Raw genomic sequence first — 144,179 nt, 5'->3', positions numbered from 1 at the left:
TAAAGAAAGACTTTTGACTTTCTCCACAAGGCCTAATGAAGTGAAATGTGTGGAGAGGGCAAGAAAAAAGGAAAATGTTCAACTACGCCTGCAAGCGAGCAGACATCAAACGGACGTGGCCGCAGCTACATAAAGCCTAATTATCACAGCAAGGCCAATAACATAGGGTTACAAATTACTCTGGTTCACAGCAAGACAGATGGCCGCAACACACACACGCCCACACAAACACGGGGAAATATGCACTCGCAAATTATTATGTTTCCATACTTCTCCACCCGACACTTTCACTTCCCTAGAATATTAGTACATTCCCGATCAAAAACCAGAAGTTCTGCTGACAGAAAAATATGCCTGAATAACTTTGGTTCATATAAAATAGCCTGTACCAACTGCTGCAAGTCACAGCAGTTCTGTCATTCAAACAGTTGTAATACAGCTTCTAACTCAGCCAAGAGTTAGAAGAGAATGGGATCCACCTGTAAACACATTAAAATCTGTGGTTGTGCTTTAACTCAGTATTTGCTGATCACCTTATCTCTCGCCTTATGACTCTTATCAGAGCTGCTGAACAGCCTCAACACACTCAACTCAACACGTAAAACATGCAGCAATGTTCCGTGATAATCCTCCAGACAGACCATGTCACCTTGCGTACACACCATCACCCAGCACATTCATACGGGCTGGTAATAACAATAACAAGCCATCAAGTACGACAAAAAGGGGAGGCGTGACAATCTGCTGTCTGTCCACCAGGGCTGAGATAAAGAGTAGGAACATAAAACGCATTGAATCAAGACTCCCAGGAATGAGGCGGCACCACGGACGTAATTACACGAGCAGGATGTGGCAAGGGAAGGATGCCCCAGGCTCCCACACACATACTGTACATCCAAAACAGCACTTTACAAAATGTTGCATAATCTTAGAGACAATTGGCTCAATCTGATAAAATGCTGTGACTCCACTTAAAGGTCTTTTCAGACAGTTAGCGACACTTCTCCTGCATACCCGCTTGGGTCCACGGGGTCTCACTGCGCTCCTTGTGGGAATAGACAGGCAAGACATGCGCTCCGTGAGTAAACGCCAGGTCCTCCAGGTTCTATGCACTGTTAATGTCATAACTAAGTTTAAATTATACGTAACGTTACCCGATACATCTACTCTCATGGGCGGATGCCCTGCCGTGCAAAAGCCCTATTGTTTATGTCCGGATAACTGCTTGGAAAACAGGGAACTCACAAATTGCAAGAATCAGTCTCTCATCCATTGATTTGCCCTATGTGATTGCGTAGCAAAAAGTTAGCAAAAAGGGTGTGTCCCGAGACGAGCATGACGGCAACAGAGATTGCGCTTGCCACTCCGCCTGTCAGACTGCCAGTGCCTCCCTACCTGCCCGCTCGTCACTCATCAAAAATGAATTACTAGGCGCGTCAATCCCTCCTGTGTGAAAAGACAACAAATCCGGAAAACAGGCCATCCTGGGCTGTTGTGTCACCTTAGGGTTAGGCACTGTCATCAATATTGCCCACCCCAGTGATGTGTAGGTACTGTATTTTTAGGCAATTGTAACTGTAGGCAATTCACTCAAAGGTTTTGGCACAGGATGTTTGGTTTTATAATCGGACTTCTATTAGTTTGGTACATCATTACACAAGCTAGTGCCTAATTATAGCCTACATCTTGGCACACACGTATGCGTTTCACCCAGAAAGCTTTGGCAATGTGTTATTGTTGTCAATTACCTAAATCATGCTATTAAGGTTAGCCCAGCTCATATGGCTAGCATCATATCTAAAGAACCCAAATGAGATGCCAAAGCTTTAACAGGGAAACTCCAGTGATTAGGTATTGCACTTCCATAAATTTGGGGGACTCACAAAGTCATATTAAGAGAAGAATAGTCAAAACTGAGTCAGCAGTGTAATTTAATCCGGTCTGGTTTAAAACCAAAAATAGGGCTTAAACAATAAGCCTAGTTTATTAATCGATTAGTCGATCAACAGAAAAAATTAATCAGCAACAATTTTGATAATCGATTGCCACAAAAATGCCACAAATTCACTGGCTCTAGCTTCTCAAATGTAAAAAAATTGCTTGTTTTCTGTGTCTATAAAGTGCTTGGTTAGAAAAACATTTTTTTTTATTATTATTATTTAATTATATTTTACTGACCAAAAGAATCAAGAAAACAATTTGCAGATTCATCCATAATGAAAATAACAGCTAGTTGGAGCTCTACTCCAAATAAACGTAGGCTCCTTCAATTCCCATAATGCAACGCTGTTGCCAGCCCCTTTGGTCCTTTTGGTAAAACAATAGGTTCGGCACAACTGACAATAGGGTTGTGCCGATGGACGATATCATCGTCCATTGTGATGGCTGGCCGACATCACGATCGAGAGCCACCATCGTGATGCCACGCCCCCCACCCTGTCAAACACGCTAATCCTAGTCGCGGGCGCTGGCAGGGAAATTGACAAGTGCGTCGGTCTTAAACTAGCAAAGACACAAAGACAAGACATAGGGCTCCTTAAGTGGAAGCTACTTTTTCCCCCATTACGTGCAACCTATTTGTGAAAAAGACCATCGCTTTGAGCAGACTGGATCGGCTGTAGGGATACATTCTCTCTCTCTCTCCCTGTCAGTTGTAGCTCGCTCTACCTTCTAGTAACGTTGGACACAGCGGTCTCAAGTGAGAGAGAAAAAAGCGTTAACGTGGAGCGCTATCACACTTTCCTTTCTCCCCTAATTGGACTAAGTTTGTCGACACTACTCTGTGCGTGCATCAATAAGTATGTCTGAGGTCCTGTAGGTACGGGACGAGGTTATGCAGGATTTATGAATGTAGTTTAAACTCAGTGATGATGGTATATTAGGTTATTACTGTCGCTCTGTTGAAGGCAAACGTCCCACTGTACTGTCGTTACGCAGATCACGGACATCTGATTGACTTTACTGCGCCGTACTTAAGTGAAAGTAGGTCAAGTTGTAAAAAACTGCCCCTACCAGCAGGGCACCATTTACAGAGGGCATTTAAACTGTTAGCCCATGGTAGAAGAAAAAAATATTTATGTAAAGAGATATGAGCCACCCCCCCACCTCGACGACGATCGTCCATCGCCATGTTTTACTGTAAACATCGTCAACTGCCAATTTAGGGGACATCGACCAACCCGAACGGACAATATGGTTGCTGCCCACAGGTGACCCAGGTAAGATGGTGGCGGTTATCCAATTAGTTATGACGTAATGTCGCATCTAATGTATTATATCTATGGTTAAACCCACATCAAGTAACATTACTTCAGGTCTCTGGTATCCGCTACATCAAAACATGCAATGGAGAAGCCTAACTGTGGTAATTACTGAAAGTGACTGGGGAACAAGTATTTCTCCCCAGAGCAATTCAGCAACTTCTTGTTGCAGAATTAAACTGGGCAAAGCAACAATAAACACTATAAGATACTTATAGCTGCAGTTAACACAGGACTCAAGCATATGCTCTAAATGGTGTTGTCCTCATGTTCTGTTAAAAAAAAAAAGTGTCGTGTGAACACAGTTTTGCAATCAAATTGAATCCGACTTGACTTGCGGTATTGTTTTTTTATTGCTTTGGAACATTCCAGTCACTCTACATAAAATGTCATAAATATCTGCCTTCCACTCTCGCTTGTGATTGGGTCCCAACTAATGCTGTTCCAACACCTGATAAAACTTTACCTTTGATCACAAGACGGTCCATTTATTATCTTAATGACACAAACATATCACCTAACCCTATACCATGTCACTTTACCTCGTAAATGTCACTTTAACTTACCACTTTACTGGTAACTTGGTTTTAATTCCTCTTGTATAGTTCATTTTCTTTTACTCTTTTCCTACAACTACTCTTACTTTATTTGTTGTTAGTTTTTATTTAATTACTTTTTTGTACTTCTCTATCGGTACTAATTTCTGTCTTGTGCTGCGGCAACAACACCTGAATTTTCCCTCTGGGGATCAATAAAAGGATTATCTTATCTTATTTTATCTATTGTCACAGAAACATAAACACACCTGTGTTGACATAACAGAATTTATGCTAACCTTAAATCCCCACCAAAACTGGAACCCGTTTAGCTATTGTTTTCCATTTTTCTGCTCGTCAGAAAACATTGAATTTCAATGTTTAGTAAGATTTGTGTTGTATTTTTATCATCATGAATACAGCAGTTTGTAACTAATGGTTCACAGATAAATGATGTAGGGACTGTGATTTGCAGTGACCTTCCAACAGTGAGTGTTTAGGGCCTGAATGAATGGTACCTTTTAACTTGTGCCAAGCCTCTTAAGTTTCCACTTACATTCTTTGTTTAGGACAACAATAAAATGTTTTGATTGTAGCTGTCGTTTGCTGATATGTGGGGCTCTTTAAGTGACTAATTTCGAAGCCAAACAATTCTGATTCCAAAATTCAAAATTCCAGAAAAAGCCTCTGAAACAGTGTTCAGATGATCCTGGGACACTGAAACCCAGGAGAATAATGATGGTAAACATTTGCCAAATGTATGCATTATGTAATTTTCCTTAAATACTCAAACAGCGTCGTGGCCATCATATACAAAGAGAAGCACAAATCTGACCTCAAGTTCTAGCAGAAATCAACTTAAAATCAGCTTTATACAATTATACAAACTAATGCATCAGTCAGCTGATAACAGACAATATGTTGAGCCTGGTTTTATTTTGCAAGTGCTCCTTACTCTAAGCCCTGCCAACATTTCTGTAGCAAACCTTTCAGCCTCTCTCCCAGCCAAACTACACTGGCCTCTTTGAGCATCCACTGCCCACAACAAACCCACACAACCACCATGACTGCCAATATCACACAAAGACACCATGTTACTACAACCCACGGCGGGGAGATGGGGGGGCAAAGAGAGAACTCATTTATGTTAAAAGAGGTTATTCTCACACTCTAGCTATTTTTATTTGATTCCATTTAGATGCTTCCACAACCTTGTTCATGTAACAATCACCCAAGCACAGCAGGCTGAGCTGAGATTAACAGACGAGGTGGTGTGGATGGATGGATTTTTTGCACAGAGAGCTGCTTGCACGTTCCTTTCAGAGAGCCGCAGGGCCGAGCACGAGACCCTGCCAGGGTGACAGAGTGTCCAGCGCTGAATCAGCGGGTTGCACGTTGTGTTCACACACACACACACACACACACACACACACACACACACACACACACACACACACACACACACACACACACACACACACACACACACACACACACACACACACACACACACACACACACAGTAAGAAGGGGGGACTCTTTACAAAGAAACTTTTTCAAGAGAAGGAAACAGAGGCCCAAAGAAGTGTTACAGTTGTGGCCCCTCTTAATTTAAAGCCTCGCTGCCACTGAATGGGTCCAGTTGGCCTATAAAACTTGTCTCTTCAAATAGCAGATTCTTTAGGTTTGACAGAAGTTCGTCAGGAACACACACACACACACACACACCTCTGTGCTCCTCAAAGTGGGATCAAGGAACCTCACTGGGTCCTTTAGGAGGAGCAAAATGATGAATGGTGTAATTTCTCTAAATTATAATTCACAATATCTGCTAGAGAATGTATAAAAATGTAATGAAATGTTTTTCCCTCACCACTGTTCCCATCTCTCCCAACTTACACAATGTATTGCTTAATATTTAAACAGCCCGTGTGGAGATCCCAAGGACACAATTGTTAAGTTGTTGTCCATGAGCTCTGATCTCTGTCCGTTTGAGGGCCTGTGTCATGCAAATATTTGAGAGCCCCATGCTGTATAAAACTGGTCTAATATCAAACCATATCAAACTGATACTTCTTCTAAACCGTGTGCAGACCCCATGTATGAATCCCAACAACTGCCTGCTTGTTATGTATGCTAAAAAAATGTATTATCTTAGGTAAAAAGTTAGGAGGCATACAGTAACTTATAAAGTTTAAGCTCAAATACAATCACACGTTCACACTCGGGGACCCTGCATAAAAGGTTAGCCTGCATAGCACTGGACACCTGCACAACTATCAGATGCATCTCATACAACACATTATGCATGGAAATGTACACAGCAGCTTTTCTCAGCACCCAAGCTATAACAGCAATGAATTGATCTATTGTTAGATGGTGGGGGCTGATATCAACGCAGCCTACACATACTGCGCTCCTGACACATACAGTAACCCCACCGCTATTGTACGGTTTATGTGATGATGACTTCATCCTCTTGCATGTAGTAGGCTATAGGTATTTCATTTATGATGGCAGACAGATTAAAATATTTGTCTAATCAGGCTTCTGAATGCAAATATTAATGATCAAAATTCTTGTTATGGGAGAGTTAATTTTCTTTTTCACAAATATGCACTTTACAAACCTATATAGCATATGGGGAAATTCGGCCAACCTATTAAACACCAATCAGTAAATTTTAGTAATTTCCTAAAATGTCAACTTTTAAAACTTTTACACTGCTCGCTCCCGCCCACCATGGTGTCTTTTGGTTGGACCAAGACGGTGTGGAGAAGGCAACATGGCTGGGAGAAAGTTAAGATATTGTTAGATAAATAAATGTATTATGAAAAGGAATTACGCCGAATATATCAGCACATTTTTTTAATTCAAAAAAGACATGAAGTCATTTTCTAATATGCGATCCCGACATTACACGAGGCTTTCTTAAAGCGCATGGAATTTTGACAATAAGAGTTTGGCCAGTATCTCGCCATACAGGAGACAAGACTATGAATCAGGATTGCGAAATCCAGATGCAAGGATAATACAATATATAGTAGCTAAAGACATCCAACGTGAGGACTGAGACAAAATAGAAACGTGTCCTTAGTTACAATGTCACCACTTCCACAGCGGCGTCCGACACCACAAGCCTCGGTCACTTTGACGTGATTGTTGAACTTCGCTTGAAATCTGACAACTTATAGCTTACCCTTGGTGCTCGGCAAAAAAACACACACTCCAGTACAAAATTCCCGAATTACAGAGATACACTGTTTAATTCGGCATACACATATTTCACCAACACGCATTTTATTTCATATAAATGATAACTTTTGACCACAATTCACACCGCTCGCTATCACGTAGCCTGCAGTGTTAAGTTTAACGATTTGTCAGTGGAGTCTGGCTCCCCTCTTAATGCAAGGAGACAGCACGTACTGTGTGCCCAGTGAACAAAGTTCAGACTGGCAACAAGTCAGACTTACCAGAGTTTGTTCATACTGCAGCGCCCGCTGGTCCGACCCGTCCCCTGCCATGGCTCGGCTGTCTCTACCCGGCGACTTGATGAAACGTTTTCAGCTTGAAAGCGAGAGGAAATCGACAGCGATATTTCTCTCTGTGTGTTGGACAGTGATTAAAGCATTGGACTGACTTTAGTTTCTGTATGGGAGTTCGCAAAGGGAACTCTAACTACAGAATGCGTCCCGGTTACAGTAAGTTCCTTCATTTTATAACCTCTCAACTCCCCAGCAAGATACACACTGTGAGGCGGGACTTAGGTGGTCTGAAGTAGAATTGACCCTCCCATCTGGAACAAGTGTCAATCAAGTCAGAAGGAAGTATGCTCTCTCTGAGTTGTTTAAAGCTTTCCATGTCAATATGTTTCTCACGTTTAGTTTGAAAGTTTATGCACATAGGTGAACAAAAGGCAAAGTAACTATAGCACATGTGTGGTGACTGAGTTAGGCCTACCTAGGTCCAGGTGGATTGATCCTCCACCACACCTCAGGATGTTCATTATTAACTTTATTTTTTTATAAGAGCAAATAATGAAATGGTTTATGAATTCATTTATGTTGGTCCTATCCATTGGCAGTATATATACACTGTATAGACACTGTGGCAATTGTAATATCACTGATGTTTCTGAGAGGGAGAAACAGATAGCATGTTGTTGTCAATGTCTTAAATAAGTGTTAAACATTAATGTATGGAATGCCCTATGACTGCACTGGTGGGGCTGTCCTGTCTGTGTGTGTCCTTGTCTTAGGTGTGCATTTTGTTATTGAGTTGTTGTATGAAATGTTAGTGTATAAATGTTTAGTTTCTGTCTTATAATTTCCTATTCTGTATTGTTTACAATTTATTGTACATGTAATGTGCGTATTCATTATTGCATTGTCCCATTTTAAAGAGAGTAAGGACGTCAGGAAGAGGAGCTAATGAGGGTCCTAAATAAACAAACAAACTGAATTCCTTATAGACTAAATAATATAAATAACCTTTAAAATAAGCACTTATGAGCTGGCCCAAGTTTCTTCTGGGCCCTAAAAAACAACAACAATTATTTGAGACTTGACCAAACTTGACTAATGTCCTTCAGGACAACATATACACAAAGTAGGCTATTAGTTTTACCCCAGATTTAGATATAATTGTTTGTCCTAAGAGGCTTTAACTTGTTCTTGTAAAAATCTCTTATTTCTCAGGCGACATTAGAGCGAAAAGCACTGAAAGTTGTAAGTAGATTTACTGTAGATGGGTGCTAGAGTGTGCCATTTGTAAGCCCGCCCCACTTTGGAAATACTGAGGTAAGTTACAAGGCACAAGGGTTGCAAGATGTGTTACAACATGAAACACTCCTTTTAGTTTTAATACTAGCAGCATGGCTTTTTGGATGGGGATGTCTCTCTCTCGTTCCACAGTTAGTCCAGACAACTATCCAATCCGATGGGTTGCCATAACATTGACAGGCATTCGTGGCTACTACCAGATATCCAGTGTACCCAAAGAATTAATCCTAATGACTTTGATGAGCTTCTAACTTTTCATCTAGCGCCAACAAGTGATACGTTTTTACTTATCTACTGGATGGTTTGGCACAAAATTATGATCTGTTTCCAGTTGACGTATCCTGATGACTTTGGCGATCCCCTGAATTTTCATCTCTAGTCACGAGCTGTTGAAAAAATCATTGTTGAGCAGATCAATAATATTATATTATATAACATACATAATATGATACACTCATATGAGAGTAGATTCACATTTGAAAGATTATGTCTTGGAATAAAAGTCAGAAAGGCTACATTGACCTGAGGTGAATCCAAAGTGGATCAGTGGACAGAAAACTGCTGCTGCACACGGCTCTGTGTGGCTGGGGCCTCTCAAACTTTGAGATGATCAGACGTATACAGTTAGATTTCAAGATATCAACTATTGGCCCCGGGCAAAGGATATCTCTTCCCGAGTTCAAACCCATCCTTGATTTAATTACGCTTCAGAAACTTGATTCTGAGAAAGTTAAGTGTTTAAAGTTCTTTTGGAGCAATGTGTAACACAATCAGGGAACCTATAGCTGTCAGCAGGGAGTTTAACCTGGGATGAACTCTACAAAAATACACACAAAGATATTTTCCACTTCAACACAATATGTGTGTGAGTAGGTTAATCATTAGAACAGACTTGCTTTGTGTGAATCTTAGTTGTAAGTGCCAGGCTTTGTAGTTTAATCCTCAAGTTTTGAGGAACTGCTCTCTTCAAGGATAAACAAGGGCTCGCATTCTTAAATCTCATGATAGCTCATGAGTTGCATGATAAGCAGAAATACTGATGATCAACACATCTATTTTACACTAGTTATCCGGATCCGAGTTGTGATGGCAGCAGGCAAAAAAAAAATCATCCACATCCTCCAGCTTTTCTTGGGGTATCCTCAGGCCTTCCGAGGCCACATGGGATCTATAACGCCTCCAGCATGTTCTGGGTCTGCCTTGGTGCCCTTCTCCTATTTGATCATGGCTAGAAAACCTCCGCAAAGAGGTGACCAGGAGCTATCTTGATCGGATGCCCAAACCACCTCAAATGGCTCATTTTAACGCAGCATTTAGCAGCATTTACATCATTGGACAACTCAAAACATCATGCAAAAAGAAAATAAGCATTCACTTGTATCTACAATCAACATTTTTTCAGTCTCCAAAGCTTGTGATCACATGACTTTGTGATTTGAGTTTTTTATAGGGACGAAAAAGTCAACATCCAACTGTGACTGAGACCAGGACGAGTCAAAATATAAGAGATGGAAAAGTACGTGGTGTTAGACAAGTGTTGTTAATGCTAAACTCAGCCCTGAAACATTCAAACATAAACCTCATATTCTTTTGCTTTCACTCTCTTGTATTCTTCTATTGAATGCATAAAAACAGTGTTTGTCACATCCATATTAAGGCTAACGCAATCCACCACCAGCTGTAATACAAAAGCTTGTTTGCTGGAAGCCTCAGAGTGTGACAGATAGGGCCACCAGGGGTAAACACACCTACAGAATGGCAAGTTAGACAGCTGACAACAAAGCAATGGGATGGAATGATGATACAGTTATCTTTAATAAGATGTTTATGTGTGTGCATGTCTTCACATAAAAGGCAAAAAGGATCATGCCTGTGTATGTCTGTGTCTCCAATATATGCTTTTTTCAAATAGTAAATTCTAATTCAGAGCCACTTAAGACAAAGGAAAGTTAGCATTATATTATATGGGATGCTCCACATCCCAGAGTCAATAAACTGTTATCTAATTCAAACACTGAGTAAGTGATTAAGTGTGTTGCAAAACAGAATTGGCACATTCCTGGAAATAGTAATTGGAGAATGGAGGTCAATGAGAGAAAGAGTCTCTAGCAGTGACAATGCTAAAAGCCGTTCAGCTCTCTCTGTGTTTGTGTGTGTATGTGTGTGTGTGTGTGTGTGTGTGTGTGTGTGTGTGTGTGTGTGTGTGTGTGTGTGTGTGTGTGTGTGTGTGTGTGTGTGTGTGTGTGTGTGTGTGTGTGTGTGTGTGTGTGAGAGACTCAGGTAGGCCAGCACCTTTTGTGATAGGAGCCGCTCAGCTATGACCGTCCAGCTCCGGGCCAGATTACTCCTTTTCACATGGTCTGTGTTGACATGACGGATCAGTCTGGCTGGATGAAAAGCCCACCACAGTTCACTATTTCTAATCCTCTTTTTGGATTTCTCATCTGACTTACTCCAGTGGTCTGTCTATAGTCAGGGACAGAGTCAGTTTTTTTTACCCTGCTGGCTTACAGTGGTGGACAGTAACTAAGTACATTTACTCAAGCTAGTCACTAGTTATTTTTATTTCAACTAACACAATCCTTTTTAATTATCAGCCTCAAACAGTTGAGATGTCAATTTACAGTAAAAGTGCACTTTAGGGGTGCCCTGGAAGCTCACCTGGTAGAGCGTGCGCCCCATGTGCCAAGGCTCAGTCCTTACCGCAGCAGCCCAGGTTTGTTTCCAACCAGCGGCATGCCGTCCCCCCTCTCTCTCTCCCCCCTTTCCTGTCTACAGCTGTCCTATGAATTAAAGCCCAAAAAACTATCTTAAAAAAGACATTTTTATTTGCATTTTTATCTCTTTTTGTGGACATAAGAAATGTGTAAAACCTGAGAAATTAAACAGAAATTATATAAAACATTTTTATTAAAAATGGATGAATTAAATAATCAACGTTGTTACTGTACTCAGTTCTCACTCTGTCAAATTACCAGCATTAGCAGGATCACCCTAGATTCTGATTAGTCACCATATTGCCATTGAACACATCTAAAACAAATTTCTGAAAAACCACACTGTTAATTTTAAAACTCCATACATTAAACTTCATTAAACATCATACTGACAACTATTTATAATCAGAAAGCATTGTATTCCATTGTAGTATATTTAGCTTTTGTAGAGATTGATATCACCTTTTTTGGTTGATCATGGGTAAAAAATAATATTACATAGAAAGAAATCTGTTTTAATAACATGATTTTAGTTATTTTCTTCTTCTTTTTATCTACCAGTCATTAACAACCCTATTTTCAAGTATTTTCTAAAATCAATTTAATTTTTTATTTTATATATATATATATATGTAATTCTTTTTTTTTTTTTAAAGCAGAGTTAAATAAAAAAACGGAACTTTTCTTTCCTGCACTGGCATTTTTTTGTACTTTTTTTGTACATTTTTTTTTAAGACTCAAATTATCAGAAATGTCTTTTAAGGATTGGATGATTTGCACATTAAACGACCCAACAATTTATAAAGTGGTTCGTTAGCTCCACTTTGTGCATTAGGTCTAATAATCATGCAATATAGGCCTATACAGATCGAAAGGGACAATTCTGCATTATAAGTAATTTTCCTTTTTAATATTTTAAGAACTTTTTTTCTGACAATACTTCTACACTTTTAGGCTACCCTACTATAAAGCCCCCCACCAGTGTATTTTGACATTTCTATCATATTTTTGTAACTCATTCCCTGACCATGCTGATTAGCCAGATGTTTTTTGACAAATAAGTTAATTTTGTGCTCAAAGTAAAAAAAGAAAAAAAAAAGACGGTTGCTGCTAAATAGGAATGATGACGATTTTAGACCCTTTTAAAAATCCTAATAATAAAAAACTCAAGATAAAAAAAGATTTTTTTTTTTTTAATCAATTTTAGTGCTTCAAATTTGACTTTGCGAACTTGTCCGTTAGTGACAGAGGAAAAACAATTACAGGTTCAAAGGGCTTGAAACAGGTTTAATATCCTGTGTCGCTGTCACCAACGCTTTGCACCTGTAACCCAGTCAAGGAAAGGGTTAACAGAAACTTAGTTTTTGCCAATCGGAGGTGGTTTTGCATGGCACTGTATCCGTGTCACATTCTCATTAGGGGCTGAGCCCCCCTAAAGGTCTGATCCTAGAATCGCCCCTGATGATGTATGATGCCATTCTGCATTCTACAAATACTTCTACGTTTTGTAGAACTATTTGTACAATGTGGTTTTGCTACTTCTACTTAACTTAGGGTTCTGAGTATGTCTTCTTCCCTCCCTGCTGGCTTTACTTTGCTACATTTAGGTAACATATCACTTAAAAAATTTACCAAATCAAGTTAGGGATCTCAGTACGTCTTTTTCCATGCTGGCTTTACTTTTCCTTCATTTAGGTAACATATCACTTAAAAATATATCAAATCAGAGTGCTACACAACACAATAAAAGCGACTGCCTCACTTATCTCTTTTACGGTTTTCTCAAACACTTCAAAAAGCGTCTTTTTTTTTAAAAGTTTAAAATGCCAACACAAAGAAAGCGGAAGGTAATGGACATCTGGCCAAAAAGATCTAAATCAAAAATCTAAATGGTATACAACAACTTTGCCTATTTTCTGAGTATTTAGTCAAAACAATAATTTGTTTGACAAAAATAACTTAATTTACAAGCTTTTTCTGGATCTCACAACCTTCTTCGGTGGAAGGATTTTGGGATAAAATCGTAACCCCCATTCTCAGACTAACCTCTGTTTGTCATTTGACTAAATTGAACCGAGCAAACTCCTTCTGTAGATGGAGACTGCTTGTAAGTGGAAGATTATTTCTTTTGGTCAAGAATAGCCTATATCATTGTCAACCAGACCAGGAGGGAATATCTATATCAATGAAGGGTTACTTGACTGAGTCAGCATTAGCAGAGGTGCATTGCACAGACAAGATATTAGTCTGTCTTTAGTGCAGTAAAGGGCAAAGCAATTGATGTGGAGTGGTAGAAAACATACTGATGCCATATATCTTCAATGAGAGAAGACGTCATGGTCTGACAATGTTTATACAGACTGTAATGGCAGTGGTGAAATCCTAATATGTCAGCATTTTCACTGTGCTGGGAAATGGTTTCCATAATCACACTTTACCAGACCTGTCAAAGTTCAGCTTTTCATTTTACTGGGACAAATGAAGCTTATCATAACACTGCCCTTTCCAGGAATTATATCAGCAAGCTTTTTTTTTTTTTTTTTTTGGATGGGCACTAATGGGGTTCATGTCCAGTTACAAAATTAAAGTATGTTTTTTTTTTTACTTTACGGAACAAACGGAACTATGTTAAGTTACAGTAGTAACCAGAAGTTATAGTAGTAACTTAACCCAAGGCACCTGCATTCTCCATCAGAAGTGCTTGTCGGATGGTTAAATAGCTTTGGAACATAAATGAATTTCTTTTCCTTAAGCCTTCTGGAATGAATTGCTTTTCGCCATGAAATTTTACCATTTTATTAAATCCTGGTGAGTCCAGCCCTTCAAACTTCTCACTCAAGCACTCTTTTTTTTAATTCTTGACACAACTATTTCTGTCACTGATGTGCCAAGTGCAATATTTGAATGCCTTCCAGGAGAGACTGTCTGAAGATATGCGTCATTATTCCCAATAAAACAACAGTGCTACCGGAGAGCCAAACACATAGTGTCGATTCTAAAAGCCTTTAAGCTTGTAACACTAATGGTGAAACACGAACAATAAAACATAAAACAAACCTCTGTCTTGTTTGTCCAAGTAACTAAGCTAGGCAGCCAATAAGTTAATGGGGTTAGAATAAAATAAGGAGAAATGTTAGATCACACTCTTTTCATAATGTATCTTACAAGGATTAGTTAGCTATATAATACAAAAACAATACTATTTCTTTATTATTTCCATGTCTTCTACATAGATCATCAACTCATGAGGATGCTGACTTTTTACCTGAGCATCCCAAAAGAGAAAAGGGGAGCCCACGTAACAAAGAAATTTGTATTTTAAAAATAAAGAGGAATATTTAACCTTGTTTTGGATGCTATTATCCCTTCAGGCTTTGTTTCTGTCTCGCTCACAAGTGGCTCATATGTGGTAAACCAATTAAAAAGCCTTCCCTTTAACTCTAACCACATGTCTAGCAGCTGAGGATGCTGCTGCTTTTAGCAAGTTTTATTTAAATCATTACACTCCTCTTCTTACGAGGTCTTATTTTCATATATGTTCTGCTCATATCCCTCAATACAAAGAAACACACACTAATATTATTTTTAATTTCCACTGTTTTCCTCTACTTGTCTTCTTAACAAGTTCATTTGTTTATTCTTGGTTTGTGAGTGTGTTTGTGTGTGCTTACACATTGTGTAAGTGTATTAGTACTCTTTGTGCATGTTCCATGCAAAGCTACATCTTGCTAAAGCATTTCATGTTGTTTGTTTCGGCCTCGGTAATTTCATTTTTCTCTCTGGGTTTTCTGAGGGTTGCCCTTCCTGAGGTTTCTTCCCATAACAGTAAAAGGGTTTGTTTGGGGAGTTTTTCTATTTCCAAACCGAGTTTCAAAAAGATCAGAGGGTTTCATATGCTGTACAGGTTTTAAAGCAGACAATAAACAGAAAGACATAGCCTGGTTGGCAAGCTTCATTCACAGCCCATTTCCACAGGGGCGTCACCAACGGATGCCGCTCAAATGCCTCTGGGCGCATTGGATAGTCCTTCAACCAATCAGACTAACGGTCCGGGTGACGTAGCAGCGACAGCGGCATCAACGGGTTGCTGCGCTTCGGTGGCCGTCATGTTGAATGTAAACAAAAAGCTGCTTGCTGTCACTGCGCTATCGTCATCCTGTAAAGCCCGCCTCAACGGTTGTAATTGGTGCCTCGATTTGGAAAAATTGGAAATGGGCTTGAATTGGCCAGACTGACTTGCAGAGCAAATCTCAAATTTGCCGGAAATTCATCAGGGTTTTCCCAGGCTACAGAAGACAGGCAGTATACTTCAAATATGGAGTACGTCAAAAGACGGAGTGAAACGAGAACTTGTCACAGCTCGCAATTTACATTAAATATACATTTGAAGACAAGAACAAATAGGGATTGGATAGGGTGTATACATTTCCTATGTCTACAGGAAATGAAAGTGGACTGGCAAACTATATTGTTTTAGACCACAATTCTTCACAATTCAATTTGCGTAAGCCATTTTAAGATGCCAATATCACTGTGGCAACAGATAATTTTTTTGGTGTAAGGATTACATACAAAAAAAAAGAACACTAAAATACAAATCTAAATTAAAAAAGAAAAAGAAAAGAAAAAGAAAAATGTATTTTACCATTTTCACCACTACAAAAGGTTACCCTTGGAGTAGTCTGACTCAACGGATATACAGTGCTGGGATAAAGCCTGACATGCGTGAGAGACGCTCTCTGCTATCTCTGTTATCTATTTTGCAAAGGGCACCATCGCTGCATTCAGGGCTTAGCGCCGCCAAGGACGGTTTTGATTGGTTTAAAGAAATACTAAAAACTTTTGCCATATCCCAGATTACCAGTGTAGCCAGACCTATCTTAACAGCGCTGACTGTGCTGTGGATAGGCCTGCCAATACGAGACTACACCTGGAGTAACCATTTTATTTGGGGTATGTCAATTTCTGGCTTGTTCACAAAAAAAGGTGATTATTACTTCTTTCTTTTTTTTAAATCAAATTTGTGAATTCAAAGGACATCCTACAAAAGAATATTTTTGATCAGGCTATTTTTTTTGTTTTACTTTTTGTGTTAACAGGACCTATGGGAACACATACCTCCATCCATACTGGAGAAAATAAATAATTCAGACCATGATCAGGCAGTAGAAGCAGCAGCAGACTGACCATCTGGAAGCTCTAGAATCGATAGCTGCAGCCGAGCGACTACCAGCTCCAGGAAGTCTTGGCTCATTCAGCAATGCACATTGTTAAAATCTAGCACCAGAATCTGTGTTATTTATTTATTTTTGTAACAACTGATATAACTAAGACATTTTTCCAGTACGGACTGTGAAGAAATATGAATAACACATTGATAGCTTCATTCAGTTTGAGTCTATGTATAAATCCTGAGAGCAATTAAAATTAAAAGGCATTTCATGCATGTGAAATATGATCATTTACTTTGTACAATGAATCCATTAAATGCAGGGGGAATAAAAAGACAAATCAGTCTTAAAGGATGGGTTCACATTTTTCAAGTCAAACAAACACTAGTCAGTTGCTCCTTATTCACAGTTCCTGTGATGGATTGGCACAAAATTGTATAGACATTCATTGTTCTTAGATTATGTATCCTTTGACTTTCCCTCTAGCATCACCATGTTGTTGACATTTGTTGTTTTTAAATGAAATGCCTCAACAACTATTGGATAGATTGCAATGATATTGGGTTTAGATATCAATGTTCGCCTCGGAATCACTCGTAATAACTTAGTTGATCCCTTTACTTTTCATGTAGCGCCAAAGCAAAGTTTGAATTTGCCCAACACTTTAGTATTAAGCAGCTAATGTTGGCATGCTAACAGGCTAGATAGTGAGCATTGTTTAACATTGTACCTGCTTAGTATCAGCATGTTAGCATTGTCACTGTGAGCATCCTCTACCCTACCTAAAGGATATTTACACCAGGCGCTGCAAGAATAAGGCTTGGAGAATCATTAAGGATACCACCTGGATAGTGGCATTTTCTCGCTCTTGAGGTCAGGAAGAAGGTACCGGACACTTCAGGCCAGCACTGAGAGGCTCAGGAGGAGCTTCTACCATCAGGTAGGATCCTAAATGAGGTCACTGCCTAAGACTGCCACCCCAATCCAATCTATAGCTTCTGGTTCTGTATTTTGTAACTGTCTATAGGAACATGTTTCTAATTGACGGAATCAGATAACCTGCCTACTGTACATGTATACGATGCCAGTCTTTTGCTGTTATAGATAATGTGACCACTTTAAGAAAATTCTGTCAATTTCAGTCTTCACACAAAAATCAAAGCACTTAACTCTCTAAATGAGGGTGATTATTGAACTTTATATCCCAAATAATCCGTTAGAGATCTTTCCACATCAGATTAAAGAAACTGTCTTAACTAATATAGCGCAAAGAACATAAATATATGTAATTTAAGAGCTCATCATTTGAATATGAAAAACACTGATTGTGTGAGTTTTGACCTCTTTGAAGAAATTGTTGGCACAGTGGTTAAATATGGCCTGAAAGACATATATTTTGTCACAAAGCATGAAGGTAATCTTTATCATTATGTTATTCCAATCGTCTTCCACGTGCAGTGCAAATAGTGTTTGAAATTAGCAGAGCTCCAGCAGAGACTAAATTGATGAATATTGAGTTTAGCAGTGTAAGAAGCAGTCTGGTAGTTTGATGAATGAAGGCCACTGTCTTTCCATAAACCTTGAAAATCAATTGCAGACTGCTCAGAGAGAAAAACAATGAACACACTGCCTCTCAGTCATCTGCTTCTGTGTTTCCTTCTTTTATCATGCCTGCCTCTACATCTCTTTATTAACTTTTTCTTCTGTTGCTTTTAAATCTGTTTCTCTGTCACCCATGCTCTGACTTCATCATTCACTGGAGACTTACTCTAACCATCCCCCTGCAGTAGCACTGCACGCCTAACCCCAACCCTTAACTTACTGAAACCTTAATCTAACCCAAAGGCCTAGCGAACACTACACCACCTTTGCTTGTCTCGCGTAGATTTTTGAGATCTTATGCAAAAAGTCACTTATGCAACACTTATCACGACAGGTCGTCCAGCTCGAGCAGTTCCAAGATGCATCTTGACAATGTCATGAGCTGCTCCAGTTTTCAAACATGTTCTGAGTGTAGTTGCCTAAAGCAGGATGTTCTTAGTTGAGGCACCTTATGAGTCTGAGATGGGAGTACTAGTATCCAAACCATCTAGGCAAAATAATTTGTATTAAAAGTGTTTGCACTAGTTGTACTGTAGATCTTGCCAACTGAAAACATCTTGGAATCAGTACACCTCATCTGATAAGTGTTCAACCCTATTGGACAGGAACGTCGATACTGGGTGATTCCGCTAAACCCTGGAACACATTGAATAGTTTTATATATTATATCCATCCATCCATCCATCCATCATAGTTTTATATATTATAGCACTTTCAAATAAATAAATACAAATGCTACAATCCTGGAGTTTTTTTTTCTCCAACTAACTGGCTAATTTAAATGTTTCATGTGCATCTTCCATGATCAAAAAATCAAACTCCCGTCATCTGCAAGAAAGTAAGGCACACTACATCCTGCATTGGCACTGATCATTGGCATTGGAGGTAAATAGTTGACGTGGATTCGTCCAATATGGATGTAATTTTAAGGCTTCTGGGCTGAACAGTCTGGCGGAAAAAAAATGTCTAGTGTAAGCACTTCAAAAATTCAAAACGATTTCGAAAGTCTGCACTAGCTTTAACCCTAGCCTTGAGCTAGTACGACGGAGTGGGTGTGTCGCCCGTTTGTGTTTCAATTGTGTTCCCCATGGTGCTAGTATTTAGCGATGCTGCTTGTATGCTGGGCCCTATGAGTAATTGTCTGCCCACATCGGCAGATTAAATAAAAATTGTCTTTCAATGACTAGTCAGGGTGTGAGGTCTATGAAAATGGTGGGTTTTAAACTGGTGCACAAGGCCAAATTGACTAACCTGAAAAATACCGTTACAATTTCTCCAGAAGTTGAAAAATTAACTTTTTGCCTGCAGTTTTTTTTTTTTTAAGAACCCCCTGTGGCCCCCACTGGCTAAGAATCCCGAAATGTAATGGTTTACCTTCTGGGGACCACATGAATGGGAAGTGGGTCAATGTAATGTAACTGTGTTAACAGATTTTTTTATCTGCAGCATGATTAATACAAGTCACACAAACAGCATAACACAGATAGCTGTCCATCTGCAGCAATATGAAACGCATAGCCAATTGGTCTCTGTCTTATTCTGCCAATAACAGCCTGAAGCCAACACACACACACACACACACACACACACACACACACACACACACACACACACACACACACACACACACACACACATTGGGGAAGCAGCACGAAGCAACAGCTTGAGGTGGATATAAGCTGTTCGATGCTGTTTTACTTGGTGGGACTGAGGTCAGCCATCACTACAAACTCCATCTCATTCCCTGTGTAACTTCAGTTTTCACTATGTGCCATAAACCATGCAGCACGTGCAGCCACATTTTCAGCCCGCGCTGGGAGTGTCTTAGACTGGACATGAGCTTCTTTTCCATGTTCACCTATCCATCACAATGCTACACTATTCCATATTGTATTCCATTTGTCATGAGCATGGATTATATATCGAGCTCTTACGCCAACTTTTTAAACCGAATGTAAATGAGTTGTTTTTCTATTAGCTGGTCGGTACTGAATAAATCATTCTGCACATCCCCTGGGCCAGACGGGTACACTGTCAACGTTCACAAAGGGCTCTCTACCCTCCTGTTAGCAGCTTTGCAGGAAATGTACAATGACTCATCTAGAGGAGGGGTAGCCTGTTTTTAAAGCACTGTATATAATCCTGCGACACTGGTTAGTTTGAGATTAATAAGCAAACTCCATGGGGCCATGCCACCATGTCATCTCACTGGTAAACTGGTATGATAACCTCAGTGAGAAACACATTTTATGGTAACTGTTATCTCTAGGCTAATAGTTAATATCTATGTTGTGATGAGTTGCATTGTAATTTATCCTTGATCTGTGGACAAGTTAAGGGAGTGAAGATGTAGAATGCTAGCTGAGGACGTGATGTTGACTGTTAACAAGCTTTCTTCAGGCAACAAAGACTGGCTTTGCTGTTCTGACACACATGGTGTATCACACGCAACACCTTAAGTAATTCCAGACTCTTTCTTTTTTTTTTTTATAAATGACTGAAAGACACTTCATACTGCATAGAAACGACATACCTGTACACTTGAAATAGTTGTCTCAGGTGGTCATTGAGTTTAGCCATGCTTGTGTTACAAAGTGTAGCCAAGACACTAATATTTTGCATCTTATTTTCACTGTAAATATTATTTGAAATGTGCTGTTTTTTCTTTTGGTTGTTTTTTTCTGCCTGGCTGGCCGGAAATTACTCTTCAAACACACTTGATGCGCATCACTTAACCAAGAGAAATGCATGGGATTGAACAGTGACTGAAAAGTGCTTTGCTGGGGTTATACAACTTTTACTTATGCAATAGTAAGTGCTTCTTTCCAAAATGCATTGTGTGAAATCTTGAGGTCTAACAAACATGTTGAACAAGTTTCCTTTCCTGCTTCATGTTTACATTCATGCTTGCTAGCTACTAGTCTCGCCTTGCCAGACCTACCTAAACAACGCTGCAAAGGAGGGTCTGGCTAGTCCACACAGCATTCTGGGATGGGAGGAAAACGTGCTTTGGTTTATTGGCATTTCTTAAAACCAATCACAATTGTCTTGGGCGGTGCCAAGTGTCAAGTGGAGCCACGGTGCCGCTGCAAAAAAGCCTTGGGAAGGAACTTGTTTTGGTGGAACATGTGTACGTTCAAAGATTGTTTAAGTCATGCAACAGAAAACTTAGATTGGACAGATAGTCTAGCTAGCTGTCTGGATTTACCCTGCAGAGATCTGAGGAGCAGTTAACTATAGTCCTCATAAATCGACCGGAGTTTAAAATTCCAACACAAAGAAAGTCCAAGGCAATGGACATCTGGTCTAAATGAGTGAAATCCGGCGGAATTTCCATCGGCAATGGAGCCATCCCATAAGTGGAACGTCGTGGATATAGACTAGCTAGCTACTAACTAGTTGCCTTGCTATGTTCCTGGTGCAGTACCGCCACCAACTGTAAATCAGTGGCATAGCCTAAAATTGGCGTCAGGCAAATGTAATGCATTGCAAATTGGGGACCCACTCACAAAACCACTGCTCTGTAGCACTACCAAACACTCCACAGGGTACCTTTAACTCACTAACTCACATTTCTACGATCACAGAAGAAACCACCATTAGCTAACCAACAAAAACAAAAACATTCTCAAGGTTAACATTTTAATGTTAAGTTTATGTGAGCTTTATTTTCAATTTAGTCAACATTATTCTTTTTATTTTGGTCAATATTTAGTAGACGAACAGATTTTAGTCTGTCTTTTTTCATTTTCCATTTGAATTTATCCTCTCTCTGATGTCACTGGCATCCAAAACAGGTATGTAGGCTACACCTTGTGGTTTCTCTGTAGCAGCAGGATGCCCTCTCTGCAGCACTTCAGTTTGTTTAAGTAAATCTACTTCAGCCATTAAATCAGTTAAACACTCGAAAGATGTGTCAGCAAAATCTAGGTCTCCTATATTCGCAAAGACAAAGTGGAACAAAGACTTCAATCGGCTCTGACTTGCTGCTACTTAGTGTAGAGGAAGAATATAACCATCACCAGTCATTCCCAGCACCTGTTTCAGTGTGTGTGCAGTGCTGGCCTGGCAAACAGGTGAATGTGCTTACAAGTAGACTGTATGTACTTCTTTTTCTTACTTTTGTGTGTGTGTGTGTGTGTGTGTGTGTGTGTGTGTGTGTGCACATGCGTGTGTGCATGCGTGCGCACATGTGTGTGTGTGTGTGTGTGTGTGTGTGTGTGTGTGTGTGTGTGTGTGTGTGTGTGATAGTGACCTTGGGTGTATGTGCTGACTGGTCTCTGCTGGGATTAAAAACCTTGAGATGATTCAATTACATGAAATAAAGATTCTCTGATTTTTCAGAAAGTGCGAGTGTGCATGCAAGAATGAGTCAGTTTGGCAGAGAAGCAACCTCCCAGTGTGTTCAGCTATGACTGCTTTGTATTATATATCTGAATTGTGTACACGTCTGCTTCTCCAGACAAAAAAAGCTCCATTGCTCTGCAACACTCTGCCCTGATGTTTACAAGAAAGTCATTCATACTGTATGCTGGGAGGTGAGTTGTTTGTTTTACCCATTAATTCTTGTGCCTGCCCCCCCAGAAAAAGTGACGATTTTTGCACCTGAGGACTAGCTAACTTACTCACAGTCTGAAATTGATGAAGTACACACAAAAACAACCTGCTGGAAACACTAATTATCAAGCATCACAATTATGGACTTAAATATCCCTAAATAAAACCACTCACAGTGAGCAGGTTTAACTGCAATCTATGTGATTTGAGAGTCAGTAGTGTTTAAAAATTAAATATGCTCCATAAATTTTGGCAGCTCGAGACATTTTTTTTTTTAACCAAGTCTCACTTCTCTTTTTTCCTCTGCCTCTCAATCTTTCTTTCTTCCACCCACCATCTCAGTGCTGAGTTTGAAGAGGCGCTTTTGCGATTTTGTCTTGAGGCTAAGAGAGAATGAGGAGAGAAAGAAAGGAGCTTTGGACACTGGTTCATTTTTTTTTTTAAATCAAATGGGATTGGAATGCCAGTGATGGGAAACCACAGGTCTGAAGACGCCTGAGGTGATGGGGAACGAATTCTGGTACATGAAAATGTCACCGTAACTGTGCACTTGTCTGTCTGTCTATCTGTCTGCTCTTTGTCTGTCTGTTCTTTGTCTGTCTGTCTATCTGTTCTTTGTCTGTCTATCTGTCTGTCTGTCTACTTTTCAGCTTATCGCTTTCTCCTTCCTGGTTCACTTTGGCTGCTGTCTACTTAAAGAATCCCTGATTTGGATCAATGGTGTGCATAATATGCAGTTCCCCTCATCTCTATGGAGTGTTTTAACGTCTTTTAGCTCATAGTTTTTGGTTGGTTTTGCCGTGTTTACAGTTGTGCCCTATGCTCCTGTGGGCCAAAGTCATGAAACACGTCGTAGAAGTTGTCAGACCAGACAAGAGAGCGCAAACATTCCTAATATGCCAGTCTTATTGTCAGAAAGTCATAAAGCGTCCCAGATTCCCACATGAGATTAAAATGAGCAATATTTGTTCCTGACACCCCGTGCCTGTTGTTGGGCCATTGTTGTGCTGATATCATGTAGTCTGAATTTGGTATCAGTTTTCAGTGCCACTGCACAAGTGCTTAGAGTTTTTTTTTTAGGCAGTTTCACATGTAATACAACGCTAGAAATCATTGAGAGAAAGTTGAGATGCCTGGCGCAGTCATTCACAGCTGCTACCTGTAACATTTGGGTCAGTGTTGAACCTCACCCCACGTGAAAGTGCTCAGCATGATGGACCACACTCAGTAACTATTCTCGTTGTGTCTCCCAGTGTCTTGCTGCTGCATGTCATTACTTTACCATCAGTGTCCCATCAACAGAAAACTCAATATGGCAACCCATCACAGTTGTGCTCCAGTGAGTGTACAATCAAGGAAAATGATTATCCAGCACAAATTGCACAAGACTGTTAATAGCATTGCGCAGCTCTCAAACAAAAATGCACAGACACATACATGAACAGACAAACACACAACCTTTTCAGCTGACTAGGCTTTTTAGAGAGCAACATGGAATTAAGGCAATCTCAATTTTTTTTTTCGTTTGCAAAATTCCTTTCAAATGAAACAAGATTTGAAAACATAACGGGCTATTCGATCTCCACCTCACTTCATATCTTCCAGCTCTTCATCTGGCAACACATTCACTCTCTCAGACCATCAAAGTGGAAGCAAGATTCAAAGATCAATATGAAAAAATACTGGGAGCAATCCAACCACTCTCTGACACCCCATCCCACACCTGCCTCCATTTGCCTCCACCCCTACCTCACGCCTTCGTCTCTTCCTGTCTCAGCACGTCTGATACTGTCCCTTGAGTGGTAAACTTTAAAGAAAAATCCATTACACGCCTTGGGCAGCACGTCCGCTGATACACTTGGTGTTTATTTGGTGGTAGACAACTCTATTAGTCTCGTGGATATGTTGGACTGATTCGTGCTTGTAAAACCCTGCAGACCTGTGGCTCTTTGCCAAACTCGGTTTCGGCCTCACCCAATTGTTTTACACTTAGATGTCAACTTCATTGTTTTACACAGTGTCATTGCGATTCAGAAAGAAAAACACAAAACTATGTGTTGTGCTCTGTTTAGATATGCTTGCCAATTGAAAGTTCATTTGGTGCCCCTCCAAGCAATTTTGCATAGAGGTCGATCTGGTTGATTTTTAGTTGATCTAATGTTTGACACAATCTCCTTCATTAATGGAAGTCAAGATTCACCTGAGAGCAATTAATCAATTCTGGACAAATTCACAACAACAATCTGTAAGAACAATTGGAATGCACTGTATGGAAAACTTGCTTTACCGATTATGACAATGAGTTCAACCATTTTGCATTTAAAGACCTATTCAATGAACTTATGCCTAGATGTTTTGGGGGGTAAGACAATTAAACAGACAGTATATTATATTATGAGCAAAATGACATAAGCAATTGATCATGTAAAAAACAGCAGACAGTTGTACATGATCAATTGTATGCATGTATAAAAGCAATTGCAATTTGACCAAAACAATGATGAATTGCTTTTATCTTGTGCACAAGTGACTAGATCATGTGAAGGTTGATCAAGCAGTTTTGAGAGTGTCAATTGTGATCTGAGGAATGTACCAAAGCGACGGAGAAAAACTGTAGTAGAATGTGTCTAAAGAGTTTTACACTGGAGCGGAGAACGCCTCTGCTGAGCATTCAGTACAAGAGTAATGTATTCTCGACATGAGCCTGGTCTCAGTCGGTAGCTGAAGCACAAGGCATTATACCACAAAATGTGTTCCCTAGGTGATCTGATTGACACATATTGCATATATTCACATTTTTTAAATGAAAATTACAAGATCACCATCATGGTCATCAACTGGAAAAAAGTTTTATAAAAGAAAGTTCATCTTCTCAACCAGCTTCTTAAGTCGATGTCATCAGTTTGTAAGAAGAAATCACCATTATACATTTCAGGAAGAAAAATGTCACCTGTCAGTCCTGTCTCCTAAAAATTACATACCCAAACAACAAACCTGCATTCTCAATTATGTTTCGAGGGAAGCGTTTTTTTTGTCTCGGATTATATATATATATTATTATTATATATATTAAATCATAGCAAAGATTAATAAGATCAGTCACCTCTCAGGGCCCTGGAATAATATGATTCAGACTCTAAGATGACAGAGATAAAACTTAAATCTAGAGCTGACACACTTAGTGAATTCATCAATTAGTCGATTGACAGAAAACCAATCGGGTACTATTCTGTTAATCAATTGTTCTTAAAAAACTCTGAATGCAGCTGGATGCAACAAGTCCTTTTAAAAGGCCTTCTGTAGGAAATACACTATAGGAAACCAAGAATCCAAGAGGTAGAGGAGGCGAATTAAGGGAAAACTGAAAAAAGCAAAATGGTAACTTGCAACATATGATTCAAAAAGTTTTAATGGAATACACAGCACATCACAGATGGAGGATATATACACATATTTTCCTCCTAAATCTGAGAGATCCCAACGGTTGCTCTGTGTGTGTGTGTGTGTGTGTGTGTGTGTGTGTGTGTGTGTGTGTGTGTGTGTGTGTGTGTGTGTGTGTGTGTGTGTGTGTGTGTGTGTGTGTGTATGTGTTTGAGTGAGTGTGTATGGAGGCACGCATGACCAAGACACACGCTTCACAAATTATAGAGCACAGAGAGTAAGGCACATGCTCACTCGCCAATTTAAACACAGATAGTGGGTGTGAAGCGCCGAGCCGCTCAAAGAGCCCGTATCGTGACGATAGAGCCCGCAGCTGATGTGCAGATATCCTATCTATCTTGTGACAAGCAGAACCGCGACCGCCGCGCCAACACTGGCACATGTGCGTCCGTGAGGAATGGTTGAGGTGGGGATGGGACGAGGAAGTTGACTGACAGTCGACATGAATTGCTGTTAAGGGCAGATGAAAGGCAGTTGTTGCGCGCGCGCGCGAACACACACACACACACACACACACACACACACACACGGACACACGCACACACGCACACACACGCACTAGTCAGACATGCGGACGCGCAGTGCGCAGCCTACCCACCATCCTGCCCGGGGCCCCTGCGTGTCCCAGAAGGTTTAGTCAATCCCCCGTAGGCGTCCTGAAGCGGAGGTGAACGGTCAGTCACCTGCAGCTCTCCATCTTTCACCCTCCGAGCGTTGAGGGCGGAGGAGTGGGGTGTCGGGACTGGGCGTCGAACAGGTCAAAATCCCGTATAAGTTCAAACACAAAGTTTGATTCAAGGCAACAGTTTATCCTCAACAAGAACTTGGCTACTGATGCTGATGCAAAGATTCTGATTGCTGCCAACTAGCCCAGTCCGGATCTTGTTGTTTCAGGCTGCCACCGGTGTCAGGCTGAGTAGAGATCCTATTGGTTGCAACAGTCCAACTTCCAAGACGCAATTAATATAAAAAAAAAAACACCCTCTCTGTCATTCTATCAAAAGAGTGTTTTTTTTTTTTTTTTATTGCATGCGCTGACTGCGCACGACCAGTATGTTTATCTGTCTATTCGCTGCTGGTTGCGATCAAATAAACTAGAACATTGAAAAGAGGCGAGAGATGCTCCTCAGATATTCAACAGCCGGTCCTCAGTATCGCTCCTGTGTTGCAATGCGGGTGCTGCCGCGGCAAAAAAAAAAACGCTCGATTCCCACTCATCCCCCGGATCCCCGTCGCTCGTCCAGATGTGCAGAGCTGAGCAGGGCTTCAAATGGAGCGGACTGGACACACTGGGATGCGGTGGGGGGACGTGGAATGCGCACTGCTGGGGGGAGGCAGGCGATACAGGGCGCTGGATGGGAGAGAGAGGAGGCTACCTGTGGGAGGTTTTACTGAATTCAGTTTAGATGTCGACACCGATAGGAGATCACAAAGCTCGCAGATGTGAGGAGCATCTGTCTAATATGCGCGTCAAGGTGCGTGTTTAAAGTACATCCAAGAAAATAGCAAGAAACCGAATTTAATCCAAATCTTATTTACGTCTGGTCATTAGTCATCACGCCAGCTGGTCCACAGTAGCCTAGTTTAATGATTTAGAAGTTCTATTGTTATATCATAGCTGGTTATAGTTACAGTTAAGTGTTTTGACACCTGCGCATTTCACGTATGGGGTTTGATGGAAGAGCACTATGCCATTGAGTTTTTAAATCCAAATTTAAATTCCAACAAAAGGAAATACTCACATTTTAGGAACAACCAATTGCATCAATGTGGTGGTCAGAGTTTCCTGATTTAGTAGGCCACTGAAATAAACTAAATAAGACACCCTTTATAAGTTGTATCTGCTTTATTAATCCATAATTTATCATATCAGATATGGTGCCTAAAATAAGTATTTACTCCCCCTACCCTTTGGCAGCAATTTCAACCATGACGTTCTGTGAATCTGTATCAGCTTTGCACATCAGGGCACTCAAGGTTTTCTATTCTTTGATGGGGATCATGAGTAAGCAGGCTTGTTTGAGATCTGGACTCTGACTCGGTCTTTGATGTGTGTTTCTTTGGCTTTATGATTGGGCTCATTGTCTTGCTGGAAAAGAAAAAAATCTTCCCCACAAGTGGCAGGTTTCTTGCAGACTGCACCATATTCATATCCTTTCATCTTGTGTATTTTGCTGCATTCATATTACCCTCTATACCTCACAAGCCTTCCAGATCCTGATCACAGAGGACAATGAAAAGGCCTACGTGAAAAAAGTAGAAGACATGACCCACTGGTGTCAGGACAACAACCTATATCGATATTTTATTTACACCAGGACTGCCACACTAAAATCGGCTTCTCTAATACAAATCATTTATTTAATGGCTCTCTGGTTTGAAACATATCTACAGTGTATAGGGACATCAAAGAGCTTATGAAAGCCTAGTTTAAAATCAGCACAGTGGTTTTATAGTTCTAAATGTGAAGCTCTGCTATAGGCAGTCTGGTCAAAAGTAACACCTCAGCAGAGCATTTTTGAAACTGAACGAAAAAAGAAGATGAATGTGACGGTGGCCTAAAAAGGGTTTGTTATACCCAAAGGCTGCAGGCCGAGCTGCTTTTCCTCATCCCATAGAGAGATAGCTCAAAATGCATTATTCTGGCATCTACCTACAAATAATGTGAAGCACCACATGACACAAGCTTTAACAATATTTTCCCTAAATTGTTATATTATTCACTTGAAATTGATAGATAGACCATACATTACTCGTTTATGAACACTAATTTCACAATATTAAAAAATTTGAAATAAATCAATATTACATGACCACTATCACTCCCCTCCCCAATCTGTCAGAGTTGAGTAGGTCCACAAGTAGGTGCAAATGTATAATTTGGGGAATGGGGGGAGGGGGTTTAACAATAATCAAAAGTGGCCAGTTTAACCCCACAACATTTTTTATCATAATGATGAATGTAAAATATTAACTGTTAAAAATAATAAGCGGTTGGCTTTCTTGATTCAATGTAATTGGCAAGCAAATAAAAACATTTTTCACACAAACCCCCCCCCCCACCTCTGGGTGAGCCCCAATGTGGTGCCCCTGGACATTTTGAGGTATAGTGCCCAGGGGCACCACATTGTCTTAATACGGGCCTGACAAGCATTCTTCAGACATGAGGCAGAGAGCGTCTAGAAGTAAATAAAGTAATTTGCAACCCTACTGTAGGCTATTGCCCCTTCACAATCTCACTCAATTAGCACATGGATCAGCGAGCTGGCTGCCACCAAGATGATTGTACCCTTTGTTGTAAGACTGGAGAAATATAAGCAATGCATATTAAACTAAAAACAATTAACATCCAATAATATACAGGCACATTCTGGCACCAAAATATCAATTTTCTGTTCTGCTCTCACAACACCAAAATCAGTTCTCTACCTCCTGCTTTTAGACTCTCACTGTATCCATACAACCCTGCATGAATAATATGTATAGAAAGAGATTTTAGTTCTTTCTTATTTTTCTCCTCTGCCAGAGGGAGATATGACAAAATTTCCTCTGTCTGCACGGTTCGATAAGCACAGTGGAAGTGACAGAGCCCCTCTACAATAAAAGAGTGCAACACTTTTGGAATTGAACAGCTTGAATTGCAAGTGGTCTGCTATAGGGTATTACAGTGGCTGCAAATGAAAATGTGCCGAGGGAAAGGAGCATGCATGTGAAGTGTCTTTCATACATGATGAAGGTGGCTCAGGGTTACGTATAGCAGAATGTGAGAATAATGCAGCAGCAGCCAGCAGCAGCATCAAACTATTTAATTCCATTAAGCTCACTGTGTGTTTAACTGCTAACATGTTATTGCTCTCATTAGTCTATGGGAGGTCTGTTTATTTGTGAGCAGCCTGCTGAATCAGACTTAATGAGCTGTAGGTCCTAACGAGGTCTGTAATGCAAGTGTTGCTTACTGTATGTCAGGTTCCTCTTCTTTCACTGCACTCTAACTTTGCTTTTAGAGAATGTATTCATGAAATCAATTAAGTTATAAATATTATTATTATGTCTTTTATTTAATTCATTAATTCATGTATTCTTACTCTTATTGTGTTTATTTCTGATTTATTTGTAATTCATGGAGATTTATTTACGCTTGCCTTGATTATTTTTCGTTAATTTTGATTAGCGTTGGTATTCATTGATGTTTTTCTGACTTGGTTCTCTTTGAAAACCTGTCTACCCATCCTTCTATATCTCCTACTACTAGCCTCTTCCCTTGCCCATTAAGCAGATATATCTCTGGCCTAGTCTGGATCAACTGAAGTACATTGCCAGGATTACATTGGATGTTACATTGCCCTCCCTTGCTGCTATCTGTGTGTCAAATTCCCTTCCCTACAGGAAACACCAAGAATAACCTCTGCGCTGAACGGTACATTCTGAAAATGGCAAGGTTTGACGTGCAATAAGGCAATCCTGCTTGGTTCTTTCGGAGAATGATTGTAAATATTTACAGAGAATACAAATGGGGCCAGAGTACACAGATACATGAATAAGCAAGTCAAGTGGACACCTAATATAAGCTCTGTATCCTCCTGAGGGTCTGAGGGCGGTTTGAGGTGGGTCACTTGTTGTCTCTCCTAACTGGGCAGCCCTCTCCAAAGGTCAGAGCATGGCTAATTGTAGGGACAACCATGCCACCATTTACAGATTAAAAAGCATTAATTTTATCAGAAAACATTTGGAAGCAGATGACTGATAAGGAAACATTTAGAACAGTGACGAAGCAAATGCATCTCTAATATCTTTGTTTTCAATATTCTTGCCATCAAATTTCCCCTCCTTCAGTCTCAGCAGATGTTAGCAGTGTGTCGTAGAGATGAATGGGAAAAAAGACCCAAGCTGTCCGGCGTCTGGCCTCTGTGCTCGGGCTGCAGATAATGACAACGTCAGTAATAGAGGTAGTAGGATTAATGATAGTCTGACCTTACCATATCTGGGCCTGCTGTCACTGATGAGGCTGCAAAAGAGTTACAAGCTGCAATAAACCCCGCAGGAAATGATGAATGATGCCATATCCAGCTGGCAGAGGAAACATCTTTGGAGGTTGCACTATCATGTCCAACTAGAAAATGCATTTCCTACAGAAATGAAGGAATAGCTAAATTGCTAAAGCTAAATTGGATTAACAGCTTAAATAGGTAAGAAGAAAGTGAAGTAGTGAGGATAGTTGGAAAAATATGGTTTTAATTAACATGAATTTCATTAAAAACTTGAATAACACCACTAATGTATAAAAGATGTGGAATATTTAAAGGTTTTTTGAAAGACTGACGCTAAACTGAATTGTTGGCTTTAAAAGTTCAACAATGCCAACCAATGTAGAACATTGTGAGGTCTGAATTTATTTTTAACTGAAATTATGAATAAGTATGGAAGACTTACAAAGGCTGTGAGAACCATTGATAAAAATGCAGAAATATGAAACAAATTGTTGGAAAAATCTCAAATGCATTGCACTGCACTGCTGAAACACTTGGAAGTTGAAATGTAAAATTGTCAGTTGGAAGCTGAACTGCTGTCAAAAGTGGAAGTTCAAATAAATTGACTAAAAAGGCTGAAAGTTTAAATACTTTGTATTATTATCAGACATATCCATTAATATGCCCACATAGCTCCCGTTTTAGCTGAGCTTCATTGGTTGCCAGTGAAATTCAGAATCGATTTTAAAGTTTTACTTTTTGTTTTTAAAGCACTCCATGGTCAAGCCCCTCCGTATATATCTCCTGTCTACTTACGCTGCCGCCAGGGCATTCAGGTCCACAACTCAACAACTCCTTGTCATCCCCCGGACACACCTAAAAACCAGAGGGGACCGAGACTTCTCTGTAGCCCCCAAACTCTGGAATTCCTTCCCACCCCATATCAAATCATGTAATACAATTGCTAGTTTTAAATCAAATCTGAAGACGCATTTTTACTCTCTTGCTTTTAACTCCCTTTGATTCCTATTTTTTTTTTTATTTTTTTTTTTTTAAGATTTAGAGCTATGAACTGAACTCAACTTTTTCTTATCTTTTTGTATTTACAAACGTTGTTCCATTGTTGTTTTATTCTGTGTTACATTATTTAATTCTTCCTTGCTTAACTATATTCATGGTACCTTGCACACTTGATTATGTATCTTTAAGGCATACTGTTTCTGCCTTCCCTGCTCTACCTATAAAGTACTTTGGGTCAACTGTTGTTCGTTTAAATGTGCTATACAAATAAAATTGACTTGACTGTAAATGAAGTACACAGAGAAAGTGCAAATATACAATATGTTCACCAAACACTACACAAGACCAATGCTGCAGACTGAGGAAAATACAACAGTTTCATGCCCAAGAATACTGTGACATGTGGACACTAGGGGTGATGTTGTTTACACAACAACATAAATGACTAAACATGACATGAAATAACCTAACAATATGACGATATAACAATATGAACACAAAAACATAACATAACTCAACATATGACATGACATTCTCATGAGACTAAAAAAGGTGCTGGGTAATATTAAACCTGTCAATGCTTCAGCGTCTCAAATCTAATTCTCTCCATTAATGCAGTGATTAAAAAAATGAAAGATGATAGGTTCATCTATTTTTCAGAGACACTCGCTGATGAACTTCAGGTATTGATTTTTGCTCTTTTGCATAAAAGATTGAGTAGGGGAACTCTTTTGGCCAGTATAAGCACGAAAAGAGGAAAGTAATGCACAGAAGGTGAAGAAGATGGGATTCTTTGAATTGAATGCACCATGTAAATACAAATATGTACGTAGAGAGGAGCGAACTAAATTTAGCCATTTATCATTAACTTCTAGCAATAAAATGAACTGCACCTGAGTAACACAATGAGAACCAAGCTCCTTGGATCAATGAAAAACCCAGCTATGCCACAGATGTCACATTTGAAATCATCACAATAGATTACCTTTAATGCCAGTTGGAAAGACTTCAAGAAAAATAAAGATTCCTGAAACATGCGTCAAGTGAAGTACTTTTTCATGGTCAAGGTGAAGAAAACAGGCTGGCTGATGTAACCACAGAAACATCACAGGACGTGTAATGCAATAAGCTCACCCAGTGGCCATCTCAGAGGAGAATCTAGCAGCCAATTAGTGGAAAGTCTGAAGCCTGCTGCCTGGCTTAGGTATCCTTGAGTTAGATATTGAACGTTTTGCCTTTACCTTGGACTCAAGAATGCATCACAAGTAGGCCTAACAGCTAGACCAGTATAAAACCTGGAAGCTGGAAAACAATTTAGTGACATTTATAACTGCACACCTGTGAGGTGAGTGAGAGATATGAGAAATTAAAGGGGTGATAGAATGCAAAACCTTACCCTTACCCTTTACCTTGTCATAGTTGAATAATGACAGTTTAGGGGGTAACTAGGACATGCATAGAACCTCTAAATCCCATTGACACCTCTTTTCTCTGCAAATCTCACTATTTGAAACTGCCTCTGAAAACGGGCAAATCTCAACGATCTCCTCCTCATTTGGCTCTAGTCTCTCTCTTTGTCACGCCCCAACATTTGCATAGGCTACACAACTGACCTGAGATCAGTTAGTCTTCTGAATCTAGGTCGTGCAGATCTCAGAAATTGTATACATTGTTCATATGCTATTTTAGCATTAAATTCACTTCTGAGACTATGTAGAGGTCAAATATGGGCAGTTTTACGAAAATGGATGGCTAATTGCAAATTTTGTCCAACTGTGTGTCGGAGTTCAGCGCCGGTGCTGCCTGTGTTGCTGCCTCGCAGCCCGGCCTGCCTTCCTTCACAGACCCTGGTCTGCTGTGAGCTCCGTTACGACTGGCAGCCCACAGCACTCCATACCCACGCAGAGTCACCGGTAACACCGCTAATGGACTACTAAACGCCGCTGCTCTGACAGAGCTCCAGGGCCTGCAACTCCCCTCTTTCTGCTAGCTAAATGCCCAGTGTGTGTGAGTGAGAGCGTGGTCAGCGAGCTTGTTACACCAGCAATCTGTTACCACAGGTTCCAGTTACTCTTTTAATGTGTGTAATTATAATGTGTTGAGTTATTTAAACAAACGATTGGGGAAATAAACGCCGCTTGTCCGCGAGTCTCATTGATAGAGCCTGCGACTGGATGTAGCTCTATCAATGAGAGCTAGCTAGCTAGCCTCCTCTTAGAATTCCTCTGAAATTCACAAATATTCATCAACTTGAAATCGGACACCGTTGTTAGCTTTATAAGACATTTAGTTAGATGTTGTGTAACTGGCGTGACGAAATATGAATATACTGTAAATATACTCAAAAAAGGAAGCTAATATCCTGATTTGTAGCTAGATTGAAGTGACAGTAAGCTAAGAAACATAGTAGTGTCTTCACAAATATTAACTTGAAATCGGAACCGTTGTTAGGTTATAAGAATTTAGTAGATGTTGTGTAAGGTGGAGAAATTCAAACTGTAAATAACAATTAAGGAAAAGGAAGCTAACTATCCGTGATTTGTAGCTAGGATTGAAGTGACAGTCACAGCTAACGAAACACATAGCTAGCTAGTCTTCACAAATATTAACTTGAAATCGGACACCGTTGTTAGGTTTATAAGACATTTAGTTAGATGTTGTGTAACTGGCGTGACGAAATTCAAACTGTTAATAAACTCGAATTAAGGCGAAAAGCAAGCTAACTATCCGTGATTTGTAGCTAGGATCAAAGGAACAGTCACAGCTAACGAATCACTTTGTCTTCACAAATATTCATTAACTTGAAATCGGACACCGTTGTTAGCTTAATAAAACATTTAGTTAGATGTTGTATAAGTGGCGTGACGAAATTCAAACTGTAAATATACTCGAATTACGACCAAAATCAAGCTAACTAGCCTCAATGTGTACACATAGGATTGAAGGGACAGTCACAGCTAACGAAACCCTTACAGTTCACAAATATTCATTAACTTGAAATCGGACACCGTTGTTAGCTTTATAAGACCTTTAGGTATGTTGTATAGCTAAGTGGCGTGACATGTGTGTAACATGTGGTAAGAGATTGCTGGTTGTAACAAGCTCGCTGACCGCGCTCTCACACACGGGCCATTTAGGTAGCAGGAAGAGAGGAGATGCAGGCCCTGTAGATCTGTCAGGGCAGCGGTGTTTGGTAGCTTGTCCATTAGCCCAAACGGTGACTTTGCGCAGGTATGAGGTGCTGTGGGCTGCAGCAGCCGTGCCGGAGCTCAATCGAGCTCATAGCAGGCCGGGATCTGTGGAGGAAGGCAGGCCGGGCGGTCGAGGCAGCAACACAGGCAGCTGAACTCCGACACACAGTTTTACCAAATTTGCAATTAGCCATCCATTTTCGTAAAACGGCCCATATCTGAGCTTTATATAGTTGATTTCTCGCATAAAAAAGTCTCAGAAGTGAATTTGGTAAGGAAACATTGCAGTGTCTGAGATTCTGTCGCGTTTCTAATGTGTGTGTATTGGCGATTCGCTCAACCAATCAGCGCGCGTCTCTACGTTTGTGTACGGGGCTAAGGCTCAACCAAGCAGCGCGCAGCTCATCTAAATATTCATGACCATACCATATTTGGAAGAAAAGCTCTTGTTACAAATAGGGCCAAAACACAGGGATGCATAAGGGCCAATAAAATATCAACCAGGCCATTTTCAGCCCAACTAATGTTACCCTATTAGGAGACCATAAGGAACAGTGTGAAATACCCTATATAATCATTCTATCACCCCTTTAAGTTTTAAAAGGGCAGTCATAACTTTGCCATCGTAGGAGAAGAAAATTGGCGTCTGCGAAAGTTCGTCAAGGGAGGAGGTCGAGATGAATGGATGTGTCAAACAAACACAGGACTTTCACACAGAGGACCGCTGCTTATATCCAGTGGGCTGTGTTGTGGCTTTTTGCATTTGTGTTGGCCACCGTACATGTGAAACCAAAAGTCAACATTCTTGCTTCCATAACGCACTTAACCTACATAACATACTCAACTTTTACTCTTTTTAAATCCTATTTATGTCTTATGTCTTATGTCTATTGTCTTGTGTTTGTTTTATGTTTTATTTGAGAAACTTTTAATTGCCTCATTGTTAAAAGGTGCTATACAAATCAAATTTACTTCATGGACGTTAGTAGTCATGGTTTTCCAAAGTAGTTTTAAAAGAAACTATGTTCATACAACCTTGTGAAGTCCCAAATGTGAGAGAAGATCTGCCAATACCGAATAGAGAAGATGATGCAAGTGTGGGAGTGACCCCTTTAGGCATAGAGGTTGGAACTTGGCTGTTGTTGGTATAAAACTCATACTCCTTTGTTATACAAAGCATTTCACCTTAGTTTTATTTAATAATATTTGGCCATTTATAAAGGAAGTGTTTTACTTTCATCTTTAACCCCAGAGGGTGATAAGTGCTCCAGGCACAGGCTGAACAAAAACGTGAATTTCCAAGAAAGTTAGTCAAAATTCTTTTGATATAATAAAAAATGGTTTGTGCAACTCTGGATTTTCTCCCAGATGCACCTAACCTGAAGGTTAGACAACTGGCCAGGCTGATAAGATCTGTAAAGGGAAGAGATTTTAGTTTTTCCCTTGAGCAATTGCTGCTGTAATGCCCTTGTGCTAGGCATTTACCCCTGCAACTGTGCCAGTGGAGCATGTAAACTGTGTGAACATTCAGTGGCTGAAAGACCGTTTGAACCATCTCAGAACTGAAAAAGGCCCATTATGATGCCATAAAGGCTGCTGCTGGAGCAATGGTACAAGCCTAAAGAACCATTTTATGATGCTATATAAGGCTCATGTGGATATATGGTCGGTTAAACACTGTAAATCGTATTTTAATGCTGTGATCTAAGATGTCACAGTTCAGCTTTTCCCAGCAGAGGGCAGCAGTGATAAAATATTGAGGAGCCTTCCCTCTCTTCCTCTCTAGTCTAATTTGAGTTTATAAGGGAATTCCAAGCGTCATTCAACATAGTATGTTTTGTATTAAAGTTTTATATTTTTGACTTCTTAATCAAAATGTCAAAAATGTAACCCCCCTGTATTCCCTTTGTCATTACAAACATGCGCAGTGCAAATTCAGGTGGAATTTTCCAAGGATCCAAATATCTATTTGAATTTTGGGGAAATGTGTCAAAAGTGATGCACAAGGCATTTAGAATATTTCCATGTGAAGGAATGGTACAGCCATAAAAAACATTGGGTATATAAGTTATACAGTGTGAATAACACACTTGAAGCTACTCTGTAAAGACAAGATTATTTCCTAATCCTATTTACACATTCAACTAAATTCACACAATACTGTCTGGCCAGCCTATTATGCTCTCTAATTATTCACTATGTCAAAGTCTTTATGTTGCTTTTTCTGACATTTGGTCACACCATGCTGTGGACAATAAGAGAGGAAGATGGTTGGTGAAACGAGGCAAAATGTAGAAGCACAGCTAAAAAAGACACAAGACGCCGGTATGAATATGTATTTAAATTGGCTCATTTATGGAGTAGAAATGTGAAATAATTTTAGAAGTTGGTGCCTTCTAGACCGAGAAAAGCCAGAAAATGTATTTTTGGCTCATGTGGATGAAAGACAACTACTCCTAGAATGCACTTGCTTCAATTCCCTACGAGGCCAGTCCCAAGCCATGCCTTCCACTTACAGAGAGGCGGTCAAGTCAAGTCAAAAGGGGGTTTGGGGGCAGATCAACACCGGACAGATGACTGGATCACAGTTCGCTTCTGCAGAAAGAAAAAAAAAATGCGAAAAAGATGACGAGGAGTAGATTTTAAGATGACATACAATATTCAGTACTAACATGCACTTCCCACGGACAGCAAACTTACGTACTTCCCAGCTTCTCTTCAAATGCTTTAACGTTCTAGTGCCAAATTGTAGACCTGTCTTTACCTGGCAGCTGCAGGAGAAGCATTTGTCGTAGATGGGAGTCCAGCGGGAGCCATGGGCGTGATGCTGGTTCTCAAAGAAGCAGGTATGGGGGTCTTTCTTCAGCTCCTCTGGGTCCTTCGCAAAGAGGTCGTCAAACTCAGACTCCTCCATCTCCCCCGTGGTCCCAAACTCACAGTTGTTTGGCACATGGACCTGGACAGAGGGGGTTTGCATAGTTTTTCCAAATCATTTGTGGGAAAACACAAAAAACACATTTCTATTTTTCAGACGTGAAGATAAAAAAATAAATATTTGGTACAAAATATTATCAACAGCTTTTACTGTTGTTACTTACATAAGTATGTTGTCTCGGCTCTCTCTCAGGATGTGTTAGCAGTACACAAGCTGACTCGGCTGGGCACCAAAATGGGCTGTGAGGAGTGAGACAGTCCCCAGTATTTAGCAAGACTGAGATGAAATTGGTAGGAACTGATAGACTAAAATAGTAACATATCACAAAAGAGGATTTTTGTCCCAGGTTTGTTTTTTAACCTGTACTTTCTTTGGAGGAATTGTAAAACAAGCGATTAAGGACATCATAACAGCTCTTGCAGGGGTCCGTTTCAGAAAGCAGGTTTAGTGAAAACTCTGAGTTTGTTGACCCTGAGATGAAGGAAACTCTGGGTTTTCTGTTTCAGGAAGAGAGGTAACTTAACCTCAGAGTCAGTTACTATGGTAACTGAGCCTGTGAACCTAACCTGGTCGGGAGCAGGTTTTCTTCGAGAAATCTCGAGTTTCTCTCAGTCTCCTCCCTCTGACACAGCGCTCTTTTATTTCCTCATTCATTCATTCAGTCTGTATCGGGCGCATTTTAGCGCAGTGTTGTCATCTGCATGAATAAAATAGGATTGTTTTATTAACTCAGTTAAGTAACGTTATAGACTAAAGGTTTTTTTCTCGAACATGGCATGTCCTTTTGTCAAGGATCCCGTTGATGAAGAAGCTGTATTACTTCGCAGGGAGTTAAACATACGTCGCGATATGATATTGAGGCCCTGATTAGATGTATTTTCATAACTACCTATTTGAGCGGTATCGTTTTTCTTCACAGTCTATCAACAATGTACATAACCTTATCCGTCCTCATATCACTAAGGTCACCCATCGTGGACATGCTCTTACATCCCAGCACATTCTTTGTGTCGCATTACGTTTTTTTGCAAACGGCAGTTTTCTTTATAACATTGGTGATGCGGAGCATATTAGCAAAGCCACTGTATACAGAGCCGTCAGAAAAGTGTGCCTCGCTCTGAAACATTTTTTTAAACGTGTTTGTAGTGTTCCCTGGACACAAACCAGTGAGAGCCATTAAAGAAGAGTTCCACAGGATTGCAGGTGAATAATGTAAAACGAAATAATTATTTATTATAATTCGGTTAATGACATGGTGCTGCAAGATCAGAATGGTATAAGTCATTTGAATTTCTTTTAGGATTTCCCAGTGTGATTGGCTGCATTGATGGCACACAAATTCCAATCACTGCTGCTTCAGAAAATGAAGCGGACTATGTGAATAGGAAGTCCATTCACAGCAATAATGTGCAGGTAAATTGACCACTGTCACAAAATGTCAAAGACTGCATCACAAGACTGCAAGTAACATCTGTCATTCTCTGCACTGTCTAGATCATATGTGATGCTGCATATCTCATAACCAATGTGGAGTCCAAATGGCCTGGGTCTGTGCATGACTCACGGATATATCGTGAGTCTGCCCTGAGCAACAGACTGGAACTGGTAAGCAGCCTAAAGCTTTGTACAGTATTATTCACCTGTCTCCCTCCTTAAATACACTCAAATGTATACACTATACATTACAGGAGAGTTTGAGCACCACCCAAATAAAGAAAAATAATTCAAATTTTATTTTGTCATCTTTATTTCCTAAAAACACAAAAGCAACAGTTAGGTTTTTTTTTTATATTGTTCCAATAATTAACACAAGTCACCTGTGACTATGCACCCACCTCTAACTTGTGTTTCAGGATTTCAATTTCCAGGTCTGTCTTCTGAATCTGGCGGTCCAACAATACCATTTCTAGGTCATTTTTCTGCATTTATTTTTTTTGATGAGATTCATTTTATATAGGTCCTTCACAGGTAACTATACATACAATCATGACATTAAAAGCATACAGTTGAACATTATTTCCACAGAATGAACCTCTGGCAGTTGCACATCTCACTGAGTTCGTCTGTGCTGTGGAAGTTGATGGACCCTCCTCCTGTTGCCCAGCCATGTTCTGTTAAAAAGTAGACTATCCAGTCATACATGTCACACTCCATATACCACACAGCAGTGTTAAGAAATGTGAATGTGGAGATCAGTAACATAGTGGTGATATCTCACCTCTGTAGTCCTCTCAGGATCCCTCTCTGTGGCAGCAGACAATGTGTCCTTTTCATCTGTTTCATCCTGTGAAGATGAACATTGTTTCATTAGACTTTAACCTACTTGCATCATGTCTGGAGTATTTAGTTGTCTACTTACAGCTTCAAGGAGTTCTGCTGTGGCATGAGGGTCCACAAGTGAGAGAACACCATCACAATCTGTTGGGACAAATGACAAACCCATGAAAGGGAAATAAAAATAACTTTTAAATATATATATGGAAATAAAAGAAGATAAATATAAGCCCAATTACATCTTATGAAGGCACTTGTGTCCTGGGATGTGGCTAGCTCAGAGGAAGAGCTCCCTCCAGGGATTCCTTCAGCCACTGGCATTCCTTCATTCTGGCTCAGGGCCAGCTCCTCTGCCTCTGTCAGAGGTGGTGGTGCTGGTCCTCCACCAGTTTTCCGGGCCTCTGCCTTCTTTCTGTTGGCTGAGTAGAAGTCAAATGTTAATTTAAATGGGCCCTTTTAATTAACAAAACAGGATAGGTGAGAGGACATTTATGTATGTGAAAATGTATTGGGGATAAAGCTACAGCACATTCAAATTGCCAATGAATATTTACTCTCATATTTTAAATGTGATTAAAATGAGGTACAGCCATGTCTTACCTGTTTGAACTAAGTTCTTATATTTCATTTTCAGCTGCTTCCACGAGCGTTTTTCACCCGCAGGATTGCACCTAAATGAAATAGATTATAGGTTCAATACCATTCCACCAGTTTTTACCAGTAATATTATACTTGAGATTAAATATGAGCATGGGTGTGAATTTCAGGCCTGTGTGTAGTGTGTTCATACAAACAGAGTGTAAAAAATGTAATTTCCCTACAGGGAATTAATAAATAGTATAAATTAAAATGATTGTGTAAATTAAATATGAAATGAAAACACTATATTGGAACTTACGCGTTGACCCAAGCAGCAATTTTCTCCCACGCCGTTCTCTCTCTTTTGCTGCAGCAGCTGTGTTGCTCTTCTTGCGAATTACTGGTTCATACCGCTGTAGGCTTGAATGAGTATTTCCAGTTCCAGAGGCGTAAAGTATGCCAACCGAGTTTTATTGCTTGGTTGCCATGGTGAATCGTAGTATCATGGCTCCATTCATGATGCCTTTTTACAGTGGTGGTGCACGCGTTTAACTCTGAGTGAACCTACTCTGAGTTGACTGAACCAACTCATATCAGCTGTTCTGGAACCGAAAAAACAGAGTTTCCCATCTCAGGGTAAATCAACTCAGCGATCAGGGTTAGACACAGAGTTTGTTAAACCTCCTACCTGGAACGGACCCCTGTACTATAAATCAAGATCAATGCTAGTTAACAACTAGTTCTATCAACCCAGGGTTTCCCAATCCAGCGGCACGCGCGTTCACATAAAAGAGGCGATGTTTGCACAGCACGACCAATCGCAAGCCATCTACCAGAGCTGCATATTTTACATAAGAAGAGCAAATTATAATTCTACATAAATATGAAGAACACAGACACGGTTTTACAGGCAAAACGCGATACAGTCGCTGCTTCCTAAAACAGGAAGGAAAGCTGGCAAAAAAAAATAGCACACTGTAAATGCGTAAATCACAACGCTTATCAATATCACTTCCCCATCAGTCAGCCACTAGATCTGACAATAATTACACTTGGGCTTTCCATGAACTGTTGTTGCTTCAGCCTATTATTTCAGTTGCAACCCTGGCAGTGGTAAGTGATCATGAGAGTAAATGAAATATATAAAAACATAATTCAAACCGATGTGCGCATTGGCAACACACGGCTCAATAAGCCGACAAATAGCCTATATGTAATTCCCTCCATATATATATATATATATATATATATATATATATATATATATATGGCGTTCAGCATGAGTTACCACGGCAATTTAATCCGGGAACAACTGATCCACCTTTGTGATACAGAAAACCCTGGGTTGAACCTGAAGTTACCTCGTTAACACCAAATCTTGATTCGTAGTACAGGCCTATATATGGAATGTTCTCCCTGATGTAACCTTTTGAGTGAGTGAGTGTTGATGTGTATTGCAATCCGACTCCCCTAGCTAGCAGGGAACGTTCCCACGACATTATAACTTAACCCATAAATTCTAATGTTGTAAAGGAAACTTTGTAATCTAATGTTCAGAGAACGATTTAAAGATGTTTAATATTTCAAAACATTTTCTTATAATGTTAAATTAATAATGTACAACATTTTAACTGCAACATTCACAGGATGTTTCGAGGATGTCAGGGCCACAGATTATGTTACATGTATTCTCAAAGAAACATTCTGACAATGTTTTCAGGATGTTATTAAGGTCTCAGATTACAAAACGTTTTTTATGAAACGTTCTTGTAATGTGACATGTTAACAAAGGGAGGACGTTCTACCTGCAACATCCTGAAATGGTTTTGGGAATGTTGTTGAGGGAACCGATTATAAAATGTTTTTTTATAAAACATTATCACAATGGTAGCTACATAATAACAATGGAAGAAAATTGTCAATGAAAGATTTTGAAAATGTTTTGAGGATGTTATTGAGGCCTTAGGACAGATTGGTTTTCATAAAATGTTGCTGTAATGTGACAAGTTAACATAGAGCGTTCTACCTGCGACATTCTGATGATGTTTAGGGTGTGTTGTTGAGGTAACGTTTTCTTTTTTTCTTTTTATAAAACATTCCCCACAGCAAATTTCAGGAGTTGAATAATATGGAGTTAGTCAGACAAAAAAATGTTAGTGTTAGATTTCTGGAGTTTATTTTCTAAATATGACTACAGCTTTTGTTCAGGGATACTCTTTGACCGTTTTATATTTCAGTGTTCATTCGTTGGTTGTTGAGGAACGTGATTCAGCTACTCCTGTTTTTTTTCCCTACAATTCTGGTTAAAACAACAGCCTCGCCAGCAACGCGACTAAATTGTGTTATCTACACTGGCTGAAGAGTGGGACACTGACATGACTTCTTCATCTTCACTCCACAACCACCTGGAAGGAAGCGGCCCAAGTAGATCAGTGTTGGAGAGTAAACAAATCATTTGGTAAAAGGTTTGTCTAGACAATCTACTTCTATTTCAAATCCTGTGGTCCACTCTGTATTTTTTTAACTTATGGCTTGTATGGAGATGCTTTTATTTGTGTTTCAGTCTTGACACAGCATTGAAGATCATGACCATTGAAGGAAACCCCCAGCCATATCTTCTGGCCACAGGGACTTCATTTAGTTTTGTTTTTTTGTAAAATATGACAATGCTCTCTCAGACATTTTTTGCAGACTACTCTGCACAATATTGATATAGGCAAAGGGGTGATTTTCTTTTTGGTTTGTTTATATGTGTCAGAGAGTTGTATTGTTTCATGTGAGACATTGTTGGCTTAAGAGAATATATTAAAAGTATCAACTATTTAGCTTCCCTTGCAGCAGTATAATGTGAATATGTGAATATTTGCTGTAACATGTTTACATGTTACAGCAAATGGGCGCAAGAGGGCTCAAAATACACCAGAGCAAGTCCACCTGTGGACAAGGACGGATGCATGCACACCGCTCAGACAAACCGGTGAGATGCAGGAGAACCCTAGGCAGGAAGCACACCATAGCCCTAGAGATCTCTCAGTGCTGGCAATCCCCCAAGATCACACAGGGAGAGCCTCCAACGCCATTCCAGAAAGCCCACCCCAGCCAATGAGGGAAAGAATCAAGTGCCAAAAATGAATGATGGGAAGGAGTGGTCCGTGTTAGATGAAGATCTGGACAAGGTGCTCGGAGCGGTTCAAGCAGGATCAGCGGAAAGAAAGGTGGATTCACTGACAGTCATCACCTACAATGTGGCAAAGGAACGGTTCGGAACAGTGCCAAGGAGAGAGAATAAAGCAAGACCAGAAAAGCAGAACAACAGAAGAGAAAGAAAGATCAAACAACTTAGGAGGGAGATCAAAACCTTGAGGAAGCAATTCAAACTGGCTAGCACAGGTGAAAAGGAAGGAATAAAAGAGCTGACAGCCAGCCTCCACGAGCAGCTCATCAGAACAAGAAGAGCTGAGAGGTTCAAACAGAGGCGGAAGAAGCAGGAATCTGCACGAGCCCAGTTTGTAAAGGATCCCTACCACTTTACTAAATCACTTCTGGGGGAGACGAGGTCGGGGACTCTAACAAGTTCCAAAGGTGGAGCAGTCTGTTTAGGAGACATTCAGTGACCCTTCACGAGACGATGCCCTGGAAGGAAATCATGGGCTTACTAACATCAACTCACCTACCACATCCCTCAGCACAGAGTGTCCATCATGGAGAGAGGTTCAAGAGGTAGTCAAGCATGCAAGATCATCTTCTGCTGCAGGTCCCAGTGGTATACCGTACAAAGTATACAAAAAATGCCCTAAGCTCCTCCGAAGGCTGTGGAAGCTTATGCGGTTAATTTGGTCCAAGGGAACCATTCCAACAAGCTGGAGAAGGGCGGAAGGGTGCTTTGTGCCCAAAGAACAGGGATCCATACAGATCAGCCAGTTCCGAACTATCTCCCTACTTAGTGTGGAGGGAAAGCTTTTCTTCTTGCTTGCGAAGAGAATGAGCACTTACATGACCCAGAATGGATATATTAACACCTCTATCCAGAAGGGTGGTGTTGAAGGGTTCTCCGGGTGCTTGGAGCATACAGGGGTCCTCAGCCAACTTATCCAAGAAGCAAAGGAGAAGAAAGGCAGCCTAACAGTTGTCTGGCTTGACTTTGTAAATGCATATGGGTCTATTCCCCATAACTTGATCCAAGTTGCTTTGGACTACTACCACATCCCAAAAAACATCCAGAGCATGATCACAAGTTACCTGAGGGACATCAAGCTACGATTCCAGTCCGCCAAGTTTACAACAAAGTGGCAGCCAGTTTAGAAGGGGATAGTGACAGGATGCACAATCTCTCCCATCTTGTTCATCATGGGAATGAACCTGATCATCTCTGCAGCGAGTACAAAGTCAAGAAGGCCGAAGACCGCAGCAGGAGGGCAACAGCCAGTAATCAGGGCATTTATGGATGACCTTACCATGATAACACCAACTCACGTGCAGGCAAGATGGGTCCTGGCAGAACTGGATCGCATGGCCACTTGGGCAAAGATGGTCTTCAAGTCCAAGAAATCAAGGAGCCTGGTGATCCAAAAGGGCAAAACATCTGGAAAGTTCAAACTGCTTGTTCAAGGAGAAGTGATTCCGAACATCCAGGGGAACCCAATTAGATGCCTTGGAAAGTGGTATGATGATTCCCTGTCAGACAAGAACAGCATCTCCAGCACTGGAAAACAAGTTGAAGAATGGTTGAAGAAGATTGACAAGTCTGGCCTGCCTGGTAAATACAAGTGCTGGATCTACCAACATGGCCTGCTCCTGAGACTCATGTGGCTTCTCACCATCTATGAGGTGCTCCTATCAACTGTTGATGAAATGGAGAGGAAGTTCAACAAGCACCTAAGAAGATGGTTAGGAATACCGCCGAGCTTTACATCTGTGGGGCATAAGGTCGGGCCAGCTCCAGCTTCCCCTGTCATCAGTGGTGGAGGAGTTTAAAGTCGCCAAATGCAGACTGTCCCTGACATATAGGGACTCTCAAGACCAACTCACCAGGGAAGCAGGATTCAGAACAAGATCTGTCCGCGAGCACGGCAATTAACCAGGCGGAATGTTCTCTCAGGACCAAAGACATTATCGGAAACCCTTGCACTGGAAGACCGGGTCTAGGAACAGCACATTTCCAGCAGTGGTCAAAGTCCACCCCTAAGGAGAAGAGAACTAGGATTCAGGATGAAGTCCGAAACCTCGAGGAAGAAGGGAGAAGAGCTAAGTCCATCGAGCTCGCAACGCAAGGCGCCTGGACGAGGTGGGACCTTCCCAAGAGAACAATCACATGGAGTGAACTGTGGCGGCTGGAGCCCTTCCGTATATCCTTTCTACTCTGAGCAGCGTAGGACACCTTACCAACCCCAGTCAATTTGCACAGGTGGGGGATGAGGGAGGACCCACTGTGCAGGTTGTGCGGTGGGAAAGGAACAATGGCGCACATTCTGTCAGGGTGTAAGATCACATTGACACAGGGGAGATACGGGTGGCGCCATGACAAGGTGTTGGCAGTGCTCCCAGACATCCTGGAGCAAGAAAGGAGGAAGAAACAACTAGCCAAAGCAAGACCACTGCTGAGCACCATCAACTTTGTGAAAGAGGGCCAAAGACTTGTCATCCACAACCAAGCCAGGCAGAATCTCCTGCAGTCAGCCAAGGGATGGGAAATGGAGGTCGACATCAGGAGGAAACTCCACTTCCACGAAGCGGTACTGTCCACAACTCTGAGGCCCGATATCATCATGTGGTCTTTAGAGGGAAAGAAGATCATCCTGGTGGAGTTGACGGTGCCGTGGGAGGAGGGCTGTGAGGAAGCTGCAGAGAGGAAAAAAGCCAAATACCAGCAATTTGTCCAAGACTGCCGGGACAAGGGGTGGACAACATGGCTGATGACGGTGGAAGTCGGATGTCGAGGATTCCCAGCTCAATCTGTGTGGAATCTATTGTCAAAGGTTGGACTGAGAGGCCACTTGAGGAAAGCAGCCGTTCGTAAGTTGGGAGAAGCGTCAGAGAGAGCCTCCTGTTGGCTCTGGCACAAGAGAGAGGACACAAGCTGGAAGCCTGGAGGAGAGGGGCAGTGACCTGGCCAGTCACTGCTGACCCGCCAACTGGAGGGTGTTGTGGTTAAGGGTCGAAACACCCAGAGAAGGTTGGGGACCACCTGACGACCTCTCTTCCAGGCCAAGGCTTCATCCATTAGAAATGGGTGTATGTTAGCATCGCAGATGTATTATACAACACTGTAAATAAAGCACAGTTCTTGATATAACTTGCCTTTTGCAGAGGTTACCACGCACAAAATAAATAAATGAATGAAAAAAGTAATTCCGTTGAAAGACTTTTGAATATCAACCATTTTCTTGTGTTAATAGTCCAATTCCAATAGTTAGGTAAATTATCAAAGTCATCCTAGTGACATTGATCAGTTGCCCAGGAATGTTGTGTCGAACAGTTATAAGAAGGTTGTGACATAATGGTCTAATAATGTTAAAATATTTTAACAAAATGTCCCCACAAAACATTTGAATAATGGTTTTAAAGCATATCCTATTCTAAAATAACATTCTAGGAACATAAAAAAATGTGCCACTGAAAACATTTTAAGAATGCTACAGCATAATTTTGAACAAAGTTAATATTAAACATTTTAAGAATGTTAGGGTATAATTTTCGAACAATGTTAATACTAAACATTTTAAGAATGTTAGGGCATTCATTATGTTTTAACAATGTTATTAAACATTTTAAGAAGGTTATCACCAAACATTTGTAGAATGCTTTTATAGAAAAACATTCTGAGAACCAAAAGAAAATTGCCTGCTAAAAACATTTTGAGAATGTTAGGGCATTAACATTTGAAAAAGCTTATCACCAAACGTTTTAGATTGTTTTATTGAATGTTATCCTACCTTTAAAAAAAACCATTCTGGGAAACAAAAGAAAAGTTGCAGCTAAAAACATTAGGAGAAAATTGCATGATAACATTCTCCGAAACATTCTTGGAACAAAAAAATTTCCAAAATAAGTCAGTTTGTGGTGTTTAGAAAAAAGGCAATGAAGCAGGAAGGCAGTGTCACTGTGTATGTGTGTGTCTTTGAGTGTTTATCGTTTATTATTGCAGTCGGTTATGGAAGAAAAAGTCAGAGTTTGAGCATAGAGTCACGGAGTGAGAGCATTCATCACACCAGTTCTTACTGTAATTTTTCTCTCATCCAGGAAACCCACAGACACACATAGTCACAATATAAAAACAACAACAATGGAAGCAAGAGGGGATGATTTTCGATTTATGTGATGTCTTACCATGTCTGACTGTCCCTTGGGGACTCAAAAGCAGTGGTACCATCTGAATCCAGGAAGACTATTTTACTGGGGCGGCCCAATCTGATCAGTAAGGGAAGACAGAGAGATAAAAATTGACTAAATGTAATGTCTTTTCATAGACATAACTCAGCGATTTTACAACGACTTCTTAATTCTGAGTGCTACATACAAATTATGGTTGAAACAGCCTATTGCTTCTCAATGTCTAACACTGTAATACTCCAGCTCTTCTTATCAAACGTAACAGTCACTTAACTCATGGTTACAAATGTAAACCAGCACAACAATGACAATTACCAGGCAACAAAACACTACATTCTAAACACACATTTAATAAACGGAATTCATAAAGTTACATTTGTATTTCGAACAAACTGCAAACTTTTCAGCAAATTTTAACACAACTCTATTTACCGCCTTGCATCATGGGAATTGGCCAGCCAATGAACCAAATGCAGTTCTGACTGCAGTACGCAGATCGGGGTTGGGCTAAATGTGGGCGGAGCTAAACATTTGACTTTTGAAAAGAACTTTCCATTTCAATTTGAGAAGAGTGAAATTCACAAGTTGTTGACAGGTACTCCCTTCGCCAGGCACCAGTGCTTTCTTGTTTGCCACAACACGTGTTATATTTTAGTAGAAATTTGAATAGGCTACATCACTTATCGGCGGTGTATAATTAATTTATTGTTTCCATGCTTTAACTTTGTCGTGGAAGAAGACAGGTTATTTTAAACTCGAAAGGCAGCTCTTTTATGTTGCAACACACACACGCTTTTTTTTCAACTGATAACTTAACTTACATACCCAAGTTCAATCAACACATACATTTTTTTGAACAGTCAACCCAATGAATAAATGCAAGTTTAACTTTCAAAAACTCATAAAGTTGAGTTCAAAATCCACAACTTGTATAAGCTCGTTCAGTTAAAAATAAGAAATAAGTGGACATAACTAAATGGGTCTGTAATATTTTACAGTGCAGTTCCTCAAAACTTGGGGGTTACACCACAAAGCCTGGCACTTACAACCAAGATTCACACAAAGCAAGTCTATTCTAATGATAACCTACCCACATACATATTGTGTTGAGGTGGAAAACATCTATTTTTGTAGAGTTCAGCTCAAGTTCAACTGCATGCTGACAGCCATAGGTTCCCTGTATGTTTCACATTGCTGCAAAGAAACATCAAACAATTCAGTTTCTCAGAATCAAGTTTCTGAAGCGTAATTTAATCGAGCAAAGGGTTTGACCTCGGGAAGAGATATCCTTTGCTAAAAGTTGAAATCTAACTGTTTACGTCTGATCATCTCAAAGTTTGAAAGGCCCCAGCCACACAGAGCCGTGTGCAGCAGCAGTTTTCTGTCCACTGATCCACTTTGGATTCACCTCAGGTCAATGCAGTTTTTCTGACTTTTATTTCAAGGCATAATCTTTGTGGTTCTACTCTTACAGTGTATTACATTACACATTTTATATATATATATATATATATATATATATATATATATATATATATATATATATTTTAACAATCAGTTTTTTATATTATTGATTTGCTCAACAATGATTTTGTCAACAGCTCGTGACACTAGAGATGAAAAGTCAAGGGATCGCCAAAGTTATCAGGATACGTCAACTGGAAACCGTTCATAATTATGTGCCAAACCATCCAGTAGATATTAAGATATTTGACTGGATTAGTGAAATGTATCTCCTGTTGGCAGGCACTACTGTAGATTAAAGGTTAGAGGCTTGGGCACCCTGAATATATGTAGGTAGTCACCTTGAATGTCGGTAAACAATTTCTTGGCCACCCATCAAATAGTTATGGCGATATTTCAGTCTGGACTAACAGTGGAATGCAGGGGCGATTCTAGGATCAGACCTTTAGGGGGGCTCAGCCCCTAATGAGAATGTGACACGGATACAGTGCCATGCAAAACCACCTCCAATTGGCCAAAACTAAGTTTCTGTTAACCCTTTCCTTGACTGGGTTACAGGTGCAAAGCGTTGGTGACAGTGACACAGGATATTTAACCGGTTTCAAGCCCTTTGAACCTGTAATTATTTTCCTCTGTCACTAACAGACAAGTTCGCAAAGTCAAACTTGAAGCACTAAAATTGATTTTTTTTTTTATAATATTTTTTTAATTTAAATTTTTTTATTATTATGATTTTTAGGGGGGCTGAGATGAAATTTAGGGGGACTTGAGCCCCCCTAAAAAGTGTCTAAAATCGCCAATGGTGGAACGACTGACAGACAGAGAGACATCCCCATCCAAAAAGCCACGCTGCTAGTATTAAAACTAAAAGGATCGTTTAATGTTATGACCTACCTTGCATCAACCTGTGCCTTGTCACTTGCTTTAGCATTTCCCAGAGTGGTGTGGGCTTACAAATGGCACACTCTATGCCATGCTTGAAAGTGATTCTGAGAAACAAAAGTGTTTGATGTTCTTTTGCAGCGATGTGAAACAATTACAGAGAAGTCTATCCTGAGCTGAACGCTACAAAACTACAAGATGCTTTCCACTTCAACACAATAAGTGTGTGAGTAGGCCAACCATTAGAACAGCCTTGCTGTGACAGAAACTAAAGTCAGTCCAATGCTTTAATCACAGTCCAACACACAGAGAGACATATCGCTGTCGATTTCCTCTCGCTTTCAAGCTGAAAACGTTTCATCAAGTCGCCGGGTAGAGACAGCCGAGCCATGGCAGGGGACGGGTCGGACCAGCGGGCGCTGCAGTATGAACAAACTCTGGTAAGTCTGACTTGTTGCCAGTCTGAACTTTGTTCACTGGGCACACAGTACGTGCTGTCTCCTTGCATTAAGAGGGGAGCCAGACTCCACTGACAAGTCGTTAAACTTAACACTGCAGGCTAATTGTATACATCTACTAATTACATGATAGCGAGCAGTGTAAATTTGTGGTCAAAAGTTATAATTTAAATGAAATAAATGTGTGTTGGTGAAATGTGCGTATGTTGAAGGAAACAGTGTCTCTATCTCTGTTATTCGTGAAGTTTGTACTTGAGTGTGTGCTTTTGCTGACCGAGGGTCAACAACAAGTTGTTAGATTTTAAGCAAAGTTTAACCCCCTTGTACACTCACGTGAAAGTGACATGACGTGGCTTGTGGTAAGTCGCTGTGTAAGTGGTGGTATAAGTAACTAAGGACACGTTTCTATATTGTCTCAGTCCTCACGTTGATTTTGGCCAAACTCCATTGTCAAAATTCCATGCACTTTAAGAAAGCTGTGTATATTGTCAAGATTGCAAATTAGAAAGTTACTTTATGATGCCTGTTTTTTTAAAATTTAAAAAAATATGCTGATAAATACGGAAGAAAAGAAACCCCAAATCGCCCCCCAAATGTGTCCCTTCTTGATTTTTAAATTTTTGTTCCTTTCTTACTCCCATATTGGAATTTTACATGGATCTGGCGAGGGATTTTAAGGCTTATCAGTCAATTAACATTTTCTATGGTTTGGTATTGAGAAAGTGTTTTGCATTGGAACCAGCTGTACATTTTAAAGATGTATCAGGAAGCTTTTTGTTCTTGCTCATCTATTCTTTAAAGTGAAGTGGTTATGAAAGAGTCAACATGTGTCAACATGTGCATAGTGTTGAGCTTGTGCTCAAAAGTATGGTTAAATATGTCAAAAGGCATTAATGATGGAGCAAAATGTAATTACTGCATGAAAATAACTTTATGGAAGGATGGAAGTCTGTCTAACAAGAGGATTTCCTGCAAAATCATCACATAATTACTTATGTAGTTGTACTCATATTGCCTGAGAATAATCTAACAGTAGTACTGTACATTCAACCCAAGTACAAAACAATGTACAGCCAACTTGTGCAGTAAGCGAGATAATATGTATTATATTTGAAAATAAAGATGTTTTTTTGCTTAGAAAATATTTTACCTATTTAATGTAAAAACTTTCCCTTTCCCTTTATAATTTTTAAATCTGTCTGCCCAACTATGTTGAACTGATCAGAAACATTCCTGTAAGCTAACACAAGACTATCTACACATCACTTTTTACAGATTTTTTTTTTTATTGCCAAACAACAGTGGTCACAACTGAAGCCACATGTACAGAACTCTGACCACAGTCTGCATTACCAACAGTCACCTGAGCTAAACAGTTCACATCACCTGCAAAACTCATTTCAAAGAACGCAACTCTTCACACACATCCCAAAACAGGTTCAGTGCAGCAAAATAGCAGACAACAAGACAACACACACTGTCACTCAGAACACACTGCGAGTACAAATACTAGCATCAAACACCAAAAACTAACAAACTAAAGGTACGTAATAGTAACAAAGAATTGTGGGGCTATTCCTGCCTCTCTCCAGCATCAGGCCACACGTTTTCATCATGACATTTGATGACCTGGCTTGTCATGCACCTGCATCATCTATAAATACAAATGGATGTGGTGTTTCCATTGCTTGCACCTCCATTACTTTCTGAAAAACAGTAAGTGCGCAGTTTTACTGCGGTAAAGGTAGTGTTTCTCACATTTTTTATAGCTGTGTATGTAACCTCAGACATCTTACCTGGACATATGGACTGTTTACTGTTTCTCTCATACGTTACAATGTATAACATATAGCATTTGAACAAAGTGCTGTAAATTCACAGTGTTCAGCAGGTTGTGGTTGAAGCCATGGGGTAAGTGTGTAGAGTTTTGAAAACTGTGTTAAAGTAATAAAAAATAAAAAAAATTTATTATACACATAGAACGTGACAGAAGTAGTTGTGTGGAGAACAAAAAAAGAATTTAAGGAAGACGTTCAAACCCTGCCTACTTTCACACCTCCGCACACCTGGTCGATTGCTGCTTCAAGTGGGCATGGTTGTTACAGTATATTGTCTGCCTTTGGAAAGCTGAAAATTGTTGAATGCAGTACCTCCGAATTGAGCGTCAATTTGGGGGTTTCAATTCAGACGTAAGACAATTTAACAGTCACTTTGTTTGTTATTGCTGGTACCAGTGACAGAGAGGCTGCTGTAAATTGTATTGATCCTTGTGTCACAATTGGCAAAGCTTTACAAATACCAAGCATGTTTGACATGGACGGGACTTGCACAGGACAGGGTTGCAATTCCCGCAAACAGCATAGTCGACCTTTTCACAGCATGGTTGCGATGAGGACCCGTCAAACATGTATTCTGACAGTTTTAACTTGAACCCATCCTCTCTGGGGAATGATACCTGCCATAGGTAAATGTCCTTGATCCTCTGTTTTGACTGACAGACTGTACTGCTCAGTCAACCTGCTGTGATTGTTGACCCCAAAAACACAACAGGGAATTTGAGCTTTATGGTTCACCCAAACTGTGTGTGTGTGTGTGTGTGTGTGTGTGTGTGTGTGTGTGTGTGTGTGTGTGTGTGTGTGTGTGTGTGTGTGTGTGTGTGTGTGTGTGTGTGTGTGTGTGTGTGTGTGGCTAAATTTTGCCAGCAGCATGCCTCCTGTTTGTGTACATTGCAGACGGTGTTTGCAATGTTCCAAGTAAATCTCTGTTCATCATTCACGGTTTAGCATTGTCAGCATCCGTCAGGCCATAGGGGCCAGGTTCCAAGATATGTAAGCCTGCTTCCAGGGTCTGTTTTGTCCTGACATGCATGGAGATTTAGTCAATCTGGACATGTAGAAATAGCAGTGTAAGTTTTGCTTTGCTGTGTACTGTACATAACCACTGGAAAGAAAGGCAACTTATAGAGTTTGAAAGTCTTTGTTTGTTTATACCATGCAGCCTACTGTTGATTTTGTCAGCTAATTTCAGATTTAGTCTTTGTCTTTTTGTGAGTTCTGACATCAGAAGTCCATGAGCATTACTATATTTAGGCAATGTCATCTTTATTTTTTTGTTAATTTTTAATTGTCAGAAACACTTTCAATTTCATAAAAGTTTTAATTAGTTCGAACGAATTCTCTTTTACTTTGTATTCGTTTTGACTTGATTTTGGGAGAAGTGACAGCCCTAGTCTCCACCCTCGACTCTAAATCAGAATTGTTACTTTTTAATAAGCATGGAATTGATTCCATTGGCGCCACCTCAAACACACGTCCCGGTGCTGGTGTGGACGATAGACGTAATATGCGTAATGTGATTTTTTTTGTTTGTCTTTTTAACAATGTTTTTATACACTGTAGCTAAGACATGCAAATTCTGGGGGGCTACTACTCTCTACCACCACAATTGTGTGGTACCCACCTGGGTGATGCACGGCAGCTTCACGACGCCAGGCGCAATACAGGAAAACGGACAGTAAATGGCAGCTAAAATACATAAATACATTTTCAACAGCGGCAGTGCTCATTTATTATGTCCCTGTTTAGGATGGTCACAGAAGAGGGCACAAATTACTTCTTGTACCCCGAATATTCGGCCAGTCTCTAATAAACAAACATGTTCATGTGTTTGTCTCTCTACAGATTCAAGGTGTGTACCCATCTGCATGATAGGGAAATGTATTGTTTCAGGACTGTCTCCTTTTGGAGGTTGATGGGCCTGCCACACTTCCTAGATAGAGCATACTTCCTAGAGAGAGAGAGAGAGAGAGAGAGAGAGAGAGAGAGAGATAGGCTGAACTATAGGCTTTAGCATCTGTGTTTAGGCGCCTGCAATATCTTAATTTACCTTACACGCCTCCAGCATGAGTTTAAATTAACCTTCAGGAAGACAGGAACTTCAGAGAGTTGACACTACACAATAACACATCGTAGTTAAACTGTACTGCCTGCTTAATTGTCTCCTCAATTGAGTGTTCATTAAATGCTTCTGTGTAAATTAACAACATCTCCAGAACATTCTTCACATATGTGAAATGAGTTGTGCTTCTTCTTGTGCTTTTTCCCTTTTTCCTTCCTGTCTCTTGTACTGCTTACTTGACTTCTTTTGTATGTGTGTATTTGTGTGTGTTTAAGAGTACTTTGTTGTTTGTGTGTGTGGATTGTTGTGCTGGGGTCACAGTAAAGGTTGAACAGTTTGGAGCCAATGAGTTGAGTTATTCGATTCATGCTGAATCTGTGATGGTGTGTGTGTGTGTGTGTGTGTGTGTGTGTGTGTGTGTGTGTGTGTGTGTGTGTGTGTGTGTGTTTCCCTGAAGTAAAAAGACAACTTTTATCTTTGGAAATATGTATTCTTTTTCTGACCTCTGACCTTTATGGGGGCCGTAATGATCCAGAGGTACTCCAGGTTATGATAAGGTTTAAAGCTCCATTGTTTAATGTTTGAGTTGAAGCTTAGCAAAAGTCAGTCCTTCCAGAAAAAAGACTTTTTTTGTTATTGTTGCGGGCAAACATCCTTGATTATGCGGCACGTTTTCTTAAAAAATGCGACGGAATGTGCGGGATATTTATGCAATGAAATTGCGGGAACTTGCAAAAATTGCGGTTTGATGAAAAAGACCCAAAAAATGTGATTCCCCAAACACCCTGCTTTTCGATGATGTTCACGTCGCGTAATTACGTCACTTCATAACGTTCCCATGGCAACAGGGGACAATGGCTGCTTATGTGTGAAGTAAACGCAACATTTTTCAACTTTCTGCTAAGATATATGTGACTTTTTTGCAACGAAAATGCGGGGATTATGAAATCATGCAAGGCCCGCACATTTTGCTAGGAAATTGGCAATTTATGCAGCGAAAGTGCGCGTATTTGAAAAAATGCGGCCCCTGCATAAATATGTGGACTTTGGCTGATTATTCATTGAATTATGCGATCGCATAATCGCGTTTTTCTGGAGGAACTGAAAAGCCCCTATCTTCTTACACAAATATGTGCTCATTCATGTGTAATTACTTCCACCAACTAATCAAAGTATTCTCGTAAATGTAGAATCTGCCATTCAGAATCATTCAGAACAGAGCGACTCGCTAGTATGTATTCTGCCATGTTGCGCCTCCATCTTTAAAATACATTAGCCAAAGAGGTACATACCTCTGTGTTTCATGCAATTACACTCAGTGGCACCGTGACGAATGCCAGGGAGAGATTTTCCAGCAGATTTTAAGCCTGATGAAGATGGAGGATCACGCTGATACTTTACTAACATTAGCTTGCATTCGTTTGGGAACCTGATAGCTTATGTTAGCAATGAAATGGCACCAAAATAACAAAAATGTAAAACTGTTATTACACTGGAAGGAAGTTGTACTTCTTGGAATAATACGGCCACCGTAGGATTTAAAATGCGATCGGAATGGGAGGGGTTAGAAAGTAATATTCAGTTGGTTGTCATATACAATTTCACCGCTAGATGGGAGAAATTCTTACACAATGTACTGTAGCTTTAAGAAAAGTAAACACAGCCAGTTAGCAGCACTGCACTGTATCTGTCTTTGCTACTGTCTCTCTCTCTCTGCTAGACCAGTCTCTATATATCACTCTGATTCTTTTACCAACTCACTATACTCACATAGTGGCCATATTTGATTAGTGAAGAAGATGCTGAACCAGCAATAGGGTTGTTTAAATGCCAAATCAATTAATTTCTCTTTTGGAAAAAAATAACATAAAATAAATGTTCTCTGTGTTTTTGCTTGTGGGAAGGGCCTGTGGAATGTGTTTAGACATTGAATATTAAGCTAATAACCTTACTGTGTCGGTTTCAGAAGTATGGGAGCTACAGCGAGGACTTCGGGAAGTACACCAAAGAGGAGGCCGCTCGGCTGAGGGAGAGTGGGCAGAGACGATCTGTCAGCCGGACCCTCGACCCGCTGGAGTACGACAAGGGACGCTGTGCCAAGTGTCGCTGTAAGTTTCTTACCACAGGGTCAACGCTAAGACTGATGATCGGTTCAAATACATCCATTTAAAATGGAAACTAATCCTATCCCTAGACATAATTTCTATGAAATTATTATTCATTATTATCCAGCTCCTGTAATTTATGACACATGGTTTTAATGCTTCTGTATGGAACTGCAGCAACTCAAACTTTTCCACTTTTTGAATTAAAAAACAACAATTTAGGAGGAAGTTTGTAGAAAATCAAGAATAATTTTATTCTTGTAGGCAGTGTCAACATTTTACATTGTGATTTTCATTTCACAAAATATTGGTATAAACATGTTTAGTATAATTTTCCTGAATTAATAATATTTATCAATCTTAAGCCTACTGTTATTCCTGTTTTGTGGCTTTTTCGTGACATCCTATTTTCATTATATCGTGAAAACATGAAAATATAACATATCTACTAAGTTTTCATTATGTAAAAATATAATTCATCAGAATGAGTGTTTTATGTGGAATGGATATTGATCTAATTGCAGAAGGCAGGCACATCACTAACTAAAGAAATACTCAAATATCGCTCGGCCCTGGTGGACAGAGCCTATTTTAGTGCTTCCAAGAACCATCTTTATTTAATGTCTCTTTAGAATTATGGTAAAATAGCTCTCCATGAACCCTTTATGGTTCTGTATGATAAGAGATAAGATAAGATAAGAAGCCTTTATTGTCAATATATTACAATGAATACAACGAAATTGTGAATGCCCCTCCCAGCGGTGCTTTAAAGAAACTATGTTGCACACATCCATATATAACATATAAATCACACACACAGTCAACCACAGGCAACGTCGTATACCAACTTTCATCATAAAACAAGGGGAGGTAGGTTGTGATAGATAATAAATATATTGCACGGATCTTAATAATAATATAATATTTCACAGATCAGTAAAATGAATGTAAGAACCATAAAAAGAAGGTAGAAAGCATGGAATGTCTTAAATCAAGAAACCAGTTTGTGTTTTAAGGAATTAAGAAATGTGGATCATATTTTCAATGCCTAATTAAAATTATTATCTGTATGGGTACGATACCATGCTATGAATGAAAACTTTATTGAACAACAATCAACAAGAGGTGTTCAAAAGGATAAAAACACAATAAAGCCCAAAGGCTTGTTTCCATTGTGGTCCTTAAGATGGAAGGGGAATACAACACATGGACTAAAAACACTGAGGACAAAGGGGAAAGGGGTCAACTAATAATCAAAACAGACAAATAAAACAGATCTAAAACACAATGGAAAACAGGGACTAGATTCCCTGACAGACATACAGACACATAAACAGACAATACAGTACAAACAACAGTACGATATTCCTAGTACTTCAAGGATCTTTTAAGTTTGTTTATGGGCTTGTTAACCATTTTTTTATTGAAGAATTAAAATGAAAGTAAGAGGAGCTCAACAATTTAAGGTTGGAAGGTAAGCCATTTCACAAGACAGCTGCAGAGTATAGGAAAGAATACTTTCCCATACAGCTCTTAAAACAGCAGGGCCTGTAATCTGTGGAACTCCCCCTACTGGAATAGCTATGCATATCACTAATTTTTGAAAAATAATTACATAAATACTTGGGTGCCAGGTTATTTCTTATCTTATAGACTAAACACAGTTTAAGTTGGGAAACTCTCTCCTCCACTCTGAGCCACCTAAGACTGGAGAAATGGTCAGGGAGAAGATGAGTTCTAGGATGGAGTTTAAGAACCACTCTGATCAGTTTATTTTGACAGATCTGTAGCTTGTCTTTGAGGCTTTTAGTAATGCCTGTATACCAAGATGTACAGGCATAGTCAAGATGGCATTGAACAAGGGCATCAGCCAGGATTTTCAAGGTGTTACTATCTAAGAGGCTGGATATTCTTGCCAGGAAACCCTTAGTCCTTTGGCTTACCTTTGAGATAATTTTTTGGGCCATAAACTTCCCTGATAGTTTGTTTTCCAGTATACAGCCTAAGTAAGTGACCGCTTCCTTGGCCGTAATTTCAACATCATCTACGACTACCCTAAACCCCATAGACTTTTTCAGTTTAACTCTGGACCCAAAAAGAATTGACTCTGTTTTGCCCAGGTGGAGAGATAGCTTGTTGTCTGTTAACCAACCACTGAGGTTAAGGAGCTCTAAACTAAGCAACCTTTCCACCTCTGATTTCTCTTTATGAGAGACTAAAATAGCTGAATCATCTGCAAATAAAAATAAATTACAAGTTATAGCAGACGGCATATCATTAACATATAACAAAAAAAAGAGAGGACCCAAAATGCTCCCCTGGGGAACACCACACGTTAATTTAAGTGGTGAGGACAAGGTCTGCTCTGCTAAATAACTGTCTATTTGCTCATAAATGATCCTTTCAACAATTTTTGATATTGAACACAGGATAGATACAGGGCGGAAATTTCCAGGATCAGATTTAGGCCCCTTTTTATATAAAGTTATCACTCTTGCCACCTTAAATGTTTTTGGAAAATGGTTATTTTGAATGGATAAATTAATAAGATAGGTTATGACAGGAGTGATTATTTTAGCAGCATCTCTTAGAAATCTGGGAGCGGAGTTGTCAAGACCAGTAGCCTTAAAATGATTCAGGCCTTTAAGTTTTTGAAGTACTAGCTCCTCTGTTACTTGTTTGAAAAAAAAAGTGTTCTTCATAAAACTTATGTACCCTCTGTGGATCACTAAAAACACCAGAAGTAGATGGAAGCTTCTGCACCAGATTTTTTGCAATTGTTGTGAAGAAATTATTAAAAGTATCTGCGACCAATTTTTTATCATACAATATGGACCCATTAATATCTAGACCTATTTTACCTTGTTTTTGCTTAGGGTTCTCTTTCGTTCCCAAAGGCCTAAGAGTTGCCCACAATTTCTTGGGATCCTTTTTATGCTCCTCAATTTTAGACATAAAAAAATCCTCTTTTGCCTTATCCACCATTCGCTGTACCTTATTTCTAAGTATTTTATATTCATTAAAAAGAGCAGGCAGTTTGGTTTTTTTAAACTCACTTAAAGTTGTATTCCTCAAGGAAATAGTGTCCATGATATCATTGTTTATCCAAGGTTTAGATCTCTGTTTAATCCTGGTCTCTTTTAATGGAGCTATCTTGTCAAGTACTTCCAAGAAAATAGATTGAAAGCGATCCCATGCTACATCAACATCACATATGTTGGTAATTTCCAACCAGTTAATATTCTTTAGTATGTCCTGAAATTTGTTAACATCGTACCCTTTTAAACTTCTACTCTTCACAGATTTATGACATTTAATCTGAGCCCTCTTAACTTTCCTGGTACAGTAAGTTAAAAAATGGTCACTAATTCCATGCACAATGACACCACTTTGTAGGATTTTACATGTGTCAGATACCATGATATGGTCAATAGCAGTTTGGCTATGTTCCGTTATTCTGGGTGGAACATTAATTAATTGGATTAGACCATGCATTTTCAGGAAATCACAAAAGCCATTATACATTGGCCCTTCTGTAACAAGCTATCACACACTATCTCAATTCCGTACCTTCGCACTAGACTATTGTACTTATCATACCACATGTGGCAATAACGCATGTGGAGCAGTTAAAATTGGCCACATTTTTTAAAGGAAATGTTGTTTTTACGAGCTTTTCTGGCTCTAGAGTTCAAGGAATATCAATTTTGAAGACAGAGGCATAACACTATCTTCATTTTCATCAAATAAAATTAGCCTAGTGCAGTTTTTTACCATTACGTTTTTAAAACAGTTTTTCTTTCGGCCAGCATCTATTTCTTCACATCTACTCGACTTATCTGTGACATTTCAAATCAGTCAGTAATAAGGTGTGCCTTGGAACAGAGTGCATTGCAGTGCTAAAAAGGTCAGGAACAGTATTTCACTGAACGTTGTAGGTGTATTTTAATGCCGCGTTAACATACAGTACTGTAGTCTGAGCACCAGTCCACTAATTGGACAACTGCCACTGGGGCATTTCTAATGGGACTAAAACACTAAATGTCTCACATTTCACATCACACCGACAGCAGTAACTTTTAGGATTACATAGTGCATTATTTCTATATCTATTTAGCAGCCTGAACCATCTAAGGTGGGAATTTAGTTCTAAAGACACTTTGCTGGTCTTAAATGCAATTGCTGCTTTTGCTTTGGGAGCATGTTGGGCAGTACGATGGAAAGGAAAGGAGAAGAAATGCTGCAGCGCTGAACTAACATCATAACAACAATCCTTTGCTGTGGGTGCAGGGTGGATCCACGTGAACATGCCCCACCTTTCTCTTTGCAATGTTGGTAGTGATGATAATAATTGTGTGTTTGTGTCTTTGTGGTGTGTGTGTGTGTGTGTGTGTGTGTGTGTGTGTGTGTGTGTGTGTGTGTGTGTGTGTGTGTGTGTGTGTGTGTGTGTGTGTGTGTGTGTGTGTGTGTGTCAGATGATAATACGATTAAATAAGATTGTGTATAGTACACATACCAGGATAACACAGTAGGGGAAGTAGGGAATGTCACTCAGATGCATGTGGAAGACACACACAGTTGCCAGAGGATATCTACATCATCACACTAGCTTTGTTTCCCTCTCCTTCTGTTTTTTAGTCAGTCTCAGTGTCTTTCTTTCACCTTCTTTTCTTTCCTTTTACTCAATCCTAATTTTACTGAAAAAAACAGTGTGCATCTTGGTTTTATATTGGCAGTTCCCTCTTTTTCCTTCAAAGTGGAACTCCACCAATGTTACAGTTTTTTTCCAATTGCTAAAACACAATTGCTGAAAAAATTTGCAGAAATATTGTAAGGTGCTCACCTGTGGTCTTTTCATAGTGCTTACTTCCTGATTGAAGTGGTAACCATTAACCATTGAGGTGTTTGGCTAGGTGGCATGCATATTGGCCAATTAGCTCATGTAGTGTCTTTTTGAATGGAAGTGTTTTGAAATGGCAAACATGTGACTTTATGTCAGATTGTTGTCTTATGCAGAGAACCGTGTTTAGTGCATTTAAAAAGTGCCATTTTGAATTGCAAAATGTGTGTAAAGCAGAAATGTGTTTAGACTTTTGTAGACTTGAGAAGATGTTTTGCTCTCTGTGTGTCAGTTTCACTAGTTGTGCTATGCATGTCATTTTAGTGTGTTAGCAATTGGAAAAAAACTGTAATACATACATGTACATTAAAGGTGTTTGTGAGTTAAACCTTTTGTGTCTCCAGAGGCAGCTGTGTGAAGTCTGACTCAAGTGACATCACTTGAGGACATGTATCAGTGTCAGTTGGGGTGAAAAACATCAAGTTTGAAAATGAAAGAAATGTAGGCTTGTGAAGTTAGAAAGTGAGCTTACCAGACCTCTGAAGACCGCTCCTCAACTTTGCTTCAGAATCGAGGCTACATTAGCCACTGCTGCTAGCATGACACACACAAGTCTCCCACCCAGTGTGCGAAATACGGGGTGGTCCGGGGGGCTCGAACCCCCCTGATTAATCCATGAGACCCCCTGAAAGCCTCAAAAGCAAAATTTGAAGGAAATGTATTGTCACTAATGGTCACTAAAATGTTTTTAAGCTCACCTTGTCCAGTATTCAGAATTCAAAATATGTATTCACAAATATGTTCTATTTTACACTGTTTACACTGTAGGCCTATAGTGTGTAGAAAAGCAAAAAACGTTGCTACTCTCAGAAAAGGGACCGGGTTTACACCTCGCAGAAGAATGGATCAACGGGGATGTTACTTGCTCTGAAGCAAAGAGGCTACGAAAGAAGATATACAAACACAGGGACAGCCAGGCACACACAAGGTCAGTGGAAATAGCCCAGATGAAAGAGAAAGACACCCTCCCGAATTGTGATGATAGAAGTGATTGTTGTGCATAAGATGAGCATAGATACGCGTAGAGCATAGAACGTTACAATGTAGATTGATGTTAAAATGTATACAGGTTGGCAGGACGGTCTGAAATGTTTTGCACGATCTTTCGCTGGACGTTTTGGTGGTAAATGTGAGATGTTCGAGTCACACACGTCTCGTCTTCATATCAGAAACAAGGAAATTAATTTGGCGATGTACGTGTGACGTTAACCCGTTCTCACTCCTGCTTGGTCATTGGCTCTCAGAGTCACATACTGATACAAAGTCTGGAACGCGGTGATTGGTTTAAAATTGCGAGTTGCACCAAATTTACGTGATTGGCTGAATTCGCGCAAATTGGTGCGATTGCGAAATCCTGGAGGGACTGGGTTATGTAGGCCTTGTGGTTGGTTGTTAGCCTGGTTGACACCAGACCCTTCTCAGTTGTAACTGAGAGTGGGTCTGGGAAAGGTTCATTGACAGTTCATTTCCAAAGGGGCGTCACCAATAGATGCTGCTCAAATGCCTCTGGGCGCATTGGATAGTCCTTCAACCAATCAGACTAACGGTCCAGGTGACGCTGCGCTTCGGTAGCCGTCATGTTGAATGTAAATAAAAATCTGCTGGCCGTCGCTGCGCTATCGTCGTCACATTAAGCCCACCTCAACGGTTGTGATTGGTGTAAAGCCCGCCTCAGCGGTTGTGATTGGTGCCTCGATTTTGGAGACATTGGAAATGGGTTTGAATCAAGGGGGTAAGCTTCGCTTCAGAACTCGAGCCATCATGGCGCCATTTTGTTGCTAACTGGCCATCACCTCCTGTTAGCATTCCGCTTACCGCCATTTTTTTTTTACGTCACTTGACTGAGAATAACTTTACATCTGAAGCGTTTAAAGACTCGATTTGTCCATTGTTTAGTTCTAAAGAAACACAACAACGTATAAAAGGCTCCATTACCTTGTATCTCACGTTATGGCTCCGACGTTTTTGTAAAAATAGGCTAACGATTGTGTCACAACCAAGTGACTTACTGTCGCACAGTAGAGGAATTACCGTATAGTACAGGAGAAGCTCGCAGGCAGTTTCGACTTACATTAGCTGTTTAGGTTTAATTACTAATGTTAACTAGCATGTTAGTTAGCAATAATTAGCCTGTGCTTATGTTATCTCCTTACATGTACCTACACTCTCCGTCTCTGTAAGATTGGGAATGATTGAGATTTCTCTTGGCTAAGCTACCAGAACACTTACAACTTTCAGACACGTTGCTCACGTCACATTTACGCTGTCTCTGTCAGTTGGAGGCTGCGCAGTAAAGCTGGCCATCACCGGAAAAGTGCTTCTAATAGCCTTCACTGGTCTCCGTCCAGAGCAACGGGGTCTATTGATCCATTAATATATATGTCAATGGTTTGAATGGGCTCTTCGCCAGACTGACTTGCAATACAAATCTCAAATTTGCCGGAAGTTCGTCAGGGTTTACCCAGGCTAGTTGGTTGTGATCTTAGTGAAGCAGCCTAGCCTTAGAGTTGGAGAAGTTGGACTGTGTGTGTGTGTATGTGTGTGTGTGTGTGTGTGTGTGTGTGTGTGTGTGTGTGTGTGTGTGTGTGTGTGTGTGTGTGTGTGTGTGTGTGTGTGTGTGTGTGTGTGTGAGAGAGAGAGAGAGAGAGATTACGCGCCGATGTTTGGCTTGTTATAGGCTGTCTGTCAGCATCTGCCGTGGTGCTTTTTTTCAATTTGGGAGATGGCCTGTTTGCACGGTTAGGCGAACGTACTTTGTGTATGTGTTCAATGATGTATCTGTCTGATTGTATTTGCTGTAGATGGATGGTTAAATAATGTCACACGATCGGTAATACTGCAGGCTCTCATTTGCAAGTGCACTGATTGCGTGCCAGTCTCTGATAGGCTACCTGGCATTTATTCAGTTGTTTGCTCGGTAACACTTTACATGAAGGTATCGACATAATCGTGACACTTTCATAACTATGACATGACACTGTCATGAACGTGTCATAAACATTATAAACAAGTCATAAATGTTTATGACTTCTGTCATTAAGTGTCATTCGGTTTTTGTCATGACAAGATGACATTGTTTTTGGTTGTCTGGATTATGACAACTTGACATTAATCAAAGTGACATTACCAGAAGTTGTCTTGGTCATGACAAGTTGACATAAAATTTGTTTGGGATGTCTTTGTCATGACAACTTGACATTAACCAGGATAATATTACCAGAGGATGTCTTTGTCATGACAACTTGACATAATGTCATCCTATTTAATGTCAAGTTGTCTTAATAAGGACACTCCAAAGAAATTTAATGTCAAGTTGTCATGACCAAGACAACTTCTGGTAATGTCACTTTGATTTGTCATAATCAAGACAACCCAAACAATGTCAACTTGTCATGACAAAAACCAAATGACATCATGACTTGTTTATAACGTTTCTGATACGTTCAAGACAGTGTAATGTCATAGTTATGACAGTGTCATGTCACGATTATGTCGATACCTTCAAGTAAAGTGTTTGCTCTTGTAAGTGCACAAGATTGGTGCCAATTATTGTCATGTCTGCATTGTAATGCACAACTTTGCCTCTCCTTGTAATAAAACAACATGCATCCAAACAACTTTAGCTAATGCAACCTCCTATGTCAGTGTTGCTTTACGAATACTATAGCATATCGGATTATCAAAAATTGTTAAGTGTGTGTGTTGTCATATAGGCTATAGACTGATTGTCTTGGCTTGCATCCATGAAATATTGTAATGTTATGTTAAGGTTGGGTATCGTTTGGATTTTTACGATTCCGATGCCGAACCGGTACTTTTAAAATGATTCCGATTCCTAAACCAATTCTTGAAAAACAGAAAAAGTGTAATATGTTTACTAGCGATCACGTGCAGTGAATGATTAATATACTTTCATGTCTGTTTTGGTGAGCCCAGAGGGAAAATATGGCATTTTAAAAGAAGCCTACTTTTACGGTAGCTAGCTAACGGTAGAACTACAGAGAAAGTATGATATTTTTACATCCATTTTGGAGCGACAGAGGGAAAATATTTCAGTCGACACATTAAGTGTAACCGAAATGAGGAACCGAAATTTGCGTTCTAACCCGGTGCTGATTCCAACTAGTTGCGTAGGAAGGTTTCGGGACCAAACCCTAGTTATAGGCCTACTGCATATTGAGAAAATTTAGATTGGTATTGCGCAATAATCGGGAGATGGGGACCCACCCGAATATTGACAGGTATTTCGCACGCTGGTCCCACCGAACTGTCATCAGTCGAGTGCATTATGGGTAATGTAGGTGCATGGTTATGACAAGAAAGAAGAATGCATGGAATAAAAAAGACAATACCTCTGGTTCTACTGCATCGATTGTGATTTTTAAAATTGTCCATCATTAGTCTGACAATGCTAAATCAGTGGAGAACTTTTTTAATGGAACATGCACATACCAAAATAGAGACAGATAGAAAACAAAGACACAAAAACAAGAATGAGAGAATAAGAACAAATATGTACCCACCCAATCTGGGCAGCTGTAGTCATTATGAAAATCAAATCATTATCATAGGTAGTGACTTTGTACAAAGTACTGTAAGTGACTGTATAATATACATAATATGAACTACAATAAATCACATTTCTGTACATATACTGGACATCTACAGCAACTAAAAGAGAATGCAAAGCAAAACAATTTAGACAGGGGTGGCACCAGTATAACAGAACAGCCTGCAGCATACAGTCGTCATTTGAAATATGATCAACATAATGATGTTTTAGATTGTTCAGATTGGAATAACTGGATGATAAGCCTTAACTTCACCCGTTAATCAGGATGAGATCTCTTATAAACTGGTATGAACAGGAGTGATGACAGCAAGCAAAAACTGTATCAATGTTTCATATAGGCCTGTCTATTTCTTTTAAGAAATATGTGTAAATAGTGAGCCTACTTCAAGGAATAACAACCTGCCACCACGCTCCAGCTGATGGGGGAAAAGGAAACTGACAATTAAGCAATTTTTTTCAATGTGCAAGCAGTGAAGTAAAGATACTATCTGGTTGATTGCCATGTGTGACATTTGGAATGCCAAATATAGCTACCAAAGAAAAGGGCTGTAATTTGATATTAAAGACATCTGTTTGGGAAAACTGTCACACAGAAGCTTTAAAGCAGAGGAGTAAGGTTAGTTGGTTATTTGTCCCTGGGTATATTTCTACTACCGGGCATTATCCTTGTATTTCTGAATGATGAGAGATCAACACGACTGAATCAAGTCACTGCTGAAGTGCTGTTGAGCATGTAAGTAACTTTTTTCCTTTTGTGGAGCTGCCTGTTCTGTATAAATAGAGCTCCCTCTGCTGTAGAGAAGTGCTCAATGCACCCAGCTCATCCCAGCTAATCTCTCACTCTTCAGTCCTAAATGCTGCAGATGTTTGTGTATGTGTGTGTGTGTGTGTGTGTGTGTGTGTGTGTGTGTGTGTGTGTGTGTGTGTGTGTGTGTGTGTGTGTGTGTGTGTGTGTGTGTGTGTGTGTGTGTGTGTGTGTGTGTGTGTGTGTGTGAGTGAGTGAGTGAGTGTGTCCTCTGCTCTCATCTTGGTGATGAGTTTTGCTGTTGTTTCACTCCCAGCTGATGAGTCAGATCCCTCTCCCTCTTCCTCTTCCCATCCTTTTTTCAAGGATCATGCCACCAACACCCCAGGAATTGAATTGATTTGTCCCTCAGCAGGTAGCTTCAAGCAGAAGAGATTTGATCTAGATTGCACTGCGGCGACACACACTTTTCTCTCTGCAGGAGAAAAAGGCAAATATAAACACACACAGAGTGAGGGAAAGGCAGAAAAGAGGTGACTGGCTGAAAATATATGTAAATATTAAGTGACACATTCTTCTTCATTGCTGCTGTGGGTTTTTACTGCAGCTGCTGTGGGGGATGCTCACTCTCACTTACATACACACAAATACAGTATTCCCCTATTTAGATCAGCACAATCTCTATTATGTCTCACACATCTGTTATTTATATTTTTATAACTTTAATGTCTAATAACCATTTAACTTCCACATAGACACAGTAACAAAAACAGTAATGGTAGATCAAGGTAGGCTACATACTGCCCTACAAAGCCAAGATGCCGTAAATTAACGTATGACCAGAATCTGACTTGTTGTTGTTTTTTAACATATAATTGCAGGGTTCTTCCTGCATAGAGGAATTTTTGGCACCCCCCCAAAGAGGTTTTAGCCAGAGCCAAAGAAAAATCACTAGTGCCAAAATGATAAGAATTGAGAATGAAAATAGTGGTTTAAATCCTCGCCAATTCACCAAACAACCGTTTAACAAGCAGAATATAAATTTAAATGTGAGCGCTAATCTCAGTTTTACTACCCAGAGTCAGGCTGTGTCTGACTCTTCTGGTGATCTGTACTGGCAGTCGCATTAATTGGGGCTTTAGTTCCTCAAGCATAATAGACATGTTTGTTTATCAAATTCTCAAAGTCTCTCTAACATATCAGCAGTTTGAAGAAAACACTGCAGTGCTGGAGCCCAATATAACGTCTCGTAGAATGTATTCATTTAATTTGTAGCTTTTAACTGGTGACTTTTAAAGCTTGACTGGTTCTGCCCCTGCAGCTATACTCCACATCTATCATTCCCTTATGAGGCAGAGCCCAGTCGTGCATCATCAGCCAGGGCAACTTTGCCCTTTCAAAAGCTGTGGCAAAGCTCAGTGGATCTTTTTGCTTAAGTTCAGACAGTCAGAGTAACTTCTGAATCATCATTTAAAAGATGGAGGCTTGGAAATCCTGGAGGTAATTTCTTAAAGCTGCCTGACCTGCAGTTTTCTACCTGCAGTTAACGTGTCAGCTGGTGCAGTTTGCAACCACAATTTGCTGTTAAGTTTTTTAAATTTAAATCAGAAATTGTCTTTAGGACATAACCCTTCTGTGATTATGGTTACAATAATGTTAAGAGTACTTATGGTTGATCTGAGTGTTTTTCACTTAGTGAAAAGAGTTGCTGTAGAGCAAATGTTTAAAGGTGCAATATGTAATACTGACAGCTAGTGTTTAAAATAGTTACTGCAGTACAAATTCAAAATACTCCTCCCCAGACTCAAAGTTCACATTGGTTGCCAGGCTGAAACCGCAGCATCCAGGTTGCTAGACGCTTGTCTCACATAGCCAGACATTACTTAAAGGAACACGCCGACTTATTGGGAATTTAGCTTATTCACCGTAACCCCCAGAGTTAGACAAGTCGATACATACCCTTCTCATCTCCGTGCGTGCTGTAACGCTGTCTGACGGCTCCAGCATTAGCTTAGCCCAGGACAGATCCTGCAGGTAACTGGTTCCAACTAGCCTACTGCTCCGAATTGTGACAAAAGTGACAAAATAACGCCAACATGTTCCTGTTTACATGTTGTGATTTGTAGATTCACAGCGTGTACAAAAAACAACGTAACATGAGACACAGCCATCGTCTATCCATAAAACAAACCGGGAACTATATTCTCAGGCGGAAGAATATAGTACTTGGGGGGTGATATGCTCGCAGCAAGCCTGTCTGAGAATATAGTTCCCGGTTTGTTTACGGATAGAAGATGGCTGTTAGTCTCATATTACTTTTTTGTATTATGTACTCTAAAATCACAAAGTAAATAGTAACATCGTTTATGTTGACACTTATCACTGTGAGCAGTAGGATTACTGGAACCATTCACCTGCCTGTTCTGTTATGGGCTGATGTGCACGCTAGAGACGTCAGAGCAACGTACGAACACCTGAAAAAATGTATTTCTTTACCTGGGGGTTACTACTAAATAACATTCCAAATTAAGTCGGCGTGTTCCTTTAACAGCACAGCGGAGTAGCTAACGTTAGATGCTGGCTATATTGACAGTCATAAAAGCCCGTGCTCACGTGGAGCTCTGTACCCAACTGACAGGCACACTTTTTCAGCTAAGAATTACGGTAGGAACCGCTAAAAACACAGCAACCTTGCCGTACTCTCCACTCAACAGACAGACACACTTCTTCGGCTTAGAATTACTGTGAGAACCGCTAAAAATAACACTACCTTGTCGTTCTCTCCACCCAACAGAACACACTTTATTGGCTTAGAATTACAGCAAACAGCCGTGGCCCGCTTGCGTGGTCCTCGGCATGGTGGCGTAAGCCAGGACCAGTCGGGATCACTTTACTGGCTGTGTTGCAATTGTTTTTGCAAGTAAAGTTAAGGAACTCGGGTACTCTAGCTATATAATTCAATGTGAGTACACAAATGTTGTGTATTCACATTGTTGTGTCACTCACACTGATAAATTAGCGTGAAGCTAATGCTTACCTGTTCAGGAGGAAATTAGCTAACTCTGTGTCCTTTTGTGCTATAAGCTGTCTCCGTCTTTCAAATACATTTCCAATATTTACTCAGCGTTTGTTACGTCTCTGGTAATGCAACTGTTAGAAACATGCCGGGTTTTTTTTAGGTTGGGTAGAATTTATCTCCGTTGATCCTGTTAGTTTGTTTGCTGCATTCGTGGCTGTACTACTGTTACAGCTGTAGCACACTGGGTTTACGTTTTTACAGGTATATCTGGCAACCCGGCCTGGCTGTCAAACTGGGCAGTTGATAACAACACACAGGCCAAAACACAAACAGAAATTCCGTAACGGAACTGAAATTTCAAAAGGAGAAAATACTGGCATTAGCATGGTTGTCAAAAAAGATAGTATTTCAACTTAGCATGTTTCCTTAATATCTGATGACACATTGAGGTCATTTTTTGATTTATTACAGTAAATATATTACATATTGGACCTTTAACTGAAGTATATTCTGAGTTGTGTTGAGTTAAAGGCAAAATGTAGCCACATGATAGATCGTACCACTTTTGCTACCAGTTTTTATTAATTTATACTTTAAATGGTTAACTTCCTCCACAATGCAATTGCTTCTTCAACTGGGAACCATTTAACAAATGTAATTCCCCAGGTGTGTTGGTAATTGTGATCAGCTTTACTGTATGTAAATAGAGTAAAGAGTAATCACACGAAGGTCAAAGTCCCCATTGCTGTCCAACATTACGTTAAGTCTACTGTAACTCTGATTTTAAGTGATGTCACTTATATGTCATATCTATAGTAAGCAGTTCTAAAGATACAAATACCACATGGGACTGAATGGTCCAGTCGCTTTTTATGCTTTTTATACAGGACTCCCTACTGTGACTGGCCATGTTGAAAGAGCATTTTATTTGTGTTGGCATCAACAATGTTGCTTCTTTCACCCAGCCAGAACAAAGTGCATTGAACAGAAGAACAGAATAAGTGACCAGTTGACATTGCTATTTAGAAAGCTCTGTGCTGCTGCTAAAAATATCTAAATTTAACAAGGATTGCCAAGTATTTTCAGTAGTAAATGTGTCCACTTTTCAGTGGGCACTTTGTCACAAAATGTCAGATGGGTGGACTGCTGGGACCTGCTGGGTCAGGCCAGCTGTCTTCAGTGGTGGAAGAAATCAGATCTTTTACTTGAGTTATGTTATGAGCTGAAAAATGAGCCAAAATTATATTTATCACTCGTTTAATCTTTAACAATGTGTTGCATTTAATAAACTTAACATATTTTGTAAAACTCTAATCTGCAAAGTAACTAGTAACTCAGGCTGTCAAATAAATGTAATGGAGTAAAATGGACTATTTCCTTCTCAATTATAGTGAAGTGGAAAGCGGCATTACATTTATATACTTAAGTACCCACAATTGTACTGAAATACAGTACTTAAATAAATGTACTTAGGTACTTTCCACCACTGCCTGTCTTTTGTACATCAAAGGCTTTTTGTTATGTCCACTTTTCTGTCCCATTAGTGTCAATGAATTAAATTTGATTTATATAAGAATTGGTTTAGTGAAGGACTTCTTCCATTGACATGGCTGCTCATACAGGGAGTAAAACATTCTGGCCTCATAAGAGAAACTAGAGACTTCGAGCAGCAGAGCCCGATGTATGTTTACACCCACAATGCCTCCATTTGGAGACCATGAACTGAAAAACAAGTGGCACAAGAATGAACATACTGTGTTTTCACTGACTGTTGGCTGTTCAATCACCCAGAGTAGTCCTTTGGGAAAGCTTGTTTTTGTGTCATCTGGCCAACAGGGTGCAGCATAGAGCTTCACAGTGGAACATTCAGAAGCAGGTTGAAGGTAGAAGAGTGTGAGTAAAGACATGGACCTAGACGGAGTGTGTTCCTGGCTGTCCTCTCTTCTTCTGTGTGTGTGTGTGTGTGTGTGTTGTGTGTGTGTGTGTGTGTGTGTGTGTGTGTGTGTGTGTGTGTGTGTGTGTGTGTGTGTGTGTGTGTGTGTGTGTGCAGCATAACAAAGTCTGTTAAAGGAGCTCAGCCAAGAGAACGGGCATGAAAAATTAAGCTGACAAACTTGCGCTGACACACTCACACACACACACACACACACACACACACACACACACATTGCAGGAGTAAGGTAACTCAAAGTGATGCACCAATTCAAATCCCAGTCAAGCTTTATTTATCCACAGATGTGACTTAGTGATCTGATAGGGGTTGCTAAAGCAAATCTGCATCATTCCCATTGCTTCTTTTCCCCTCTCCTTTTCTTTTTTACTGTTTCATTCTCTGTCTGTCTTTGCAGTTTCTTCTCAGTTAAGTTGAACTTTTTTGGCCTTAATTTGTCGAAAAAGATTAAACGTAAAATACCATGTTTTTGTCATTTAATAAAAGAGAAACAAGGAGAAACATTCAGATCTTTTTCTTTCCCACCTCTGTCTCTCTCCCAGTTCACCTACACCGCTATGCTATTTAAAGGTGCTCTAAGCGATGTTGAGTGACGCCACTTCTTGTTGACGTTCAAAGTATTTTCAAACAAAACGAGGCTAGCTCGCCCCTCCCTCCTCCTCATCCCGTCCCCTCTCCCTCCCTTCCGTGCTTCCGCGCACTAACCCCCCCCCCCCCAAATCCTTCTTGTCGGTTATTGGCTGGAACGCTGGAAGACTGTTATGTTTGGTGGTGCAGGTTGGCCAGTTTGTTTTTTCCGTTAGTGGAGCCTGAGCTGTCTACAGAGACCGTGCTTTTTTACAGTGTGTTCAGGGGACAGGCAGATCGCGGATAGATAGATGTTTGCTGTATGTGACAAAAAAATTTGTAGCCTAAAAAATGCGTGACATCGCTTAGAGCACCTTTAATTGGTTCCAAGACACACACACACACATTTTGCTTTAGCATTTTGCTTCAACAGGTGTGATGTCAGCATGAGCTCAGCATGGCGCCACATGTTGCTATGGTGATCGACAGGCGCCTAGCGACCAATAGTGAATTACATGCTCTTATCTTCTTTCCTTCCTTCCTTTTCTTTCTTTTTCAACTTTTTTTTTGCTTTCCTTGTCTACTCTCCTCTCCTCTATTTGTCCTTATCTTCTCCCTTTCTTCCTCTCACTCACTTTCTCACTCATCTTTCTCCTGTCTATATTCTTCCACTCACCCATCATTGGTCATGTGAAAGCAGGCTTGAAATGGCAGAGCAAAGAAGCACCTGATGACCTGGGAATGGACACACATGTACACTTTGATACTTGTTAACCAATGACACTTCCCATGTTGCCACTTTGGTGACCTGCACGGGCTGCAGCTTCATGTGTGCACAATGTGTGCTTGTGTGTTGGAGCATGTGAGCTTGTAAGTGCATATGAGTGCAGTGCACCTGTGTGTGTGTGTGTGTGTGTGTGTGTGTGTGTGTGTGTGTGTGTGTGTGTGTGTGTGTGTGTGTGTGTGTGTGTGTGTCTGTGTATGTGTGTGTGTTAGAGAAAGATACTGAAGGAGATGAATGGTTCTGATTATGCAGTGCAACCTGCGGACAAGCATGATGATCAATATCTCCCTTCTTTTCTGCTGCTTAAGAACAGTTGAATGTACCATGGCCACACACACAGACACACAAGTAAGCAGGTTTTGCATCTGCATGCGGTGTGTGTGTCTGCAACAAAATACTTTTTGTTCCTCCCAGGATTGATGGTGCGTTTGTTTCTTTTCTCCACTTTCATTTGTATGAAATCATACACACACCACTAGTAACCTCAGGCTATATGACAATACATATATGTATACACTGTGTAAATGTGTCCTCCGGCACCTGGACTCCTCAGGATGCTACGCCAGGATCCTGGTTGTGGATTTCAGCTCTGCCTTCAACACCATCCTCTCGGTTCTGCTACAGGACAAGCTGACCCAGCTGCATGTGCCTGACTCCACCTGCAGGTGGATCACAGACTTCCTGTCTCACAGGAAGCAGCGTGTGAAGCTGAGGAAACACGTCCCCTGACACCGCTTCCCCTCAAGGCTGTGTCCTTTCCTCTCTGCTCTTCTCCCTAATTAATACTAGTTTAAATGGAGTGGTTCATCTTAAAGGAAATTTCTCTCTACACTTAAAGGTCCTATGACATGCTGCTTTTTGGATGCTTTTATATAGGCCTTAGTGGTCCCCTCTTACTGTATCTGAAGTCTATTTCCCGAAATTCAGCCTTTGTGCAGAATTACAGCCACTAGAGCCAGTCCCACAATGACCTTTCTTTAGGATGTGCCATTTCTGTGTCTGTAGCTTTAAATGCTATTGAGGAGGAGAGAGGGGGGGCAAGGTGGAGGGTGGGGGTGCGGCCTTGACCAAATGCCATGCTTTGCTTGTTTGAAAGCCATGATGTCTCTCTCTTTCTCATGGGCAGGCCAAATTCTCTGATCGGGCAAAGCAGAGAAAGGGGAGGTAACCTTTCCCCTTATGATGTCATAAAGGGAAGATTCTAGATTGGCCCATCGGAGCTTTAATTTTCTCAAAGGCAGAGCAGGAAACCCAGGGCTCGGTTTACACCTATCACCATTTCTAGCCACTGGGGGACCATAGGCAGGCTGGGGAAATTCTTATTAATGTTAAAAAACTTCATAAAGTGAAATGTTCATGCCATGGGACCTTTAACACAACTAATCTCAAATGACAGTCTTAGACCTCTGTCTCTATTTTCCCCATAATTAGTATCAAACATAGTTAGTAACATAGAACCTTCAGTGTTGCCAAGCTCTTTCATTCCCATAGTTTCTTTGTTTTCAGTTTCATGGGTGGTGTATGTGTGTGTGCACTCTAGTTTGATCACATTGTTCACCCATCCATCATGTATCAGACACCACTGAGTAAATTTGGGGGAGAAATTATAGATTTTACCATTTTCAAAAATGTGTTGACTCCACTATGGGGGTTACTGCTACTCATCAAAACAAAGTAAAACGGTATTCAGGATTGAGTGGATTATTGGGCAGCAACATCTTTACTGTTGCTCCGCATTTCAAAAGCTGTTGGATGGAAACACAGCAACTGTTGTTGGTCAGTGTTTCCAAGATTGGCTAATAGATCCAATAATGTTTGCACTGTCCAAACCTCAGTGCCAATTCCTGGGTAATGTAGTTGTAGTGTGTGTTTTTGTAGTCCACTAACATGTTATGTTGTGTTCTTGCCATCTCTGCAGTCTGCACGGTTCGCTGTCTGAAGGTCCTGATCTCATTTGTCGGGGAGGACTGGATCTTCCTCATCCTGCTGGGACTCCTCATGGCCCTGGTCAGCTGGGTGATGGACTTTGGCATCAACAGCTGTCTATATGGTGAGGCAAGAGGGGAGGGAGGGATTAGATTTTGTACTTTTGGCAAAAAGAGTGTCAACAAACGAGGAGGAGGAAAATGCGGGTCCTTTCAAAAGTACAGGATGCATAGTTAGAAACAAGGAGGGAATAAGTTATTTATGATGGATGTGGATGGATCCAGACAGGGAGGAAAGGATAGAAGGTTGGAGAATAACAAGGAGGGAAAAGATGCAAGGGTAAATTTTATTTATGAAAGTTCCCATATTGTAGTGAGATTGTCTATTTTGATTATAAACAGGTCAAGGTCTATATTACTACTGTGAAAGTATCCAATGCTCCATCCACAGAGAAATGCACAGAGCCCAGAAAGGGTGCCTTTAAATGACTTCCATACGGTTGTGATGTCGCAACTATACGATATAAAGGTAAATGGGTGACGCTACTTTGCTACTGTGCCGTCACAGTCATTCCCTGTATGCAATGACGGTAAAGACGCTGACAAATCAGAGCAAATTGGGCTTTTTCGGGAGGGGGGCTTAAAGAGACAGGTGCCAGTTATACTTGTTAGTGTGTAGTTTTGTACAAATCTGTCCACTCCTTTTGTTGACTTAAGGTGTCATTAGAACCTGCAGTTTTCTCAGATTAATTTCATTCAACTGGAGAAACAAGCCATCCAACATGTTTTTATTGCAGTGAATTCTGGAAGATAAACTCTGGAGACAACTGTATAACATTGCAATGAAAAGGGTTGTTTTTGAATGATCTGGCCCAACAGGAGCTCGTTAATAGAGCTATATTGTATTTAGGATTGAGCCTTTGGGACAACCACTGGAAGTTAGTGCAGAATATATCAATTTGTTGCCTATGGTGACTAAACACATTTATTAAAGGGGTAGAAGCAAGGGGGAGGCTCAAAGGAAATTAAGATAGTTAGGGGAGGATAGGAGAAGTTAGCGGAACAAGTGAGGGAAAGGAAGGAATAAAGGAAGCAGGGAGTGAGAAAGAAGCAGTCAAGGTGGATCAAGGGATGGATGGAAGGCCTCTTATGGCATTAATCATCCAGGGAGGAAATGATGTGAACGGGTGATTTTAGTCAACTCTACATTCCAGGAAGAGGAAGGTAGATGTCTTAAAAGGAAGGAAGTTGTAAGAGCTGATCTGAAGTTTATGGTGTAGGCCTACACTTTTAATTGGATACAGAACATGACTAACCACCTGCAAAAAATAATTTAGTTTGAGCAAATAAACACCTATTCCGTGCTCAATAAATGTATTTTCCTGTTTACTATTATCCATATAAATTTGCGATAATAACCCCTCTCACGCAGTTTACTCAAGTCATGTGCCCTCTAAAAAACTCTCTGCGCGCAGTCAGACGCTGCTGTGCTCCGGTCACGTCTCCCTCTCTCTCAACTTCTTCACTCTGTGCGCGCTCAACGCTGACACACTCGTTCAAATTTTCATATTGTTACAAGTGTGCCACAAACTTTTCGGAGTCGGAGAATTAAAGGTCAATTCTGATTGGCTGTTCGTCTCACTAGTAGCAGTATGTCTTTCTCTATCACTCTGGTAGCAGTAAACACAAATCTACGGGAGAACAGTCTTCGACATAATACGGATCCCCATAATAATGGAGCTGTTCTAACGTTCTAACGTTACTGGATTAAAACACATTTCGATCAGTATTTTTTATTATTGACTTATAATATTTTTATTTATTATAATGCCGTTGTTTTGTTTGACTCATATATCCTTGTGGTATACGTGCAGTTTAGTGTCCCAAATTCCCCATACAATGCCCTTAATTAATTATGAACCTGCCAAACCACCTGTGCTACCCTAATCCTAACCCTAACCTTAACCTGTCTCAAATAAGACCCTCATCAGTTTTTGCAAAATAATTTGGGACACTAAACTGCACGTAAGCCTATCCTTGTGTGATATTAACATTAGTTTGACTCATCCTTCACAAGCAATGTAAAGTTAGCACAGCAGTGGAGCATATACGGTCTATGCAGCCGACATGTCATGAACAGGCCTCGCAGCGCTGTGGGGACTGGAGACTGAACAGCAATAGCTACATGTCACACTATAGTCACATCACATGTAAGTAGTTTTTAATACTTGGGTTACATAGTTACCGTGTTTTATTAACCTTTATTCTGTTGATATATTAGCTTGCAAAGGAGCTAGCTAGCTATCCGTTGCTAACGCTAATTTATCTCAAAAAGCAGAAACGTTGACTAACTACTACCAAGATATGGCTACACTGGAGACCAGCGAAGTGTTGTCATGTGTTTGCACTGTGCATGGTAACACTAGTATATCCTTATTTATTGTTTAAATGTGTTAGTATACTGGTTACACGATAACTATGTAACCAGTATTACAAACTTCTTACATGTGGCTGTATTGTGACATTTTAGCTAGGTGTGTTCATTGGCTGCATCTAGACCAGGGATCTTCAACAGGGGGTCCTCAGAATCACTCCAGGGGGGCCTCCAAATTATTGTTAATTTTTTAAAGTTTTAAAAAAAATTAAAAAGTCTAACATGATTCCAACATATTATTAGCAAATATAAATCCACTGATGGTAGGCTTACTGGCCTATAAGTAATGTAATGTAGTCACTAAGGTAGCCATCCACATATACAGTTCATCCCAAAGGACTGACTTTCACATTTGTTTCACATTTAAGGGTTAACATTAAAACATGATTTATAAAATCATGCCAACAATTATTAGGCTATTTGAATAGCTTAGTATTCTATGCAAAAAAATGTATCTATAAATGCTTTAGGCTGCCCTAAAAGTTATTTTAGGACCAGATTAATATGCAACTTCATTTATACAATATATGTAGTAGGGGGTCCCTGATCTGTCTCTCTTTCAATTAAGGGGTCCTTGGCTTAAAAAACGTTGAAGACCTCTGATCTAGACTGTATCCATGCTGGACTAACGTTAGCTTGCTTGTGAAGGTCACACAAGGAGATGACATTATTGTAATTCAAACAACAACAGTATTATGATTCACCAAACTATTTAGGCATTTCTGTAATATACCAGTAGCTAGCGTCAATAATAAAAAATACAGTAGATCAGTGCTTTCCAACCTTTCTGGTCTGAGGTTCCCCCACAGCCCTGTCAGATGAACTCACATACCACTATATCAATTCCCAATGTGTTCCAAATGTATAACACTATTTATTATATTAAAGTGGATATTCTTACTTTTTCATGCAATTTAACTGTAAACATTTAGGTTGGTTTGGTCAGAAATTCTACTACTAGGCCTAACTACTTGAAGTGCGGCTTAATGTTTCAACAGTCATCCATTACTTTTAGCTAATCATTTGAACTGTTTAGTCAGTACTTTTAGCTACTTATTTCTACCATTCATTACTTAGCTATCTGTTTAAACATCTGTGTTTAGCTGTTTTAGCTAATATATTGTTTTAAATAACACATTCCCAAACTGACACATAAAGTTATTAAATTATTCAAGAACACTAGGGCCAGGGCATCCTTACCAATGCCAAACCACTCAACTGCTCTTCAAAGCGGTAGCTCCTCACGATAAGCTCTCACCCTATCTCTAACAGCCTCCTAAAACATTTGCTTGTACCCTGGATCCTTCTTCGTCATGACCCAGCTCATGACCATAGGTGAGGTAGACAAACCCGTAATCGAGAGCTTTGTTCTGGCTCGTTTTTCATAATGAATGTAATCCGCACTATTCTCCGACCAATCTCCCTCCTTTCCCTCACCAACAACCCCAAGTACTTGAACCCTTCACTTGGGGTAAGACTCATTCCTACCTAGGCATTCCACGGTTTCTGCTAGACCATGGCTCCTGGTGCTGATCCTCATCCCAACCGCTTCACACTCGGCTGAACCACATAAATAAATCATAATTTCATTTATTATTTTGATTTGTTAAGATGCTCCACAATCTTTCCAAATACCCCCAGGGAACAGCAGAAATACCCCTGGCTGGGGAATCACTGCAGGTGTTCCCCTGCTTCGCTTCAGAACTCAAACCTCCTATGGCGTTTTATTATTGCACATTAATGTGGATAATAGCAAACATGCAAATACAATGTGCTTGCAAAATATAGTTCTCTGTGCTCAAAACATACAATTACTCGCTCAAGAATGTGGCACATATATATAACGCCACACTGTCCTTAGGACTTAGGAACACACATTTTTCCTGTCTTTTAATGGTTCATGACAGCTCTTCTGGATGTACATTCAGCTCTGTGTGCATGTGTTTAGTTGTGTGTGTGTGAGTTTTTGCCTTCCAATTTGTCCTCATGACATATTTACCCTAACTAATTAAATACTTGCAAGACATATAAAGCTGTTGTTTTTGAAGTGTATGGTATATATCCATACATGCAAACACTCTTTCTTACTGTGTATTTTGTGTTCTGCGTTATTGGATATATTGGATTGTGGTTTACATGTCTGCCCTGGTTTTGTGTGTGTGTCCACAGCACTGATGTGGATATACAATAGTCTGGACAGTAACGTGTTTCTGCAGTATCTGGCCTGGGTCATCTACCCTGTAGTACTCATCTGCTTCTCTGCCGGGTTCGTCCAGATTCTCGCCCCCCCAGCTGCTGGTACGACCAACACATACAAAAACATATTAAACAGAACACATACATACATAAAGAAAACATACAACACAATAACACCAAAGACATTTAAAAAAGAATCAAGTATGAATCAAGTATGTTGAATTGTGCTTACAGTACTGCTATACAATAAGTTAAAAGATATTTGTGGTTTTTGACAAATCAAGCCAATTTGTAAATGTCACCTTGGCCTTTTTGAGCAATTTCCAGTATCTATATATTTTGTAGACTAAGCAATTAATTTAGTAATGAAATAAATAATAGCTCCATAATCATTAGTTTCAGCTCTATATTACTGTAGATACACTCAAGAACAACAAAGGTGCTTTCATATGTACAGCACAGTATTCAGATTTGATAAGTTGATTTATTACTGAAGTCAGGCGACCGAGATGAAACAAGAATAGCAGTCATAATGTAATGAACTAAGATCAGCACATTTACCAACAAAGCAAATCTGTAAATCCATAATTTCCATCAATGTTTGAAATAGCAAAAATCATTAAGGTTGCATTTTGTCAGATGTGGGAAGAGTCAGACTGTATATGGAGCTTCCCTTTAAAATAAGCCTCTGTGTGAGCTATTCTAAAATGTGTGTGAAGGCCTGAATTTTATCTCAAAAGATGATTTCTGGAACTATTTGAACCATAATCTAGCCCGCTCCCTGAGAGTCATTGGAAGAAAGTGCTCAGTTATTGCAGAGGGTACTGGGCATGCAGAGTAGACACTTTGAAAACTGTACACCTTATTAATAAATTCAGTTTTTGTACTTCTCTATCTTAAAACTATGAAGTTGAAATGAATTTAAATTAAACCCTGATAGCCCTCGTATAAAAAAATTGCTTTTTCTGCTACCAGACTGATGCCACCCTGTATTGTAATGAACTCCTACTGTAAACACCTGTGTCTACAGTAAATGGTACTTGCTACACTGCAACACTACTGTGAGGCACTGTAAATCCCCTCTGCACCTCTTTAGGCTCTGCCCCTAAAGGCTCTGCTTGTTCCCCAGGGGGACCTCCTCTGCTTCAGTATCAGATGAGGGAGGGAGAGAAATCCTCTATGAGTTCTGCGCACAATTAGTAATATGCATATCTCCCACAATTTTTAACTATTGCTTTAAGGCTACTGTGTAACATATTTGGTCTGTTGGTGATGCCAGGATGTGTCCACTTACAGTAAAGGTCAGGTTGGTTTCTCTTTATGAGTTGACAGTCAGCGCTAAGCGCCCACTGTGCTCCCCTGCAGGCTCAGGTATTCCAGAGATGAAGACCATCCTGCGAGGAGTTGTGATGAAGGAATACCTCACCTTAAAAGCTTTCGTGGCCAAAATCATTGGCCTCACCGCTGCTTTGGGCAGCGGCATGCCCCTGGGCAAGGAGGTAACACATACACATCAGCTTTACCCGCTCTATGGGCCCCTACTGTACTGTATGCGTCCATGTGTCCACACAGGCACAGCAAAAGCTGACAACTATGTCAGCCAATGAGTCAATCAATATGTGACTCATAAGACAGAGATGAAATGGAAGCTGCTCAAATATGCTTTATCTTTTTGTGTGTGTGTGTGTGTGTGTGTGTGTGTGTGTGTGTGTGTGTGTGTGTGTGTGTGTGTGTGTGTGTGTGTGTGTGTGTGTGTGTGTGTGTGTGTGTGTGTGTGTGTGTGTGTGTGTGCGCGCGCGCGCGTCTACTACTGACACACATACACTGTCCATTACAGAACCATCTCAATATGGATGACCTTGTAAAAGTAAACAAAATCAACTCAAATGCTGACCCATATTTAACAACAGTTGTGTTGTTTTCTAATACAGTTTCAGTGGTTCACAGTTTTCGAAAATTAGTTTGCAATACAGAATCCAGACAGGCACCAAGTTGCCATCATGTTTGAATGCCAGCTTACACAACATCCATTCGCTAAATTTAGCACAGAATACCAGCTGTTCAGACTTCAATTCAAATCATTCTTAGTCATCGAAAACCCATGCAGCTCAGAGTGCAGGAACACTGGCTGAACAGGTTGGAAGCTGCGGGAGCATGATGCGATGATGCACTCACTTTTAATCCTGTTATTTCCACTTTGAACACCCCCAAACAGGGACGGACTGACAATCTGTGCGTTCGAGAAAAGACCAGAACGGCCGTCCAACCGACGGCCATCTGCACAAAAAAAGTATAATAAAGCGATATTAACAGCCAACAGCAGGGGGGCGCTAATACGATCACTTATATCTTACGTGTAAAAGAAACTGAGAAAGAAGAGTAGGCCTACTAGTCTGGCTATCACCAATCCACAGCTTAAATAATTCACCAAATGTAACCAAACGTTTAACCCAAAAAATCCTAGTTTGCACTTTCTGTCTGTCTTCCATCAGAGTGCAGTTTTTCCTTGTCTTTCATATTTGCGTTTACTATTGTGAAACTGGCAAAGACCTGGTGGTTGTTTGTGAAAGCTTCACAGACAACATTGATAGGGCCTAGTTATTTTCATCATTTCACAGCCTTAATATGAATCAAAAGTGTAATATGACATTGACAAAATATTAAATAGGTTATTCAATGCTAATTGTTTAACACAAAAGCAATACATGTTATATCAATAATAGCTATTAAACTATCTTTAAAATCATTTGTTTATTCAGGTTGAAGATAGTTGCAGCACAAAAGATGACAGGGAAGTGCCAGGATGTCCCAGGATGCTCTACATCACAATATTTCACACGGCCCAAGTCAGATAGTCACAGCCTGGAACTATTTTTTACTTACCGCCCTCAGCAAAAGCCTACACACCTGTCTCTACAGAGAGTGTTTAGTTGTAAAGATGGTACCAACCGCAAATGGCTAATAAACACAATCCCAATCATCATCATTGGTTTTGAGATATTACTTGCTGTGAATACCTTGTCTGATAGGCTACAGTATTGTGGCATAGTATCAGGACTTCCTGGCTAGTGTCTGTCGCGCAAGGCTAGGGGTGAATGGCCAGATGATGGGCCTATTTGGGAGAAAGTCCAGGGCTGTTTTGTAGCCCCAGTCCGTCCCTGCCCCCAAAATTTTAATATTCACTGCAGACTTTGTTGTTGTTAGTGTGTTTTCAAAGAGTTATGTGCTCTCTTGTGTGTGGCACAACAAACAGGAGAGAGCCTCTGAACTTGTAGCATGTTGTAACTTGTTTTTTTGTCTTGTCAGGGTCCATTCGTACATCTCGGCGGTTTGTGCGCTGCTGTTCTCATGAGGTTCATGTCTCTGTTTGGGGAAATCTATGAGGTAAGTCTCATTCCTTTTTTATGTCCTTAGTGCCCTTCTTTTCACTCTTTCTCAACTGCATTTTCCTTTTCATTACATTGCCATATATTGTACACTGTTCACTCGTTCAAACTATTTTTCCTGGTAGATTAAAAAGACGTAATAAGCCATAATTTGTATCATATTAGATCAAGCTAGAAATGATTTGGTGTTTATTAGAAGGTAAACGAACACAGTTATTACATTCTTAGCCACCTTTACCTGAATAATGCTGTAATTAGAAACCCCACATAATCTATTAGACCCAAATAAGCCGTATACTTTGTATCAAATTAGACCAAAACTAGAAACACTGTGGTCCTTATTAGAAAATAAACGAATGCAGTTATGCAGACGCCATAAACCAAAGTTATGCTGTAATTAGACGGGTTTAATGCCATATTATATCGCCTTTTATAAAAGTAAAAAACACACACCGCGAGCATAGTATATATACATTTATTTGGCATTTTAATATTAAACATAGTTTCATTTTCTTACAGTGCCATTTGATGCTCATTAGAAGATAAGTGTAGGTTACCGTCCTAATGTCAACCCACATCGGGTCCCTATTCCTCGGAGCATGGATTTTCTCGGGAGTCCCGTGAAGTTTGTATACATATTTATTTAACACATATCAGACTAACATGCTTCATCGACGCTCTACTTCAATACCAGTTAGGACATTATAGACCATTTAATGTAATGTCACAACGCGACGGAAGCTTCCAGGACATTACAGTTTTATTTCCCTCTGTTAGACTTATTTGAATTTATTAGAATGGATGCAATGGAGTGCAAAGGAAGTAATCTCACAATTTCAAAATAAAAGGGTATATCGCCTAGCTGCTAGCATGGCACTCCCTCATGCTCTGCAACTGATTAGTGTAAAAACATCTGATGAGAGCCCAATTGTGGTAGCTACCCCAAATTGCTCTTGGGCTAACTTTTCTACTGTCTTATTAGATGATGTCATGGTCTTACTTAAAACGATGAAACCATCCTCATGCCCATTGGATATATTACCAACATCCTTGTTTTTTAAAGTGATAGATCTTGTTGCTCCTTTTGTTGTTAAAATTATTAACATATCACTTTCCACTGGGATCGTCCCAAACTTTTATAAACAGGCAGTGATAAGCCCCATTTAAAAAAACAAAACAAAAAAAAAACAACAACTTGGATTCAGCGGAGCATTCTAACTATAGGCCAGTATCAAAACTGCCTTTTCTTTCAAAAGTATTGGAGAAAGTAGTATCTCAGCAGCTGACGGCTTTTCTAACTAACAACAAACTCCTGGATAAATATCACTCAGGTTTTAGAAAGATGCACTCGACGGAGACTGCTCTCCTCAGAGTGTCTAATGATGTTCAGATGGCTACTGACTCGGGAAGATATTAGGTATTGGTTTTATTGGATTTATCAGCAGCTTTTGATACAGTGGACCACAAAATACTGTTACATAGATTGGAAAAAGAGTTTGGTGTGGTTGGGCCCGTTTTAAAATGGTTTTCCTCTTACTTGAGTGATAGAACTTTTTCTGTATATGTAAATGGTATACTGTCTGAAGCCACTCCATTCTTGAATGGTGTTCCTCAGGGCTCTGTCCTAGGTCCACTTTAATTCTTACTGTACATTACCCCTCTTGGAAAAATTTTGAACCACTTTAACAATGTGTCATACCATTTTTATGCTGATGACATACAGTTGTATTGTTCGTTCAATGATTCTGAGTTACACAAACTAACAGATTTATTGGATTGAATTTCTTGTGTAAAATCGTGGCTTGCTAGTAACTGCCTCCAATTAAACTTGAAAAAGACTGAAACCCTGATTGTAGCCCCAGACGACAAAATTCCATCCATCGTCCAACATCTTGGTTTTCTGAGCTCCACTGTCCAGTCGAGCATCAGAAATCTTGGTGTCTGGTTTGACCACTCAATGTCTTTGGACTGCCATTCGAGACTTCTGGTCAGAAATTGTTTTTATCATCTAAGAAATATTGCAAAATTGAGGTCAATTTTAACAGACTTGAGATGGTTATTCACGCTTTTATCTCTTCACGTTTAGATTACTGTAACTCTCTTTTACGTTTCTTAACAAATCTGCTCTAAATCGTCTTCAAATGGTTCAAAATGCTGCCGCAAGGCTTTTAACAGGATCTGGCAGAAGGACACACATCAATCCCATTTTGTCCTCCCTACACTGGCTACCTATCAAATTTCGCAGTGAATTTAAAATATTGGTTTTAACTTTTAGAGCTTTAAATGGTCAGGCCCCAGAATACATTGCTGACTTGTTACGCTCATACTCCCCATGCCGTGCCCTTCGATCAGCAGGCCAAAGTCTTTTAATGGTCCCAAAGACTCGCTATAAAACCCAGGGAGATCTGTCTTTCGAAGCTGTAGCCCCCAGACTCTGGAACGCCTTGCCCTTGCTCCTCCGTGTGGCTGATTCTGTTGATTCTTTTAAAAGGCAACTCAAGACAGTTACATTGCCTTGCGAAAGTATTCGGCCCCTCTTGAACTTTTCGACCTTTTGCCACATTTCAGGCCTCAAACATAAAGATATAAAACTGTAATTTTTGTGAAGAATCAACAACAAGTGGGACACAATCATGAAGTGGAACGAAATTTATTGGATATTTCAAACCTTTTAAACAAATAAAAACTGAAATATTGGGGCGTGCAAAATTATTCAGCCCCTTAAGTTAATACTTTGTAGCGCCACCTTTTGCTGCGATTACAGCTGTAAGTGGCTTGGGGTATGTCTCTATCAGTTTTGCACATCGAGACTGACATTTTTGCCCATTCCTCCTTGCAAAACAGCTCGAGCTCAGTGAGGTTGGATGGAGAGCGTTTGTGAACAGCAGTTTTCAGTTCTTTCCACAGATTCTCGATTGGATTCAGGTCTGGACTTTGACTTGGCCATTCTAACACCTGGATATGTTTATTTGTGAACCATTCCATTGTAGATTTTGCTTTAGGTTTTGGATCATTGTCTTGTTGGAAGACAAATCTCCGTCCCAGTCTCAGGTCTTTTGCAGACTCCATCAGGTTTTCTTCCAGAATGGTCCTGTATTTGGCTCCATCCATCTTCCCATCAATTTTAACCATCTTCCCTGTCCCTGCTGAAGAAAAGCAGGCCCAAACCATGATGCTGCCACCACCATGTTTGACAGTGGGGATGGTGTGTTCAGGGTGATGAGCTGTGTTGCTTTTACGCCAAACATAACGTTTTGCATTGTTGCCAAAAGTTCGATTTTGGTTTCATCTGACCACAGCACCTTCTTCCACATGTTTGGGGTGGTCTCCCAGGTGGCTTTTGGCAAACTTTAAACAACACTTTTTATGGATATCTTTAAGAAATGGCTTTCTTCTTGTCACTCTTCCATAAAGGCCAGATTTGTGCAGTATACGACTGATTGTTGTCCTTATGGACAGAGTCTCCCACCTCAGCTGTAGATCTCTGCAGTTCATCCAGAGTGATCATGGGCCTCTTGGCTGCATCTCTGATCAGTCTTTTCATAGTATGAGCTGAAAGTTTAGAGGGACGGCCGGGTCTTCGTAGATTTGTAGTGGTCTGATACTCCTTCCATTTCAATATTATCGCTTGCACAGTGCTCCTTGGGATGTTTAAAGCTTGGGAAATCTTTTAGTATCCAAATCCGGCTTTAAACTTCTCCACAACAGTATCTCGGACCTGCCTGGTGTGTTCCTTGTTCTTCATCATGCTCTTGCGCTTTACACGGACCTCTGAGACTATCACAGAGCAGGTGCATTTATACGGAGACTTGATTACACACAGCTGGATTCTATTTATCATCATTAGTCATTTAGGTCAACATTGGATCATTCAGAGATCCTCACTGAACTTCTGGAGAGAGTTTGCTGCACTGAAAGTAAAGGGGCTGAATAATTTTGCGCACCCAACTTTTTCAGTTTTTATTTGTTAAAAAAGTTTGAAATAGCCAATGAATTTTGTTCCACTTCATAATTGGGACCCACTTGTTGTTGATTCTTCACAAAAAATTACAGTTTTATATCTTTATGTTTGAGGCCTGAAATGTGGCAAAAGGTCGAACGTTCAAGGGGCCCGAATACTTTCGGCAAGGCACTGTATTTACACTTTGAATTTCGTCACGGCATGTATATCACAGCTACCCTAAGGCCTTACAAAGCTTAGCTAACACTTTTGTCCGATTTGAATTAAATGCATTTTTGTGGTCTAGGAGGAGGCTAGCTAGCTCTCATTGATAGAGCTCCATCCAGCCGCGGTGTAGCTGCCAGCAGAGACAGTTGCATAATTTAAGTTAACTGGAGGGAGCTACACGCAAGCTCTATCAATGAGACTCGTGGACAAGAGGTGTTTAGTTCCCCGATCGTTTGTTTAAATAACACAACACATATCCATTATAAGATTAACTGGAACCTGTGGTAAGAGATTGCGGGCGTAACAAGCTCGCTGACCGCGCTCTCACTCACACACACCGGCCATTTAGCAGGAAGAGGGGAGGGAGAACAGCAAGCTGCAGGCCCTGGAGCTCTGTCAGGGCAGCGGCGTTTGGTAGTCCACTCACCCAGAAACGGTGACTTTGCGCGGGTATGGAGCACCATGGGCTGCCGGCTGTGACGGAGCTCCATCTAGCTCACAGCAGGCCGGGGTCTGTGAAGGAGGACAGGCCGGGCGGCGAGGCAGCAACCAAGGCAGCACCGGCCGCTGAACATTTGCAATTAGCCATACATTTTAGCCCATATTTGACCTCTACATAGTTGATTTCTTGCATAAAAAAAGTCTCAGAAGTGAATTTAGTGGTAAAATAGCAGATGAACAATGTATATAATTTCTGAGATCTACATGACCTATTCAGGAGACTACCTGACATCAGATCAGTGGTGTAGCCTATGTAAATGTTGGGGGCGTGACAAAGATTGAGACTAGAGCCAAATGAGGAGGAGCTGCCGAGTTGACGTCAACTCTGTGGTTTGTTGAGATTTGCCCATTTTCAGAGGCAGTTTCAAATTGTGAGATTTGCAGAGGAAAGAGGTGTCAATGGGATTTTGAGGTTCTATGTATGTCCTATTTACCCACCACACTGTCGTTATTCAACTATGACAAGGTAAAAATCGGTTTTGCATTCTATCACCCCTTTAAAGGCACTTAATAGCATCTCAAACTGTACAGTCTGTAACAAGACCATCCACAATTCTCTCTTCACAGTTTTTTTTTACAAATGCTTACACGTTTTCAAAACAATAGCTGTGTTCGAGATTTGCAGTTGATAAAGAAAGTTTCCAGATCAGGAGAACAGTGCTGTCAAATCATCGTTTCATCAGTACACCAGCGACTTACAGTTTTTTACAACTACACACAATTCTCTACTTAAAGTGCTCATATTATGCTCATTGTCAGATTCATAATTGTATTTAGAGGTTGTACCAGAATAGGTTTATGTTGTATATTAATTTTCAGAAAACACCATATTTTTGTTGTACTGCACCTTGCTGCAGCTCCTCTTTTCATCCTGTGTTGAGCTCTCTGTTTTAGCCAAGGGGGTAAGCTTCGGTTCAGAACTCGAACCTCCTATGGCGCCATTTTGATGCTACCTAGCCATCACCTCCCGTTAGCGTTCCACTGACTAGCATTCCTTTTGACGTCACTTGACAGTGAATAACTTTACATCTGAAGCGTTTAAAGACTCTATTTGTCCATTGTTTAGTTCTAAAGAAAAACGACAATGTATAAAAGGCTCCATTACCTATCTCACGTTATTTTAGTTAGCAATAATTAGCCTGTGTCCATGTTATCTCCGTACCTATACCTACACTCTCCGTCTCTGTAAGATTGGGAATGATTGAGATTTCTCTTGGCACAGCTACCAGAAGACTTAAAACTTTCAGACACGTTGCTCACGTCACATTTACGTTGTCTCTCTCAGTTGGAGGCTGCGCAGTAAAGCTGGCCATCACCGGGAAAGTGCTTCTAATAGCCTTCACTGGTCTCCGTCCAGAGCAACGGGGTCTATTGGTCCATTATATACTGTCTATGGTTTCAGCTACAAAGTGAGACATCTCACTTCTGTACCATCTTTGTTGGGAGTCGCAAATGTGCAGTAAGTACTGCTACCTTATCAGTAAGTAAGTAAGTAAAGTGTATTTATAGAGCGCTTTTCACAGATAAAAATCACAAAGTGCTTTACAAGGTACAACCACATTAAAATACATTGAAATAAAATTAAAACATGTAAATAGTCAAAGAGAAATTAAACCCAGTCAACTAAAATCTTGTTTAAATTCAATTCAATTCAATTCAATTTTATTTATAGTATCAAATCATAACATAAGTTATCTCGAGACACTTTACAGATAGAGTAGGTCTAGACCACACTCTATATTTTACAAAAGCCCCAACAATTCCAACAATTCCAGTAATTCCCTCAAGAGCAAGCAGTGCGACAGTGGCGAGGGAAAAACTCCCTCTTGGGAAGAAACCTCGGACAGACCCAGGCTCTTGGTAGGCGGTGTCTGACGAGCCGGTTGGGGGTGTGATGAACAGTGGCGATAGTAGTCACATTAATAATGGAACAGTGACTGGATGTAGCGGGAAGCTGCAGGGTTCAGCAGGACGCAGCATGACATTGCAGGGCATCGCTGAGCTCAGCAGGGAGTGCAGCAGGACCACGGCGACAGCTGCAACCAGGGTCTTGGTGCAAACGTTTCTCCAAGGAAATACGCTGGGGAAAAAAGCATAAGGACTCCGGGGAGTAAACTCCCCAGAAGCTAGGATTAGTAACAAGCATTTCTGGGACGGGCTGCACACAAATAGTAATAGTAATAGTAACAGTAATAGAAACAGTAATAGAAAGGGAGAAGAGAGAGCAGCTCAGTGTGTCAAAGGAAGGAAGTCCCCCGGCAGTCTAGGACTATAACAGCGTAACTATAACAGGTAACTAAGAGAGACAGGTCATAAGGAGAGGTAGCTTTTTCGGGCTTAGAACTCTCCCCCTGCCGGATCTGGCTTGGCTGGCCTGCCTCCCTCTACTTTGTTATGTATTATTAATCTAACAATTATGAAGAGAAGCAGTTGGGCCAGTTAGGTGAACACTGCAACTCCTCACTCCCTAACTATAAGCTTTATCAAATAGGAGAGTTTTAAGTTCATTCTTGAATGAGGTGACAGTTTCTGCCCCCGAACCCAGATCGGGAGCTGGTTCCATAGGAGAGGAGCCTGATAACTGAAGGCTCTAGCTCCCATTCTACTTTTAGAGACTCTAGGTACCACCAGTAACTCTGCATTCTGGGAGCGCAGTGCTCTAGTAGGACAATAGGGTATTAGGAGCTCTTCTAGATATGATGGTGCTAGACCATTTAGAGCTTTGTAGGTCAAGAGAAGGACTTTAAACTCAATCCTGGATTCAACAGGAAGCCAATGCAGAGAAGCTAATACAGGAGAAATATGATCTCTTTTCTTAGTTCTTGTGAGAACACGCGCTGCAGCATTCTGGATCAGCTGGAGAGTCTTAAGAGACTTATTTGAGCAACCTGACAGTAGGGAATTACAATAGTCCAGCCTGGAAGTAACAAATGCATGGACTAGTTTTTCAGCGTCGTTTTGAGACAGGATATTCCTAATTTTGGCAATGTTACGAAGATGAAAAAAGGCTGTTCTTGAGGTTTGTTTTAGATTGGCATTAAAGGATATATCCTGACTAAAATAACTCCTAAATTTCTAACAGTGGTGCTGGAGGCCAGGGCAACACCATCCAGAGTAGCTATATCTCTAGATAATGAAGTTCGGAGGTGTTTAGGGCCCAGCACAATAACTTCAGTTTTGTTAGGGTTTAACATCAGAAAATTATAGGTCATCCAGGGATTTTATATCCTTAATGCACTCTTTGAAATTTTGCTAGCTGACTGGTTTCGTCTGGTTTGATTGACAAGTATAATTGGGTGTCATCCGCATAACAGTGAAAGTTAATTGAGTGTTTTCTAATAATATTGCCTAGAGGAAGCATACAGTGCCTTGCGAAAGTATCGGCCCCTTGAACGTTTCGACCTTTTGCCACATTTCAGGCCTCAAACATAAAGATATAAAACTGTAATTTTTTGTGAAGAATCAACAACAAGTGGGTCCCAATTATGAAGTGGAACGAAATTCATTGGCTATTTCAAACTTTTTAACAATAAAAAACTGAAAAAGTGGGCGTGCAAAATTATTCAGCCCCTTTACTTTCAGTGCAGCAAACTCTCTCCAGAAGTTCAGTGAGGATCTTTGAATGATCCAATGTTGACCTAAATGACTAATGATGATAAATAGAATCTAGCTGTGTGTAATCAAGTCTCGTATAAATGCACCTGCTCTGTGATAGTCTCAGAGGTCCGTGTAAAGCGCAGAGAGCATCATGAAGAACAAGGAACATACCAGGCAGGTCCGAGATACTGTTGTGGAGAAGTTTAAAGCCGGATTTGGATACAAAAAGATTTCCCAAGCTTTAAACATCCCAAGGAGCACTGGGTGCGATAATATTGAAATGGAAGGAGTATCAGACCACTACAAATTCTACGACGACCCGCCGTCCCTCTAAACTTTCAGCTCATACAATGAGAAGACTGATCAGAGATGCAGCCAAGAGGCCCATGATCACTCTGGATGAACTGCAGAGATCTACAGCTGAGGTGGGAGCCTTGTCCATAGGACAACAATCAGTCGTATACTGCACAAATCTGGCCTTTATGGAAGAGTGGCAAGAAGAAAGCCATTTCTTAAAGATATCCATAAAAAGTGTCGTTTAAAAGTTTTGCCAAAGCCACCTGGGGAGACACACCAAACATGTGGAAGAAGGTGCTGTGGTCAGATGAAACCAAAATCGAACTTTTGGCAACAATGCAAAACGTTATGTTTGGTTTCGTAAAAGCAACACAGCTCATCACCCTGAACACACCATCCCCACTGTCAAACATGGTGGTGGCAGCATCATGGTTTGGGCCTGCTTTTCTTCAGCAGGGACAGGGAAGATGGTTAAAATTGATGGGAAGATGGATGGAGCCAAATACAGGACCATTCTGGAAGAAAACCTGATGGAGTCTGCAAAAGACCTGAGACTGGGACGGAGATTTGTCTTCCAACAAGACAATGATCCAAAACATAAAGCAAAATCTACAATGGAATGGTTCACAAATAAACATATCCAGGTGTTAGAATGGCCAAGTCAAAGTCCAGACCTGAATCCAATCGGAATCTGTGGAAAGAACTGAAAACTGTGTTCACAAACGCTCTCCATCCAACCTCACTGAGCTCGAGCTGTTTTGCAAGGAGGAATGGGCAAAAATGTCAGTCTCTCGATGTGCAAAACTGATGGAGACCACCCCAAGCGACTTACAGCTGTAATCGCAGCAAAAGGTGGCGCTACAAAGTATTAACTTAAGGGGCTGAATAATTTTGCACGCCAATATTTCAGTTTTTATTTGTTTAAAAGGTTTGAAATATCCAATAAATTTCGTTCCACTTCATGATTGTGTCCCACTTGTTGTTGATTCTTCACAAAAAATTACAGTTTTATATCTTTATGTTTGAGGCCCGAAATGTGGGCAAAAGGTCGAAAACTCGGGCGGGCGAATACTTTCGCAAGGCACTGTATATAAGGAGAATAGAATTGGTCCAAGCACTGAGCCACTGAGCCACTGAGCCTTATCATTAACATTCACAAATTGAGATCGATCAGAGAAATCGGACCTAAACCAACTCAGAGCCATTCTTTTAATGCCAACCAAGTGTTCCAATCTCTGTAACAGGATTGAATGGTCAATTGTGTCAAATGCAGCACTAAGATCTAGTAAAACAAGAATGGAGACAAGACCTTTGTCTGCAGCAGTTAAAAGGTCGTTAGTAATTTTCACCAGTGCCGTCTCTGTGCTATGATTCTTTCTAAATCCTGATTGAAAGTCATCAAATAAACTGTTGCTATGTAGAAAATCACATAACTGATTAGCAACCACCTTCTCAAGGATCTTGGATAGAAAAGGAAGGTTAGATATAGGTCTATAGTTTGCTAAGACCTCAGGATCCAGGGTGGGTTTTTTCAGAAGAGGTTTTATCACAGCTACTTTAAATGACTGTGGTACATAACCTGTTAATAGAGACATATTGATCAGATCTAGTAATGAGGTGTTAACCACAGGTAATGCTTCTTTGAGTAGTCTCGTTGGGATGGGGTCCAAGAGACAGGTAGATGGCTTAGCTGAGGATATCTTTAACAATAATTGTTGAAGATCTATAGGATAAAAGCAGTCTAAGTATATGTCGGACTAGTCTTTATTTCTAACGACTCTGCGTTTAAAGGTGAACCGTTAGAAGTTGAGTGAAAAAGGTGATGAATTTTATCTCTAATTGTTGTAATTTTATCATTGAAGAAGCTCATGAAGTCATCACTACTCAGAGCTAGAGGAATAGATGGCTCAGTAGAGCTGTGGCTATCTGTCAGCCTGGCGACAGTGCTGAAAAGAAACCTTGGGTTGTTCTTGTTTTCTTCTATTAGTGATGAGTAATAGTCTGATCTGGCCTTTCTTAGGGCCTTCCTATAGGTTTTGAGACTTTCTTGCCAATCCAAACGAGATTCTTCCACCTTGGTGGAACGCCACTTACATTCGAGGTTTCGCGAGATTTGTTTTAATTTGGCGGAGTTTGTGGGAGTTATACGTTCCTTTGCTTCATCATCTTCTTTTTCAGGGGAGCGACGGAGTCTAAGGTCGTCCGTAGGCATGTCGTAACACCGTCTACAAATGCATCAATTTGAGAGGGACTGAGGTTAACATACAGGTCCTCTGTTATGTTAAGGCATGACATAGAGTCGAATGCTGTTGGAATATCTTCTTTAAATTTAGCTATAGCACTGTCAGATAAGCATCTGGTGTAGGAGCTTTTATCTAATTTAATATAATCAGGTAGTAAGAATTCGAAAGTGATTAAAGAATGATCTGATAATACCGAATTCTGCGAAAATATTATTAAATCCTCAATTTCAATACCATATGCCAGCACAAGGTCGAGGTGTGGTTAAAACAGTGCGTTGCTTTGTGCACACTCTGACTGAAACCGTTTGTATTGAATCCAGTAAAAAAAAAAGGCTGTCATTGTCAACATCCACATGGATATTAAAATCACCTACAAGAAGTACTTGGTCTGATTTAAGGACTAAACATGATAAAAACTCTGAGAATTCAGATAAAAATTCAGAATACGGACCTGGAGCCCTGTAAATTAACACCGAATATAATTGGCTGTAATGTTTTCCATTTTGGATGTTGAAGATTAAGAACAAGACTTTCAAATGAGTTATAATGTAATTTAGGTTTAGGAGTAATTAGCAGGCTTGCATCAAAGATGGCTGCAACTCCCCCTCCTCGGCCTGAGCCTCTAGGAATTTGAGTATTAATATGGCTGGGAGGAGTGGCTTCATTTAGACTAACATAGTCTTCATGGCCCAGCCAGGTTTCAGTAAGACAAAATAAATCAATTTTATTGTCTGATATCAACTCGTTTACCAGTACTGCTTTAGAAGACAGAGATCTAATATTTAATAGTCCACATCTAATTTTCCTATTTTGTTCTATTGCAGTAGTTTTAATTCCAATTAGGTTGTTAAGTATAGCGCACCTTTTGTTTACCTTTGATTTAACCGATCTGAGCCGGGGACAGACACCGTGCTTATTAGACTATGAGTGGGCGACTGCTCTAACGGAAGCACAGAGGGGCCGTAGCACTGCACCTCTGATTACTAATATCAAACTTGGGTTGTCATGGTTTATGTCTGATAAACTCGTTCAGATTTTTGATATGAGAGCGGCACCGTCCCAGGTGGGATGAATGCCGCTCTCTCAATCAGACCAGGCTTTCCCCAGAACGCCCTCCAGTTATTCACATAGCCCACATCATTAGCTGGGCACCACCCCGACAACCAGCGGTGGAAGGATGACGTACGGCTGTACATTTCATCATTGGTCAGGTTTGGCAGGGGTCCAGAGAAAACTACTGAGTCCGACATTGTCTTTGCGTATGCACAAAGTGACTCAACATTCATTTTAGTGATCTCCGATTTACGACCATTACCACCTACGTGAAGTATGATCTTACTGTATTTACGGTTCTTTTTGCCAGCAGCTTTAGATGGGTTTCTATATCGCCCGCTCCAGCCCCGGGGCACATATGACCGTAGGTAGGCCTACGTAGCCCGCGGGGCCGCTGGCTTCACATATCGCAGTATAGAGCTCCCAATAACCAGAACTGGCTTCTCAGCGGGTGTATCGCTGAGTAGGGAGAACTCTAGTAGAGGCGAAGACGCTCCGGTTTAGAGGCGACCTTCATCATGTGCACTCCCTGGTCTAGATCTAACGCTACGTCACCCACTCGCCCCGGCTGCTCGGGGTCTGCCGGGGGACAGCTAGCAGAAGCTACAGAAGCTACAGTATGTTGGCCCGCATAAATACAGTGCCTTGCGAAAGTATTCGGCCCCTTGAACGTTTCGACCTTTTGCCACATTTCAGGCCTCAAACATAAAGATATAAAACTGTAATTTTTTGTGAAGAATCAACAACAAGTGGGTCCCAATTATGAAGTGGAACGAAATTCATTGGCTATTTCAAACTTTTTAACAAATAAAAACTGAAAAAGTGGGCGCAAAATTATTCAGCCCCTTTACTTTCAGTGCAGCAAACTCTCTCCAGAAGTTCAGTGAGGATCTCTGAATGATCCAATGTTGACCTAAATGACTAATGATGATAAATAGAATCCAGCTGTGTGTAATCAAGTCTCCGTATAAATGCACCTGCTCTGTGATAGTCTCAGAGGTCTGTGTAAAGCGCAGAGAGCATCATTAAGAACAAGGAACACACCAGGCAGGTCCGAGATACTGTTGTGGAGAAGCCAAGAGGCCCATGATCACTCTGGATGAGCTGCAGAGATCTACAGCTGAGGTGGGAGACTCTGTCCATAGGACAACAATCGGTCGTATACTGCACAAATCTGGCCTTTATGGAAGAGTGGCAAGAAGAAAGCCATTTCTTAAAGATATCCATAAAAAGTGTCGTTTAAAGTTTGCCAAAAGCCACCTGGGAGACACACCAAACGTGGAAGAAGGTGCTGTGGTCAGATGAAACCAAAATCGAACTTTTTGGCAACAATGCAAAACGTTATGTTTGGCGTAAAGCAACACAGCTCATCACCCTGAACACACCATCACCACTGTCAAACATGGTGGTGGCAGCATCATGGTTTGGGCCTGCTTTTCTTCAGCAGGGACAGGGAAGATGGTTAAAATTGATGGGAAGATGGATGGAGCCAAATACAGGACCATTCTGGAAGAAAACCTGATGGAGTCTGCAAAAGACCTGAGACTGGGACGGAGATTTGTCTTCCAACAAGACAATGATCCAAAACATAAAGCAAAATCTACAATGGACTGGTTCACAAATAAACATATCCAGGTGTTAGAATGGCCAAGTCAAAGTCCAGACCTGAATCCAATTGAGAATTTGTGGAAAGAACTGAAAACTGCTGTTTACAAACGCTCCCCATCCAACCTCACTGAGCTCGAGCTGTTTTGCAAGGAGGAATGGGCAAAAATGTCAGTCTCTCGATGTGCAAAACTGATAGAGACATACCCCAAGCGACTTACAGCTGTAATCGCAGCAAAAGGTGGCGCTACAAAGTATTAACTTACGGGGGCTGAATAATTTTGCACGCCCAATATTTCAGTTTTTATTTGTTTAAAAGGTTTGAAATATCCAATAAATTTTCGTTCCACTTCATGATTGTGTCCCACTTGTTGTTGATTCTTCACAAAAAATTACAGTTTTATACTCTTTATGTTTGAGGCCTGAAATGTGGCAAAAGGTCAAAGTTCAGAGCGAATACTTTCGCAAGGCACTGTATACACTAGTTATGCTGAAAGTGTAGCTAGCTAGCCGTGATCTTTACCCATAGGATTGAAGGGACACAAGCAGCTAACGAAACCCCTTATATTCACAAAAATGCATTAAATTGAAATTGGACAGTGTTAGTGTTAACTTTGTAAGACCTTGGGGTAGCTGTAATATAAGTGGCGTGACAAAATTCAAACTGTAAATAAACTATAGTTATGTCGGCAGCTGTGTTTCATAAAACGGCCCATATTTGAGTTTTATATAGTTAATTTCTCGCATAAAAAGTTTAAGAAGTGACTTCAATAACAAAATAGCAGACAAACAATGTATAACATTGCACTGTCTCGTCTCCAATGTATGTGTATGTGGTTCGCTCAACCAATCACCGCGCAGCTCATCTAAATATTCATGAGCCTACCATATTTGGAAGAAAAGCTCTTGTTACAAATAGGGTCATATTCACAGGGTAGTTAAGGGCCCATAAAATAGCAACCATTTTCAGCCCAACCAATGTTGCATACCCTAATAGGAGACCTTAAGCAACAGTGTGAAATACGTTATAATCATTATATCACCCATTTAAAGCACTGAACTACTTTCTTAACTACTTTTATTTTTTTTGGTAGTTTAAACACTGTTTTGCTTGACCAGCCTTTTTGAACATGATGAAATATCTCTGTTCTGAACTGCCACTTGGTGTCAAAGTCAGTTTTGTCAGTGGTATATAGTTATTGTGTGATCAATGTGTTATATTTCATTTTTGATGTGTTCAGATTCAGCTAGTTCCTTAAATGGCTCAACGTATCAAAGTATGACTGAAATTGTGTGTGTGTGTGTGTGTGTGTGTGTGTGTGTGTGTGTGTGTGTGTGTTTTTCAGAATGAGTCAAGATACATTGAGATGCTGGCAGCGGCCTCTGCAGTGGGAGTGGGCAGCTGTTTTGCTGCCCCCATAGGAGGTGAGTCTTCAGAGAGGTTTATAGTAACATAAGTCTGGCTGGCACACAATACACTGGAGGTGTTGTATCATATATCAACTGAACATTATACAATAACACAGAGTGAGCTTTACATCACTCAGTGGGAATATTGAAGTGAAGGCAATATCTCTGTCTGTACATCTGATATCAGCCCATGTCATCATGACTTTGTCCAGATAATACCATAGACAGTGTATGGCTAATACTGACCTGAAGAAAATCAGCTAAAAGGAGTCTCATTCCAAGCAACACAATCCAATCCAATTCACCTTTATTTATAAAGCACCTTAAAAACAACACTGTTGACCAAAGTGCAGGGGTCTGTTCCAGGTAGGAGGTTTAACAAACTCTGAGTCTAACCCTGATCTCTGAGTTGATTTACCCTGAGATGGGAAACTCTGAGTTTTTGGTTCCAGAACAGCTGATATGAGTTGGTTCAATCAACTCGGAGTAGGTTCACTCAGGGTTACGCGCGTGCACAACCACAATAAAAAGGCAGTATGAATGGAGCCATGATTCTACGATTCACCATGGCAAAAACCACAAACAAACTGGTCGACGGCAATACTCATGCGCACAAACGGCGAGTTTGAACCATAGACAGTAGGTTTGAACCATAGACTGCTAATAATATACAGTCTATGGTTTGAACATGCATTTCGTTAAAAAAAGCAAGACAGCGGCTGCTGCTACAAAAGAGAGAGAATTGGTGTGGGAGAAAATTGCTGCTCGAGTCAATGCGTACACATTAACAGTGTATTCATTTCATAATTAATCAAAGTGATTAATTACTGGCGAAAACTGGAATTGTATTACACCTATAATTTCATTTAGGTGCAATCCTGCGGGCGAAAAAGTAAACTATAGGCTACTAATCCCATTCTGAGGCTGCAGCACCATATTAACAGAACTATAATGTATAATCATTTATTTCTTTTTAATGGCTCTCACTGGTTTGTGTCCAGGGAACACAACAAAAACGTATAAGGTATCTACATATGTAATGAACTGTGATAAAAAATACCTCTCAAATCGTTTATGTGGAAATGAAAATACATGTAGTCGGGACTCAATATCATCTCCCGACGTAAACTCTCTGTGAATTAATACAGCTTTTTCATCAACGGGATCGTCGAGAAAAGGACATGACATGTTTGAGAAAAAAACGTTTTATAGTCTGCCTAACTTAAACCAATACGTTTTTTTTATTCATGCAGATGACAAACTGCATTAAAATGTGCCTGATACAGACTGAATGAATGAATGAGGAAATGAGTTTCTCCTCCCTCTCAGAGGGAGAAACTCGAGGTTTCTTGAAGAAAACCTGCTCCCGACCACGTTAAGTTCACAGGCTCAGTTACCATAGTAACTGACTCTGAGGTTAAGTTACCTCTCTTTCTGAAACGGAAAACCCAGAGTTTCCCTCATCTCAGGGTTAACAAACTCAGAGTTTACACTAAACCTACTTTCTGGAACGGACCTCTGAACACAGTCTATAAATAAACAATAACATACAACAGAGGCACAACGCAAAATAATAAAACAATAAAAAATAAATGCAACAATACAAAACTCAAATTCAACCCTCAAACTGAGTTAAAAGCCAAAGAAAATAAATGAGTTTTAAGACGAGATTTAAAAACAGGAAGAGACTCAGTCAGTCTGATGTGCAAAGGCAGCTCATTCCAGATTCTCAGAGCTGCCACGGCAAACGCACGGTCACCTCTGGATTTACGTTTGGTCTTGGGGACGACCATTAGTGCCTGGTCAGCCGACCGGAGCAAACGAGAGGGGATGTAGGGCACGAGTAGATTAGACAGGTACTGGGGGGCCAGGCCATGCAGACATTTAAAAACAAATAAAAGAATTTTAAAATCAGTGTGAAAGTGCACAGGGAGCCAGTGGAGGGATTGGAGGATGGGTGTAATATGGTAAAATTTTCGAGTTCCAGTTCCAACACAATTCTTCACACGTCTCAAAACAGGCAAAACAGGCACTTTGAACAATCCTCATTGAGACAACACGCACTGTCACTCAGAACACACTGAGGGCCAGATGTACTAACGCTTTTGTGCCCACTTCAGGCGTATTTGTTTCGCAACGTGTGCGTAAAAGCATGGCGAGGTATGCACAAACAGGCCACACTGGGTAAAAGCGCAGACTGCCTGTCGCGAGGACCAAAAATGGCAAATTGCGCTTTTTTTTGCATATGCATTCATGGGAGGGTGAAGGGGAAAGTGGGAGTTTCCCATAAAGAGATGGGAGGAGAAAGTGCGCCTAATTATGTATTCCGCGGTATGTACAAAAACCACCTGTGAAAGCGCGCCTCTATTTTGCGGTGAAAATTCTCCGCCTCTTAAAAGCAGGTGTAAACCAGCCGCAAGCGGGTTTCCTCGCATATGCCTCCTGGTGAAATGGCAGCAGTAATCCGAGCAAGACGAAGACATAGGCCAAGGAGACGAGCTGAAAGGATTTTTGCCACAAGGATCACACTTTTTCAGTTGAGTGAACACAAAATCATTAAGTGTTACAGATTAAGCATATTTTTTTTTTTTTTTTTTTTTTTTTTTTTTTTTTTTTTTTTTTTTTTTTTTTTTTTTTTTTTTTTTTTTTTTTTTTTTTTTTTTTTTTTTTTTTTTTTTTTTTTTTTTTTTTTTTTTTTTTTTTTTTTTTTTCATGCAGTATTACAGTTACTGGAAGAAATCAAAGATGACATAGAATCTCCGACTGAGCGTTCACATTCCATTCCAGCAGTTGTTAAACTCCTCGCTACATTACAATTATTGGCATCAGGATCATTTCAAACAGTCATAGCATCAGCAGTGGGAATATCGCAGTCTGTACTCAGCCGTATCATAGCACCAGTACTTAACGCTTTGCTACAGCGCAATTTACGGTATAGTGGGCGGACAAAGACTCTGATTAGCCGATGAACTGCAGGTTTGGTAAATACGACGTAAGCTGAAGTATCACAGTGTGCGCTTTCTGCGGGTTGGACATGGCGCCGATAACACATTCGCAAATGTACATACATCTGGCCCTGAGAGTAAAAACATTAGCATCAAACACCAATACAGAAATTAGAAACTTTTCATCTATACACTTTGAATAATTTGAGTGACTTCACACTAATCAATATTTTCTTTAAAAAAAGAGTGAAATTCTTCAGGAATGAAAATCAGCAGTTTGCTATATTATATATATATATACATATATACACATATATACATTGTGGGGGGTATATATATATATATATATATATGTATATATATATATATATATATATATATACAACACACACAATATGTGTTCACTAACAAGTCTAAAACAAGACACCTGCTTAAGCTTTCAACTGAAATTGCATCATTCTGTTTTGCATGTGTGGTTAACAGTTTTGACAGCAGTGTGTTAGCATTTGAAAAAAGTGCTGTAAATTCACAGTGTTGTGCAGGTTGTGGTTAAAGCCATGGGATAAGTGTGTAGAGGTTTGAAAACTGTGTTAAAGCAATAAAAAACAAACTAGAGTTGGTCCAGATGAATTGCGGCTGTGCAGACTGTAGGTAGAGTTTTGCACATGTGGCTCCAGTTGTGACCACTGTCATTTGGCAATCGAAAAAAAAAGAGACTGTAAATGCCATATAAAAATCCTTTGCACCTCTTGGGCAACACCACTATTGTCATTACATCACACAAGTCTTTTTGTACTGTATTATCAATCACACGTGACCCAGGCTTTTGTGAGTACTTTATCATGTGGAGTACATACTGGCCAAACTGTGATTAATTAATTTTAACATTTAAATGGTATTCAATGTTTGTTCTTCAGGTGTGTTGTTCAGTATTGAAATAACATCCCAGTTCTTTTCGGTGAGAACCTATTGGAGAGGTATCTTTGCTGCTACCATCGGTGCCTTCATCTTCAGAGTACTGGCTGTGTGGAACACTGACGCAGGTAAGGCAGACTTGTGCTCAAAATACAGTATTATGATGGAAGTATGTGGGAATGATTCAAAATACTATCACAATATAAAAAATTCAGAAATGTCTGCCAAGACCTAGGTTAATTAAATGGGTGAAACTTGTATATTAATGATGAAAATAAAGCTGATCACGGCAAAATTCATTTGACAGGTGTACTCTGTAATCTTTTGCAGCTGAAAATCTGTTTTATTAAGCTCAAGGAAATAATAGGCCGTTTCCACAGCAGACATTTTGACATTTTAACTTTAATTATGTCTCCTTTCCGTTTGAATGTCCCAATAAATTATCACAGTCGGCCAATGTTCAAAATATTAGAGCACTGGACCTAAAACACCTAAATGGAATGCCGCCATCATTTTTATAATCCCACCTGAGCTTTAGTTGCATGATGTGTCCGAATGTCTACTATGAAAATGGCCCGTTGATCAGCAAAGGACAAAGGAACGTGGACTGTGGTTATACATGAAACCAGTAAACTGAGGATAGCTGAGGGTGGAAGCTTGCAGCAAAGATGGAGATTTGTTTTGACTACAGCTGAAGAACAACCAGAGTTTCAGTTTTCAGAAGCAGATGTTCAAACTCACAGCCAATCGAATGTCTACCTCAGGTTTCCAGTGCCTCGTTAGCCCAAGTTTTTGACAACATTTTCTCCAGCCCTCTGTTATATTATACCTGTATTATGTTAGGTTAGGAGTCAGCACCTACACAATGAGCTGAACTTTTTGTTTACTTTGTCTGCTGTAACACTAGGTCAGTGCATTGCATCTGATTGCAAGAGCCCAAACATTGTCTTAGACCTTGTCTTATCATTTGGATGATTGTTTTGGCAGGGGTCTGTTCTTTTTCCTGACTCTTGCTGTACTTTTTCTTTCTCCAGAGACCGTCACAGCTCTTTTGAGAACCAGTTTCCGGCTAGACTTTCCATTTGGCCTCCAGGAGCTTCCTGCCTTCGGTGCCCTTGGGTGAGTCTTGACTGGTGATTGGTCAATTTCTGATTTCACAAATGCATACTGTATGGGCACGGGTTGGAAATATATTACAAAACCAAAAAAGGAAAGTAAAGTGAGCTATCAATTCAAAACCATCAAAGATTTTAACCATTAATTTACAATGTGTAAGAGCTTTATAATATAAATTATTAATAAATACTCCCTTATTAGAAAGTAGTCAAAACATTTGTTACCACACACTGGTACTAGAATGAACACAGGTTTGGTTTGCCATAAAAGTCCACAGAAACTTAAAATAAATTCAAACTTTTTTTGGCACATCTGGCTGTTCTGACAGGTAGTCCAATTTTTACCATGACTGCAGCAGAGATTCAGATATTATTCAGGAGCTGCACTCACTGTAGCTTGTGAAGGTATTACTTCAGCGTAGCTTGCGTGAGTCACCTAACATGGATAATTCAGCTGGCAACAGTTGCCAGAGCACTGAGGGATGTCTTATATCATCTTGCCTTAGCCTGAGGGCTGTGAACGAGACCAGGGGCTCCTGGAAAGAAACTGGTGGAGAGAAGGGAGGGGTGCTCTCTCTCCATCTCTCACTCTCTCTCAGATGAAAGTATATGCCTGTGTGTAACTGCGTAGGCTGCTCAAGAGAAGAAAATTCCTCTCTTATTTTCTTATCTTTCGTGCTTCATCTTTGCCTGTTTTTTTTTTTTTTTTATGTCCAGAGGTGTTAACATTCACTCCTACATCAGTGACTTGTATACAGTACACTTAAGTGCTTTGGCCCCAGTTTTACACTGTGCTATGTGAGACAGTGTGCCGGTGCATCCGTGTACTCTCCATCTTCCCCTGCCAATAGCTGTCAAGCAGGGAAAGTCTGTCAGTGTCTCAGACATCCCGGCCAGAAAGAGTTTGTTCTGTGCTTCATCTTTGAATACTCACACAGTATTCTACTTACTGTTTACACCTTTGGGCCTTAGAAGTGACCATCACTAGAACATGAGGGAGCTGAAATACACCCTGATTTCTACAAATGCATGCAGTGCAGTGATTATATAAGTGGGAGTGTCAATATACATATCTATAAAAAAATAAATCTTAATTTGTAATAACCATCCACTGACAGTATTGATGCAACTAATTCATTTCAATGCTTAAAAGCATTGACCTTAAAGTTGCCTGTGGACAAAGCTATGTTAACATTCAGTTTTTTTTCTGAGGTGTGACAAACATGTTTTCTTACCTTCCTCGTTAACAGTTGTACATTGTTTCTACATTTAGAAGCCTGCGTTGTTTACATCCATGTTTACTCTGGCTAACAACCTTCTTGTCCTTCACCTTTTGATGGCACAATGCTGTTTGCTGTCAAACAGTTGAATAGTGTCAAACTATCAGCAGCAATGTGTATCTCATCCCTTTTTACTGTATGTGTGCACATTTGTCCTCCTGCACATGGTCATAGAGTACTATATGAGATACAGTACAAACAAAACAGCGACGCTATTGGTTAAAAACTCTACAGGGTACAATTCCGGCGCAAAATGAACCTAGGGGTTAATAACACATGATAACCAAGTGGACCGTTAACTGGGATGTTTTCATGCTAATCAAATGTGACCAGTGTTAGCTCAAACCGCTAATTACCTTATAACGCTAGTTGTCGGGGCACGGGTAAAGTAAAAAGAAATCGCTATTTCTATACCACTAACAAGGCTCTAAATAGCACCACACTTCAACGGTAGCATAATGGGGGTCCCTACATGTAAACCAAAGCATTGAGAACTTTTGTAAGTGTATAGTACAGTTTATTAAAAAGACAGTTTAGAAAGACAGTACCGTTCACGTATACAGACGGGTGCCATCTTGGGAAAGCAGTCACGACCAGTCGAATGACGAACGCCCTGCTTGAGCTATGTTACTGGTTATTAACCCCTAGGTTCATTTTGCAATGGCAATATTCTGTATTTTTGTAAGTGCCAACAAATCCCATAAAAAGACAAAAATTAAACAATGATTTAGTCTGTCCATATACTGTATGTGTGACTATTTTCAGGCTTTTAATAGATGAAAAACTCAGTGACTTAGTACTGAAAATGGTTAAAAAAAAGACAATGTTGTGCACATCCATGTAGTGCTGGACAAAAAAGTAAATGTTCAAAAAATATTTAATAGTGCAGAATCGGGCACATAATGTTTCGGCCCAAAATTTTGCCTTCCTCAGGTGTATTTGATTATGATGTCCCATGACCCTTATCTCTTGTAAGTTGTGTGCCTGATTCTGCGCTATTAAATATTTTTTCGGAGCATTTAACTGTTGGACGGACTTTACCTTATTTGAACATTTAGTACTGAAAACGATCATCAGCCCTGATATTTATTTTGATCTGGTTTATTGCACCACACCCTGCAGTTCTTCAGTGTCTGCACCAGTCTGGCTGAGACACCTTTATCTGACCATACCCCAACCTTGCTTGACCTAAAATAGTTCAGTACCCGAACCCTGATTCTAATCTTTGCCGTAACTAGGGTTGGGTATCGTTTTTTTTTTTTTTCTATTCCGGTGCTAAATCGATACTTTTAAAACGGTGCCGGTGCCTGAACCGGTACTTTTCAATAAAGTTAAAAAAAAAAAGAAGAAGAAAAAAAATAAGTGTAGTAAACAACAGTCAGTGACTTGTTTATTGCTAAGGCCATGGTCAAAATTAAAGATTTAATAATAATGTAATAACTATAACAATAACAATAACGTATTTCACCAGTATATTGCTGTTGAACCCCAGATGGGAAAAGGGTATTTTACAATTACTGTGAATGCACCACGAGGCTACCTGTTTTAAGTGAATGCACCGTCTGTGTTGTTTAATTCCGACAATGGCAGCTGCAAGTGAACGCACCGTCTGTGTTGTTTAATTCCGACCACATAAACATAGTACTACTAGTACTACTACTGTATATCTATGAATTGCGATAACGGCAGCTGCTGCGCTGCAGAGCAGACGGTTACATCCCGCTGTTGAAGTCCTCCACAGTGAAATACAGTCACACTTTACACTGTTTAACGTTAGCTGTCAGCATTTTACCGGTGTTTAATCCAGCTGCTAGCTAAAGGTAGGCTAACGTTACATGCTGTCAGGTGTAGTGTAAAGTCAAGCACCGAAATGAGGCACCGAAACTTTCGTTCTTATTCGGTCTCGTTACTACCGTTTACGTCGGCACCGGTTCCCTATTGGCACCGAGTTTCGGTACCCAACCCTAGCCGTAACCCAAACAGGGTTTGGTACATTTGGTCCTTTTTAAGGCTACAATTACAAAGAACACAGAAAAGGCACATATGCAGTGTTTTTCTCAGCTGCAACACGGGGGAAAAGACTCCCTCATCATGTGCATGTTCATTAGGTTGTCTGCTTAGCCACCACCATACTTTGGTCTGTATGGGGACTTGAACCAACAACCCTCAAGTTTGAAGCCAACTCCCTACTGACTGGGCTACTGCCACGAATTACATTTGCACCTGACATCCATCTCCACTGGAGACTCATTACTTTTACATACTAGTTTTTATTGAACCCAAAGGCACTGTATGGAGGTGGTTTGAGAAAGAAAAATGTTAATAATTTATGATTTGGTTTGTTTAAGCTTGGACTCACTCATTTCATTCAGTTTCAATTTGATCACCCAGAATGCATTTTTATAGTAGAGTATAGTAGTATAGTTTTAAGTAGAAAAATGCCTCCAACTCTCCTCTCTTTCGTGTGTGTGTGTGTGTGTGTGTGTGTGTGTGTGTGTGTGTGTGTGTGTGTGTGTTTGTGTGTGTGTGTGTGTGTGTGTGTGTGTGTGTGTGTGTGTGTGTGTGTGTGTGTGTGTGTGTGTGTGTGTGTGTGTGTGTGTGTGTGCTCTCTCTCTCTGCAGTATTGCCTGTGGTTTTGGTGGGGCTTTGTTTGTCTACCTGAACGGAGTTATTGTCCGGTTCATCAAGAAACAGAAGGCCAACAATGGATTCCTCATGAAAAGGTAAGTCTAACCACTTGTGGAAAGTAACTATGTACATTTACTCAAGTACTGTACTTAAGTACATTTTTGAGGTACATGTCAGAGAGAATTGTACTTTTAACTCCTCTACATTTACCAGGGTATACCACAGGGTCTTAAAAGTATTTTAAAAAGCATTGAATTTGGCACCTGGGTAGCTCACCTGGTAGAGCGCGCATCCATTTACGGAGGTTTACTCCTCATTTCATTCCCCCTCTCTCTCTCTCTCCTCTTTCATGTATTCAGCTCTCCTATAAATAAAGGCCTAAAATGCCCAAAAAATCATCTTAAAAAAAAAAAAAAATGCATTGAATTTAACATTCTCAAAATAAGGCCTTAAAAGTATTGAATTTCATTGACAAAGGGCTTACTTTTTTTCTTGTTCTTTAGTAGGAATAAATAAATACCGTCAAATGTTTAAAATGTGTTGTGTGTATGTTACAATTTGCATGGTTTGGTGGGACTTGACTGTTACACTACAGTACGTGTAATTGCTTTACGACTTTGCCTGTGGAGTGTGTGCAAACTCTTGTGCGAATGAGTCCGTTGTGAGGAGTCAGTTGTCAAAAGACGTTTCATTTTACAAATTTCAAAATACAAGTGGGTTAAGCGTATTCCAGGCATCTTGTAAAACCGGCACCACGGCTACTGCTAGAAATACTGGAAAATGTGGCCAAGAGAGCTCTAGAAACACTTACTGACACACAGCGTGAGTGGATTGCTGCAATTTTTGATCCTAATCTACTGCATGCAATGCCTGTTGTTTAGTTTTTTTACCAGATTAGTGTAAACATACACACACACCTCACAAAGCTATTGTGTTTTAAATATTATATATAGTCATGAAAATAAAGGAAACGCATTGAATGAGAAGGTGTGTCCAAACGTTTGGCCTGTACTATATATAAAAAAAATAATTTTTTTTCCAAGAGCTTCAAATCCATGCTGATATTCATTATATCCTTCTAGGAGTGGAACAGTACACAGAAGTCACGGTTTGGTTCAGACATCACCATTTGGTACGAGTTTGGTACACTGGAGGGAAAAGCAAAACAAAAATGCAGAAGGCAATTTTCTTTTATTGTGCATGTCTCAGGCTGTACCACCTAGTGTCATACAGTCTCTCCCCTGAGCTAGCTGCAACAGCCTGAAGTGTGTAAAGTAAGCTGTAAACAGTAAACAATAACTACCCCACATCATCTCCAGATTCCATCTGTAACTTGTAAACAAAATAAGACAATCAGCTATAAAACTGAAAATACAGCATCTCAGTTCTCTGCAAAAAAAACAACTAAATTACCTGATTAATGCAACGTTATCACGACGTCTCCCTGCCAAACTTTTAAACTGACTTTGTTGATCTGAAATGAAGACAGATTCAGCAACTGCATGTCCTATTTCTTGCTTAAAATGTTTTCAGAAACATGTTTCAGTGAACTATTTTAGTACAATATGAGATCGTATTCTGAACAAGCCGCCATGACAGTCTGGCTTTGAATTTCCGGAGAAAACAAACCCATGTGACGCGTTAATTTTTTGGACAACAATACAGATTAGCGCCGCCTGCTGTTATGGAGACGTATTACGTCTCGTCTCTTTGGTGTGTTCTGAGGCACTTTTTGGACCAACTCGGGGAGATTGATCAGTCCGACTGGCTTTTCTGCCGACGGTTGGCCGTCTGGTTTTTTGCCTGTGTAACCGCCTTAAAGGAACAAGGTGTCTGTCCCAACTAATGTTACGGTTCAGAGCTGCGACGCTGGAAACGTAACACTAATCTACAACAGCAGTCTGTGTCTAATATAACGTAATTTACACTGATTTAAGTGTTCTTTTTATTTTTGCTTGTTCTCTGAGGGATGGCGTCGGCTATGCATTAGCATGTTAGATGTACTTCCACTCACATACCCAACAACTGCTGAACAACGCCGACACAGTCCTCGTCTTATCCACCACTCTCTCGCCTGTACTACTGGAACTGACTGGGAAACCAAAGTTTTCCCAAACTTGCGATCTTAAAGAGGCCGGCGGGTCCTCTAATTCTTGTGGGTCGCCACCACTCGCCATACTCGTCGTTAGTGCTGCTATCTCTGACTCACTAAAACTGCATACATAGGCGGAGCTCGGCTACATAGGCAGCGCGCCAATCAGAGCTTCAGATCTAAGGCGGGGCTACAGATTAGGTGTCCCTAAAGAACCCGTGTATCTAACAGTAGTTCCGCATTACATTAGTTCTGCAAGTTTTATTTATTTTTATACTGTGTATTCTCCGTGTAAATTCATACACCCAACCGTTTCGGTTCAATACGAATACATTTACCGTTCCACCCCTATATCCTTCATAGTTTTGCCAGTATGGCCGTGAAGTTGGTTTTACATTTCATTCTAGTACTATTAAAATGGTCTTCAAAAGTCTTAGTGGTACCCTGGTTTACTTGTGTGCTGTAGTTACTTGATTAGGTTTTTCATACAAAACAATATGATACGATATTAGTTGTATTTTTTATTTTCTATCTTGTTTTTCTTTCTCAGACATCTGCTGTATCCAGCACTGGTCACTTTACTTATTTCTACACTCACATTTCCCCCTGGCTTTGGACAATTTATGGCTGGAAAGGTAGGTTCTACACCCCCACACAGCACATACTATTTTGTTTTACACACGCTGCACTGCAGCCATAACTGTAATACAAAATAATGTGGAAGGAAGCCTGTGGCAGTATAGGCCTGTAGACATAATATATCTGCCATGTATTGCACCAAAACACAATGTCTCTAACTCTGAATTCAACACAACAAATGAACTCCTCTAACCTTTGATGTCTTGACTTATGCTTCAAAATGATTTAGATTCCCTACATGATAGAATGTTTTGGTTGTGGTCTTTATGCAACTTTACAGAGCAGCCATGTAATCAAAGCATTTTAGATCATTGTATTGTTTTATAACAGCCTGATACCATTCATGTCTGTGATTGTTTTTATAATTTTCACAACACAGGTTAAAATGTGCTTCTTGGTGTTTGTGTGCATCATCTGTGTACACGGGAAACTTAGTTGAGCATCTTTAAGCTCCTAGGAGGACTCGTGTGTGTGTGTGTGTGTGTGTGTGTGTGTGTGTGTGTGTGTGTGTGTGTGTGTGTGTGTGTGTGTGTGTGTGTGTGTGTGTGTGTGTGTGTGTGTGTGTGTGTGTTCTCTTCAATTTCACCCCCTTCATCCGTCTAATTATCCGATTGGAAAAGGAATATTGTGTGCATCCTCAGGCATACTGAGACACACACACACACACTTACCATTTGTCAGTTTTGGTTCCTAATAGGCGGGTAAGTCAGGCTTCTGAAGCTCTAAATGTGCCTAGACTGATCGACTCCCCTTAAAGACCATCTCTGGGGAGCACACTCCAAATTCTGTATCTTAAATCCCTCTGTCTTGCTGTCATACTCCACAGTCATCATTTCTCTGGGAATGAGCGACATTATCACCACCAGTGTCTCCAGCTGTCCCAGCTTTTGCAGCAGATACATTTGTCGTCTTACACTCAATGCCTGCTATCTTAAATATTCAGTGAAAGTGATCGTAAAATACTGTAACAGTTCTCAGGGTCAAAGTCATATTTAGATAATCAATAAATTGTATGTTATTGGTTGTAATTTCTTTAGCAAAATAAGAAAAATAAGAAAATACATTTTACCAAACAGCCCAACCATGTTTGCATATATTGATGATGTCACTTCCTGTGGCCTTTAGCTGAACATGATGGAGACTATGGAGGCATTACTGGACAACCGGACGTGGGCTAAACAGGGCATCGCTGAGGAGGCTGAACACATGGGACACTCTGAAGCCTGGATAATCCCGCAGGTCAACGTCTTCGTCACCCTGGGCCTCTTTACTTTCATGAAGGTAGGAGAGAAAACCTAATTAGGGTAACTCATGTCAGTAAATTCATACAAAATACTGTCCATGCTCTCATTGTAAAAATGTGTCGCCCAGCCTTGTGTTCTGCCAAGTGTTCAGATTGAGCTTGATGCAACATTTTGCCTCACATCACTCACAATTTTTTATTTACTCCATTGAAGTCTTAAAACCTTAAAATAAGTGTGAAGTTTTCTTGAAAGTTAATGGTGAAATGCTGATCATGACCTAAAAATTAGCTTAGTCAGTGTTGTCAATGTCCAACGTCAAAGATATAATGATGGATCATATATTTACTGTAGAATTGATCAATACACTGGCTGTGCAGTTTAAACTGAATTTTAATGAGACATCTAATCTAACATCTATAACGAGTCCACAGTAGTATGTGTGGTTATTTTTGATCATTATAGTTTTAATACAGTCTAATCAATTAGTGCAGCCTTTTCTTCCACAAAAATGAGCATGCCGGCCTTTTAATAGTTATATCTGTGCAAGCTTAAATTTAGGTGCACACACACCTTACGATAATGCTCACACATTGTCAGGGGTGACATTTGTCTTTTGGTTTTTCATTCCTAATTAGCAGTCTCTTCCGCTTGCCTTGCACAGTGTCGGCCAATCGGCAGAGCCCGCTCATTACCCAGGCTTCATTTCAGGGTCTTTGTCATATGAAGAGTGAAAGGGACAGCTCAATCTAACCTCAGCAATAAGCTCTGCATGGCCACCTCCTCATCGCTGGTAGAGGATTCACCCCGTTCTTTCTTTTCATGTCTTCTCTTTCTTTATCTCCCTCTTTTTTATCTCTTAGTTCTGGATGTCTGCCCTGGCCACCACCATGCCAGTGCCCTACGGATCCTTCATGCCAGTATTTGTCATTGGTAAGAAGCAACTAGCCCTGTGCGTGTGACTTTGTGTATTTGTGTGTGAAGGTAATTCTTGCTGAGAGTTGCATGAGAAGATAGATGCCACTTAATTGATATGAGAAAGAAAGCATATTTCCCAATATATTGAACCATTCTTACAATTGAACTCAGAGTTTATTAAAGGTGCAATATGTAATACTGACAGCTAGCTTAAAATTTTTACTGCAGTCCAAATTGAAAATACTGGAGAGAGTTGTATCCCCCGGCCCCTCCTCCCCAGACTCAAAGTTCACGTTGGTTGCCAGGTTTAGAACGCAGCATCCAACAATGTCAGTGTCAGCTAGATGCTAGTCTCACATAGCCAGACATTACTCCACAGCTCAGCGGAGTAGCTAATGTTAGATGCTGGCTATATTGATAATGATCATAAAAGGCCGTGCTCACCGGAGCATTGTACCCGACTGACAGCCACCCTTTCTCGGCTTAAAATTACAGCAAGAACACTAAAAACACCATAAACTCATGGTCTTCTCTACCTGATTTACAGCCACCCTTTCTTGGCTTAAAATTACTCACAGTTTGTCTGCTAAAAAGGATATTTATATCTGTAAAGGATATTTGCCATTTGTGTAACGAGAATTTACGAATAAAAGGCACCCTTTCAGGTTCCCGGTCCATATTCCAAAAGAAGGATCCAAGAGAAAAAAGCATTAGTGAGCAGCTGACAGAATTAGGGCTACCGCTGGCTGAAAATACTGGTAAGGTGATTGGATAAACCATCTGTCTATCGCCACCTAAACCCGCCTCAAAACCAACGCTGATTGGCCCGGTCGTTTGGCAAACGGCTCCAAATTTTCTCTATCTTATGATGCCAGACTGATCTGCGAGTGGAAAACTGGAGCTCGCGAGATCAGGACGGTCTCACGAGGCTAATATCTAGCAACCCAGGCCGGGCTGTCAAAATGGGCAGAGAAACAACACACAGGCCGATACACAAACAGAAATTCCGTCACGGAACGGAAATTTCAAAGGAGAAATTGCTGTCATTAGCATTGTTGTCAGAAAAGATAGTTTTTCAACTTAGCATGTTTCCTTAATATCTGATGACATATTGTGATTTTTGGATTTAATACAGTAAATATATTACATATTGCACCTTTAAAGACTCTATTACATCACCACTCTGCAGTGTTATTTCTTTGTAAATTGTTTTTATCTTCAAACATCTAGCTAGTTGGTGTGAGAAATAACAGAGACAGAAAAGTCATTTTTACTTTATCTGAGTGATAATATACACCTATGCAATGCAGTATATGCTATGCATAGAATACAAAAGTGTTAGTTATTGTTCCCAGTATTAAGCCCAGTAATAATTACAGTCTCTGTGTCTTTGTGCATGTGTCAGGGGCAGGTTTTGGTCGTCTGGTTGGAGAAGGCATGGCAACCTGGTTCCCAGATGGCATTCACACAAATGGCACCAGCTACCCCATAGTGCCAGGAGGCTACGCTGCCGTGGGTAAGTTAAACACACAATCATGGCACCTATCGCTCTCTACATTCTCACTTTCATAACTACTCCTCTGTGTCTTTTCTAATGTTTTTGATTCATTTAGATTCAAATCATTAATATTGGGGGTTGTGGCAGTTTTGAGACCTGCACAAAAATATTTTTCATTCACAACCAACTTGGCTGCTTTTAAGCGATTCAATCTTTTCAACATGGTAACTGTGCACGCATTTGATTCTACATCTCATTAGCTTTCTGTGAGGCATCAGTGCTTCTACTTCAGTAAAATATTTTATGAAAATGAATCAAGATAAATATTCCCTACAGCCCATTGCTTCAATGTACAGCTTCAAGTTAAGACTCTAAAGGGACCATGATTAAACAGACAGACCGAATCTAATACATTTAAAAGCTCCCCGGACAAGACTTATCAAAATGGAAAAAGAATTGGCTTCAAAACAGCTCAGACACCAGCTGACAAAACAACAAACTTTCACATCTCATAGTGCTGCTGGCAAGTGTTCATGTCCCACTTAAACGTTTTGGAAGTTGAAAATGCAACTTGTTGCATAATAGCCTCGTCATTACTTTGCTTTCACGTTAGTTACGTGAATCACTGCTTGATTGAACTGTATTCGACAAAAAAATCCAGTGTGATGCACTTAATTTAATTAACAAATAATAATATAAAAATATTAGTGCTGTCAGTTAAACGCGTTATTAACGGCATTAACGCAAACCCATTTTAATGGCGTAAATCTTTTTATCATGAGATTAACGTTCTTTTTGGCCTAGCAAACTTTGTAATTTTTTTCACATGCTGTTGCAACAACTAGTAACGTTAGAAAAACTACAACAGCAGACCGGATCTAGCTAAACAAAACAACAGGCACGCCGCACACACTTGTTTGGGCTTGCGAGCCGGCCAAAGAGTAGTAGGCTAACATTACGTTTTGAGTGGATGGCGAGCGACAGATGCTGAAATGGATGCCAATAAGATTCTGAATGGTAAATTTACTTTTAAAAAGTTGCCAAATGGTTCCATTGACAAGACCAAAGTGATCTGTGTGTTTTGTCGTTGTGAACTGAGCTTGCATTGATGGTTAAGTAAGGGGTACTCACAAGGTGGAACATGCAAACAATCAGACAGGGCTACTGTTCTTATTCTTTGTATTCATTGTTATGAACAAAAAACACGTTATATTGATGTTTTTGGCCTATGACAGAACAAATATGTTATGTACTTGCAAACAACAGCTGTCCCTTCATAACCACGTCACTTCCATCCCTAATGAAGTTGCGTGTCTAATGAGATGCATTGTTGTGAGTCCTTCCACTGTGCTACTTGTTGACAGCCATGCTGATTATGCCACTGCTTCAGGTTTGTGACGGCTGTTTTTCTGAGCTACTGATGTTGTGGTGCACTGTAGCTGATGACTCAGCCCTATACAAGCCTTTTTTTCATCTCACAGCGGAGCTCACTTTAAGGACTACATGTTAGGATGGGCAGAGGGAACAGTAGCATTTACGTGAGGAGGAAACACAGGCAAGAAATGTAGACTCTCTCACCCACCATCTGTTTCTCTCTGCTCTCCTCTCTCTTTTCACTTTATTTTAATGCTTTCAGTTTCTACTATTTTTTTATCATCTCATTTATTGGATTGAACTCCATCCATTTTCTCTGTTGAGCAGCAAAGGCTCATTCTGCCCTATGCTGCTCTGTCTCTGCTAACTGCCAACAATGCTAAAACTACCCGATCGTGTAAATACATGCTGCATAACATCAGAAGGATACGTCCCCTTCTAATGCAGAAGGCGGCTCAGGTTCTGGTTCAGGCTCTAGTCATCTCACGTCTAGACTACTGGAACTTCCTCCTGGCTGGCTTGACTGCATGTGCCAGCCGGCCCCTGCAGGTCATCCAGAACGCAGCAGCTCGATTTGTCTTCAACCTCCCCAAGTTCTCTCACACTACACCCCTCCTCCGCTCTCTTCACTTTACTCCCCGCATCCGCAAAAAGCAACACTACTACTTGCATACAGGGCCACTAACGGATCAGCCCCATCTTACATCCAGGACATGGTCAAACCCTATACCCCAACCCGCCCACTCCGCTCTGCATCAGCTAACCTGCTTGCTGCCCCCTCACAGCGAGGGATAACTAATCACTCAACGAATTCCCGACTGTTTGCTGTCCTGGCTCCCAAATGGTGGAATGAGCTCCCTATTGACATCAGGATGGCCAAAAGCCTATGCGTCTTCCGCCGTCTGCTTTGATGCACCTTTTATATTGCTCTTTTCACAACACTTTATTGAGGTAAAATATTGAGGTTCCCTTTTGAATAAATTAATTTTCACCTTATGGGCGTATAAGAGAATATTTTGTACAGGACTTGACTTAATTTACTTATAGTTAGGTTCCATTACTGTGAAGAGGTAATATCAGAATGCGATTTATTTTTAATCTGAGACATAGGGCCCTATTTTAACGATCTGAAACGCAAGTATGAAACGCAAAACGCAAGTAGCTTTGTGGGCGGATCTCGGCTGCTGTTGCTATTTTACCGGCGGGATAAATGACTCTTACACGCCAGCGGGAGCTGTCCGGGATGCGGCAAAGTAACAAATGCCCGTCTTAGCCGGGTGGAGATGTTGCTGCTCCTCTTGGGCGCATCTCCTAAAGTCTGGAGAGGATTGCTGCAGCCATGGAGCGTGGGCCTCCAAACGCACCACCTGCACCTGTTGTGCCCCTTCCTCCTCCCCCAACTCCATCTCCTCCAATTCCTCTAATATTTTCTCATTTATGTCATCAACACATCCATGATTCATGGAAATGTTGTGTAAAACACAACAAGCCACAAAGAATGCTGCGACTTGTTGAGGACTGTACTGTAAAGTGCCTCCTGATCTCTCCAAACACCTGAAGCGCATTTTCAGTAATATTTTTCCTTGTAATTATGTATGGTTTGCAAAAAATGGGAACTGCTGCGTCGATTTAGATGAGAGAAGCAAATTGTATGCGCGTTGTGCGCACGCTACATTACAGCCAAGCATGCGCCCCTAAAATAGCATCTGAATAACGCTCTACTCACTTTAGACTAGGTTTTTCCTGGTCAGTGGCGGAATTTTATTCTGAAACTGCAAAATAGCACCAGAGAACGTTTGTGCCAGAACACGCCTCCTCTTCTCGCTGAACCGCCCCCTGCAGCGCAAATACATTCCCTAATTTACCGGCGTGCTTCTGTGGAGGGAAAAGTCCGCTGTGTGTCGGGTGCAAAATAGGAATGATACATGCGTCGGTGTACAAAGGCAATTGCGCTGAGTGCAAGATAGGGCCCATAATGTGTTTTGAGTACTCTTGGCACTATTCGATTATTGAAACAGGCATTAGCAGATCTGGTGGGAGTGAGGTTTAAAAGTGAGGAATATCAGCAACTAGTCAAGATCTTGATTCATTGATATTGTTTAACATTCTATCTATTATATATGGGATAGTAAAACTTTTGCCTTTTGCCTTTTGAAATCATGGTAATGTTTGTTTTTTTCAATTTGATGAATGATGCTCCTGAAACCCCCTCAAGGCTGATGGGTTGGTAGCGTTGCATTTCCCCCTACTCATTTCCTGCTTCTCCTTCTCCATAAACAACATGAAATCAAATATTACCGTCACTCTCTCACTCACTCTACCACACACTCCCCACGCACACCCACATGGCGACCCAGCTATTCTTTTAAAGAGATCCATCCACACACCAACGAACAACTATAACTTTCAGGCCACTTCCATAGGCTACGGTGAAAGCTCTGTGTGGAGCCTCCGCAGAACCAAAAATCAAGCTTGAAGGACCCCCTTTATTTAGCACTAGACCCCACCTTGAAAACCACTGATCTAAATAATTGCATCTCTGCCATGCTTCTGTTATTTTGCTCACCCTGTGCTCTTCCCCACCCAAAGGTGCGGCGGCCTTGTCGGGAGCGGTCAGCCACTCGGTTTCCACCGCAGTCATCGTGTTCGAGATGACCGGCCAGATCACCCACATCCTGCCAATTATTATAGCAGTGATCCTGGCCAACGTCGTGGCGCAGTCCCTTTCGCCCTCTCTCTATGACTCACTCATCAAGATCAAGAAGCTGCCCTACCTCCCAGAGCTGGGCTGGGGACACCACGAGTACGTACAGTGAAACATGCTGGAGAGACACAAGCAAACCATTACCATCACAACCACCATCACTCATAACATTACATATATTGTGTTGTTTCAGAACAATCTTTATACAAATTATACCTAACTGACTAAGTGGCATGAACATTTTTCAGAAAAGTTATCGCCAAAGCATTACCGTCACTGTCAATTTGCAGTGTAGAGTATATGTTCAGACTATTCATGAAAATATTTGATTCTTTAATGGATCCAGCCTTCTTCTACTTCTCACCTTTTTTTTTTAAATGACCTATCTCTTTATTTCCTTTTAACTACTTCAAACATTCCTCTCACCTTCCCTTTTCTGCTTTTAGAAAGTATGATATTCACGTGGAGGACATGATGGAGCGGGACGTGCGGTACATCACACTCAACTGCAGCTACAGAGACCTGCATAATGTGCTACTGAAGGGTCACCTCAAGACTGTGGCACTAGTAGAATCAGCTGGTGAGACACAAACACATGCCCATGCTGTTCAGAGGGGAAAGTATTACTACTTATAGTAACTCGCTACACTTTCCCTCCTGATACTGTTAGTTCTATTTACACTATATTATCATCAGCACATTGTTGTGGTTTTCTGTCCCACAACTCTGTTCTTATCAACCGTGCCAGCTGTTTATAGTAAAAAAAAGCTTTATTACTACTACTACTACGAAGACTACTTAGTGGTGCTAAACAACCAGATATTTCCCTTTGGAGTTGGTGAAGACCAAAGAAGAGCTTAAAGGAGAGTGAATATTGACATTTACATTTGCCAGGTGCAGAACCAAATGTTTTCATCAAAACAGCTTTATAAGGTCATAGTATGTCAATGTTGAGTCTACAGCTTGTTTCCCGGCCCAAGGTGGCCATAAAATATCTAATGATGCAACTTAATCCCCCGAAATAAAGTTGTTTTTAGTTATTCAGGAAAGCAGTCAGTGCTTCACTTTTTCAACAATAAGTGTCTAGTGCTTAATGTGTGATATTATATACTGTACTGTAGTTTTAATGTTTTACAATAGGAAAAAGTAGAAAGTAGTATATTGTTCCAAGTAATCACCAGACAGTGTGAAAACAACAATACAAAAATAATTGTGTTACAGTAGTATACCATGTGAGTGAATACTGTGTGCTGATCTTTGTGTCTGTTGTAATATTGATGTCTGTGTTCGATGTTGCAGATGTTGTTTGGACAGAAAACTAATCCCATCGACCTCGGTGGCATGCTCATTAAAGTGATTGATTGATTGACAATTTTTTTCTGGGGACAGCTTGCTGATGCCACTGAACTCGCCACCTCACTGAAGTGCAAATTTGGTATTCCAACGCTGTCTCAATTATGCAATCGTGAAGGAACAATTAGCTGCAGCATTTAACCAAATACATAATCAGCACGTACTGTCACAAAGGCAATTACTTAAAGCAAGCAAGCTGCTACCCACACACCCACCGCACACATACGTGCACTAGTTAATACTGCATTCTGGGGCTCTTGTTATGTAACTCAGCTGAGCTCTTTGCAGTGCTGCAACATTTGGAATCTCCTGCAGTGTTACTCTTCCCTCCGAAAACACGTTTTACGGTCTCTTCTCATCGTCCTTGGCCTTCCCTATTTCCTTCCTTCTTCTTACCTCCCATATCTTCTCAATCTCTATACCTATATCATCCACAAAAACTCTCTACACCCTTCCTTTCTCTTCCACTTTCTTCCGTCCCCCTCTTCTTCTTCTTCTTCTTCTTCTTCTTCTTCTTCTTTTTCTTCTTCTTCTTCTTCTTCTTCTTCTCAACTCCTTTCTCTGTCTCGTCTCCCAGAGTCCATGATCCTGTTGGGCTCCATCGAGCGCGCCCAGCTCCAGGAGCTGCTCTCCCTGCAGCTCGGCCGCCCCTTACGATTAGTGAACATCAGGGAAGGAGCCGTCGAGGATAAGAAACGCCTGTCGGTCGTGTCAAACGACAGCAGCGAGAACAGCAGCCACCGGGCCAGTCAGGAGGTCCGCTTTCAGGTCAGAGGACACAGTGGACAGAGCTTGTCAAAAATGTTTCCAGCCATTCAAAGCTTTCTCGTTTCTTCAGTTGTTATTTACAATGTCACATGAGGCATATAGAGGTATGTAGGTACGTATGTGTAGGTATGTAGATCTTTTAAAAGACATGTTTATGATGAAAGTAGTTCTGCATCTGGTTGTACGTTTGCCCTCTTATGGACATAATGGGCCAAAACAGATATTTGAATAATTCAAACCTATGTGTTTGTGTATGTGTTTTTTAAGAACAATATTCAAACGCCATTTCTGGCCAGTTTCGACAGCCCTAATATGTATTGATTGATCAGATGAGATGAAGATAAATAGGAAGAGCCTCCTGTGTGTGCACTAGTCGTTTGCCTTCCTCGCTTACACTTTTCTTCTTGTGCGCTGATTTGTTGCTTGCGTGTCTGCGTGTGCGCGTGTGTGCATGCGTGTGCGTGCGTGCAGATCTCTACTGAGGACTCATCCTTAAGCCCTACTCGTCCAGTCCCTCAGAAGCCTCTCAAACCTGCACTGAAGAGATCCTCTGTGGTGGAGCAACCCACCGGTAAGAAACACACACTTACCCCCACACACACCCATGAGAGAGAGTTTTTAAACACTAGAGGCAATCAAAAAGGAATTTATTATTCTCTCTCTCTCTCTCTCTCTCTCTCTCTCTCTCTCTCTCTCTCTCTCTCTCTTATTGAATACGACTGTCTTAATTGAAAAAAGACCAAAACAATCTGTTTGCCCAATTTTACTGATTCTCAACACAGTACATATTTGTGTCATTTTGTGTCGTTACGTAATAACTAAAACTAGAATGATAATAATGACTATAATGCATTATTGGTCAGTGTATCATATCATGGTCATTCAATTTTCATTTCAAAAAAAGGTATTAAAAAAATTTTCGTTTTAAAATACAAAATTTTAAAATTGAAATACAAGGCGTTTTCTCCTTTTCATGGTCAAAAGGTGATGAGAGAAATTTTAAATATGCTTTGATTTTCATTTCCTATTTAATATAACAAAAAATAAAATCACCAGAAAACAGAAATGAAAAAAGGCCTGTTTTTTATATTCTGAGACCGGATGTTGTCATTTCCAAGGCAACAGCGCCAGTGTACCAGTGTTGCTTTCACCACATGCTAAAAGGACTTTGGATTCCTACTCTGATGTGATTTTAGACATGGCGAAAAAAAAGGCCTGTCATGTGCAGAAATCTCTGTGCGCATATATGGGAAGTGGGGATGCAAGAGGATTTTCTGCAAGAAATGTGAGGAGATTTTGCACTGAAAATGGCTCAAACATGATGTGACCATAGACTGTATGGACTCATCTGACACCACATTGAAGTTAGCTTCTGCTTCGCAGCGTCTGATTCTGCAGTTGAGGGAAACTTGTACCCCAACTTCCTGAGCTACTGATCCTCTGTTTTTTTGCACCACTTTACATACATATACATAAATATGGCTATGAAATACATCTTGAAATGAATAAATGAGGCAATACATATGAAGATATTTTTATATATATTTTTATTTATTTCAGTGATCTTTATTTTATATGTAACGTTAACATTTATTTACCTATTTGCACGTTATATTTAAATTAAGTTTGGTTATCTTACAGATTCAGACTAAACGCAACTAGCTAGCCTCCCTGGCACAGTGCATCAAACCAAAGGAAATAAAACCTTAATACACCCATGAATAAAACACAAGCTCGGCAGATTCGTCTGATACCCAGCTAGTTCCAAAGCATAGACTGTAAATATTAATATTAACAGTATAGATGTTCCAAAGTCATTTCAGCATGTGCTGAAAGCAACACTGGTACACTGGCGCTGTTGCATTTGAAATGACATCCGGTCTCTGAATATGAAAAATCTGGCCTTTTTCATTTCTATTTTGTGGTGATTTTATTTTTTGTTATATGAAAAAGAAAATGAATATCAAAGCATATTTGTAAATATGTCTCATCCCCTTTTGACCAGGAAAAGGAAAAAAAGCCCTGTATTTCAATTTCAAATTTTGTATTTTAAAACAAAAATCATCATTTCTTTTTTACGAATGACCGAAATCATACACTGACCGTTATTGGTCCGTGTACTTTTTCGTTCATTCGATTTTCATTTCATAAACAGGTATTATAAAACAAAAAACAAATGGTTATTTGATTTTCATTTTAAAATACATTTGAAATTGAAATACAAGGCGTTTTTTCCTTTTCATGGTCAAAAGGGGATGGGAGAAATTTAATGTGATTTTCATTTCCTATTTCATATAACAAAAATAAAATCACTCGGAAATAGAAATGAAAAAAGGCTTGTTTTTTTATATTCAGAGACCGGATGTTGTCATTTCCAAGGCAACAGCGCCAGCGTAGCCTGCCTACCAGTGTTGCTTTCAGCCATTCAGCCCAGGCTAAAATTACTTTGGAAACCTATACTCTTGATAATGCTTGGGGGGAATTTTATTTCATAATGTCACATTTATTTATTACCCTCTCTCCCTGCCTTCCTCTGACTCTCTGTCTCTTATTTAATCTCTTCACACTAATGTGGACACATATTTTCTTATTTATAGTCTTCACAGAGCCAGTACCTCAGAGGTCACCATATCTGACAAGTAGCGGGCGTAGACAACTTCGCCCGAAGAGCTGAGAAAACAGAATTTCAGTTCACGGCTGTAACGTTACCGTTATATTACCGTTACCAATCCCAGCAAACTTTCTGTTGCTGCCGTTAAGCTTGCTGATCTGGCAGAGAGTCACTGGCAGTACGGGATCAGATCATGGGGATCAGACCTCCGGTGCTGGGTCTAATATTCTAATATTAGCTGCGTTTGTTTGTGGTTGTTACCATGGTGAATTGTAGTATCATGGCTAAACTTGTGACTTAGCTAGCTAAGTGTGGATAGCAAGTGGCTATCCTCTGAACATATTGTAGCCTACAGTTAATTGCATATCTTGTTTTTTTGACGGCTGCTACTTGTCAGATATGGTGACCTCTGAGGTACTGGCTCTGTGAAGACTATAAATAAGAAAATATGTGTCCACATTAGTGTGAAGAGATTAAATAAGAGACAGAGAGTCAGAGGAAGGCAGGGAGAGAGGGTAATAAATAAATGTGACATTATGAAATAAAAGTCCCTCCAAGCATTATCAAGAGTATACGCTAGGTTTCCAAAGTAATTTTAGCCTAGGCTGAAAGCAACACTGGTAGGCTGGCGCTGTTGCCTTGGAAATGACAACATCCGGTCTCTGAATATGAAAAAATTTGCCTTTTTTCGTTTCTATTTTCGAGTGTTTTTTTTTGTTATATGAAATAGAAAATGAAAATCACAGCATATTTTAAATTTCTCCCATCCCCTTTTGGCCATGAAAAGGAAAAAACGCCTTATATTTCAATTTAAAATTTAGTATTTTAAAACGAAAATCAAATAACCATTTTTTTTTAATACCTGTTTATGAAATGAAAATCGAATGAACGAGAAAGTACACGCAGGGCCGGTTCTAGCCCTTTGGTTGCCCTAGGCGAGATTGAGTTTTGCGCCCCCCCAGTCTTGCATTACCAGATCTCCACAGCGCTGTGTCAGCGATAGAGTAGCAATGTATGTTCATTTTAGTTTCTAGCTTCCATGTAAGTTAGATGGCACCAAAATTTTTTGTCTAACTGGTCATAACTGGCCGCAAAGGCCCAAGTTTTTTTGTTTCCAGATTTTTGTGTGGGGCAGTCCACCCTGAAAATTTTGAGCATTAAATACTTAATTTGCTGCATTCTGGTGAATATTTATGCACATTATTTATTTATTATTATTTTTATTTTTTTACCTTTTTCTGAATCAATTTATGCTGGAAATATCTTTATCTAAAGGGAAACATAGATTACAATCCAGATATAAAAACATAATGGAATATTTTCCAGTAAGGCTATTGCTTTTATCTATTTATTCTCCTTTGGATCGATGTTTCTAATTATATCTGAGTCAGCACACATGTAGCCTAGGCAACATTTACTCTTCCCACTTTTGTTTCTTTTGTTGAGGAAGTAACCACCTTAAAACGTGCATATTAAAATGATTCACCTGAATGATATATGAATTCATTTTAATGAATTAATAAACCCCTGGACTGTAATATTTCAGATGTGTTTGAGCAAGGTTTCTGCTCATGTTCAAAACTTTGTGCACATTGAAAATACAGTATATCTCATCTGTGTTCTCTGAGGTTTGGAGGAGTTGTGATATTGTGAGAAAAATAAAGTGATAATGCAATAGGCTACTACAAGAATAAAGTCACTATATTTCAGAAAATAATTCACCTGCACCATAGTCTGCTGTGCATTACGTGATTTCTCTGCTGATACAGTAGATCTCAGACCTGCTGACAGACACAGAGCCCCGTTTGGGATGCTGGTCTCTGAATGAGACAGTTTAGGGAAGTGGCTGTAGGCCACGCTGCTCTACATCAGAGGTGGAAACACAAAACTACACAGAAATAGGGACACATCTGCCGCAGCATGCCCACAGCAGAGCGCGTCCATTATAAACCTGAAGCTGCACAGACCACGGAAGGCGCGCTGCAGCAGCTCCGTGTCTGTGCCGCTGCTCGTCTCTATTTTACAGCGAGAGTGGACACTAAGCGACGCACAGCTCTGCTTCAGAGCTCCGTGTGTTTGAGTCTGACCCATAGACTGGAAACGTTGCATAATGAAAGGTTGACAAGTAAACGTGTGGCTTAGGGCGCGCCCTAGGATGATCATGTTTAATAAACACGTTTTATTTCGCTTGTCATTCCTAATTCTATTATTAATGGGAAGTAGACCTAAGGGCGACACGGCGCCCCCAACACTTTTGACGCCCTAGGCAATCGCCTAGGTCGCCTATAGCAATCGCCAGCCCTGAGTACACGGACCGTTATTGAGTGCATTATCACAAAAGCAGGTTATACAAGGTTTACAATATAAATATGATATATAAGTCTACAGTCACACTAGCAGATCTGTGTATGATGTGTTAAATACAATTTGACAATGTCATGGTGAGAACAAATGGAGGAGAGTCCGATTTTAAAGGAGCTCAGTACAGGACTAACTGATCGGTAGGTGAAAGTTGTAATAATAAGTTGATAGACATCGACGGCTGCTACTAACAGTTATTTTCATTATTGATTAATCTGTTGAGTATTTTGTCAAATAATCATTTTGTCTATAAAATTTTAAAGAATTTCAAAAAACATTGAAAAATACCCATCACAGTTTCTTAAAGCCAAACAGACAAACAGTCCCAAAACCAAAGATACAGTATTCAGTTAATGGTCACATAAGACAATTAGAACCTGCAGATATGTGAAATTCAGAAGTTAATTTCTGTTATTTTGCATGAAAAATAGTTGCTGATTAATTTGCCCATTTTCCAAATTTTTTACCACACGCCAGCCTTAGCCTGTCAGCTCTGGATAGCGAACATGACACATGGAATTTCAGTGAGAAACAGTAGCTACTCGCAATGACAATGCTAACTGAGACTACACAAAGGTCGCCTTCTCACAGGTAGTGAGAAATGAACTGACTGCCCAAAACAACAACCAGCAGCACAGTTTAAAAGCACCAAACTACCCCTTAGAATGTCTTCATGACTTTGTCTCTGAGATCATTCACAGCCAAAGTTGAAATTGCCTTAATATGTAATTTGTAGTGTTAAAAATGAAGTTATAGTTAAGTCTAGCAATAGACTTGTTTAGATTTCCCTGGAAAATCTAAGCCTTGGTCTTCTCTAAATTCATCCTCAGGTTATTTGCGGATGATGCAGCTGTATTTGTAATGCTTAATTAGATGGGACCAGTAAGATAAGTTCTGCAAACAAAAGGGACATAAGGACCTAATAAACGGAGACCAATGATGTCTGACATTTCACTGTTTATGAATCTCTGTCTCTCTTTCAGGTCCACATGATCATTCGGGCATTGCTTTCAAGAACCTGTACGGCACCATTCCAGACACAGAAGCAGACCTGGAGGTGAGAGAGCCCTGTCCTTGAATACACACACACACACACACACACACACACACACAAACAGTATCTCAGTCAGCCTCGTCCCATCACATTTGTTGTAAGTGATGAAAGAAACTGTGGTATTCCATGTGTTTCATACAGGAATGTGCAGGGGTGGGGGGGGGGTTGGAGCGCCCTGTTGGGGCGAGTTCCTCTGTGAATGCAGCGTTAAATATCCAGATAGGAGCCTCATATCTCCTAATTAGGAACAGGCAGGTATTTGAATGACAAGCACCAACTCAGATGAGATGATGAACCAATCAGCTGTTAGATCAGCTGAGAGCCAGGCGTTTCCTGTTATGCCCTGTGTCTTGCAGCCAGTGGAAAGCAACTGCGTCGGCTGGCTCTCGAAACTGCGGCCACCTTGATCTTGTGAGGTTATCATTGCCCAAGTGTCCATGAGGTGAGAGCCAGTCGGGATCAAGTGGGACACAAATCTAACCGGCATGCATTGTGTGGCGATCACGATGATCGATTCAGCGCAGGCCTGGCTCATCACAAATGGGCATACTATCACCACAAACTAGCATGCAGCCTGCTGTCCAATTACCAGCAACCAAATCCACTCCAGCAGTGGTGCATGTCAATCAATGAAACAAGCATTTGATTATGAATTGAGAAAAAATATTCCACGATACAAGAACATCCAGCATTGAATGACAAATTATCAGACATCAAATTCTGAAAATCAAACACTATTAGGATTTACATAATCATGCATTCAGACAAATTCACAGATTTATATCTTTGTCCGTTAATCAGCATCAATGATTTATTCATAATCTATCTTTTAGATAGATATTTATTGTTCGATGAGGGAGATTTGTTTTCATAGTCTGACATGGCAATATACACGGACAAATACATCAACAGATAACATAAAGACAGGTGTATACAGTAGACACGTGGATATAGAGAGAGACAATATTTTACAAGAGACTAAACTACCAATAATCAGGTCATTCAACATAGGGATCTCAAAAAGCTACTGTCCAGTGTGATTGGTGACCTTCATTTATTTATCCAGCAAAGTTGCACATTATAAAACGGTCTACATGTTAACCACAGAACTTACTGGAAATGTTTATTTGTTCCCAACATCACTTCAATGTGAATATAATACAAGAAAACACACTACTCTTCCCTCTTATTCCAGTCATCATTGTGTCTGTGTAACTCCATTAGCACTATTAATGATTTATACTTGAGGCACATAAGGAGCTCCATTAGTTTCACGTCAGTGACAATTATTGAAGTCTGTACACATTGTCAATCATTAACAAGCACAGAGCGGTGTCAGATCATTCTTCATCTGTCGCTCCGAGGCCAATGTGTAAACTTGTGGTATACAGCTGAGAAATTACACTGGGAAGTCTTCATCTTGTTGATAAGTAAGAAAAAACACTACAAGATTGGTCCCAAAATTCAGTAATTCAGGGTTTGGCCCACGGGCCTTGAGTTTGACACATTTACTGTAGAGCATCAGAGACTGATCACTAATAGTTTATCGCTAATATTCTATTGTGTTTGAGATCATCTGTGTTATTTAAAGGATACTTTGCAGAGTTCCATCCTGCTCTGTGTCATCTTTGTGTGGGCAATGTGTGCAGATTAACAGTGTGTGGCTTCCCTCTGTGGCGCCAGTGCACGGAGCTCGGAGCAGCCGAGGTATGCTCACACCTGGCGGAAGACACAAAACGACACAGATCTCAGCGTGACTGCGGCGCTGCGGCCACGGAGGGAAGCCACACCGGCGCACACTGCCCACACAGTTATGACACAGAACTGGATTTAAATGAGCAAAATGAGTCTGCAGCCTGTCAGTTATGAGCTGCAAGCTCTGAGTGTGACACAGATCATCATTATAATAATCATCTGCTCTGACATCTCATACATCACTCATGATGTGATGTATGCATGGGTGATTATGTGTTTTGCATATGTCATTTCACCTTCTGTGCGCAGTGTTGCACAAATAATAATAATAATCACTTCTGGTCTACAGCACAACGTAGATGTGGAGGATGACATGACTATTAGAGAGGTAAGACAGACAGCCGGTCACACAACACGTACACACCTTACAACCAATTACAGAACAGCAGTCAATCAGAGTCCCTCAGCCAATCAGAAAACAGCTTTTTGACAGTTAAACCTTACACTGTGAAGTACTGAAGTACTAACACTGAAGAAAAAGAAGAAGAAAAAAGAGACACCAGCCCAGTGTTCGTCTGAACTGCAACAAGTAGTGAAAACGTAGTAGTACAAAACTTTAGATTAATTTGTTAGCAATTGATTTATGCATTTGTGTGATTATTTATTTATATTTTAAAGTTGTTTTCATTGAAAGACTGTATGTCATATACTTTATTTAGTGAAAGGGTTTAGTTCTAACCGAAACAGAAATACCAGAAAGCCTGCGTTACAAACTGGGTGAATTGACTTTCTATAATGTGTTTGTTTACCGGCAGGGAGAGTCTAACAAGGGGCACTATTGAGTTGTATTATGGGAAATTTGGATCCAGTGTTTTGATCGAGCTTGATCCATGTTAGTGACTAAAAGTCACAATATCATAGCCCCTGTTTCATCAATTTTGACAATTTCTTCAAATCCCATACAAAAGACTAAAACCAACAGTTTGTCAGTCCGTCTTGCTGTGCTTTCTAACTTCCCTACATTGTCTGTTTCACTCAGCCTCAAATCCTTTAGTTTAACCATTCAACTGAGTACCTTAAAATGGCCATACAAATGTGGTTAGATTTTTTCAGAAATGTCCTAAAATAGCTGGGTACTGTAGTTTTTTATCAAATGTTGTGTTTTTGTTGAGTCTGTTTTCAGCTGCAGATTAATCCACATTTGGTGCTCTAGTGAGTATTTCAGCAGGCAATGTACATGGGATTTAGTCAAAATAATCTACAGTGTCATCATGATAATCATGGTAAATGAATATGGAGTTATCCAGGGCAACAGTGTGGCTCATTGATGCATTTTTATAGTTTTTGGACAACAATTAAGTTGTATGGAAAAAAAAAAAAAAAAAAATAAATTTTAAAAAAAAAAATTTTTAAAAAAAAAAAAATTTTTTTTTATATGGAAAGTGAATCTACACATATTATATCAAATACAGTTGATTCTTGGTATGCACCTCAAATCTTGGCTTGGCAGTTCCTGACATCACACCTTGACAGACCTGACTTTTCAGATTCCTCAATATCCCCTAGACGGGCCGATTACCCTGGAGTCTAATATTTTTGGATATGACATCATTCATAATTCATCCATCAACAGCACCTCTCATTTCCTCTGTCAGCAGCACATTCCTCACACTGTCTCCCTCCATCCCCTCTTTTTTGTCTCTCTGTATCACTCATTGTTCACCTCTCATACACCTGCCATGTCATTGCTTCTCGCTACGTCTCTCTTCCTTGTTCCCCATTCACCTTCCCCACACTCCATCGTTGTAGGCCTCATTTGATTTATAGAGTCATTCAGTGCGGTGCACGGTCCACTGATTGTCTATCAGAGGGAGGTGATTTGTCAGGAGGTGGTATGGGATTATTTGATACCTTTGCCTTCTGATTAGGGACTGTCACCAGGCATAAAGACATCTTCTTTTAACAGCATCTATTGTGCACGCTGTCACTCCAGGTTTTATAGTCAGACAATCAAACAAATGTTTGATTTGCCAAAAAAACAGGCTATAACACTGGGGGTCAACCTTTTATTAAAGCGTCAAATCAATGTCATCTACCTGTTGTTTATCTCTCATCCCTAAACTCTCTCCTCCTCTGTGTGCTTTACAGATTACAGAGTTGGAGGAGAAGCAGCTTGATGACAAGGTCAATTTCAACAACTGCAAGATCGATGACGCCACGATCCAGTTGGTGGAGCGCATGTCGCTGCATAAGGTATGGTTGTAAATACAGCTGTTGTTCAACGTGTGTGTGTGTGTGTGTGTGTGTGTGTGTGTGTGTGTGTGTGTGTGTGTGTGTGTGTGTGTGTGTGTGTGTGTGTGTGTGTGTGTGTGTGTGTGTGTGTGTGTGTGTGTGTGTGTGAACTCGTCTCATTTGTTTAATAGGTTCAAAAGGTTAACGCACATAGCACAGAAATTGCATATAATAATATATAGAAATTATTGTCCCACATTACTGTGTTGGTGATCAATTGATTATGAGATGCTATTTGCAGCACCTTTTTAATAATTGAATTACATTTTAAATAGATGTGAGTGCCTTAGAACCACTTTACAATCTTTTTCTTGGCACAGCTTCCGTTTGTTTGGCACAGTGGGATCCATTTCAGACATCCCATTCTGGCTAAGCAAAAAGTCTCACTAAACACTAAAAGGGTTGAGAACCAAAAGTGCGGCTGGCATTAATCCTGCAACCTTTCTAATTTGTCACTGAAGTTTTTGACCTCTTGCTCTTTTTGCGTTTAGCTGCACAGAGCCTTTGAGGTTAAAATAAAATGAAATGATCCCCGTGGGAAAATTGAGTCATCGCATCAGCAAATACAGTACTTATTCTGTACTAGTGTACTAATGATTTAATCAAAACAGTTTGACAGCTGGCAGTCCTCTGAAGAGGATAATGAACACATTATCACACCTCACCAGTATAGGCTATTTAACAAGTTTAGATGTTTGGATAAACCCAGTTAAAGACCTGTAACTTAAAGCGCCCATATTATGCTCATTTTCAGGTTCATAACTGTATTTTAAGGTTGTACCAGAATAGGTTTACATGGTTTAATTTTCAAAAAACACCATATTTTTGTTGTACTGCACAGCTCTCTCTCACTGCTGCAGATCCTCTTTTCACCTGGTTTCTGTTTTAGCTACAGAGTGAGACCTCTTTTCATCTTCTTCTTCTGTACTATCTTTGATTGCACTCGCACATGCGCAGTAGCTCAGATGTAGATCATGTCAGCTAGCTAACTCTAGAGACAGTAAAAGAGAGGCTGTTTCTCCAACTTTGGTCAGTTACAAGGCAGGATTAGCTGGAAGACTTCTAAATGAGGGGGCACATGTAAGTAGTTCTTTTGTAGATTATGGTGAACTTGTGTGTGTTGTAGCAGTACTTTGCTATTGAGAACGACGTAGCATGCTCGCGTTAGCGTTAGCTGGCGCACGCTAGCGTGCTGACTGCCTACAGAGCTAACGGTTGTGGTTAGTCAGCTCATTTCGGACTGTGACGTCACAGTCCGAGGCCGATTTTGAACAGCTCACCAGGAGAATGAAAGCAGGACACATTCAGAAACTGTATCTCACTCAAAACAGCATGGATGGATTTTTTTCAAAGTTTGTATGTGTGTGGAAGCACCAGAGACACAAAAGAACACCCCAAATCCCAGAAAAAGTGTTTTTTTCATAATATGGGCACTTTAAGTCATGTACAGTAAATGATGAAATTGACTTTGAAATTCAACTCCAAAAATTCTATTAGAATTTTGTCTCGACATTTGTACCCAGCACAGTGTTGTCTCTGGTTTGTACTGTTTTTAACGTTTCACCGATTGTTTCCAACCACCTCTGCTGTTTACCTGCAGACCCACACCATCTTCTCCGTGCTGGGCCTCGACCACGCCTACGTCACCAGCATCGGACGCCTCGTGGGGGTGGTTTCCCTTAAAGAGGTAAGAATCTCATCACAGGTCATTTTGGGGTGTATTCTTAAACGCATAGTTATTGTACATATTGTATCACTGAATTCAGTGTTAAATGGTTTCATACCTCTTGAATCTAAACTCCCAATCCATTTTTTTGGCAATTTCTCGAACACCTAGGGCCCTATTTTAATGATTGAGCGTGAAGCGCCTGGCGCAAGTGCGTTTAGGGCGTGTACAAATCCACTTTTGCTAGTTTAGCGGCGGAAAAAAGGGTCCATGCTCCAGGCGCATGGTTCAAAAGAGTTGTGCTTAGTGTCTTAATTAATCATAGGGGTTTTTTGGGCGTAACATGCATTAAATCCATCATCTCCCATTCCCTTTAAAAGCCAGGCGCGTTTGTACCTTGGCGCATTGCAATTATGATGGCAGATTTGCTAAGCAGGAAGGAGAGATTTTCAAGAGAAGAAACTGATCTGTTCGTGCGTGAAGTGAAAGCGCGCGAGCATATCATAATAGTATTTCACTTTGTAATATCTTTCACTGTAGAGCAAGGCCAGCACAGTGTCAGCAGTTCTATTTCCACTAGGGCCACACCTGCCAAAACTGTATGCACTACAGCATAATAAGGCAATGAAAATAAAACCCCGTACAACATAAAATTGGCAGTTGTACCAAATAGCACAATTTAGGTAAAGAGCTCTGAGATGTCAAAGAGATCTGACATTGTTAGAATAATTTACATTATCAAGAATAGACAGAGAACCACTGAAGTCATAATAAAGTTTTGTTTACTTGCAAGTAGAATCAGTTTACAGTACTCACAGCACCGAAGAACCGAAAGTGACTAACGTAAGCCTCGAACAGTATCTTATTTATGTGTGAAATACAATCATAACAGAATTTGATGTCGTCAGTTGTCTATCTTGTCAGTTTAGATGTTGTCTCCTCTGTCTGGTCAGACTCAATGGCGTCCCCTTTATCTGGTTAGAGAGACGCATGTTCTGTCCTCGAGCCCCAGTCAAGATAGCCAATGACTCCATGTTATCTTGTATCATGTTTTCTTACTATGTAAATAGTTTAATTTAACAGAAAGAGAGAAGAATAGTAATCACTATAATATTATTCTATGCAAACAGTTTAATAAATAACAGACATGTTCCAAACCCATGCTACCTACTAATCCTTAACCAGATTTATGTATGTAGTGTATACAGTGTGTGTAGAATCAGAATCAGAAAAGGTTTTATAATATGTACACTTATGTGGAATTTGCCTTGATGAAAGGTGCATACATAAACAAACAAACATATTATTAATAATATGAAATAAACAGTAAATACAGGTCATAACATAATACCATTTCACATTGTAATATTTTTATTTGTAATCTTTTTCATTTTTGTGTGCTGCTATGCTTCCCTGTGTGTGTGTGTGTGTGTGTGTGTGTGTGTGTGTGTGTGTGTGTGTGTGTGTGTGTGTGTGTGTGTGTGTGTGTGTGTGTGTGTGTGTGTGTGTGTAACAAGCATAGTTTGCACGCGCTGTGCACAAGCCTAGGCGCATTTTACTAATGCGCTGTTAAAATAACAATGAAATGCTGCGTTATTGACTTTAGACCAGGTTTTTGTTGGTCAATGGCACAATCACTTTCAGCTTCCTCAAGATAGCGATACGCCAAGTGTGCACCTGAACTAGGGCTGGGTATCGTTCAAAATCTTTCGATCCGGTGCCGATTTCGATACCTCAGTTTCGATGCCGGTTCCTAACGATACTTTTTTCGATACCATATGTTTTAAAATCCATTTCACCATCAACAAAAATACATTAAACACAAAGCTTTTATTTTCCACCTTAATTGTGAATCAAAACAGTTATCAAAATTTAAAAAAATCTGGTTAAACTGCTCACTGGGAGTAACATTATTAAAAGTGCCTTGCCTTGCAAGTTCAGCCTATCAGTCAGTCATCAGGGCACCTGCTTGTAAGAGGAAGTGTAACGTCAACAGCACAGCGACCGCTTTCGGTTCTCCATTAATATCACATTGCAGCAAACGCTGTCTCTGTGAAGTTTTAAAAAACTGTAACCACACTTGAAACCAACCGTGACTCTCTGTGACTTCAACAAAACTGCAGACAGTTTACTCTGTCCGCACCTCTGTGTCTGTGTGTGTGTGTGTGTGTGTGTGTGTGTGTGTGTGTGTGTGTGTGTGTGTGTGTGTGTGTGTGTGTGTGTGTGTGTGTGTGTGTGTGTGTGTGTGTGTGTGTGTGTGTGTGTGTGTGTGTGTCTGCTCTGTCAATATGCAGAGAGGACAGATAAGCTTGCGCGCTCAGACGCTTTTGGAACCAAAATTTGGCACTGAAAGATAAATAATTTTTCGATACTCATAGGATTGGAGTATTTTTTTCGGTGCCATAAAAGTATCGACGTTCGGTACCCAGCCCTAACCTGAACACACCTCCCTGTAAGACCAGCACGCCCATGGTGCACAGGTGGGCGCAGGTGCATTTGCTATTTAAACGAGGTGGGCGCTGGACGGGGAAATTGACAACTGCGTCGGTCTTAATCTAGCAAAGACACTTGTGTAGGGCTTTGCGCTGCGCCGGGTGCAAGATAGGGCCCCAAGTCTCATGTAAAAAGTTGTAACTGTCATCATTTACACAGGCAGCATATTCCCTGCTTTCATAATTGTCTAATCCCTGTCAATATCATCAGTAGTGCTGTCACCGTGCTGTACACACACACACACACACACACACACACACACACACACACACACACACACACACACACACACACACACACAGACATTTCAGTCAACAATAAGGATTCCTCCTCCCTCTGCATGTTATGTACTGTGACAGACAAAAGGCTACTTAATATTGCTGCCTCTATCTATTGTCTCTCTGTCTGTTCTCTGTCCCCCTCCCTCTGTCTATATCTCCTGCCTCACAAACAACTGAAAACCCCTCATTTTCATTTCATTTCATTTTTTATTTATTAAACAGGAAAAGATTAAAGACAATCGGGCCTGACTCAGTGTAAAACTGATTTTCAGCAGGTTCCTGCTCTGCAGAACATAAACACCACATACACAACAAAAACGCCTAGACAGAACAGTAACAAACACACAGACCAGGAGAATGAGCAACAGGGCAAAGCCATAAAGCTGACTCAATGGTCACAAGTATACCTCTCCATTAAATAGCGAGCAAATGTTAATTTAAATGATCTTATTGACGTTAAAGTTCTGATGTGCTGTGGAATGTCATTCCAGACTTTAGTGAGCACACTAATTGGCTTTGTGAATTGGCCAGGAAATGGTGAGAGGATTGCTGCTAAGTGCAGTGCTGCTTGTCTGTCCCTGACATTTAGGCTTTTTTGTTCTGCGTTCCACCAGCAGACAAAAACAGATAAAGCCCAGCCTCTCCCAGTCTGCCTGTCACACAGACACGCTGTTATATCAGAGCCTTGCTGGTCCATGTGGAAGAGAAAAATCACAGGGATGTTTTCTTTGTGTCTGTAATTATAGTCAATTTTTTCCATCCTACAGCATATAGACACTATTCTATTTAGTGTTGCTACAGGATGTGTAGCACCCAAATCGTTCACCTTATCAGCCAGATTACAAACTTGGCCTGGCCAAACAGAGAACTCAGTCATAGACTCTATAACAAAAAAAGCGAGAGATGGGATGAAATAGGCTGTAGAGAATCACTGCAAACTTTCACACAGATCCAATGTGTTTAGGAGAATGAATTGTGTTTTTATACTTCAAAATGTATGGCGCTGAAAACTTTCTAGAAAGTATTTGGAATTAGCAGACCTAAAATAAATTGCCATTGTTTCTTTTAGTCCGAAGATCCAAAATGTAAAAAAGAAAAAAGATAAACGTGAGGATCCTGTTTTTACTTGTGCGTTTCCTATTAAAGACCTCAAATACCAGGGAGTCCGACTAAACAGGACTCATTTATTTATTTTTTAGTTAACATATCTCAAAATCAGCCTGCGGTATGTACAGTAGCAGCAGCAGGTTTTTTATCTAATTTCACTTCTGCCATGTGTAGGTGGCAAGGGGAGCTGCAGAGTTTAATATAAATGTGCAGTAATTTCCTCTTCTTCCTTCTCTGCTCTTATTCTGTGAGATGTTTCAGCAAACAGCATAGGTCAAAGTCACTCTGACCTCACTTTCCAGTGCATATCCTCTGCCTATGATCTTTCTCTCTCCATTACATAAAAAAAAAAGAAAATGTTTTGTGTGCCTGTGCATCAGATTGTTATCTACTGATCTTTCACTGTAGAGCAAGGCCAGCACAGTGTCAGCAGTTCTGTTTCCACTAGGGCCACACCTGCCAAAACTGTATGCACTACAGCATAATATGGCACTGAAAATAAAACCCTGTACCACATAAAATTGGCAGTTGTACCAAATAGCACAATTTAGGCAAAAAGCTTTGAAATGTCAAAGAAATGTGACATGTTCCAAACCCATGCTACCTACTAATCCTAAACCAGATTTATGTATGTAGTGTATACAGTGTGTGTAGAATCAGAATCAGAAAAGGTTTTATAATATGTACACTTGTGGAATTTGCCTTGATGAAAGGTGCATACATAAACAAACAAACAAACAAACATACTGCATCCGTAAATACAGGAAAACAAATACATACATCCAAAGTAACTGTTGCAGAAGAAAAGAGTGAGTGCAAAATTTGCAAAGAATATATACTACAGTATATGCCATATATATATATATATATATATATATAGTGCCTAGACTTGAACACGTTGTGCCTTCCTTTCTCCATCCAGCTTCACAAGACCATCGAGGGCTCTGTGAAAGTGGAGGGTGCGAAGGTGCGTCCTGCTCTGGCCAGCTTCCGGGACAAGGGCAAAAGCAGCAGTGAGAACGAAACCATCGATGTCCACAAGCTGAGGGATCGCCTCAGAAGCATGCAGCTGCCCCGCGATCACATCCCCTCCGAGTGAGGGAAAGTAGAGGAGGAAGAGGAAGAAGAAGAGCAGGTAGAGGAGGAGGAGGAGGAGGAGGCATTGAGATCTTTAATCTCACAAAGCCACGCAAATTCCAAAATCCTCAGGGCTTAGGATCAATATTTAATTATGGAAAAAGTCTTTCTGCTACTTACTCTCCACTATCTACTTTGCTTCATGGGACTCATGTTGGTTGATTCCAACAAGGTACTGGGAATAGGTTGAGATCTTTAAAAAGGGATTTTTTTTTTAGCAGACTTGGTTTAGCTTGTGTATCTTTAGAATTGAGATCAAAGTTTGGACCTTTTGAAAAAGTCTTCCACTTGAGGATCGAAATTCATCAATGATGACAAGGAAAAATAATGTGTGTATGTACTGTACTTCAAGTGTCAGTGTATGAAATGAGAAAATGTCAGTGTGCATGAAGAGGGAGGTAGCGAACGACTATTTCTTATAGAATTTTTTTATTGCCTTTAGAACACATTTATTCTTTGTTTTCCAGCTTGATTGATATACTTTATGACTAATCGGGTGGCCTGGGTTTAACTGGAATTTGCCATGGAACAATTCTTTTGTAAATTACTCAAAAAATTACTAATTAATTAACAGTTTGTCCCATTGACAAGCACTGGACTAAGGGGACTGGTGTTTAGTCTGCTGTTTCTTCATTTGACCTCTTTTCCTTCGTCTTCTCATCTCTTCACTGCGAGTCTTAAAGGTGCTCTAAGCGATGTTGGGTGACGGCACCACTTCTTGTTGACGTTCAAAGTATTTTCGATCAAACGAGGCTAGCTCGCCCCTCCCTCCTCCTCATCCCGTCCCCTCTCCCTCCCTTCCGTGCTTCCGCGCACTAACCCCCAAATCCTTCTTGTCGGTTATTGGCTGGAACGCTGGAAGACTGTTTATGTTTGGTGGTGCAGGTTGGCCAGTTTATTTTTGTTGGTGTTAGTGGAGCCTGGGCTGCCTACAGAGACCGCGTTTTTTTACAGTGTGTTCAGGGGACAGGCAGCTCGCTGATAGAGATGTAGAAAAATGTTGTAGCCTAAAATACGCGTGACCTTGCTTAGAGCACCTTTTAATGGTCAGGTTGAGAGTACAGTCTATGCAAGCAGACATGCCTGTTGGCAGTGGCAGAAGCACCTGTAGCCCATTTCATAATGTACACTCCTTTCCTATTGTGGCTAGGGCATTACAAAGACACATAGAAACACAGATAAAAGATTGCGGTGATGCACTCCAAGAGACATGGTTTTCTGTTTATCTAAATCTAGCTCTTAATAACCGTTCCAGAGAAGGTTGGGGCGGATGGAGAGGGCCGCAAGCGAGGGAGGGAGGAAGAACAGGGAGCAAATGGATGGCTGAAAGAATGAAGACATCATTACCTAAGCAGGGTTTTTCCTGACTAAGAAGGGGCCTTTGGGGGAGGTGACTACGCACGGCAGCAGATGTAGTAGCAGTAGTATATGATCGGTCCGCCTACAGTGAAGTCCCTAAGTTACCTTAATTGACAGAAATCGAATGCATTTACATGTTATTTCTGACAATTTGATGAACAAACATGAGTAAATAAAGCCCCAATTAACAAAACTGCTTAAAAAAGTAGTATTAATATTTAGATGCTACTGCCAGTACAGATCACCAGAAGAGTCAGACACAGCCTGACTCTGGGCGGTAAAACTGAGATTAGCGCTCGCATTTAAGTTTATGTTCTGCTTGTTAAACGGTTGTTTGGTAAATCACTATTTTTATATCCCATTCTTATCATTTTGGTGCTAGTTATTTTTATTTGGTTCTGGCTAAAACCTCTTTGGGGGGGTGCCAAAAATTCCTCTATGCAGGAAAAACCCTGCTAACCCGCTGCTCCGGGCCCTCTCATCAATCTACCTTTGATCACCGTGTTAGCTAACCTCCATTACTATCAGAGACACAGAACCCCCCCCCCCCCACCAGCTATATCAGGGGTCTTCTACGTTTTTTAAGCCAAGGACCTCTTAATTGAAAGAGACAGATCAGGCACCCCCTACTACATATATTGTATAAAATGAAGTTGCATATTAATCTGGTCCTACGATAACTTTTAGGGCAGCCTAAAGCATTTATAGATACCTTTTTTGCATAGAATACTAAGCTATTCAAATAGCCTAATAATTGTTGGCATGATTTTATAAATCATGTTTTAATGTTAACCCTTAAATGTGAAACAAATGTGAAATAGTCAGTCCTTTGGGATGAACTGTATATGTGGATGGCTACCTTAGTGACTACATTACATTACTTATAGGCCAGTAAGCCTACCATCAGTGGATTTATATTTGCTAATAATATGTTGGAATCATGTTAGACTTTTTAATTTTTGAAAAAACTTTCAAATATTAACAATAATTTGGAAGCCCCCCTGGAGTGACTCTGAGGACCCCCTGGGGGTCCCGAACCCCCTGTTGAAGATCCCTGAGCTATATGATGTAATGGTACAGGGCTCAGACAGATGGGGTCAGCCCAATGGTCCCACAGCCCTATGTTCCCACATTTCTAAGATTTTTCTTGAAATTAGGCCCTAGGTTAGGGTTACATTCCATCTGTAGTCCATTGCTGCTGGATAATAGGTTGGGTGTAATTGGCTACCAAATTGATAGAAAGGGGTATAAAATCTGATACAAATGTATGAAAAAGGAAAAATCTTAGAAATGTGGGAACATAGGGCTGTGGGAACATAGGCATGCTCTCAGACACACACTGCTCTCAACATATACAGCAGCAGATGTATGTGAGCAGAATCAGCTTGATAAATGCAGAAAAATAGCTTAGGTGAAGCATGATCCAGTGAGATTAAAATCACTAAGGGAAATCTATAACTGACCAATAGTGAGTGGTTTAACCATTTAAAATGTACCTCGTTTACCACTATAAGTCCAAATCATGACAAAATGATCACTCCAGCTACTAGCCCAACGTAGTTGACTGATTGAATCTGGAACTGGAGCCATGAATGATTAATGGCAGCACAGTGTATTTAATAATTCATGTCTACCATAATGCTTGAGGCTTGTCAGTGCACTCTCTGCTCCTTGACAGAAAAACATTGATTTGTTTTTTGCTTGTCCTCCACCCCTTCATCTTTTCCACTACTGACCCCAGATACGTCCTTTAAGACACGCTCCTTTTGTTTAGTTTTTATCTTTAATGTATTTTTTTGGACTAGGCAAGGATATCCACTACTACCTACAGAATCTGCTCTACTGTTTGGATGCCTCATACCCAACTTCATTGTGGTTTTTAGCATTTGACGCATTAGATGGATTTTATTTTTGGTGGTGTCTTGTGTTAATGCGCGTCACTGAGTAAAGTAAAATACACACAGTAAAACAGCACGGCTTGGCATGACATAGCGCATGTGAGATTTGTTTTAGAACTCAAATGTACCAAAAACAAAAGCTTGATGGAAATGAATATAGGACTATTGAATTATGTTGTGTCTTGGTATGTTTGCCATCTTGTGCCTGTATGTTATGTGTCTTTACAGCATCTTATTTTATACGTATTGAGTCAGATTATTTCACTTTAATAGGCATGTTCCATTCACCCATTGAGCAAAATCAGGCGATGATTTAACTGGGGATAGGGTCTTTGCAAAGTAAATCTTACCGATTAATATATTTATCATTCCTGTAATTTAAAATCTTTAATAAAAATTTAATGTCTTAACCAATCTTTGACTAATCTCTATTTGAAAGAGATTTGGGGGGCTTGTTTTATATTCTCACATGTGACTGATTTTTTTCACAAAGAGATTGATTTTAATGCTGTCCTTTATGGGTTTCTTATCTGTTGACATGCGGTCTGTAACATTTCTACTAAGACATGTATTTTTAAAGTGCAAATAACACTAAAGGGGTGAAGGCTTGCAATGGCTGCCGGATAGGGAATTTCTTTTTATTGTGAAGCCAAGGGAAGTTACTGTTGAAGGGATGCGTATTTATTAGTCTGTATGAATCAAAGTAAAAGTAGAAAGTGATCATTCTTTTTATGGATGATCTTGTAGGTAATCAATTTGCGCAATAACACTTTGTAATCCAGTTTTTATTGATGACATGACTGCAAGATAACTTTAGTTTTGTGAAGACACCTGAAAAGTGTAAAAAGATGTACTGTATGTATATGAGAACTGACGCTCACACAGGAGCTTGTGGGTGATGAAGTGGTATTTGAATGACTCAGGGAAAGTTTCCCAAAAGCCAAAATAAAAGCTGTCAGAATCCCACTAGAATCAGCATTAAGATATTTAAGGACAGCCTTTGTTCAAGAAGAGAAGTGGCTTAGACTCTTTATTTTTGGCTTTTGGAAACCTTCCCCGTCTCGTCTTAGAAGGCTCTGTGGTGAATCTGCTGCATGAACTGTAGCCGGTGCTTTCAGCTCCCAGGGTACTATTCTGTTAATCATTTTTGCCATTCCTCAAGAAAGAAAATGCCAAATACTCCCAAGTTTAGAGACGTAATTTTCCTGGTTAACAATTCGATGGATGTGAATACAACTGAAACAGTATATTTTAGTGTTATTTTCTTGAACCCATTGCCTCTGTGTTCATCATAAGACAACTTGAAATGAAGTGTATTATACAGTATGTCCACAACATACAGTGAGGTTTCATCAGTAGAAAATGTCTAATTGACATCAGATTTTGTAAAATTAAATTCTTTAAAATTAAGGAACAAAAGCTTTTCCACAACATTAGCAGATGTACTGACCAAGTGTTGTTTCACATGCATGTCAGCCACAACACCTGTTGACAAGAGGGACACAACCTTTGACTGTAAAATTAGTGGACAGAGCATGTGTGACATCACCCATTGGTTTGTGGAGATCTGCTATGAGTCGTCAAGTTTGCCGTTACGGGCGCAGCCATCCTGGTTGCGGATGTGACCATTTTAGACGAGAGGGAGGAGTGAGGGAGGAGCCCTTACACTCTACGTTACGTTACACACTTTCACTGGCAATGATCACATCATAGCCACGCACAAAAACATCCCCTGCTTTATAGCAAGACCATAATTCAAAAAATGAAGATCATTCTGTGTTGCAAAAGACTTAAAACTAGCGATTGAGACCGTACACTCATTATGAAAATGTTTACTGAGGTAATAAATCAAGTGAGAAGTGGGTCACTTTCTCATAGACTTCTACAGAAACCGACCTCCTTTTGCAACCACATGTGTCGGCCCCTGCTGGAATTCAGATAGAATACAGGTTTAAGGCACTTCCGCATTTGCAGCACTTCGCCGAACAGGATGCTTTCTCTATTAATATTAACAGTCTAGACACAACTCTCACTTTTTGACAGTGTCACACAATGTATGCAGTGCACAGATCTTATTAAGCAGAGATAACTAAGAATGTTAAGTTTCTGTATGGGAGGGGCGGGGTCGTTTAAACTGTTGCAAAGGCTCAGGGAAAAGAAAATATATGTTCTGTTAAATTGTGTTTTAATAATGTTCTGTTAATGTTGGGTGTGCATTTATGTTATCAGGGTTTAAATTTTGTATGGTTGATTTAGGGTTTGTGTTTAGCTACATTTATTGTTTCACCATGATGGGCTCTGGGCAGCGAAAAAATGTTGTACATAGATTGGAAATCAAGAAATTTGTCTCCTGTGTGAAAATTTCCATGCTGCACATTACATTGGGAAACTTCAATTTTGTATTGGATTGCTTTCCTTTCTGTTTATTTTGGAACAAATGCTTAGAAATCATTTTTCTTAAAATTATACTGTCATAAAGTAAAATAAACAATATTTATATAAACAGATGATTTTGTTAGTAGTGTTAAGTAGCCTAATGTTTTATATTTGTTGTTTTTTTGTATGTTTAACTTAACATGCTTAATTTAGACAACATGCCTCCAGAAAGAAATACTAATGTAAACTTGATTTGTCTGCTGCATCAACTTACCACTCTGTGTTAATACAACTTAACATGTTAAGTTTCACCATGTGTAAAAACTTAAATGGTTCAACGGGTTTCCACGCAAATTTCTGATAAAGTCAACTAATTTGGGATAACAGTGATGTGACTAGTTCTGCTTCCTGCACATAACAACTGGAGTCAATGTAGCAATCTATAAATCCTGTCCTCTGGCTGCATATATGTCTCCACAGTTGTCCAAAAGAACTGTTTGTAGCTGAAGCCTACATGGAGTGGTGGAAATTGATCGACCAACAGAAGGAGTTTTCTGCTCCCCGTAACGTCCAAAGACCATGACCTATGTGAGAGTGGAACAAAACACAGAGTGTGGGGTGGGAAAAGAGGCCTGAGGTTGTCTTTACCTGGAGAAATACAGACTTAAAATAACATGATATGACATAACATAATGTAGACAAGATTGATTTATAACACAACGTAACACGACATGACATAACATAACAATATGACATGATGACAATATGTAACATAACATGAAATGAGATTACTTAACATGACAAGACGGCATGACAAAACATAACCTAATGTAGCATGGCATAAGATAGCATGACACAAAATGGCAAATGGCTGTATTTATACAGTGCTTTACGATTTGCCTCTTTCCCCCATTCACCCACACTGTCACACCGATGGCAGCCGGCTGCCCTGCAAGGTGTTGGCCTGACCATTGGGATTTAGGATTCAATGTCCAAGAACATTTCGACATGTGGACACTAGGAGCTGTAATGCATCACAATGTATCATAATGTGACATGACGTGATATAATACAGTAAGACCTAACATAATATAACCGTATACCATGATGACATGACAACATAGTAATGTGGCAACATAATGTGATAACATTACAACTAGGGCTGTCAAACTTTTTAATGATTAATCACTGAATTTCTATAGTTAATCACGATTAATCGCATGTTTTATCACATGATTAAAATTCTATTATTTTGCATTTCAGAACAGTTTTTAAGTACATATTAACAATGGAAAGCAATTCTTACCAGTTTATCTTGATTGGAATCAAATGAATGCAAAAAAAGTTACTTTATGAACTTGACTTTAAGATTTGTATTTGTTTATTTATTTACTGTAAACTAAATTAGAAAAAGAAAAAAAAGGTTACTAAACAACAGTCAAGAACTTGTTTATTGTTAAGGCCATATGGTCAAAATTAAAGATTTAATAATAATGTAATAACTGTAATTATAACCAGTGCTTAATTTGTAAAGTGGGAGGTCCCGGAGCGACTCAAAATGGGGGTTGGAGGTAACGGAACAAAAAAAAAAATGACTAAAAAAACAACGCTGTGTGTACATCAGAGCAATGTTTATGTTTATATCAGAACATGCACTGCATCGGTGCAAAATGTAAAAAATAAAATACACTGCAACAATCGTTTTCACAAGCAGCAATTATCCATCAGACTATTAAATGAACCAAAAAACCCACCGTGGTCTTCGCATTCTTGATCGGCAGAAACGTTTTTTGCTTAAGTTGAGCAAACTTTGTTGTCTTTTTGACATTGAGTTAAACGAGGCTATAACAGCAATC

The 144,179-nt window shown here is 40.2% G+C and overlaps 2 protein-coding genes across 12 annotated transcripts in view; one reads left to right on the top strand and one right to left on the bottom strand.

Annotated features, from left to right (window-relative positions):
- Window positions 1-7,546, bottom strand: part of LOC120573397 (chloride channel protein 2-like) — a 173,832-nt gene extending 166,286 nt beyond the window's left edge. For all 8 annotated transcript variants that reach the window (XM_039823117.1, XM_039823125.1, XM_039823131.1 and 5 more), the window contains exon 1: window positions 7,273-7,546. In XM_039823117.1, coding sequence (XP_039679051.1) covers window positions 7,273-7,323 — 51 coding nt within the window. In that variant the 5' untranslated portion in view covers window positions 7,324-7,546. The remainder of the gene's footprint in view (window positions 1-7,272) is intronic.
- A 43,383-nt stretch (window positions 7,547-50,929) lies between these two features.
- Window positions 50,930-141,592, top strand: LOC120552194 (chloride channel protein 2-like). 4 transcript variants are annotated; one of them, XM_039790011.1, is made up of 24 exons: window positions 50,930-51,149; window positions 57,031-57,172; window positions 75,627-75,758; window positions 80,237-80,365; window positions 81,629-81,762; window positions 83,570-83,647; window positions 98,460-98,538; window positions 102,386-102,511; window positions 103,418-103,502; window positions 107,400-107,501; window positions 110,049-110,133; window positions 111,263-111,418; window positions 112,242-112,311; window positions 113,702-113,812; window positions 117,758-117,971; window positions 118,319-118,452; window positions 119,803-119,993; window positions 120,465-120,564; window positions 125,949-126,022; window positions 128,064-128,102; window positions 129,863-129,967; window positions 131,607-131,693; window positions 136,476-136,688; window positions 139,855-141,592. In XM_039790011.1, exons 1-23 carry the CDS (start codon window positions 51,099-51,101, stop codon window positions 136,650-136,652), a joined length of 2,601 nt encoding a protein of 866 aa, XP_039645945.1. In that variant the 5' UTR covers window positions 50,930-51,098; the 3' UTR covers window positions 136,653-136,688; window positions 139,855-141,592. The 4 variants fall into 4 exon arrangements, with proteins under 4 accessions (XP_039645945.1, XP_039645954.1, XP_039645935.1 ...); XM_039790020.1 differs by lacking the exon at window positions 139,855-141,592 and having other exon boundaries at window positions 57,034-57,172; window positions 136,476-137,467; XM_039790001.1 differs by lacking the exon at window positions 139,855-141,592 and having other exon boundaries at window positions 136,476-137,467.
- The last annotated feature ends 2,587 nt before the right edge of the window (window positions 141,593-144,179 follow it).

The sequence above is a fragment of the Perca fluviatilis genome, chromosome 2, assembly GCF_010015445.1.
Source record: "Perca fluviatilis chromosome 2, GENO_Pfluv_1.0, whole genome shotgun sequence".
NCBI lineage: Eukaryota > Metazoa > Chordata > Actinopteri > Perciformes > Percidae > Perca > Perca fluviatilis.
This window is presented reverse-complemented; position numbering and strand designations above follow the sequence as displayed.

What these genes read in the sequence shown, in the direction of transcription:
- LOC120552194 (XM_039790011.1), top strand. Translation starts at nt 51,099, where the DNA reads ATGGCAGGGGACGGGTCGGACCAGCGGGCGCTGCAGTATGAACAAACT. An exon ending in TGTTTGGGGAAATCTATGAG is followed by an intron (nt 83,648 to 98,459) that starts GTAAGTCTCATT and finishes TGTGTTTTTCAG; the next exon opens with AATGAGTCAAGATACATTGA. An exon ending in GACAATTTATGGCTGGAAAG is followed by an intron (nt 110,134 to 111,262) that starts GTAGGTTCTACA and finishes TGTGGCCTTTAG; the next exon opens with CTGAACATGATGGAGACTAT.